Here is a 128,262-nt window from a genome sequence, read left to right as displayed (position 1 = left end):
TACAGTACCGGTTCCGTTGAATTAAACCGTTGAACACAGTTGTCATACTGAATGCACCATTGATGTAGGTCCATCCACCAAAAAGCAATGAATACAAATATAGAACCCATTTTCAAAAGAGTGAGGGCGTACCGTCTGAACTGCCTGAGTAATTCAGGATGGATCAGTCTTCACTTGATGAACATCTAGGTCAGCGGGTCTCAACCCTGGGGTAACTACTCGTACCTGGCATACCCACAGATGGTACATGGGAAGACTCATAACATGGGCATTGGGATCAGTTGATGGGATATTTTGGGTAGAGCCAAATGTGTCGAGTGTACAGCACGTCAAACGCATTCCACAGAGGGCCGATTGTCTGCAGGTACATTCTTCCCTTGTACTTGATGAATAAAGGTCACTAATTAGTAAGGAACTACGCTCTTAATTTCCAGGTATTCATTTAAAGGAAAAACCAAAAGCCAGCAGATACAAGGCCTTCATGGAATGAGTTTGACACCTGTGTCCAGTAACCAAAAATGTTGAGAACCACTGCTCGATGGTGAAAAAAAAAATGATTGTTGATAATATGAGCATAACACTTGCATTATCTTCTCTTATCCACTAAGAGGCACTAGAACATACTAAATGACAACACCAGCCCCCTGAAAATAACAGGCATACAGGTATCTACCAAAATCATGTTAACACTTGCGTAAATGAGGGATACAATGTATATTGAACGCAGGTGGTTCCACAAGGGTGTGGCTCCTGAATTAAGCAATTACCATGCTTAGGGTCATGTTTAAAATAGCTGGGCAGGCAATTACAAGTATTTTTGCTACCATGGCTATGCCACCATCAGAAGACTATGCCCCCCTCCACAGGGAACAAATGGTCACAGAATGGTTTGATGAGCATGTAAATCATATGCCATTGTCGTCTCGGTCACCAGATCAACCCAATTGAACACTTATGGGAGAATCTGGAGCTGGACCTGAGACAGCGTTTCCCACCATCAACAGAACACCCAATGGAATTTCTCACAGCAGAATGGTGTGGGATCCTTCTAGTAGAGTCCCAGACTCTGGCTCGTGGTAGCCCAACGCTCTATTAAGACACTGTTGGGGTTTCCTTTATTTTGGCAGTTAGCACCATGTCCACAAATAGATGAAAGGCCAAAAACAATGCGTGGTTTTCATCATATTTAATAGTGCAATTCAGTGTTTGACAATATGAACAAACAAATAACATTGAAACATACCCATCATTCAAATGCAGCAATTGTTTTACAAGCAGCATGGGCAAAAAACTTCATACAAAGATGGCCCGACCCAATAGCTACACTGAGTATACAAAACATTAAGAACACACCTTCCTAATATTGAGTTGCACACCCCCCACCCCTCAGAACAGCCTTAATTCGTCAGGAATGGACTCTACAAAGTGTCGAAAGCATTCCACAGTTGTCAAGTTGACTGGATGTCGTACCGTTCTTGCCAATTCTCCCTCTGAATGCCACACATACACAAGCCATGTCTCAAGGCTTAAAAATCCTTCTTTAGCCCATCTCCTCCCCCTCATCTACACTGATTGAAGTGAATTTAACAAGTGACATCAATCAGGGATCATAGCTTTCACTTGGATTCAACTGGTCAGTCTCATGGAAACAGGTGTCCTTAATGTTTTGTATACTCAGTGTATAGTTACAGCTCCAATTTGGTCTCAAAAAGTAAAGTAGGCCAAGAAAGGGACATTTGGCCTGGAATGAATAGTGAAAAGGCATGAAGTGGAATCAATGCACCTGTATCCACAAGTTTCCAGCAGTCCATCCATCCTCTTAGGGCCTTCATCTACGCCCCATCGTTTTAAAGGCCTTCAGAGACTTTGCCATCATAGGTGCCACCCCTCAAGAGAAAGAAGAAGTAGAACGTTCGCAACTTGGCCATAGCCTGGTGTAACAAGCCTCATCTGTGTATTTCACAGTAAAAACAATGGTTAACACTGTGATCAAGCTGGTTCCACAGGCTAATTTGACCGGTCCAGGATTATGAATGGCCAGACTGATGTTGATTTCTATATTTAATCTTCACAAGTACACCTTCTGTATACCACTGCATGGGGTGTATTCATTAAGAAATGTTAACAGAATCAGTGTAAACTGAAGCAAATAGAACCTATCTGAATTTGTCCAGTAGAAACCCTTGTTTTGCTCTGTTTGCTTCCATTTGGTTCATAAAGAGTGAACCATTTCCGTTATGAATACACCAAGTCTTTGTAGGACAAAATGCATTTCTGAATCTAATGAAAGATGCTGGTATATTTCAAGGAAAACAAATATATGTTATGTAGCCATTGTGAACAGACCATTTCTACTCCTACACAAAGTAATTCAGCAGAGTATTGATGTAATCCAACAGTCAAACTCACTTCTCACAAATCCCCCACTTTGTGGGAATGCCGACCTTTATCACCTGCTGGTTAAAATGTAATCCTGCATTATGGCACAAGCATTGACTTCTACTAGAAGTTGCTGGCCTACGACAGCGGCATGCACAAAATGGGAGAAGTACAATTTGATCCACGTATATTACCGTTAGCCTCACAAAAGGAATCAGTCCCTGGAGTAAAAAGTTAGATATGTCAATACAATTACACTGTTCATGAATCAGTAGTAAAGTGTTGTTAACCCATTAGGTGCCAAGTGATTCTACTTACGTGTTTTTTTGCGGGAATCTTGTCCTTGGCTTGTCCCAGAGACAGTGGTGCTTGGCCTAGGAGGTTCAACATAGCAGGGTCTAGCTCTGTTTTCCTGGGCCTTGACACTGAGAAGGAGAGGGGCAGTGTACAGTGTTAAGATCATGGCGTCTACATTACGGTTACATCCCAATTGCATACACACACAAAATGATTTAATAACAATGTTAGAGAAACTAAACCATACTCCGACAGAAAAGGATTAACAAACATGGAGTTTGAACAAATCCGTTTTTTAAAACGGTTTAAATAGCATCAGTTCAAAAGCGCCACCAGAAATGTCTAAAACCATTTGTTGTATTGATACTGCCAAATTTATTGAGTCAAGTCTAGAGAACAATGTCTGTTACAATGATTTGTTGCAGTGGAAAACTGAGGACAAGCAGAATGTATGAATGAAACCAGTTTGAAACCAGTTTATCCGACACCCTTCTCGAGAGAAAGGTATTTAATCTAGCACTACCACGATCTTAACAGCCAGGTTATGGCTCTGTTTAGCAACCGTTGCTGGTTATTTTCATTTGGGGGAGTAGAGCGTAGACCATGGGAACAAATAAACACTCTCTGTGGTCAGGTGATTGAGCTACCAATGAAAGTACAATGACATGAGTCAACCATTGAGGAGTAGAATGTCAACCATGTGTTAGGATCCTTTAGTGCATACATTAGGCTCAGTATTGAGTTGTTACCCAGCTTTTGAAATTAGATTACGAAAACATAGTTCATCAAGATATTGATTAAAATTAATTTCAGTTAAAATGATAAATTATTCAAAGGATAGCAACTCCATAAGATGTATGATTGTCATACTTGGAGCAAGAAATGTATTTTCTGGCATATACATTTGTAAGTAGGCATCTTTGTCACCATGGTCAATATGAGAATGACAGGAAGGTGGGGACAGACCTGGGCCTGTCCAGTGGGTGAGGCGGCAGTACGACACCAGTAGGTCCATTGTTCTCCTGCTGGATTCGTGGATGTCTTGCAGTTCCATGGATCTCTTGCTGAATTCTCACATTTCTAGGCGGCTTGGCAACAGAGTTAATAAATGCCATTTTCACCTGCCGACCTGGGAGTGGGAGAAAGAGGGAAGAAATTACATTTTAGAAGACAAATTCTTATTCCACAACTAGTATTAGTGAAAAGACCTACAGTAAGTAAATATGCCAACTGTGGAGTCTATAAGATATGATTGGAGAGACAAACCAAAGATGTTTGACCCAATAATACAAATACTACCATTTACACATTAAGGAATAATTGCACTATAGCATTTAGTTTACTGTTAGAAATGGGGAGATCTGGATTTTACAGAACCCCAGTCAGTGATGGGAAAGGCTTTATTCTACATAATCTCCAGCCCTACAAGGCCAGCAGAGGCCATGACAGATTGACAAGGTTTAGATTTAACCCCGTAGCCAGTCACCCTTTAGATCTATTCATAGCCTCTGTTGGTCGGGGGACAGATGGCCAGGTCTGAATTAACCCAGTGCCTGGTCAGCATTTAGGGGTAGTCTTGCTCAGATCACTTCAAAACAACTGGGCCAACTGTTGCTCAGTCCCTTTCAACCAAAGACCAGAGTTTGTAAAGTGGAGGATCTCAGTTCAAAAGGTAGCATAACTTGACGTCAGAGCATGAGCACAGTCCAAAGGCTGAATGGTAAGACATCTAGGGTTACTTTTTGACCTGTCCAAGAACTTGAATGTCAAGGATTTCCTGTGAATGACGTGAAGCAATACAAAAACATGATGAAATAGCAAACCTTTGGGTTTTCCTGAATGGGCAGAGACTATGGTTTTAGTCAGTCTTTGGAGCTTCCTCTCCCTTTCCTCAGATAGCCTCATATGCATCTCTCTCCAGGACTCGTACTCCTCTAGTTGGGCATTCCTGAAGTCCCGCTGACAGTGCTTCTCCCATAAGTGATCAGTCAATCCAACATACATCTGTCAGAGAGCATAGACGGTTTAGCTGACAACTTCATGAAAACGATGTGCAGAATGGGGCAGAAGTCCTGTGATTCTGGATGGCCAGATAGCTAGCAACAATGAGAAGAAGCTGCCATGTGGGGAATCGTAGGTGGCTCGTGTCAGCTTGTTCTTGATAACCTCTTGTTGAGGTGTTGACTAATGCCATGTCTATGCTAATTTGGCAAAACAAATTGCTAGCTAGCCAACCAACAACAATAACAACAATGTATTTGAGACAAGCACTCATTGTGCAAATGTATTTAAACATTGAAATATAGTTTACATGTTGTAAATAATCTAAGCCAACCAAGTCTGTTTTGTCCCATAGTTGCGGGCGCGTCAGTTCTCTTGCTAAACAACCAACCCGTCTATTGGTTGATCAGTGAAAATGGCAAATCTGCTCACAGTACCCATATTTCTTACCAAACCTTACAAATCTAAGCCATCAGTATTCACAGCTATGAAGTGTTAAATTGGTGTAAGAATATTAGTTGTATTTATTTTTATACCAAGTTGCCATGGTGAAGCCATATTACCTATGCAGCACTATCAGACATACAGGAAGTACTTGCAGGTTGGCACTCAGGGGTAAAGTGATGGGAGGCCTGTCCAGCATTAACCCTTGCAGGCACAACACTTAAATCAGGCCTCCTCAAAATCAACTTAAGAATGGGATTCTTACCGGGTTGCACTCTTCAATACGAAACAGCTGATCGGGTGTACAGCGCTCTAGTACTGGCTCAAGGATTTCAAATGGGACCCCTCCGATCTCATAGAGCACTAAGAAAAGATCAGAGCGTTAACATTCTCTCCATCCAAAGGACAACCTTGCGTAAGAGTGTTGAGGTTCCCTGCCTGGGCCATACTCACAGTCAATGTTGTTCTGCAGTGCCCGGATGCATTGCTGGTACAAGGACATCATGGTTGGGAGAAAGGCAGACTTTGCACCAGAATAGACCTGCATCTTCCGGTTGAGTCTTTGACCAGTGAAGACCGGGCCCTCAGAGACCAAGACTTTAGATTTGTCTTCCACTGAAACAAATTACACATAACACCCCAAAAACACTTTATTTGATCATTAATTCAACAGGGAGTCCCATTGAGACCAAGGTCTAACAAGGGAGCCCAGCATTTTACATAGCAAGATTAAATAGGATTCAAGTCATGACATGCAACTACATGTTCAGTGGAGTTAGATTAAGTTTGTAAAGCTTGCTCATTCACAAACCCTTGGGGGAAAAAAATACCACAGTTTACACTCACTTTTCCTGTCGTAGTAGTTGAAGTTGGAGAGCTCGTCATATTCGGGTAGAAATGTTGGCAATGGAATATTAAGCAAGTCCATCACAGACCCCTTCATAGCCTTAAAAAGGATGTCTTTGATCAATGTGACATTGTAGAATCAGAATGTCACCTCAAAACATTTACAATGCATTACAACGCCATGCCAAATGTACCTTTTTAGGCAGTGAAAAATCTGCAGTCGCCGCAGGTAACTGCTTATTGGATTTTGTGCTGGGTGTCTTCACAACCTTTACTTCTTTTTCAACAGTCTTAAGTTTCTTAGGTGTTTTTTTACTCTCAGATGTTTTCTTCCTCTTTGGCGTGTTGATGTCATAGCTCAAGAAAGACTCAAAAGACATGGAGGGCACCTCGACGTCACTGCCATTCGGCTTGTCCTCAATCGCCATTTTCTCTTTGGTCTTTGATTTTCCCTCTTGTTTAGTCTTTTTGTCTTCATGGCAGACTTGCTTTCTTTCACTTGGTTTCCGCCTCTCTCCATTACAACCTAGGGAGTCACTCGCTTTTTTGTTGTCTTGGTCATTGGATTTGTCAATAACTGTCCATTTTCTATCAGGTTTAGATTTTGATGACTCCTCGCTGGATGGTTTAGGACACGGCAGTGTTTCTCTATTGGAGTCTCTCCTTATCCCACATTTCCCTCCGTTGTCGGAATTGTTGTTAGATTCTTCCCTGGAAATCGACTTGGCTTTCTTGTGGCTGCTCTTAGATGAAAATGTTGTGTTTGGCAGGACAACATTTTCATCTTCAGAATTTCTACTCCAATTACTTTTTTTCCCAGTAACCATTAAACACTCTCGTGTCCCCTTCTGTTTTTTCCCCTCATCCTTGTCCTTCTTCCATGTACGCTTGTTTTCCTTCTCACTTTTAAAATTATCATTTTTCAATTCACTTGAGTCTTCATCTACTTCCTGTAAATGAGACATCTCTGCAGTACCTTGGTTTTTGTCTTCAGTTTTCAAATGCTCATCTTTGGAAGTACCTTGGTTTTTGTATTCAGTTTCCAAACTTTCTTCATTTCTGTCAGTTTTCAAATGCTCTTTTTCTGAAGTGCCTTTGTTTTTCTCATCAGTTTTCAAATGCACCCCTCTTGAAGTAGGACCATCTTGGTTGTCCTCATCGGTTTTTAAACGCTCATCTTCTGAAGCATTTTGACTTCGATCCTCTATTTTTGAGCACGCTTCTTTTGAGCGGTTTTGAATCTCTGCATCGGTTACCAAAAGCTTGCTCTGCGAAGCATCCTCCTTCTCTGTATGGCTGTATGAGAGAGAAATTCAAACACTCTAGTAATGAACACTGGACAATCATTCAAATTATTCCAAAGCAAGTGTGTTAAGTACAATACCTCAAGGTTTCTTTAGGAACCAATTTCTTCCAGTGACTGACCAATAGCCTAACAGCTTCTCCTGCATCCCCATGCTTGCGCAAAGAGTTTACAGCTTTGCCAATTCCGGTCTCCTAATCATAATCAAGACAAAAATAAATTAAATTGGAGTACAAATGGGCACATGCAAACCACAACTCTTCATGCAACACACACACACAATTTTAAGTATAGGAGTGTCTTACTGCAAGAATGTCTAGGGTTATATCCAACTCCCTTAGTTTCTTTAAGATTTTCAGGACCTATAAGATAAACAGATGGCTATGCATAAACCATAGACTGTATATGGTATACATTTTCAGTTACATTAGGATACAAACATAGTGCCCATTTCCAAACATTAGTACAAAACTGTCCTTGCACGATTAGAACGCCTAACATGTTTATCATGAACAACTACCACGGGGGGGGATCATGTTTATCATGAACTATCACCACTGTGATCATGCAGAGTTTGTATGATAAAAAAAGTTATTTTTTAAAGTTAACAAAAGGTGAAACAGCAACGGGAACAAATAGACAGACATGCACAATATGGTAATCCTCGTTTCAGTTCACTAGAAAGCAGTGCTTGATTTGGACATGAGCACACCAGAGTAGAGTACCGGCACCTAAAATGTTCTACTGCTTGAGGTCCTGTTCCTCTTAATTATTGTGGTGCTCCTGCACCTACATAGAAACAGTAACAGCACCCAAAGGGAATACCTGATCCTATTTCAGTTTGAGTCAAGTACTTCTAGAAAGTCAAACTTGCTGAAGTAGTATGGGACAATCCCCTCCCAGCTTGCCTGCATCCACATCAGTTGTAAAAATGTGGCTGCCTACAGTATGTAGCCTACTGCATGTGTGCAGGAGAGGCCTCACATCCAACCCAGAAACACAAGATACACCTGAAACAAGGTATTCACGTGATAGGTGGCAAACGTTTAATCTGTATTCATAATTCTCTCAAACAAAACTATTCCAGTAAGTGTTTCCGCAAGAAGTGCTCTGGCGCCGAGTTGACAGACAGCAGCCACAAGTTGTGCAACTGGCTGGGTTGTTAATTATAGCGCCAGAGCACTTCTCATTACACTAGTGCGTCTAAAATACCTTCTTTGATTCTGTCGTTTCTTTGAGCTGAAGTTTAAACTGCAGCACTTTCTTCGACACGTCAAGTGCGTCCATCACGTTGGCTCACGTGCATTTACTTGACCCGAAAGCGCTACTGCACCACAGTCACGTTATATAAGGGGCGGTGTCGAAGTTTTTTTTATTAAAGAGGTATGTCCAATTATACAAATATCAATTAGTGAACGTGAGCAGATGTCAATGTCACTGTAAAAGACACCTCCACATCAGAGCATCCCAAAAAGCCTTTAGTATACAAATGAGCCGATGAAATGATGTGGTCCTAAAGTCACAAATGACACATCCATAAGACACATTAGACATCACGGTTGTCTGAGAATCTTCATTCTCATGATAATGTTTTTTCTCCATTTGCAATCGGAACTTTATCACTAGTCGAATGAATCACCAGATAACCATGACGTCTATTTGAGTTATTACATTGGGTTGACAATTAGGCCCTACCCGTAATAATCAAGCCAGAGAGATGGATTTGAATGTAGCCTATGCTATATGACAAGTTAAAACCCTGACCTGTTCACCGGACGTGCTATCTGTCCCAGACCTGCTGTTTTCAACTCTCTAGATTCAGCAGGAGAGGTAGAGATACTCTCAATGATCGGCTATGAAAAGCCAACTGACATTTACTCCTGAGGTGTTGACCTGTTGCACCCTCGACAACAACTTATTATATGATCCTGCTGGTCATCTATGAATATTTGAACATCTTGGCCATGTTCTGTTATGATTTCCACCTGGCACATCCAGAAGAGGACTGGCCACCCCTCAAAGCCTGGTTCCTCTCTAGGTTTCTTCCTAGGTTCTGGCCTTTCTAGGTAGTTTTTCCTAGCCACCGTGCTTCTACACCTGCATTGCTTGCTGTTTGGCGTTTTAGGCTGGGTTTCTGTACAGCACTTTGTGACATCAGCTGATGTAAGAAGGGCTTTATAAATAAATGTAATTGAATTTGATTGAAGTTATTCAGGGTGATCCCAGCTACCATATTACAAGTCAGTAGACTAGTATTGTGTCCCCCTCACACGTATTGGGCAATACTTCCATTCGCATGCTCAGAGGAGGAGTTTACTCCACTTTTCTGGCACTGTTGAGTATAACCAGTCTCCATTGCCCACTATCTGAAGGTGCAAGTCTTTTTTCACCTGCTTCTCATCTCTTTGGTAAGTAAGCCACGCTTAGGCCATATTATTCCTATATTTGTAATGTCTTTGTGTCTGTCTGTCAATTACAAAAGTTGCCTAAATGTTTGTTAACATGTTTGGTTTGATTTTGGCACAGTGACACAATACAGTAACCTAATGTGTAGGTTTGACACCATAGTTTTATTGTCAGTTTATTTCCATCAGATTTCAAATTAACTAGGAAAGTTTTTACAAAAGGCTGATTATTTTTTAGGCTATAATATAGATCTGCTGACTTTCTGGATAATGTTTTTGATTTTTTTTTTCAACTTTCAGTTTCTTTACATTTATAATTTCTACAAAGGTGAATTGTTTAATTGATTAGTTGATCATTGGGCCTTCTTTTTTTAAATCTTCAGAATTAACTGAACTTTTTAGAAGGACATTTGTCTAGGTCCTGCTGACACAAGTCTATAAAAGGAACGTCATGGGTGAGCTATCCAGCGTTGCTATTCCTGGTCACAGAACTGATACATCGCGACAGATGCAGATAGCGGAATGTTGATTCGCTGACTTGCGCTACAGCATTATTCTGGAATAGGCCAACTATATGTAATTTTAACTTATTTGATGGAGAAAAAAATGGTAGTCTATTGTAATGATGTTTACGTTGATTATGTCTAACAACATTGCTTTGAATTGTTATCAAATTTTAATGTAAAAAAATGCAAGTAGGATAGAATGGGCCTTCATACTGTTAGAGAATGTAATACCCTTGTCACAATCCTCTCCAAATGTATATTAAAATAAATGTAAAAAATACGATGGTTTATATTTTCATTAAGGTGTTGAACTGTGGTTGCAACTTTCAAAATATCAAAATAACAGTATAAATGCAAAGAAATAATTGTGTTTTCTTCAGACAACCTCACTTGTTCACACTGTATTCAGCCACTTTGTCAATTATTCCACAACATACATTGCCAAATGGCCGCAGCAACGTATATAACACGCCTAGATGCAGGACTGACTGTTCGAAAAGAAGGCCTACTTATAACCACAAATACAAGTAAAGCTGTAATGATTATGATATTACACATTTGAATTTGACAATATTTTGTGTGACAATATTTCACTCAACTGTACATCTGTCAGATTTGTCATAAATGTATTAGTTGCCATATGGTGTTGTGATTGTTTTTTCATATCAACAGGTTGCTCTTGCTCTGAAATATTCTTATTTTCCTTCAAGTAGGTCTGGGCTGTGTCCATCTGTTGCAGCCATGGCACCCAAAAAAAACAAGACTGCCAAAAAGAACAAAGGGGATAACAATGAAATTACTATAATGGTCGAGGATAGCCCGATCAAAAACATTAACGGGCTGAACACCTTGTTGGAGGGAGGAAACAGCTTCACCTGCATCTCAAGTGAAGTCACTGACCCTGTCTATGCTCCTAACCTCCTGGAAGGTCTTTGTACCATGAGGCAGGACAGTTTCCTCTGCGACCTGACCGTCTCCACCAAGTCCAAGTCCTTTGATGTCCATAAAGTTGTCATTGCCTCCTGCAGTGAGTACATTCAGAATATCCTGAAGAAGGATTCCGCCCTCATGAAGATCGACTTGAATGACCTTTCACCCACAGGCCTGGCCACTGCCATCACATACGCCTACTCAGGTAAACTAACCCTGTCGTTGTACAGCATTGGCAGCACCATTGCAGCAGCCATGTTGTTGAAGATCAACACCCTGGTGAAGATGTGCAGCGACTTCCTCATGCAGGAGCTCAGCGTGGAGAACTGCATGTACGTGGCCAACATTGCCGACACCTACGGCCTCAAAGAAACCAAAGAAGCCGCCCAGAAGTTCATGAGGGGGAACTTTATCGAGTTCTCTGAGATGGAACAGTTCCGGAAGCTCACCTACGAGCAGATCAATGACTTCCTCAGTGATGACTCCCTGCAATTGCCCTCTGAAATTACAGCCTTCCAGATAGCCATGAAGTGGTTGGACTTTGATGAGAAGAGACTGAAATACGCCCCAGATCTTCTGACCAACATTCGCTTTGGCACCATCTCAGCTATGGACCTGGTCAATCATGTCCAGAATGTGCCCAGAATGATGCAGGACCCCGAGTGCCATCGTCTCCTGGTGGACGCCATGAATTACCACCTGTTGCCTTACCAGCAGAACATTTTGCAGTCCCGCAGAACAAAGGTACGTGGTGGCCTCCGGGTCATGCTGACAGTGGGTGGACGACCAGCTTTGGCGGAAAAATCTCTCAGCAAAGAGGTTCTCTACAGGGATGAGGATGACGTATGGAATAGGCTGACAGAGATGCCAGCCAAGAGCTTCAATCAGTGTGTGGCAGTCCTGGATGGCTTCCTTTATGTTGCTGGTGGCGAAGACCAGAATGATGCCAGGAACCAGGCGAAACATGCTGTCAGCAACTTCTGCAGGTGAACATTTGATTCTGTATGACCTTATTCTATTGTAAATGTATCCTTTCTGCTCTTAAAGTATGGCTGATATTACACAGACCATGACAAGATATTGTACTGTACATTCAAATAATCATTTGTATCTAATAACATGGCTTTGTCCATTAGGTATGATCCTCGATTCAACACCTGGATTCATTTGACCAACATGATCCAGAAGCGCACCCACTTCAGTCTCAACACCTTCAATGGTCTCTTGTTCGCTATTGGAGGTCGTAACTCTGATGGATGCCAAGCTTCAATGGAGTGCTACGTGCCTTCCTCCAACCAATGGCAGATGAAAACCCCCATGGAGATCCCCCGGTGCTGCCACGCCAGCTCTGTCATTGATGGCAAGATCCTTGTTAGTGGTGGTTACATCAACAATGCGTACTCCAGGGCTGTGTGCAGCTATAACCCTTCCACTGATATGTGGCAGGATAAGAACAGTTTGAGCTCCCCTAGAGGCTGGCATTCCACTGCTACAGTCGGAGACCGGGCTTATGTGATTGGTGGCAGCCAGCTGGGTGGTCGTGGAGAGAGGGTAGATGTCTTGGCTGTTGAGTGTTTCAACCCTCACAATGGACAGTGGAGCTACTCTGCCCCGCTAAACACAGGAGTGAGCACTGCTGGTATAGTCAGCATGAATAATAAGATCTATCTCCTTGGAGGCTGGAACGAGATTGAGAAGAGGTACAAGAAATGCATCCAGGTGTATAACCCTGACCTCAATGTATGGACTGAGGATGATGAGTTGCCAGAGGCTACAGTTGGCATCTCATGCTGTGTTGTTACCATACCCACACGCAAAACACGAGAGTCCAGGGCCAGCTCTGTTTCATCTGCACCAGTCAGCATATAGAGTCTGGCAGGTTGTTTGATGTAGTCTGCCAGAGGACCAAAAATCCTCGAGCCAGTCCAATTCAGAAAATCCTTTATGCAGAAAGTGATCATCCCTCTTTGAGTTAAAAAAAAACCCTGATAACCTACAAATGTCACACACACACACACACACATCTAATTTGGAATTGAATCAGATATATTCAAATAGTTTTTTATACGTTTTATTAAGGATGGAATTTCTTCCAAATTAAGGCAAATCATAAAATTGTTATGTGCGACATTATTTCAGAAAGTTGTTTTGTGTTGTGAGACAAAATTTAATATTTTATTTATCAAGGGAAACATTTCTTTCCTTTTGGGGCCAATTCAGCCGTAATAGTTGAATCAGCCCTACTCTCCCTAGACCACAGATTTTATTCCCAATATTAAACTTATTTGGTGTTGTGCTAATAGTAACTGCATTATTTGTACAATACACATAAACATGCCTATTTGGTGAACCCTTGTTATGTCACTATCATTACTTTCCAGTGACATAAAGCTAAATACACTGCATATAGTATAATCAACGACTGGACATATGATGATGATGGAAGACCATTGACTTAAATCCTCATATACAGCAGTGGAGGCTGCTGAGAAGAGGACAGCTCATAAAAATGTCTGGAATCCATGGAATGGCATCAAACACATGGTAAACCACGAGCCCGTTCTCCACAATGCAGGTACCACCAAACTCCTGTGATATACAGGTATACAACTGTGATTAACATTTAAAGGGACATTTAAAAAAAAAATGTAAACTCATATTCATCATCTCCAGCACCACCCCAACATACAACATATGTAAATGAGGGCGTGTTTCTATGTAGATGGAGGAAGACGAGTGTTTCCACAGACATCCTCGGTTTGCATCCAGTATGTTGATGTTGTGGTGCTGCAAGAGATCATACATTTCCCTTTGAAAACTTCAGATGTCAATGCAGAAGATAAACAAATTACTAAGCATTCTTTGTTGCTGAAATATGATGATATTGTAGCTTCAATGAGGAGACGCTGCTGGTTTCTTGTTTGTTTGTTTGTTTTCTTTAACACACTATACACTGCAGTCATGTGAATTGTATGTACTGTCCTGACTCAGAAGAAGCTGTTGGGAAAATGTTGTTATGATGACATTGGTAATATGTGTTTTGTAAAAAGAATGAATACTGGAAAATACAGCTATGAGCCTGAGCTGTTAAGGGTGTGGGCACTCTGCAACAGTGCCTCCTAATTTCCCTGACAGCTCATGATTTATTTTGTTCTTATATTAAACATTTTCATTTTCAAAAGTTGTGTTTGACATATAACTGAAATTGTTTAAGAGGTGGATGGTTCTAATTTTCACTTGTAGGTGAAGCTGGATTGACTAGTCTCACACATACCATTTAAGGCAATACACCAGTATAGAAAAAAATCCTACATAAATAGTCTGAATTTGTCTTTTCCTGTCATTTATGCAAAGCTATATTTTACAATCATATATGCAAACACTTTTTCACTTTATCTTTGGCATAAGTTCTCATATTTCTACGAGGCCACAGAAGCATTTTGCTTTACGTTTTTGGCTAGAAAACTATCATGTTTTCCTGACAAAAGTTTATTACTAGAGCAGGGGGCAAAACGGCAGGTCAAGGGCAGGCAGAGGTCAGTAAACCAGATCAGAGTCCATAAGGTACATAACGGCAGGCAGGCTCAGGGTCAGGGCAGGCACAATTGTTAAAACCGGAAAAACAGACAATAGAAAAGACAGGAGCAAGGGGAAAACCACTGGTAGGCTTGACGAACAAAACAAACCGGCAACAGACAAACAGAGAACACACTGGGGATAACAGGGAAAATGTGCAACACCTGGAGGGGTGGAGACAAGCACAAAGACAGGTGAAACAGATCAGGGTGTGACAAAAAAGTCACTCATCAATCAGTATATCATTCAGTATATCAACTGTACTTGAGTTGTTGTTTTAGTTTGCCCTGTACAATGGAACCAATGGAGTAGTCTAATTGAAGGAGTGAGATAAATGAGGCACACCTCAAACACTAAGTACACATGACATGCATTTGACCCATGTCTGCTGAACATGTATGAGCTTACCTTGCATTAGTGCAGTAAATCCAGTGGCTGTGAGACACATTTGCCTATGAAAACTATAGATGAGATAAAGCCACCTGTATGTGAGTCATCCTGTTTCATGGTCTATGAGTCATAGTTGTTGAATCATTTTGACTATCAGGTTCAAACAGAAGACAGCAGAAGACTACAGAGGGCGTCATTTTCAGTCCTCTCCACAGTGCCGAAATGTACAAACAACGTTTTTTTCCTATAACTTGCAGCATACAGTTGAAGTCGGAAGTTTACATACACCTTAGCCAAATACATTTCAACTCCATTTTTCACAATTCCTAACATTTAATCCTCATAAAAATTCCCTGTCTTAGGTCAGTCAGGATCACCACTTTATTTTGAGAATGTGAAATGTCAGAATAATAGTAGAGATAATGATTTATTTCAGCTTTTATTTCTTTCATCACATTCCCAGTGGGTCAGAAGTTTACATACACTCAATTAGTATTTGGTAGCATTGCCTTTAAATTGTTTAACATGGGTCAAACGTTTTGGGTAGCCTACACCAAGCTTCCCACAATAAGTTGGGTGAATTTTGGCCCATTCCTCCTGACAGAGCTGGTGTAACTGAGTCAGGTTTGTAGGCCTCCTTGCTTACACATGCTTTTTCATTTCTGCCCATTCATTTTCTATAGGATTGAGGTCAGGGCTTTGTGATGGCCACTCCAATACCTTAACTTTGTTGTCCTTAAGCCATTTTGCCACAACTTTGGAAGTATGCTTGGGGTCATTGTCCATTTGGAAGAACCATTTGCAACCAAGCTTTAACTTCCTGACTGATGTCTTGAGATGTTGCTTCAATATATCCACATAATTGTCCTACCTCATGATGCCATCTATTTTGTGAAGTGCACCAGTCCCTGCTGCAGCAAAGTACCCCCCACAACATGATGCTGCCACCCCCGTGCTTCAAGGTTGGCATGGTGTTCTTCAGCTTGCAAGCCTCCCCCTTTTTCCTCCAAACATAACGATGGTCATTACAGTCAAACAGTTCTATTTTTGTTTAATCAGACCGGAGAACATTTCTCCAAAAAGTATGATCTTTGTCCCCAAGTGCAGTTGCAAACCGTAGTCTGGCTTTTCATGGCGGTTTTGGAGCAGTGGCTTCTTCCTTGCTGAGCGGCCTTTCAGGTTATGTCGATATAGGACTTGTTTTACTGTGGATATAGATACGTTTGTACCGGTTTCCTCCATCATCTTCACAAGGTCCTTTGCTGTTGTTCTAGGATTGATTTGCAATTTTCGCACCAAAGTATGTTAATCTCTAGGAGACCGAACGCGTCTCCTTCCTGAGCGGTATGACGGCTGCATGGTCCCATGGGGTTTATACTTACGTACTATTGTTTGTACAGATGAACGTGGTACCTTCAGGTGTTTGGAAATTGCTCCCAAGGATGAACCAGACTTGTTGAGGTTACACATTTTTTTTCTGAGGTTTTGGCTGATTTCCTTTGATTTTCCCATGATATCAAGCAAAGAGGCACTGAGTTTGAAGGTAGGCCTTGAAATTCATCCACAGGTACACCTCCAATTGACTCAAATGATGTCAATTAGCCTATCAGAAGCTTCTAAAGCCATGACATAATTTTCAGAGAAGAGAGAGGAAGAGAGGATGAGCGAGGTAGAGAGGAAGAGAGAGGTAGAGAGGAAAAGAGGTAGAGAGGGAGAGAGAAGGAGAGAGGATGAGAGAGATAGAGAGGAAGAGAGAGGTAGATAGGAAGAAAGGTAGAGAGGGAGAGAGAAGGAGAGAGGAAGAGAGAGGTAGTGAGGAAGAGTGAGGACAAGAGGAAGAGAGAGGAAGAGGAGAGGAAGAGAGAGGAAGTGAAGAAGAGAGAGGTAGAGAGGAAGATAAGAAGAGAGAGGAAGAGAGGAAGAGAGACAACGAAAGAGGTAGGATGGGAGAGGTAGGGGAAGAGATAGGAAGAGAGAGGTAGAGAGGAAGAGAAAGGAAGAGAGAGGTAGAGAGAGATAGAGAGGAAGAGAGAGGAAGAGAGGAAGAGAGAGGTAGAGGAAGAGAGAGGAAGAGAAAGGTAGGGGAAGAGAGAGGAAGAGAGAGGACGAGCGAGGAAGAGAGGAAAAGAGGAAAAGAGGACGAGCGAGGAAGAGAGGTAGAGAGAGAGGTAGAGGCAGAGAGAGGAAGAGAGAGGAAGAGAGGAAGAGAGAGATAGAGAGGAAGAGAGGAAGAGAGAGATAGAGAGGAAGAGAGAGGAAATGAGGAAGAGAGAGGAAGAGAGGACGAGAGGGGAAGAGAGAGGAAGAGAGAGGTAGAGAGGAAGAGCGAGGTATAGAGGAATAGAGAGGAAATGAGAGGTAGAGAGGAAGAGAGAGGAAGAGAGGGGTAGAGAGGAAGATAAGAAGAGAGAGGAAGAGGGGATGAGAGACAACGAAAGAGGTAGGAAGGGAGAGGTAGGGGAAGAGAGAGGAAGAGAGGAAGAGAGAGGAAGAGAAGACGAGAGGGGAAGAGAGAGGAAGAGAGAGGTAGAGAGGAAGAGCGAGGTATAGAGGAATAGAGAGGAAATGAGAGGTAGAGAGGAAGAGAGAGGAAGAGAGGGGTAGAGAGGAAGATAAGAAGAGAGAGGAAGAGAGGAAGAGAGACAACAAAAGAGGTAGGAAGGGAGAGGTAGGGGAAGAGATAGGAAGAGAGAGGTAGAGAGGAAGAGAAAGGAAGAGAGAGGTAGAGAGAGATAGAGAGGAAGAGAGAGGAAGAGAGGAAGAGAGAGGAAGAGAGAGGTAGAGGAAGAGAGAGGAAGAGAAAGGTAGAGGAAGAGAGAGGAAGAGAGAGGACGAACGAGGAAGAGAGGAAAAGAGGAAAAGAGGACGAGCGAGGAAGAGAGGTAGAGAGAGAGGTAGAGGCAGAGAGAGGAAGAGAGAGGAAGAGAGGAAGAGAGAGATAGAGAGGAAGAGAGGAAGAGATAGAGAGGAAGAGAGAGGAAATGAGGAAGAGAGAGGAAGAGAGAGGTAGAGGAAGAGAGAGGAAGAGAAAGGTAGAGGAAGAGAGAGGAAGAGAAAGATAGAGAAGAAGAGAGAGGAGGAGAGAGAGGTATAGGCAGAGAGAGGAAGAGAGAGGCAGAGAAAGATAGAGAGGAAGAGAGGAAGAGAGAGAAGTAGAGGCAGAGAGAGGAAGAGAGAGGTAGATGAAGAGAGAGGAAGAGAGTGATAGAGAGGAAGAGATAGGAAGAGAAAGATAGAGAGGAAGAGAGAGGAAGAGAGAGGAAGAGCGGAAGAGAGAGGAAGATAGGGGAAGAGATCTGGAGGATCATGAGAGAGAGAGTACCAAAGAGAATTAGTAGAATTCCTCAAATAGACAAGCACCTCTTTTATCTCAGATTTTTCTGAACTAATAAGCTCTGTATGCCTCACCCTCTCCAACACTGTAATTCTGGGAGATTTTAACATTTATGTTGACTAACCCAAGTGCTCTATGGCTGCTGACTTCCTTAACTGGGCTGGCTAAACCTGTCTTTGCAGACGGTATTGGAGCATCGGGTCACAGACCACCAGGCTCAGAGACAGCTTTTACCTACAAGCCATCAGACTGCTGAACACCTGAGCTGAGACGACCACCTGTACATCAACAGTCTCCTTGTACTGACTCTTCGCACCTTAGTACACATGCACTCACCCATACATTCACTCACTCACACATATGCACAAACACATACACACATACAGACACTAATGCACACACTCACCCCCCCCCCCCACACACACACACACACATTTTTAGCACCTAGCCCAATATTACTATTTTTCCTGCTGTGATTCTAAATGTAGGTTATTGTTTTTTTCTTAAGTAAAGATTTGAGATAACTCTGTAATTAAAAGTGCTACACAAATTCAATGTACAGTATTATTTGTATTATTATTTATTATAACTAGTATAGTAGGCATTGGAATGAATGTATATTATATTGTATAACAGTCAGGTTGTTGTAACAGTTATTGAACAAGACAGTCAACCCACTGTTCCCCGGTAGGCCGTCATTGAAAATAAGAATTTGTACTCAACTGACTTGCCTAGTTAAATAAAGGTCAAATAAAAATAACAGTCAGGTTATTGTAACAGTTATTGTATTACAGCAGTAAATCACACCAATCACTTTTTGGGCAATGTAATCACAGTAATCACAGTAATCACTAAGCAGCAGTGGCAAATTTAGGTATGGGCGGCATCTTGCCGGGGGCGGCACGAGGCACCCGCACAAAAAAATTGGAACGGTGACATTTGTGCGATTGCTCATTTGCACGTCACATCAATGGTATCATGTCACCGTGTGAGACTGTGGGTCGATTAACCTTGTCGGAGTGGGCGCCCTGATTCTAGTTTGTGAGCTAGGCAGGCTACTGCCTGGGAAGGTCTCCCACTCAGAAGTACGAGATGGGGAGGGGGGGGGGGGGGTAGGTTGACCTCTGGTCTCCCCACTGGAAGGGGGGAAATCTATCAAATATAACGCATCTCTAACTTTGTACAGTACTAAATGCAATTAGTAAAATCAGTCACACTATCAAATGCCACCAAATAAACCACAATGCATTCATAATACTGTGAATATTTAGTTTCACACACATATCTTTTGTGATATATTGAGTATTTTGGGGTGTCTTATGCCTAGAATTAGCCAAGGAAGTTGTATGGTTTCTTTGGTTCCTTTTCTGAAAGTTTGATAAATTGTGCATAATGACATGCATATTTAATGCGCAACAAACACATTTTGAGTGTCAGACTCATATAATGTTTTTCAATGCAAATTCAGGGGCACTTCTGAAATATTTTGGAGCACCCTCTGGCACTGACCAGGATGAGGAGCCATCTACCTCGTCAGCCACACAGGCGTCTCCACAAATGTTGTCTAAGCCTGAGGATGAAGACCCATTTTCTTCCACTTCCCCCCAGCAGGATTCTTCAGGTGTGTTTGTGCGCAAACGCGTGTGTGTGTGTGTGTGTGTGTGTGTGTGTGTGTGTGTGTGTGTGTGTGTGTGTGTGTGTGTGTGTGTGTGTGTGTGTGTGTGTGTGCGTGTGTGTGTGTGTGTGTGTGTGTGTACACGCACATGTGTTTATGTGTGCATCCCTGCATAAGATAAACAAGATAAATCATTTCCCTTTTCCAAAGTTTGAAGTTTCCATATTGTAGGTAACAAGGATGTTATTATTACTGGGTATGTGGGATGTTGCATCACTATAAATGCTGTGAATAACTTGTGTAAATGAATGCCCATGTGCTCTCCATTAGAAATGCCTGTAGCAGCATCCCCACCAGACCCTGCTGCTGAGGATAAACCCCTGTCTACAGACCCTGCTGCTGAGGATGAACCCCTGTCTACAGACCCTGCTGCTGAGGATAAACCACTGTCTACAGACCCTGCTGCTGAGGATGAACCACTGTCTACAGACCCTGCTGCTGAGGATAAACCACTGTCTACAGACCCTGCTGCTGAGGATGAACCACTGTCTACAGACCCTGCTGCTGAGGATGAACCCCTGTCTACACCCTGTCTACAGACCCTGCTGACTGAGGATGAACCACTGTCTACAGACCCTGCTGACTGAGGATGAACCCCTGTCTACACCCTGTCTACAGACCCTGCTGCTGAGGATGAACCACTGTCTACAGACCCTGCTGCTGAGGATGAACCACTGTCTACAGACCCTGCTGCTGAGGATGAACCACTGTCTACAGACCCTGCTGCTGAGGATGAACCACTGTCTACAGACCCTGCTGCTGAGGATGAACCCCTGTCTACAGACCCTGCTGACTGAGGATGAACCCCTGTCTACAGACCCTGCTGCTGAGGATAAACCACTGTCTACAGACCCTGCTGCTGAGGATGAACCACTGTCTACAGACCCTGCTGACTGAGGATGAACCCCTGTCTACAGACCCTGCTGACTGAGGATGAACCACTGTCTACAGACCCTGCTGACTGAGGATGAACCACTGTCTACAGACCCTGCTGACTGAGGATGAACCACTGTCTACAGACCCTGCTGCTGAGGATGAATCACTGTCTACAGACCCTGCTGACTGAGGATGAACCCCTGTCTACAGACCCTGCTGACTGAGGATGAACCACTGTCTACAGACCCTGCTGACTGAGGATGAACCACTGTCTACAGACCCTGCTGACTGAGGATGAACCACTGTCTACACCCTGTCTACAGACCCTGCTGCTGAGGATAAACCCCTGTCTACAGACCCTGCTGACTGAGGATGAACCACTGTCTACACCCTGTCTACAGACCCTGCTGCTGAGGATAAACCACTGTCTACAGACCCTGCTGCTGAGGATGAACCCCTGTCTACACCCTGTCTACAGACCCTGCTGACTGAGGATGAACCACTGTCTACACCCTGTCTACAGACCCTGCTGCTGAGGATGAACCCCTGTCTACACCCTGTCTACAGACCCTGCTGACTGAGGATGAACCCCTGTCTACACCCTGTCTACAGACCCTGCTGCTGAGGATGAACCCCTGTCTACACCCTGTCTACAGACCCTGCTGCTGAGGATGAACCCCTGTCTACACCCTGTCTACAGACCCTGCTGACTGAGGATGAACCACTGTCTACACCCTGTCTACAGACCCTGCTGACTGAGGATGAACCACTGTCTACAGACCCTGCTGCTGAGGAGGAACCACTGTCTACAGACCCTGCTGCTGAGGATGAACCACTGTCTACACCCTGTCTACAGACCCTGCTGCTGAGGATAAACCACTGTCTACAGACCCTGCTGCTGAGGATGAACCCCTGTCTACACCCTGTCTACAGACCCTGCTGACTGAGGATGAACCACTGTCTACACCCTGTCTACAGACCCTGCTGCTGAGGATAAACCACTGTCTACAGACCCTGCTGCTGAGGATAAACCACTGTCTACAGACCCTGCTGCTGAGGATGAACCACTGTCTACAGACCCTGCTGCTGAGGATGAACCCCTGTCTACAGACCCTGCTGACTGAGGATGAACCACTGTCTACAGACCCTGCTGACTGAGGATGAACCACTGTCTACAGACCCTGCTGACTGAGGATGAACCACTGTCTACAGACCCTGCTGCTGAGGATGAATCACTGTCTACAGACCCTGCTGCTGAGGATGAACCACTGTCTACAGACCCTGCTGTTAGTTGCAGAGGACCAAGTGAGGTACCACCTAACTTAGTTTTCCAAAGGAATGACAGTGATGGAAGAAGTTGCCACCACCAGTATTTCAGGAAGACCTTGGTGAGTGGTGAAAAAATCCCTAGAAGTTGGTTGGTGTATTCTGAAAGAAACAACAGCCTCTTCTGCTTCTGCTGTAAACTATTTTCAAATAAGAAAATTAACTTAGCATACTCAGGACTGACAGACTGGAAACATGCAAGTTCTTTGCTGACTTCACTCGACAGCTGTCACGAACACCAAAAATGCATGAAAACATGGAAAGAACTGGCAAACCTTCCAAAGTCTCACAAAAGAGGAGCTGACAGAACAATGTGAGGCCCTTAGTAAGACATCCTGGGGCGGCAGGGTAGCCTAGTGGCTAGAGCGTTGGGCAAGTAACCGGAAGGTTGCGAGTTCAAACCCACGAGCTGACAAGGTACAAATCTGTTGTTCTGCCCCTGAACAGGCAGTTAACCCACTGTTCCCAGGCCATCATTGAAAATAAGAATTTGTTCTTAACTGACTTGCCTGGTTAAATAAAGGTAAAATAAAAAAAAAACAAAAAAAAACACTGCACTATAAAGAACACTCAGACTTGGATGGCAGAGAGCTTGCACAGGAACTGAAGAACTTGCCTGACTTGCCCTCAAAGAAGATGACCCTGCTTGAGCTGCTGATATTTATACAACAAAGGAAGCTCTCAAAAATGTATCCAAATTTGTGGACTGCTCTCAGAATTTGTCTTACTCTTCAATAATCAGGTTCTCCTCTTTATAAGTGTGTTACTTTATTTGTGTGATATAGGATTTGTGCAATTTAGTTTTATTTGCGTGTTTTTTAGTTAGCAGTTAATGGTGTAATAATTTGATGCCCTGTATTTGTATTTATATAGTTGTATTTATATTAGTTTGTCTTTGTCTTTGTTGCTTCTTTTTGATATTTATGAGTGTAATGATATATAATAATAATAATAATAATAATATGAATAATAATATGAATAATATTATATATTATTATTATATTATTATTATTATATTATTATTGTAATGATGTGCGCTGAGAGTCGGGAAGCAAGTTCAGGGAATGAGTGTTCATACAAAACAAGAAACATGCAGTTTTTTAGGTTACAGATACATTCAATTGTGATGAACTTCACAGGGTGGTAAAAGTGCACGTGATGAGCTTGAAGCTCCTTTGCAATAAATACTCAGGGTCTTATTCTGGTGACATGATGATCGACGCTTGGCTGCCGTTTGACAAATCTTCTCCATAATAATCTCATCATGTGAGAATGAGAATCGCAGAATGGTGAAATTACTAACTGACTAGAGTTGACTGTGTGATATTAGGTTGCTTCTTGTGTAAATATTTTCCGTCTGGATTTTAATCAACTGTGAAGGAATTTGCCTACCCGCACTGTTTCTGTGAGCTGTTGGCTAGAGTGCAAATGCCAAGATGAGTAGGCACATTCGCTATATAACGCACGTTTTTGTGACTATCTGTAGAGTTGAAAATGCGATGGAAACACATTGAACATACATTTTTTTATTTGGTACATGACAATTTAAAGGAAACATGTTGTGTGCACTACGTCATCGCCTAATGATTTTTATCTGCCACAAGGAAACACCACTGGAGAAAAAGCGCATATTTTCCTTAAACGGATTATTCAATATGCGCATGAAAATCTGTCGCCAATTGGATGGAAATGTATCGACTGTTTAAAAAAAAACACCCTATCCTAAAGCAACGTAGCAGATGTGGAACTGACTCCTCAGCGTGAAGTGTCCCCACTTGCGCTGAATTAGGAGGGAGCAAACACTGTTTCGTTTACCTTAAACTGAAGATACTAGGTTTCAACTGCCAATCCAGTAGCGGTTATGAGCTATAGTGAGCTTTGATTGGTCAATCAAAAGACGAGTATTTGCATAAAGTCCCGATTTCCCAATATAAATCCTGCCCTCTTCACGCTCCCTCACCTATGTTTGCATCGCCCTACTTCGCTTCTCATTGCTTTTCTTTCATTGAAAATGAATGGCTTCCGTTGTTTCTTCGCCCGCCATTGTCCCCAGTTGACACCGGCCCTTAGTCCAACTCCAACTTTACTTGCATTCCTCCGGGCTGGCATCTCAACACAATGTATTAATTACACTCTGACTAAGTGGTGATATAGAAACAGATAGTAGACCAATCCTGATGTTCTCTTATTTTATTAGGCTACAGATTTTTTTAAATATGAATTTTACAGAGTGGTGCACGGTGTGGTGTCAGCCACATAGATCTCAACACATTTATTCCTGGGCAATAGGGTAGGCTACTCATTCTATTATGCCAAACTATGACTTTGGCATAAAGCCCAGTTGTTCAAAAATGGGAAACTAGGTGAAAGACCAGCACTGTACGTACAATCACTTGCATTGTCATCGTTACAATATTTTCATTTTTTTAGACACACCTTATGGTGCTTTCAAGACAACTGTGAACTCGGAAATAATCGAGGTCAAATCATAATTTAACCTTTATTTTACTAGGCAAGTCAGTTAAGAACAAAATCGAATTTACAATGATGGAGCTCTACAAAATCGGAGCTATACAAAGATGCCCGAGTTTCCAACTTGGAATCTCGAGTTGAATGACCAGTCAAAAGATGTTCCTAGTTGGAGCTAGTTTTTCCCCCAGTTCCCAGTTGTTTTGAACGCGGCAGTAATGTAGCGGTTCAGTAGACTTTATGCCTACTGGTTTGAGGGAGGAGGGAAAGACTGCTGAGTCACAATGACGCGTCCCCCCGTTGTGGTTTAAGTAATTGACAACGTCAGAGATGTACAGATTGCTATAACATATAATGTAGTTAGCTGATGTGTAAAAAAAAAATCTCCGGGCGTTGTAAGATCTGTCAGACAAAGCATAGGAAACGTCTGAGCGGACAAACGCGCCCACAGTCACACGTGTTCAGTCACTGTGAGTGTGCAGAGTACAAGGAAGGAAATTTTGTTCACTCGGTGTTGCACACTGAAACAGATGATTCTTGGCTAGTCGCGTGAATTGACCGGTCCTCACTATATAGAAGTGATTCCATCAAGGAAAATAGATTTAGGTGTAGGTGCTGAATTAGATAGGTATTGCTGGGGGGGACAACCTTGGCAATATTATTGGCGCTTGGGACATTGTGTCAGCGGGTAATTTTAATAGCTTGCTAGCTCGCTAGATAACAAGAGATGTGTGAAGGCCTCCCTTGTTGGCTAGCTAATAAGTATCCAGCGTTACAGTTAAAATAGCAAGACCATTGTTGGTTTGGCTCAAGTTCTGTTTTGTTGACAGTAGCTACGTCGCTGAACTTTGATAACACGTTAGCGAGCAAAAATTATAGATAGCTAAACAAAATAGCAAACGCCAGTCTCGCTGCCGGTTCTGAACGCTTGCGATATGGGCTTGCTGTCAAAAGGGTCACCGCTCAACTGGGAAGAAACCAAAAAGTATGCAGACCATGTTCGGAAACATGGCATCGTTCAGTTTCTCAACATCTATAACAAGGTGAAAGAACGACAGAAAGATGTCTTATTATGGGGCGATGAGGTAAGGGTGTCGTATTGCTTAACCTTTGCATAACATGCTTTAAAAAAAAAACTTTTGCATAACAAAAAATTTACATGCGATCCACACATGGCATTGTCAGTTAGTCTGCTCTATCACTAGTTAAGTGAAGTTGTAACTATGTTGCCAACTTCGGTTGTGCAGATGAAAGACTAACCGAATTGCAGCAAAGTGTAACAAGTGTTTTAGGCTACATCATGTCGTCAGGATAGTAGTTGTAGCGAATGCTTAGATGTTTATACTCCGTCCATAAACAATGAACCCATTCAAAGCATCTGACCATTACATAACTGTTTTAGATCTAGACAACTTGAATCAGTAACTGATGTGTTATTCAGTTACTTAGGCCATTGAACCGTTTATATTGTTGCTAGGAGCGGCAGGTAGCCGAGCGGTTGTAACGTTGTGCCGGTAATCGAAAGGTGGCTGGTTTGAATACCTGCTTGCGCTTGAGAAAGGCACTTAACCCGAATTTACTCCAGAGGAACCATACAAGTGTGGCTGACCCCGTAAAACAACAACCTATCAATTCGCTGTATGTGAAATATTTTATTTAAAAAAAACATTTCTTATCTATACAATTGTTTACATTGCATGAGAACCGATGCATACTTAATACACACGTGTTAAAAATGTCTAATCGAAAAATGGTTTGGTAAGTACATGTCTAAAACTGAATAAATGTGCTTATTTATCATAACATGGTTTGCACCTATTGAGACATTTTATTTTTGAGGGATTTCTTATCTAAGCTTTATATGCTACTAAACATGTTCAAAGGTTGTCCCTTAACATGCATCTGGCATGTAGATAGGTTGTTTAAAAAAAGTTGCACATAGCATCTAGATGTAGTCTATGTGATTTCTGTCTGTGCTGCCTTCAGTGTGCCTCAATTTCATGTGGAATGTTGTTGTTACAGATTAATCCCTCTTTCAGACAGGGGGATTACAGGGTAGTAGAGTCAAAGTCAAGGAAACATAATTGATGAATTGGAATGGATGTGATGGCGCCCGTTTTGATTTTGGGAAGTATGGATCAAGGCTTTGGGTCTACACAGTGACGCACATTGGAAAGAAAGGTGGTGTTTGGAGACATGGTCTGCACCATTCTGGTCTAATGAACAAGCTTCGTGTCTGATAATCTTGCATTGTCATTGGAGAATAGAAAAAACTGTTTTGCGATTTAGGCCACACCATCCTATTGATGTTGGAAGCCTCTGGTGTCTTCTAGTCTCATATGTCAACATGTGCAGTAGGCCTAACTGATTTCAACATGAAAGGCATTGAATTTGCACACTGTTTTTATGGTTCGAAATACAAACTTGTGTTAAAAAAATGTATATATATTTTTGCCCTTTTTAGGTGGAATACATGTTGATCGAAATGGATGAGAAAAATGGAAAGGTTCGTCTTGTTCTCAATGGTGGGGAGGTTTTGGAAACCCTTCAAGACAAAGGAGAAAAGACCAACCCCAAGTAAGTCATCTTTAAATCTGTCTGGAAAATGACCAGGTTGTGTGTGAAATTGGCTGCTATGTATCAGCCTTTTTTATGCAAACTCATTTAGGTGGTTTACACTGCAGGCACTAAAGATCTTAAGCTTCTGTCGCTCAATATGGCAATGTTCCATTAGCTTGTTCTGCAACTTTTGAATTTAAAAAATGCAATAAAGTGGCACTCCCGTCATGGCTCATGCAAAAGCTCCTTTACAAGTTTGCAACTTCAGCATGAGTTTTACATGTTTTCTTGAACTACTACCTTACAAATTGCACTGGTATTCAACCTGCCGCTCTACCCTGGGCTACTAAATTTCTTTAACATGGGTTAAAAAGCCTTAATCTCTATTTGATGTGAATGTTTTTGTACAAGCCTCACTGTAGTAGTCTGCTTGCTAACTGTCCATGACGTGCTGAACCTGTGAAGCTGACTTAACCCAGGGGAATTGTAACTATAGCTGTAGCATTCCTCATTACTGCCTCTCTGTCGCACATATTGAAGAGCACGCCCCTGTAGCACAAATGCATTGCCCACAGCATTTTCCATCCACTGAGAAAGTGGCTCACATCTGATTAAAACAAAACAAAAAAAACAAACATGTTTACTTTAATGTGAAAGATTGGCATAATACAATCGACTCTGTCGGACAGAGACCTTGATTTGTTAGACAGCATTATTCAATGGCTTCTAAAAAATGGAAGTTTACTTATTAAAATATATCATGCATTGTTTTTCCTGGTAGCCATCCTACCCTTTGGAGGCCAGAGTATGGCAGCTACATGATCGAAGGGACTCCGGGGCAGCCCTATGGTGGGACGATGTCAGAGTTCAACACAGTGGAGGACAACATGGGGAAGCGAAGGCGAGAGGCCTCATCTGTGCTGAATAAGAATGAAACGCTTGCCACCATCACATCATTCCCAAGGTAGTTAACTACCTATTGTCACTCACTAAATCACTTGAAACGGTTAGATTTTATTTATAGTACCTTAACATTAATGTTATTCTTGAAACATTGGTTTTAGGTTAGGCTGCCCAGGCTTCACACAGCCAGAATACAAGCCAACACCTGTTGAAAAGGGAGTGTCAAAATCACTGTTCTTCCCAGATGAAGCCATAAACCAACACCCAAGATTCAGGTAGGCTTGAATAATATATATTCGATATACGGGTGGTCCCAGGTATCGAACCCACTATCCTGGCGTTGCAAGCACCATGCTCTACCAACTGTTTTATAGAGGTTGCTATGGTATTATGTTTGTCACAGGTATTTGCACTATTTTGTGTCACTGCATGATATGTGACATTTGAGCTCTTTATTTGCATCCCATTTAACAAAGTATGTTGTGAATGTTTTTTTTCAGCACCCTGACCAGAAACATTCGTCACAGAAGAGGAGAGAAGGTGGTGATCAACGTACCCAGTAAGTCTAAATCAGAACAGATCTTCACCATTTGCACTCAATAAATAATTACACCTTTCAGTCAAATACATTTAGTCATATTTTATTTTCAGTGTTCAAATTTAGGCCACATTTACAATTTAGTAATTTAACAGATGCTCTTATCCAGAGCGACTTACAGGAGCAATTTGGATTAAGGGCCTTGTTCAAGGGGACCTAGTCTGCTCGAGGATTTGAACAAGTGACCTTTCAGTTACTGGCCCAATGCTTTTAACCACTAGGCTACCCATCGCCCAAAATTTGGCGCAACATTTTTTTATTAGTTGAAACGACTTGCATATCAGCATCTACTTTTCTTTGTGCTTCTTTCTCCTTGTTAGTCTTTAAAGACAAATGCACCCCATCTCCATTTGTGGAGAAGTTTCCGGAAGACGATGGGGAGGCTGCCAGGGCAGCTCTACCTGATCACATCTACATGGATGCCATGGGATTTGGAATGGGCAACTGCTGTCTTCAGGTATACGCAACACATTATAGAACTATAACCCTGGTATACTTATGTTAAGTTACTAGACTAGAGAATATTTTTGAAGTCATGGACATGTTTTATATAAGCAGGTTGAGTAATCTTTAACTTGAACCCTTTTTATAATGTTTTTCCAGGTGACATTCCAAGCTTGCAGCATTGAAGAGGCGAGGTACCTTTATGACCAACTAGCAACATTCTGCCCTATAATGGTAAGATTTTCTTAAAGTATTAATTGCCTCAAAATGGTAATAAAAAAATTCAAACGTGTCGTAAACAGCTTTGGTTAACCACATTTTTGAATCCTTACAGTATTCAATAACGCTTTGGTTTTTTCGAGTGCCTTTTCTGTGGTGGAAACTGGAACGCTAACTGCTGATCTGTTTATAGATGGCCCTCAGTGCTGCTTCGCCGTTCTACAGAGGCTATGTGTCAGACATTGATTGTCGCTGGGGAGTTATTTCTGCCTCGGTAGATGACAGGACCGGGGAAGAGAGGGGGCTGAAGGTGAGCAGATGAATCAGGAAAAACTGTCTCCTAATTAAAGAAACATGAGCCAGCCAAACAAGGCCCACTCGCTTGTTGCTAGTTGCTTCAGCGGGTTGAATGGAAGACTCCGAGCGTGTCAGGCTCAGACAGGCATTATTCATTTCTCTGTTGATTTCCTGGTGTTCAATTATGTTAGCCAGAACAGGTTTTCAGTTATTTGTCTGCTTTGTTCCTTGAAATGTCAAGAGGTTTTTCAGACTCCTCTTTCAATGTGCATTCAAATGTGTTTTCTTTGCAGCCTTTGAAAACCAACAAATTTCGAATCTTGAAATCCAGATATGATTCAATCGACAGCTACCTCTCCAGCTGTGGCGATAGGTACAATGACATAGATCTGACAATAGACGAGGAGATCAACAAACAGCTGCTGGATGCAGGTAAAGAACTTTGTAACAATGACGTGAGTATTCGATTCTAGATGGTGTATAGAAATAATAAAATATGATGAAGGATAAGTAACTGGTGAAAAAGACTCCAGATGAAATGTGAAATTTACTTTCTATGTATTTTTCAAGCAATGAAACTGTTTGTACAATAACAATGTGTTTATTCGTATTTCAATCATTAAACCTTCTATAGAGAAGTTATCAAAATCTGTGTTTGTAGGGATCGACAAACTGCTGGCCCAACACATAGCCCATCTCTTCATTCGGGATCCGCTCTCACTATTTGAAGAGAAAATTTACTTGGATGATGAAAACGAGTCTGATCACTTTGAGGTAAAAATGATACCCACCCAATACTGACTTATAGTGACGACATGACTGTTTGCGACTAGACCAATACCTGTGATTTTATAAGGAGGCATTTTAGTTGATATAATCACATTTGTCTGTCTTGTAGAATCTGCAGTCAACCAACTGGCAGACAATGAGGTTCAAACCTCCTCCTCCAAACTCGGACATCGGATGGCGAGTTGAGTTCCGTCCCATGGAGGTAACATAAGCCTTGCAATCTTGTGTGTTAATAGAGTTGTATGTCATTTGGATATTTACCTGAAATACACATTGTTTCAAGTAAATACTTGCAAAAAGGTTTTACATGTACTGTGTCTTATCCCGTATTGTACAATGTTTGTAATGTAGAAATATTGAGTGCCTGTTTTCGTTTGTTCCAGGTGCAACTTACCGATTTTGAAAACTCTGCATTCGTTGTTTTCATCGTCCTGCTCACCAGGGTTATACTGTCCTATAAACTGGACTTTCTTATCCCCTTGTCAAAGGTGAGATCAGCTGTTCTTCTGATATACTTTTAATTAGCTGAATTTTAGGAAATTCTAATACATGTAGGGTAATGATATACCATTTATGCGTTCTGTTTTCTATCAAAAGGTTGACGAAAACATGAAAGCTGCCCAGAAAAGAAATGCAGTCCAAGAGGGCATGTTTTACTTCCGGAAGGACATCTATAAAGGTGAGAGGATACGAGTCAGATTCCAGTGTTTTGAAACCTGGTCGGGGAGCGTTTTGGCAAAATGCCTGAACAGGTTGATGCTAAAGCTTCTCTTGTGTCCTCCAATAGGCTGCAACCCTGCCCTCGATAGCTCCTCATCGGCTGCCCAGAATGGCTTGGACAGTGAGGGTGACAATGAGTACACACTGATGAGCATTGACACAATCATCAATGGAAAGGTGCTTATTAAAGATGCGGTATAAAGGTTTTGGATAATTTCAGCCAGTAGTACAAAGTCATCCATTTTGTATGGTATGTCACGTCCTGGGGGGAAAAAAGCATATCGTATGATGTGTTACGAATTCCAATTTGTACAATTTGTTATTAATTTGTAAGTGGTTAAGATCATGTTCAATCTCTTTTTAATAATATCATTAAATATATATTTCTATTGCACTCTTTACTTTAAACCATAAGTTGTTGTTTCTTATCATTTAGGAAGGAATTTTTCAAGGGTTGATACCAATCCTCAACTGCTACCTAGAAAACATGGAGGTGGATGTTGATACAAGATGCACCATCCTGAACTACCTGAAGCTCATCAAGAGACGTGCCTCCGGTATATTTAGCAAATGAGCACTGACAATTTGACTCTGGATTGGGTAACAGGGTTTTGTGAGGTATTGTTGTGGGCTTTCCACATCATTGGTGGAGATTAGCAAAAGCATGCGGCATTCCAGTAGTAGAAGGCACATGTTGCTCCCTGACACTGTCAACAAGGTTTTCATAACCTTTTGGCTGCATTGAGACAGGCAGCCCAATGCTGAACTTTTTTTTTACTTCACTAAATTGATCCTTTGAAACATCAGGTCTTTTCACATCAGATCTTTTTCAGAGCAAATCTGATTGATTAAATTACCAATTTGGTGATAAAGTGTAGAATTGGGCTGCCTGTCTAAACGCAGCCTTAGTGCTTTACAGTGTTGAATCTGAACTCAAGTCACATTAACAATTTAATGTACAGGGTTATAAATGCCAAACATACACTTGTTTATGTATCTTAATTATCAACAGAAAAAATAAACATGATATTTTCTCACATTGTTCTTGTTGCTGATGTAGGTGAACTGATGACCATGGCTAAATGGATGAGGGAGTTTGTGGACAAGCACCCCCAATACAAGCAAGACAGTGTCATAACTGACAGAATCAACTACGACCTACTCCGCAAGTGTGACAGCATCACAAAAGGAGAGGAGCGATGCCCAGAACTTATTGGCGACCCAGTCAATCGTGGCAAATGAACTTACTGTCACAGCTGTAATCAATTAATTAATGTGTTGTCCATCATTGATAATCATTAGCATGAAAAAGACCAAATATCTGTCTGGACAAAGTGGTCCAAACAAATTCAGTTTTAATGGAGAATATAGTGTGCATTGCGATGGTCAAGCGGGTGTATTGCATTTGTATATACAGTATCAGATTTGTACAATTCAAAAATTATTTTAATAAGTGAAATTCAATCGGATGTGTGATAGCAATTGGATATGTAATTTGATATCCTGTGTTCATGCTAACAAAGTCTGAGTGTGAAATTATGTAAATGCAGCAAACAAAGTTGTAGACTAGATTAATTTTAATCTTTGAGTCTACTGTAAATACTGAACTTTGATCTGCTCTACATTTAACAAGGGTTATTTCATTTCCGAATATGGAAAATATCTGCATTATCTGTCAAATGATTTGGCCTTTTAATGTGAGAAGTGTCAAATGAAAGTGTTTGATTTGCTGTGATATAGTAGAATCTTAAAAAACTATTAAAGGAGTCTTGCATTGAAGTGAACGTTTGATTGGAATGTTATGTCTCAATCAATAAATCTGTGTACAGCACTGACGAAGCATAGTATTTTGCTTGGTTACATGGTTCTATGTTATGCTCTTCAACCGATTGTTGCCTGTGCGACTAGCATCACTACTCTGGACGGTTCTGACTTAGAATATGTGAACAACTACAAATACCTAGGTGTCTGGTTAGACTAAACTCTCCAGACTCACATTAAGCATCTCCAATCTAAAATTAAATCTAGAATTGGCTTCTTATTTCGCAACAAAGCCTCCACTCGTGCTGCCAAACATACCCTTGTAAAACTGACTATCCCATTGATCCTTGACTTTGGAAATGTCATTTACAAAATACCCTCCAACACTACTCGGGAAACTGGATGTAGTCTATCACAGTGCCATCCATTTTGCCACCAAAGCCCCATATACTACCCACCACTGCGACCTGTATGCTCTCATTGGCTGGCCTTCACTACATATTCGTCGCCAAACCCACTGGCTCCAGGTCATCAATAAGTCTTTGCTAGGTAAAGCCCTGCCTTATCTCAACCCACTGGTCACCATATCAACACCCACCCGTAGCATGTGCTCCAGTAGGTATATTTCACCGGTCACCCCCAAAGCCAACACTTCCTTTGGCTGCCAATGACTAGAAAGAATTGCAAAAGCTTGAGTCATATCTCCCTCTAACTTTAAGCATCAGCTGTCAGAGCAGCTTACAGATCACTGTACTTGTATGCAGCCAATCTGTAAATAGTACACCCAACTACCTCATCCCCATATTGTTATTTATCTTCTTGCTCTTTTGCACCCCAGTATCTTGACTTGCACATCATCTGCACATCTATCACTCCAGTGTCAATGCTACATTTGAATTATTTCGCCTCTGGCATATTTATTGCCTTTACCTCCCTACTCTTCTACATTTGCACACACTGTACTTAGATTTTTCTATTGTGTTATTGACTGTACATTTGTTTGTGTAACTTGCTTTATCTTGGCCAGGTCGCAGTTGTAACAGAACTTGTTCTCAACTGGCCTACCTGGTTTAATAAAGGTGAAAAAGATAAAATAACAATCTCTGGATAATATGATCAATGTGGAGTAAGACCTTTAGTCCACTAGAGGCTGCCGGTGACATACACATAACTGTTTATTTTTATTTGTGTTACCTTTATTTAACTAGGCAAGTCAGTTAAGAACAAATTCTTATTTTTGATGACAGCCTAGGAACAGTGGGGTAACTGCCTGTTCAGGGGCAGAACGACAGATTTGTACCTTGTCAGCTCTGGGATTTGAGCTTGCAACCTCCCGGTTATTAGTCCAATGCTCTAACCACTAGGCTACCCTGCCGCCCCACTGTAATGTGGGAAAGGAAAGTTGGACAGTTGTACAACAATGCCTTCAACTGATATGTGTCTTTCGCATTTAACCCAACCCCTCTGAATCAGAGAGGTGTGGGGATAGACTTATTAATCAACATCCACGTCTGTGGCACACGGGGAACAGTGAGTTAACTGTCTTGCTCTGGGGCAAAACAACAGATTTTTACCTTGTCAGCTTGGGAATTCGATCCAGCAACCTTTCGGTTACTGGCCCGACACTCTAACCACCTGCTGCCCCATTATGGAGATGTGTTCATGTGGAGCTTTATGCCAATCTTTTCAACGTAAACCTCTTTGATGACAGATGAACATATTAAGGATGGATGCATTAACAATAGAGTCCATTTACATCAGGGGTGGAAAACACATTCCATGGAGGGCCTAGTGTCTGGGTTTTCCTTTCTCCTTTCAACCTGGTGGGGTCAGTTCCTTACTAATTAGTGACCATCAATTCAAATCAAGTACAAGGTTGGAGCATGAACCTGCAGACACTCGGCCCTCCATGGAATACATTTGACAGCTGGTGATTTACATAGTACCTTCAAGGGAACCTCACGTACATGACAAATCAGTGCGAATGTAAAGAACTGATGGTGTTCCAAGCTCTAAAAAGGTAGACCTACACTTGGTTAGTGTCAAAAATGCCAACCTATTAATTGGATCAGTCTTGTTCAGCAAGTCATCCTAGCATAGTGCCAATGTTCAACTTTATCACCATCTGACCAAGGCCATATTTTTCCTTGCCAAAATGTTCAAATATGCTGACATGTATTTTAACGCAAGCAGTTCAAACTGTTTTCAGGCATTGAAGTCTCCACCGAGTAGGCTAGCTCGGCTATGGTTTGTTGCAGCAATTGGACAGTTGTACATTTGATGTGTATAAGCCATATGTATAAAACATGCAGTTTGAAAAGAAAAATGTATTTCTGTTTAGTTGCCTACACTCTAGAGTTTTACATTCTGCCTCACTATAAGACAACACATACCGCGATGTGGTGATACTGATGGATTGCTGAGACTGGATGTCTGTTTACATAGTAGGTTAGGAGAATTAACATGGCAGGTTAAGATAATTAACGTAGCAGGTTAGGAGAATGAGGTTAATGTTAGCAAAAGGGTTCGGGTTAGGCCTAGCTAAAATGCCATGTTGTCAACAACTTATCCCCGACGCGACAACTAGATGGCGCTGTACTAGTATCCACAACTGTACAGACCATCCGTCTCAAAAATCCATCAGTATCATAACACAGGTTACTGAGCTCTGCTCTGTGTAGCCATGTGAGTGATGCCGTGATTTGATTGGTCTCCACTGACGAGAAATGAATGGGGTGACATCGGCTTGCTAACTGATTTATTAACTGGTTGTGAGTAATGCACTGATTTGATTGGTCTCTCCACTGATGCGAAATGAATGGGGTGACATCCGCTTGCTTACGGACTTGCTATCTGGGACGCGTTCAGCAGGGTTGAAGGTTTTGGAACGTTCAGATAGAAATAGGCTAAACTATAGCTCAAACATGCCTCTCGGGCGTATATAAGGAATCACATCGGCTCTAGTCATAGCATTTCTATCTGCAACGTTCGAGAACGTTTGGCAACTGAACATGGCCTAGGTTGAAGTTATACACGTGCCGCGTTCAACCAGTTAGCAAGTCAGAAATTCCCGTGAACGCAGCATTGGGGCATAGGCCATTGGGCACGTTTTCTTGTCACTTTTTCTAAATCCAGCATGTCACCTATACTATAGGCTACGAATAAACCCTCACGAGTAACCTTGTCTCGACTACAATGTACATCCCGGGTATCTGTAGCCCAGGCAAAATGTAAAAGAGCGCACAAATATTATTAAGCACATTGGCAAAAGATAATAGCTCTTTGGCATATGTAAATGCGCAGTTGTGCATTTAAAACTTGCCTCTACAACCAAGATTTTCACTACTCAGCAAACCATGCAGTTTATTACGCTACAGATTAAATAATGCTAAACTTTACAGGGTGGAGACACTGCACGGTGATGAGTTTGATGCTCATTTCCAATAAATGATGATCAATGCTTGACCGCTCTATAATAATCTCATCATGTAGCTACCCGCACAGTTTACCAGCACTGTATCTACACGCTGTTGGCTAGAGCGCACATGACAAGACCAGAGTAGGCACATTTGCTATTTAATGCAACAGTTTTTGTCACAAAACAATCGGTAGAGTTCAAAATGCCATAAACACATTGAATTTAAGATAAACGGTACATGTTGTGTGCACTATGTCATCACGCAATGATTTTTATTTGCAACAAGTCGGTTTGGTGGAAAAACAATTGGTAGGAAAATGCCCATATTTTGTTTATGCCGGTTGTAAAATATTCACGTGAAAATCTGTCGCCAATTGAATGGAAACCTAGTTTAAGTGGGACGCCAACATCAGCAAATGGTCTAATCACATTCTGGGTGATGATCACTGCCAATGAGGTAGGCCATTCGGGTGGCTGATAGCCAATTATCTACCATCTGAAGATGATAGCCTAATAGCTAGATCTCGTCACTTATGACGCTCAGGACAATTTGCCATATAGACTGAGTTCATGTGTTTCTCCCGCTGTTTCCACTGACCGACGAGGCTGCACGTTTGTGCTTTGGGACCTGGGCAGGCAAGATTACGCATCCTCCAGAGGTACGTTTTATGAGCTAGAATGTGGTTGGAAATAAGATAGTCTTAGTTTTTTTTTTTTTTTGAGTTGTGGAAATGCTATAACAATATTTAGCATACATAATTGATATACTTGATAATCTACTTTTAGCAGCGATTTCATACTAGTTCATGTCTCGCTAGCTAGATCATGTATGTAGGCTATGTAAAACAATTGATCCTGAATCGGTGACCTCTGTGACGCGAACGATTGCGATTGTTGTTTGCGATGTGTGTGCGATAAGAGTTGGGCTAATGATTTAGACATTTTACTTTTCGCTAAAGACATAATTATAATATAGGATTTGTCTACAAGACTAAACTTGGACAGTAGCCTAGTGTCGTAGGCTGCATCCTGATCCAGCACAGCAGCCATGAGCTATCTAACTTTCCTGCTATATATAATACATTGTAGCGCTATTTGGCTATGATGCTCTCTCTCTCTCTCTCTTTTTTTTTTTTTTTGCATTGTTTTTATTAGAAAACTTTAACGACATGTTTATATGCTGGTTAGATCTGATCAAAGGACACTATTTTGAGACAAGTCAGTTATAACTACAAGTCATCACTCACAATAAAGAGAGAAGTAATTGACCTCTATTGACCCAGAAATGATCTGGGTCAATAGAATAATGTAAATGTTTATGTTTGTATTTCTGTGCATTTGGGACTGCTTGAGCAGATACTTCATCGACTTAATAATTATAAAGGAAATATCTGAATAATAAAACATATCAGCGTTCTTAACAGAGTTGGGGTCAATTCAATTTCAATTCAGGAAGTACACTGAAATTCTAATTCAAATTCTCTTCAATGCTTTTCCATGAGGAAAATTTGGAATTAGAATTTTGTTTACATTCATAATTAACTGGAATGAACTATTGCATTGGGCCAATAGTCAGGATTATAGCTCAAGCCTTAACCTTCTGAATGAACTTTATAGCTTGCCTAAGCTGTAACTAGACCAGCATCTTTGCATGTTCCTTCAGTCCGAAAGTTGTTTTATTGTGAAGTCATCGTGACAATGATTGTATCTCTGCTACAATGAACCAAGCTTTGATTTCCCTTCAGCTGCTTTATGGAATTAAACAGACATACATATTTTGTCAACACAGTTAAGCTGATTTGCACCGTCATTCAACAACAGTGTTGCTTGAATATGGTATATTTTTTAAATATCTAAATCAGGGTTCCCCAGCAGGCCGATTTTGGGCCGCAGGTGATTTTATTTAGCCCCCCAAGTTTCTGAGCAAAAAAAAATATATAGATATTGTGAGTGATGACTTGTAATAATATATATTTTTTTAAATTATTTTATTGTTGGACATAAAAGACTGTAAAAACACCAGCAAATCAGCTCCAAGTGATTTTAATTTTGAAAATATTATATCCGTTAGGGCTCCTTGCGGTCAATTTGCAGTTGACAAATTATTTGCAATTATGTTTTCCGACCCCCTGTCCATCCGCTCAAGAACAAATCGTCCCCCGGCTGAATCTAGTTGATGATCCCTTACCTAAGTGGTAGTAGTTTACCATACATTTCAGTCTATCAGAGTGTATAATGTAACTATGGCTCTGGTGATAAGCTGCAATGTGTGACTGTAGGTACTCTCTCATCTGTCTATTCAGGTTAGAAATGGAGGCTTTTAATCATAAACTAAACACCTACATAGACTCATGGATGGGTCCCAGAGGTAAGTGTTATTACTGTTGCATTACTGTAGATTAAATTACAGTATAATAATTATCATATGAATAAATGCTTAGTTATGGACTATTGACATAAAATGATTTATCACCATATATCTCCTCACAAAATGTTTGCCTTATGTGTTAATACATGGTCCTCCAGTGGAATGTACCAGGTCTTTTTGCATCTCCATGATTCTAGCATAACCTTTCCAGGAGTTAAACAAACATGCTTCGGTAGTCACTGCCAATTCTCACTCAAACTGTGTTGTGTTCTCTTGCCCTCTCCAAGCAATATGCCTGCCCTGCAGTGTAGCTACAGATGTAGGATCTTAATTTGATCACTTTTCTGTTGCTGATGAGCTTTGTGATTTACAGAATTTCACTGAAAACCCACACTAACACACGGTTATATAAGCACTATTGCACTTTTCATGTAGCCTACTTATGGCCAGCTAATAGCCTAACCACCGATCAAGCAACATTATATACTAAATCTTGAAATCCTGTTAATGCAGGATTATTTTGCTGTGAACAACATAGGTCAAATTAAGATCCTACATCTGTGCCCCTCTCTACGCTCAGTGCTATCGCACTGGTTCAGGGGATGCAGTAAATATGGGAATAAGGTTCTGAAAAAAAGGGAACATTCTACTGTATGTTGTAATACCAGGCTGTTGTCTGTCTATTTATTTCAGATGAACGGGTACAGGGATGGCTGCTGCTAGACAACTACCCTCCAACCTTTGCACTAACACTCATGTACTTGCTGATCGTATGGCTGGGGCCCAAGTACATGAGACACAGACAGCCGGTGTCTTGCCAGGGCCTCCTGGTGCTCTACAATCTGGCCCTCACTCTATTATCTTTCTATATGTTCTATGAGGTAGGCAGGCTGCACCTGAAGGTGGTGTTGGTATCATCGCAGTGCAACACTGCTGGCAGATGAGGGGAAGTGAGAGGATCGGGTGCCTGGTAGAAGTGGCTAAAGGACTCTGTGAGGATGAGGGAAACTGTGATCTTTGATTCGGATTAGACACAAATGGCGTCTTGCACTGATGCCACCCCGGGACACAGTGCTGTGGGGGAGTGTGTGGGGCACAGCTGGTCTCTGACAGGATCGTTGTTAACACAAACAAATCTCTCACCCAACCTCAACACAACCCTCAATTGTTTTCTGAAAACCTGCTACTATTATTAGAATGTTTGAAGTTGCAACGTCTAATTCTGAAACTGTTGACAGTATAAACTGATGAACGGTCTGTATCCTCAGTGGATATCTAGGCTAGTAGTTCATAGCATTGTCCCTAATTATTGTATAGCGTAATGAGACTGGAGAGAGAGTGAGCTGCCAATGCTTTCTGTAGTGTAATCAGTTGTGGTAGTAAATATGTCAACATAGTGTAATATATATATACATATAGTGTAATATGACATTATCTAAATGTCATGAGCTAGTTATGCGGATCCCGAGGGACAAAGTCTTCTCCACGCACCTGTAAGTCTAAAGTCTTTTCTGTTCTCACCACCCTGGCCAAATGGGCTCAATTCGGTCTGCATTGCATAACCCCTCAAAAGATTGGCTGTGCCCATGCTGTGTAAATCATTAAACTCGCCCGTTCTGACTCTACCCCTGCTTTAGGGTGAACTTTTAGCCCTCATAAATCAATGCCACACGATTCCAATTCAAGTACAAAGCAGTTGCTTGCCATGTCTACGGCACCTATATAAATTGCATTTTAAAAATGTTATTGGTGTGACATGTTTTAAATAGCCATACTGAAGAGCAAAATAACCAAGGGCATAGGCCTGGGGTTTGTAGGTTCCTTAAGTTACTGTGGGATGCAAGCTGGCCACAATAAAGGCTTTAGGTTTAGAAACAGATCCTGAGCTCACTCTGCCTTTTAGATAGGCAATATCGATTGGAATGCGCTGGATCTTAAGCTAATTAAAACAGGTTTTTCTGCAGGAAACTGCGTCTTCGCTAATATCACGAATCAGCCCTGTTCCGCCCAAATCTATATGGACATTTGGATCTTGTGACACTTTGTTTTGAGTTACATAATATGAATAAAGACGATTTAGTAGTAGTGTATTAGTAATAAATAGTGTATTATAACTTAAGGGATATAGCCTAGCCTGCAGCATATTGTTGTTAATAATCATGCTGTTAAAACACAGTAAAAATGTCAATGCAGCAGCACATTTTAAACAACAAAAGGCATGACAATGACAGTAGTATTGCTGAATGATTAGACACTCTCTCTGTAGAGACTTTTGGGTTGTTTTTCATTGAGTCCTCTGCATGTTTCGGGATTACCCAGTTCAGTGGAGCACAACATCTGCCAATCCCAGGCCTGTCCATGTTCTGCTTTCATCCCCATGGGCACATGCAGGGCAGTCACTCTCCTGGTGCCACAATCATCGGATAATGACACTGTATGTCTCGAAGTCATCAACGTAATTAGATCCCTGCTTTGCACTGCTTTTTTACCATCCTGTTCCGGAATGGGTCCTGTCTCGAGCCAAATGCACTAAAATCCTGTGGGAAAGCTTAATATTCCTCAGAATCATGTTTTTTTCAGTAGAACATAACCAGGGGGGCAATTCTGACCATAGCTTCTGCTCTGAGTCTGATGTCATATTGAGCACAAAACACTTGAAGCTGAACCTGAATCTTGTTATGTCTTCAGATGCTTTACATTTAACTCCTTGTTTTTGTCAGTTATTCAAGGCAGTGGTGGATAAAGGCAGAGCTATTTCCATAGCTATCCCAAATTAGATGAAACGTGTGAACAAGGGCTCTATTTAAAAACGGTGACATCACTGGGCTGCTCAATAACAAACAAATACAGGGACCCAATGTTGCAGTGGCAACAAAAAGAATAATGATATTATCGCTGGTTACGGAGACTAAATGGAGAGGACAGACTCTGGGATGTAATATTGTCCACTACTTCCACTCCTGCAGCAAGTATGTGAAGCTCGCATCCTAAATGCCAATGTAAACAGTTTTACAATCAGCTTTTGGGTGTGAGAAAGCAAATTGATGTAGTAGTGATTTTTGCAGGTGATTTAAAATTTGGATCATGTGACACTTGCAGTACAATAATGATAAACATTTGATATTACAAGGGTAGTGCATTATTTGGGTGATTCAAGTTTTTTGAAGATGTCAAAGACATGGCAGTCTGTGTTTCTACATCACCTTGTGGTCTGTCTCCAGATGGTGTCTGCTGTGTGGCAAGGGGGTTATAACTTCTACTGCCAAGACACACACAGTGCGGGAGAAACAGATACCAAGGTAAGATGGTCTTACTCAATATGTCACCCCTCTGTTCACTTGTATAGAATTTTATATAAAACAATCTGTGTTAGGTTCAAAATATGGACTGTATATGGGGTAATAAATGCATCGTCACCAGACACCAGCTGGACTTCACCCTGTCACTCATTCCCTTTATGTTATTTCCAGATCAATATGTACTTTGTTCTCTCCAGCTATTTTTGTCATGGTGGCTACCAATTCTATTGGTACAATTTATGTCAGACAGTACCTGCAAATCCTAACAGATAAGCCACAGAGTCAGACAGACAGTCTATTTAATCTGTACTGCTGTGTCATCAGTAGTTACTCTCTGTAATGTCCCTTGGGAACATTGAACACTGAGAGGAAACTTGTTCTCACTGAAATGTGCGATTGGATTGCAGTTCTGCGCTGATTAAAACATGTATAAGAGTCCCTGCTGTTAGAAAAGTGAATTAACTTATTTTCACTTTGTCCTTAATAGATATTTCATAGGCCTGTATGTGCAGATGATCATCTTTGTCTCTCAAAACATCTAACCTTTTTGGTCAAATGATTTGCACTGGCCAGTCCTCATTAGGTAAAATACAAATCTGCCGATGTATGTCTCTCAGGAGGAACATTGAGTATGTCCTTGGAGGAAAAGGGAAGTACTAGAAAATACATTGTATTGCTTGAAAGCTTGACTCTTCTTATATTTTTTTCTCATCTCAGATCATAAATGTGCTGTGGTGGTACTACTTCTCCAAAGTCATAGAGTTTATGGACACCTTCTTCTTCATCCTACGGAAGAACAACCACCAGATCACATTTCTGCACATCTACCACCACGCCAGCATGCTCAACATCTGGTGGTTCGTCATGAACTGGGTGCCCTGTGGTCACTGTGAGTGTTTTCACTCAAAATTCCCTTTCTATCCTCATCACTGTGGTCACTGAGTGTTTTCAAATCGAATCAAATTTTATTGGTCACATACACATGGTTAGCAGATGTTAATGCGAGTGTAGAGAAATGCTTGTGCTTCTAGTTCCGGCAGTGCAGTAATATCTAACAAGTAATCTAACAAATTCACAAGGACTACCTTATACACACAAATGTAAAGGGATGAATAAGAATATGTACATATAAATATATGGATGAGCAATGGCCGTGTGGCATAGGCAAGATGCAGTAGATGGTATAGAATAGAGTATATACAGTTGAAGTCGGAAGTACACTTAGGTTGGAGTCATTAAAACTCGTTTTTCAACCACTCCACAAATTTCTTGTTAACAAACTACAGTTTTGGCAAGTCGGTTAAGACATCTACTTTGTGCACAACACAAGTCATTTTTCCAACAATTGTTTGCAGACACAGAGATTTATAAGTGAAATAATCTGTCACAATTCCAGTGGGTCAGAAGTTTACATACACTAAGTTGACTGTGCCTTTAAACAGTTTGGAAAATTCCAGAAAAGGATGTCATGGCCTTAGAAGCTTTTGATAAGCTAATTGACATCATTTGAGTCAATTGGAGGTGTACCTGTGGATGTATTTCAATGCCTACCTTCAAACTCAGTGCCTCTTTGCTTGACATCGTGGGAAAGTCAAAAGAAATCAGCCAAGACCTCCACAAGTCTGGGACAAACAATAGTATGCGAGTATAAACACCATGGGACCACGCAGCCGTCATACCACTCAGGAAGGAGGCACTTTCTGTCGCCTAGAGATGAAGGTACTTTTGTGCGAAAAGTGCAAATCAATCCCAGAACAACAGCAAAGGACCTTGTGAAGATGCTGGAGGAAATAGGCACAAAGTATCTACAGTGGGGAGAACAAGCATTTGATACACTGCCGATTTTGCAGGTTTTCCTACTTACAAAGCATGTAGAGGTCTGTAATTTTTATCATAGGTACACTTCAACTGTGAGAGGCGGAATCTAAAGCAAAAATCCAGAAAATCACATTGTATGATTTTTAAGTAATTAAACAAAGAGATGATTGTGGACTTCAGGAAACAGCAGAGGTAGCATCCCCAATCCACATTGACGTCAGGCCTGCCACTGGTGCTTGATGAGACAAGGATATCCCTACCGGCCAAACTCGACACTAGGCCAATTGTGCGTCGCCCCGTGGACCTCCCGGTGTCGGCCCGATCTCGGCCCGGCTGCAACAGAGCCTGGGCGCAAACCCAGAGTCTCTGGTGGCACAGCTAGCGCTGCGACGCAGTGCCCAAGACCACTGCGCCACCCCGGAGGCCCTCCTTTGTTTTGTCGACGTTGCGTGAGAGGTTATATTCCTGACACCACACTCCGAGGGCCCTCACCTCCTGCCTGTAGGCCGACTCGTCGTTGTTGGTAATAAGGACTACCGCTATCGTGTCATCTGCAAACTTGATGATTGAGTTGGAGGCTTGCATGGCCACACGGTCATGGGTGAACAGGGAGTACAGGAGGGGGCTGCGCCGAATCCAACAGGCATTTCACCTTACTGTGAAATGCTTACTTACAAGCCCTTAACCAACAATGCAGTTGAATAAATATACTTTTATTTACTAAATAAACTAAAGTAAAAAAAAAAAATCTAATCAAGAAGTAACACAAGAAAATGACATAACAATAACGAGGCTATAAACAGGTGGTACCGGTACTGAGCCACAGAACCCGTTTTTTTTTACCTGGAACCAATAAGGGCTCTTCAAAGGATTATCCTATGGGGACAGCCAAATAACCCTTTTAGGTTCTAGAAAGCACCTTTTTTTTCCCGAAGAGTGTACTGTATGTTATCTTTTTAAGTAGCTATACAGGTGTTATAGATGACATGTTTGTCTTGAATTGATTCTGTGACTGAGATACTTTCAAATGAATTTCATCCGTTGTTAAATGGTAAAGAAATTAAGTGTGAATTGAACCTACTGCTATTTCAGGACTGCACAGCACGCATTTTTTCAGTGATATACCATACACTCACCTCATTGCTTTACACTGACAGTGTGGCACACTGTGTCCTAGAACAGGACACTGACCTATGTCTTACAGCTCTCTGTGTTTTACAGTGGACTCTCTGAGAATGAACACCTCAGCTGCTTTCTACTGTATGCCATTGACACAGCTATTTCTTACTATTATTAAACAGCATGAATTGTAATTTTGTATTTCACTGATGTCTCTGACCCTGCTACGGTACTGTAGATGATTCATCCACCCCCTCTCTCCTGTCTCTTCCTCAGCCTACTTTGGTGCCTCCCTCAACAGCTTCATCCATGTCCTGATGTACTCTTACTATGGGCTCTCTGCTGTCCCAGCCATACGGCCCTATCTATGGTGGAAGAGATATATCACGCAAGGCCAGCTGGTGAGCCTCTGCATGTCCCTGTTTCAAACCTCAGAGATGTCATTTCACATCCATAGTTATCAACCATAATGGGGGCTGCCGAGGGGAGAACGGCTCATAATGTCCAGAATGGAGCTAATGGAATGGTAAACACCTGGTAATCCTGTATTTGATACCATTCCACTCCGGTCATTCCCACAAGCCTGTTCTCCCCAATTAAGGTGCCACCAACCTCCTGTGTCATCCAGTGTATTGCTCAGCCAATCTCAGGGTTTTAGTGAATGTGACAAAGGCCCAACGAGATGAAACAAAAACATGAACCATTGGTATAGATTGAAAGTGCAATATTTCCCTCATCCATTTAAGGTATTCTGTAGGCCATTGGATCAATGGTATTTATTTATGCATACTGTGTGTGCGTGCATGTGTGCATTGATCTTGACTTAGTTTACAAACAATTCATTACATTCTTGTCTCATTCCTCTATAGATTCAATTCTTTTTGACCATGTCCCAGACCATCTGTGCAGTCATTTGGCCATGTGGTTTCCCCAGAGGCTGGCTGTTTTTCCAAATATTCTATATGGCCTCGCTTATTGCCCTTTTCTCAAACTTCTACATTCAGGTGAGCAAATGTAAAACTCTTGCATTAATTAGACATGATTTCAATTCATTATGGTGTTCAAGTATTTTACACTGGTGGTGACGTGGTTAAATAAAACTGGTGCATTGTCTCCAGTAGTGTTCTTCAGATGTCCTAATGTGTTGACTTCTTCCCTCTGTTTTTAGACTTACAAGAAACACCGTGTTTCACAAAAGAAGGCGTATCACCAGAATGGCTCTGTTGATTCACTGAATGGCCATGCGAATGGGGTGACACCCACGGAAACCATTACACACAGGAAAGTGCGGGCGGACTGAAGCTTGAATAACCTCACAATCCTAACTTTTGTGCATATCTACTATGTATGTAATATTGCTAGGAGCGATGTAGGATTTCTTATGAAGAAATGTATTAGAAGAGCATAGCTAGTTTATTCACAATATAAGAAAAGCCATGTTAATCTGAAAGAGATTCCTAACGTTTTGCACACTGCTGTCTGTTACTATTCATATTGAATCTAAGTTCTTTACAGTTAAGTAACAAGGATAGCAGAGGGAGCACAGTACAGAACAGCCCCAGATACCCACTTCCTTTTCATGCTGCACAAGATTTTCGACAATGTCTGGTGGGACATCGCTTTATTAAGCAACCTTGACCCATACAGAAATAACAATGTTTTTCCATGTTTTAATTCACAACATATGCACTTGTCTACATGCTATATTGTGTCCTGATTGGACAAATCAGGACAAAATCTATTTTGGGGTTTCCCTTGCATAGAGACAAGGCTGTCGGAGTCAAATGTGTCCACTGAGTAACTTTTGAGAGGTTCACCTTCATTGTTTGCATTGTAAAGTTTAGTTTAAAACCAGTTGCAATAATAGATTTGTCTATTGTCTGTATCAGTTAAACAGGTTTGAAAAGTATTTGTCCGTCAAATGGCACTGATCAGAACAATATTTTATGTGAACAAGAAATAATATAAATTCAGTTTTATTTTAGTTATTGCTTTAGATAATGCTGTTGTTGTAGCAATAGTTTACATACAATGACATTTTATGAGAGCCCAAATCTCTTGTGGACAGATGCAGGTAACATAAATTGAGCATCTGACTCAATTATGCGATTTTAGTTCTGGGTGTCCGTGACTATTCCTCTACAGTAGCAATTTAGTTTCTATCTAATCTTTTCCCAGTTGGAATATTTATTTCCCACTTTATTGCAACACATTATACAACAAAAAGCTAAAATCACACTGATAGTGTCATGGATTGTGTTAAAAATAGATGACGTGTGTTGAAATAGTTAAATGTGTCTCCTCAACCCTCAGAATTCAGCCCCATATGATATTAATGTATGCATACATGACTGTAAATCACTCTGTATAAAAGCTTCTGCTAAATGGCTTGTTATTATATGACATATTCTCATTATATCTCTGAACCCAAAGTCACCATTTTACTGTTATATGTGCTGAGAATGTCAACCTCATCTCCATGGAATGCAGAAAACAATTAATACAATTATAAACCAAACTTAAACTCTGTATCATATTTAATATAGTTTACATATATGTGCTGTGTTTTAAACCCATTCCTCCCTCTTACACTAGTGATTCCCTCATTAGATTGAATCAGGATAAAAGTAACATCAAGCCATGATGTGACTATTGTGTTTTCTCCAAAGCGTTGCCTTAATAGATGTTGCTACCTATATGTTTAACTTGTTCCCTTCGTTATGGAATTGTATTATAGTCCATGTATGCCTTAATTATGAAATACAGGGGCCAAATCGCCAACTTCTGTTGTAGAGATATGTCTCGCTTTGAAAGCCATTTAAAGCGCTTATCTATGGCTGGGTTTACACATAGAGTCCAATGCAGATTTTTTTCTTCACTAATTGGTCTTTTGACCAATCAGATCAGCTCAGAAGTAGATCTGATGTGAAAAGATCTGATATGATTGGTCAAAAGACCAATTAGTGAAAAAAATATCAGAATTGGGTTGCCTGTTTAAACGCAACCTAAATCAACTGAAGGATGTAATCTACTGTTGAAATATGGTGAGATGAATGGTGTAATCAACAGTTGTAAATGTGGCTGGATGAATGATGTAGTTCTGGGTGTCCTTTGAAATGTGGTCAGATTAATTATGTAATTAACTGTTGTAAATGTGGTCAGATGAATGATGTCATCAACTGTTGAAATGTGGTCAGATGAATGATGTAATCAACTTTTGAAATGTGGTCAGATGAATTATGTTTTGAGAGAGAAACAGCAGGACACAACATTATTATGTCCTTACAATCTGTGAATAGTCTGCAAAATCAGATTTGTATCCACAGTAATCTGTAGAAATGTACTCAGCTTTCTAACAATGCAAGTGAAGCCAGCCTCGAAGCTGTTGCATTTGTAATGTCACTGAGATTGGAATAAATAAACGCATTCATGCTTCATCTGGATCTCCCATGGTGTATTTCAGGCATCATTCTAGAATCTAGATGGAGCACTCTGATCAAGCCACAGTCATTGCTGCTTCCTCATTAGCATCATCACCCTCAGGGCACATTGCAATTATCACTTACACGGATATTCCCTAGCTGCAGTATCTCTCGCTTCTTATTATTAATATATTATAGATATAAATAATTTTAAAGTGTGTGTTCAGTTATGCACCCCATAAGTAATAATTTCAAGCTTGTGGGGATTGTTATTTCACCAATCTCTGATGATTTCTTCCTCTGTTGTATGTTCATTTTCCCTGGTTGGTGAACAAAAGTATCACATGGGGAATACTGTTTTCAAACCACGGACTTTGATCCATGGGTTATAATCATGACATTGAAGAGCATGAAAACATGACAGTATTATGACAGTGCTTATGAGGACACACCCTAACATGACACCTAGACAACTATCAAAGGTCATGTGAAAGATCAGATTTCACCATTATCATGACAGGAAAGCTAATTTTAAATTGAATTTTTGCATTCAATTTCATTTAGATAAATTTTGCTAAATAGAACCTTTAATACGATAAGGTAGTGATGCAACACAGCAAGCTTCCAATCATCATATTTTGTAATCCGATACAAATTTAATGTAGTAGATCAAATATTTTTCTAATCCGTTTCATCTTTTCAGCCCTGGGTTCCTAGAATATGTAATAGATGGATTATGTGTGCCTGGGATTTTTTTCTTGTGTTGGGTATGGGGCAGTGTTGTATTATGATTGGGGTTGTGTAAGAACACTATCAGAGTTGTGTTTTGGTTGTTGGTGTGTGTGCATGCTTTATAGTCACAGATGACAGCAATGTTTACATTTCAGTTTGCTGCACAGATTCCATTTCCTGGATTGTAAAAGCTAGTGAACTACTGTACCAAAGTAGGCCACATGTTTTCACTGTACCAGGCAGCTACAGCCACCAAAAAATGTTAAATTTATAGTGTAATATATTATCCCAGATGCTTTAACCAGTCAAATGCAATGCTTAGTACACTACTGTAGAGTGTGTCCCCTCTCATCCGAAATCTGACAAGAAAAACTACGTAGTTCCCACATGTGTTTATTCCGGTTGATCTCACAGATGGGAGAAAATAGCTTACTACAGAATTAACAAAAATGTGAAAACATTAATTGTTGGGAACAGGTGAAAAACATCCTACTTAATGCCATCATTCTGGACATCGCTCCAGTCTTTAAAAGAAGGAATGATTTTTGTTTTCTGTGACAGCCAAAAACAGAAGGGCTATGTGACCCACCCACACCATAAGATTAGAAGCAGATGCAAGTTGATTGGTATACATACATTCATTAAAAAACATTTCAGCCACAAACCAACAGGAAGAGAGTTATGCATTTAGTCTTGGTGATGTGTAAACTCTGTCTCGGCTGCCCTACAATGGGCGTTCAGAAAATGCTGTGTAGCTCTTCACGCGTGCAAAGTAAAAGGATGCGTACATCTGGTCCAAGTCGAAGGCAGTGACAACTGTCTCGCCGGTGGATCTGCAGGAAAAAGTCAACATTAATATAACATTTTATGTCCCCAATCATTTTTCTCTTGCAATGACATTTATAGACTGAATGCTGTCAAAATCAAAACCCTGGATGACCAGTGTATTACCTGTAGGTGATGTGGCAGGAATGGTGGATCCAATTCAGCTTGTTGAAGCTCTGGCGCCCCCCGGAGGACAACTGCAGTCCCACGTGAAAGCTGTGTTCTGTCTCGGGTGCCGCTGGGCTCCGCCGGCAGAACCGAGAGATTCTCTGGTACTCTGCCACCTTCTGTCAAGAGAACACACACAGGGAGTCAGAACTGGACAGCCAAATCACTTTTCAATCATCTGTGGACAATGACACAGGTCTAAGAAGTCTGAAGTGTTAAACAATTTGGTCATTTGTCATTTTCTCCTTGTATTGTGTGTCCTGCACTGCACCAGTTGACCCAGTTAATGTGTGAGGAAACTGCCTATCTTGTTGGGTTTAAGTTATAACAGGAATGGAAAATATGCTAATAACTTTCCACATCAACTTATCCCTGTCCAATGCTGTTATCACCTCTTCTTTTCGCTTGGAGACAACAACAAAGACTTTGGTTTGATTGTCTGTGTCCTGCGACAGACGATAATGACCACACATAATGGACTCCACCCTGTGTAAAGGGAAAATTAAAGCCATTAATGTTACAAATCAAATCGTTCTGACAAAAAAAAAAAACTATTATTGCCCTGAAATGTTACACTGTCATCCAAGTCTGGAGTGTATGTTGTGTTCTAAATACCTGGTGTTCCTGCTACGTAGACGGGGAACAGTGACCAGTGGGTCCTCAGGTGTGGTCAGCATCATGACTTGGCCATCAGGGAAAAAACGCAGATATCTGGGGACACAAAAAGTACACCTAGTCTTATCTGACTGCATGACAGATCATTAGCATATCACAACAAGGAAACCAGTGACTGACTGAGGACCCTACCTGTAGTACTCCACTTGGTGCCAAGCCCTATAGAATCCATCAAGGGACTCCTCTCCCTGACGGATGTATGCCGTCTTGCTGATGTAAACACCTTCAAAATCAACATTGAAAAACCACAGATTGAATTTACCAAATAAAACAATCTAGTTTTAGCTATGCAACTTATGCTAGACATGCCAACTGTGCATTGGTATTGAGGAAATAGACTAGTCTATGAAACAATCCCACTTATCTTAGAAGGGATTTTCATTCTCTAAGAAATAAATAACTAATGTTCCTTAAATGTTTACCATCAAAGCGCACACGTGGCCTCTCAAGAAACATCTCCCTCCAGGAGTTGAAGGGCACCAGTTTGGTACAGCTCCGGCCCCACGCTCTCAGACAGGCCGAACGCCAAATCTCTGGGTCCCTGAGGAAATATCAACACCGAGGGGAAATAATCATCTCTGTTCCATTTGAAAAACCAATACGTCATTTAGGAGCCTGTTTAGATCCAGTGTAAAGACCAGTCATTCACAGCACTGGCATGATTAAAATGAATTCAAGCCATGTTCATTGAAAATATGATGGATTTGTATAGTCTATGGTCTGACCTAGCACAAATGTAGAAGCCTCTACAGACTAAGGAGAGCTGCTCCAGGGCACGCAGGTCCAGATCACGGGACACAACCCAACGGAAGATGTACATCAAGACCTCTGGGGGCAGGGCTGGGGACAGAAACCAGACCGTAAATACAGTATAATAATAGAGTAGTGCCAATCTAGTATGCTTCCAGACAGCGGTTTATTGAGACGTTTCCATCCTGACCAAGATCCCAGTGGGATTGAAACACTGAAGACTTACCCATGTGTCTTAATAAACCACTGTGGGAGCATATTATGGGAGTTGCCAACATTACTTTTTACATGTTATTCATGTCTTCTGTTTAGGACCTGAATTGTGGTGGTCTTTGTAGCTCAGTTGGTAGAGCATGGCACTTGTAATGCCAGGGTAGTGGGTTCGATTAACGGTACCACCCATTCGTAAAATGTATGCACGCATGACTAAGTTGCTTTGGATAAAGCCATCTGCTCAATGGCATATATTATTATTGCCTGAGCTCTCTACCTGAGATGTGCATCTGAGCCATATCCACCTCAGGAACACATATCTTCAAAGAGTTGTCTTGCAGAGTGAGCTGCTGATGGAAGTAGGCCAATAGATCCTCTATTTCACCATCCATGTCATTCTCATTGCTAGGAAACAGATATGCAGTGTCACACATGGTAGAACTTGTATGGAAAAGAGGAGTGACAATGAGTTCAGATGGCGCACACTTTCAATGTGTACGGTATTCAATGTAGTGTTACAAATTGCCAAAGTATTTACCCGCCATCTGGATCAGGGGAACGACTGTAGTTGATTTTGAACTCAATGTCAGGCACAATCTGCATTGCCCTGCGATAGTACTTAATTGCTGTAAATTAGGGCAGGAAAAGGGTTTAGCTGTGCTTTTATGTAAAACCATTATTCCCAATCCCAACTACAGTCACACAAGAATCCCATTCAAGTCATGGTACTGATATTAGTATTTCTGCCGCATCATTTTAAAAATCATCAATAAGATACTTTGTTGAGCTTCACAATCAATTTTAGATACATACTATGATCCTTAGCACATCACAAAGAAACCAGTGAGTGGCTGAGGCCCCTACCTGTAGTCAAGCCCTATAGAGTCCATCAAGGGACTCCTTTAGACATGGCACACCAAAAAATTATTTCAGTTCCATGACTTTTGCCACAAATGCTAAAACATTACTAAACTAAACCAAAGCATGGATTGCTGTCATACCTTGTCCATAGACTACTTAGAGAGCAAGGAAACCAATGTGTCACTTTGTAATTGGGTGAACCATCCCTTTAAAAAAGGTCCATAATTTTAACCATACTGAGACAGAATACTAATTTTCAAAAGTGAGTGCTATTTTGCTTTTCCCAACTTGTCTCACAGACATGCATACCTTCATAAACAGCTCCATTCTCTTCTTCCTCAACAGCTTTAAGGAATAACTCTCTGGCCTAAGACAAAGAAACAAAATATGGTAACGATAGTGAAGACAACTATTAGCATGCAGTCAAATCTGTTGTAAAACTACTATTCTAAATGGCTGAAACAAAATGGCTGACTTTTTCCTCCCGGGCCAGTTCCTGTTTTCTTTTCAAGTCTGCAGCTCTCGACGACAGTCCTCGGTTCCCCCCATTGGACGCAGAGTTGGGCTTCAGTTCAGACATCCACTGGGCCCTGAACACATTGAGCTCCACCTAGACATATGGACAATGATGTACAAGTGACTGACATGAAGCGTTTTCTTATTGCCTGGGTCAAGTAGTGAGTAGTCTAGTAAATTTAGCCTGCTCTGAGGTTACCCCAGTGGGCAGGTGAAAACAAGAAAGCATTCCAGTAGCCTAAAACAGATCTTTCTAGTTCCTCCCCATTGTTTAAGTAAAATCCTGACAATTGATGGAAATCCGGCAAGTTAAGACCTGCTTGATAACTTTTTTTTTTTTTAAACTGAGAACAACCAAAACACAAAGAACTTCAGTACTGATCTTTCTGATTCCTCCCCTATGTGTAGGTGAATAGCAGCCAATATAATATAGCACTTCTGCATGTAAAAAGCTTGTAAAATTTCTCAGGGCAAGTGATCATAATCTTCAGCCAACCAAAAAAAAATACACCTGGTGCCTTTTAAGACTTTAATGTGTACACACACAAAATGACAAAGCATGAGCTATAACACTCCATTGTGTAAGCTTTGTTAATCATAACTGAGTGCATGGCTGCTATCATGAAAAAAAAAAAAGTCAACATGGATATCTACATTTAAAGACTTCATTATCATTATCACGCAATCCTGAGACGTAACAATAATTGTGTAGACTTTGTATTGTAGGGTTCCCAAGTGGCGCAGGTCTAGGGCACTGCATCTCAGCAGTGCCCAACCTGGTTCAATTCCGGTCTGTATCACAACCGGCCGTGATTGGGAGTCCCATAGGGACAGCTTGTAGGGGTAGCTTGGGGTAGCTTGTCATTGTAAATAAGAAGTTGTTCTTAACTGACTTGCCTAGTTAAATAATGGCTAAATAAATAACAATACAAAATATTCTGTCAAAATAAGTAATCTTACGTGGAGGTTTGCATCATCAGTACTTCCATTCTCTCCATCTTGATCTTCTACAATGCCAAGAGAGTTGATAACGCTTTCAGCCTGGGCAGAAAAAAAATGTTTTGTTAAAAATAACTAGGCCTAAACATGGCAGAGAAACACAAACGTCTAACAAATAGGATTGAAATAAATCAGCAAATATTTAAGTCATTAACCAAATTCAAGCTTTGTTTATGGGAGTAATGTGGTTGGACAGAAAGACAAGCACAACAAATATTCAAGGAGGATGGGATCACGGTTGAAGTTACTTTGAGGCGTAGCATGCACAATGTGCACACGTTAAGTAGAACACGTAGCGAACTGGAAACGAACTGCATTGGCTTTTGCCTCTGCCCGGCAAGGTACTAACTTAACGTTACCTAAACATGTGACGAACAGGAAGCAAGCATGGTTTAGCACGCCACATTGCCAGAATTTACTTTTCAGACAGTTAGCTTGTTTATTCATCTTTTGACAGCTGGTCATTTTTAATGTATCAATACATTAATTACCAGTAGCTACCTAGTTAGCAAACGTTAACTAGTTCGTATCATTGTGGGACTCCCGAGTGGCGCAGCGGTCTAAAGCACGGCATCTCAGTGCTCGAGGCGTCACTACAGACCCTGGTTAGATTCCAGGCTGTATCACAACCGGCCGTGATTGGGAGTCATATTGGGCAGCGCACAATTGGCCCAGCATCGTCCGTGTTAGGCGAACATTGTAAATAAGAAGTTCTTAACTGACTTGCCTAGTTAAAAGGTGACACATGTTTACGACTACGGGACACGTCATGCAACCACCAGCAGTAGGCGTGAGACCATACTTCCTAGCTAACGTTAGCTAGCTAGCTCGACAACAAGTAGCCGTGTGCAAGGATTAGCCTAGAAAACAAACGACATTGCGCTACCATTATAGCTTATCTGTAAGCTCTTCTGTTGTCCGTAAACGTTTTCAGGAAAGGGTCTACAGATCACGGTCAGAAAAACGGACAACACAGCGTGGAAATTTGAGGGATCGCAGAAATGCAGCCATTTCGACGACGTGCTGACGACTGTGTGTAGCGAGAAAGTCACTTACAACGGTGTGTGGGCATGACGTCAATACACCACGTGACTAACTATTCTACACTATATCAGCACACTTATCACAGAAGTTTTACCTTTCTGCTTTAATGATTTTGTTGTAGGCTGGTACATGGGCCACACAAAAAAAGTATCATCCTTCCTTGGTTAGCATATTTTGCTAAAATCGTTCCATCCTAGAGTGATTCTGATTCCCGACTGTACCATGTAGGGGTGTTATTGTTATGAAAGAGAAAGTTAAGGTACATCTCAATATTGTCTGAATTGGCATCTTCTCACAACCTGGAAAAACAGGACTGGTTAAAGCAATATGGTGGATCTCTCCCTTCTACTAGGAATTAGCTTTACCTGTTCAGTGCAGATGAAGGAAATGAAGAAGCCACTTTATGCTATTGAGATGTACCCAAATGTTTTATTTGATTAAACTTCATAACATAAAAAACAAGTGGTACCCTCACCTCTGTCACACCCTAAAAGCAGCCAATCACACACTCCCAGCATACAGTACAAGTCAAAAGGTTAGATACACCTACTCATTCAAGGGTTTTTATTTAATTTCACTATTTTCTACATTATAGAATAGTAGTGACGACATCAAAACTACGAAATAACACATATGGAATCATGTAGTAACCAAAAAAGTATTAAACCAATCAAAATACAATTTATATTTTAGATTCTTCCAAGTAGCCACCCTTTGCCTTGATGACAGCTTTGCACACTCTTGGCATTATCTCAACCAGCTTCACCTGGAATGCTTTTCTAACAGTCGCGAGGGACTGAGCACTTGTTAGCTGCTTTTCCTTCACTCTGCGGTCCAACTCATCCTAAACCATCTCAATTGGGTTGAGGTCGGGGGATTGTGGAAGCCAGGTCTTCTGATGCAGCTCTCCATCACTCTCGTTCTTGGTCAAATCGTCCCTTACACTGCCTGAGGGTGTGTTGGGTTGTTGTCCTGTTGATAAACAAATGATAATCCCACTGAGCCCAAACCAGATGGGATGGCGTATCGCTGCAGAATGCTCAAATCAAATTTTATTTGTCACATACACATGGTTAGCAGATGTTAATGCGAGTGTAGCGAAATGCTTGTGCTTCTAGTTCCGACAATGCAGTAATAACCAACAAGTAATCTAACTAACAATTCCTAATCTACTGTCTTATACACAGTGTAAGGGGATAAAGAATATGTACATAAGGATATATGAATGAGTGATGGTACAGAGCAGCATAGGCAAGATACAGTAGATGGTATCGAGTACAGTATATACATGTGAGATGAGTATGTAAACAAAGTGGCATAGTTAAAGTGGCTAGTGATACATGTATTACATAAGTATGCAGTCGATGATATAGAGTACAGTATATACGTATGCATATGAGATGAATAATGTAGGGTAAGTAACATTATATAAGGTAGCATTGTTTAAAGTGGCTAGTGATATATTTACAACATTTCCCATCAATTCCCATTATTAAAGTGGCTGGAGTTGAGTCAGTGTCAGTGTGTAGGCAGCAGCCACTCAATGTTAGTGGTGGCTGTTTAACAGTCTGATGGCCTTGAGATAGAAGCTGTTTTTCAGTCTCTCGGTCCCAGCTTTGATGCACCTGTACTGACCTCGCCTTCTGGATGATAGCGGGGTGAACAGGCAGTGGCTCGGGTGGTAGATGTCCTTGATGATCTTTATGGCCTTCCTGTAACATCGGGTGGTGTAGGTGTCCTGGAGGGCAGGTAGTTTGCCCCCGATGATGCGTTGTGCAGACCTCACTACCCTCTGGAGAGCCTTACGGTTGAGGGCGGAGCAGTTGCCGTACCAGGCGCTGATACAGCCCGCCAGGATGCTCTCGATTGTGCCTCTGTAGAAGTTTGTGAGTGCTTTTGGTGACAAGCCGAATTTCTTCAGCCTCCTGAGGTTGAAGAGGCGCTGCTGCGCCTTCTTCACGATGCTGTCTGTGTGAGTGGACCAATTCAGTTTGTCTGTGATGTGTATGCCGAGGAACTTAAAACTTGCTACTCTCTCCACTACTGTTCCATCGATGTGGATAGGGGGGTGTTCCCTCTGCTGTTTCCTGAAGTCCACAATCATCTCCTTAGTTTTGTTGACGTTGAGTGTGAGGTTATTTTCTTGACACCACACACCGAGGGCCCTCACCTCCTCCCTGTAGGCCGTCTCGTCGTTGTTGGTAATCAAGCCTACCACTGTTGTGTCGTCCGCAAACTTGATGATTGAGTTGGAGGCGTGCGTGGCCACGCAGTCGTGGGTGAACAGGGAGTACAGGAGAGGGCTCAGAACGCACCCTTGTGGGGCCCCAGTGTTGAGGATCAGCGGGGAGGAGATGTTGTTACCTACCCTCACCACCTGGGGCGGCCCGTCAGGAAGTCCAGTACCCAGTTGCACAGGGCGGGGTCGAGACCCAGGGTCTCTAGCTTGATGACGAGCTTGGAGGGTACTATGGTGTTGAATGCCGAGCTGTAGTCGATGAACAGCATTCTCACATGTATTCCTCTTGTCCAGATGGGTTAGGGCAGTGTGCAGTGTGGTTGAGATTGCATCGTCTGTGGACCTATTTGAGCGGTAAGCAAATTGGAGTGGGTCTAGGGAGTCAGGTAGGGTGGAGGTGATATGGTCCTTGACTAGTCTCTCAAAGCACTTCATGATGACGGAAGTGAGTGCTACGGGGCGGTAGTCGTTTAGCTCAGTTACCTTAGCTTTCTTGGGAACAGGAACGATGGTGGCCCTCTTGAAGCATGTGGGAACAGCAGACTGGTATAGGGATTGATTGAATATGTCCGTAAACACACCAGCCAGCTGGTCTGCGCATGCTCTGAGGGCGCGGCTGGGGATGCCGTCTGGGCCTGCAGCCTTGCGAGGGTTAACACGTTTAAATGTTTTACTCACCTCGGCTGCAGTGAAGGAGAGACCGCATTTTTCAGTTGCAGGCAGTGTCAGTGGCACTGTATTGTCCTCAAAGCGGGCAAAAAAGTTATTTAGTCTGCCTGGGAGCAAGACATCCTGGTCCGTGACTGGGCTGGATTTGGTAGCCATGCTGGTTAAGTGTCCCTTGAATTGTAAATAAATCACTGACAGTGTCACCAGCAAAGCACTCCCACACCTTCTCATTCATGCTTCCCGGTGGGAACCAAACATGCAGAGATCATCCTTTCACCTACTTTGCATCTCACAAAGACACAGAGGTTGAACAAAACATCTCAAATTTGGACTCATCAGACCAAAGGATAGATTTCCACCAGTCTAATGTCCATTGTTCATGTTTCTTGGCCCAAGCAAGTCTCTTCTTATAATTGGTGTCCTTTAGTAGTGGTTTCTTTGCAAAAATTCAACCATCAAGGCCTGATTCACACAGTGTCCTCTGAACAGTTGATGTTGAGATGTGTCTGTTACTTGAACTCTGTAAAGCATTTATTTGGGCTGCAATTCCTGAGGCTTGTAACTCTAATGAATTTATCCTCTGCAGCAGAGGTAACTCTGAGTCTTCCTTTCCTGTGGCAGTCCTCATGAGAGCCAGTTTCCTCATAGTGCTTGATGGTTTTTGCAACTGCACTTGAAGAAACTTTCAAAGTTCTTGAAATTTTCCATATTGACTGACCATCATGTCTTAAAGTAATGATGGACTGTCATTTCTCTTTGCTTATTTGAGCTGTTCTTGCCATAATATGGACTTGGTCTTTTACCAAATAGGTCTATCTTCTGTATACCCCTTACCTTTTCACAACACAACTGATTGGCTCAAACACATTAAGAAGGAAAGAAATTCCACAAATGAACTTTTAACAAGGCACACCTATTAATTGAAATGCATTTCAGCTGGTTGAGAGGATGCCAAGAGCGTGCAAAGCTGTCATCAAGGCAAAGGGTGACTACTTTGAAGAATCTCAAATATAAAATATATTTTGATTAGTTTAACACTTTTTTGGTTTATACATCATTCCGTATGTGCTATTTCATCGTGTTGATGTCTTCACTATTATTCTACCATGTAGAAAATAGTAAAAAATAAAGAAAAAAGCCTGGAATGAGTAGGTGTGTCCAAACTTTTAACTGGTACTGTACATTTTCATCAAAAATAAATGGGAACGCTCAATTTAGTTCACCGTAGCAGTGTTTGGATACCTTGACCCAATTGGACCCCTGCTCCTCCATACTCATTACTCAGCCGGCCACATTCCCTAACCCTCCCTAGTAGATCTGAAAGGTGGAAGCTCCTCCATACTCATTACTCAGCCGACCACATTCCCTAACCCTCCCTAGTAGATCTGTAAGGTGGAAGCTCCTCCATACTCATTACTCAGCCGGCCACATTCCCTAACCCTCCCTAGTAGATCTGAAAGGTGGAAGCTCCTCCATACTCATTACTCAGCCGGCCACATTCCCTAACCCTCCCTAGTAGATCTGAAAGGTGGAAGCTTCTCCAAATACTTATTCATACCCTTAAGATCTTCAAACATCAAAGGGTTAGGGCCAAGGAGAGGGTCAGGAAGGGAACTCGTTATACCAACTCTTTCGGAAGCTTCACAGAGGCGCTTTCCCACTTCTGACACCAGTGACGCAACTGGTAGAGGGGGAAGAAACAGGAAAGGTCACCTGGATCCAAGCAGGGAGGGTGGGTTGGCAGCTACAAAAGCTTGGTGAAGCTTGCTAACTGTGAAACTGCTGAAGAGGCTAACGTTAGTCAACTCCAACTGACGCAACATAACAATATGACATGGCAATATGTGTTGAAGATTGGGTTGGTGTCAGGTCAAATGATTTATATATACACTAGATTGCTCCCAGAGGGCACTGTTCTGAAGCCTCCACACCTCCATCTTGGCACTCCTTCACGGTGTAAAAAATATTTTGGAAGCCATAGAAATGCTTTTATTAATCTCTACATTTGTTTTTGCCACCTTGATTCTATTTCAGCCACATTAATGCATACTTTTAAAATATATTATGTGAGATAAACAGAAAAATAAAAGATGAATAAGTATATAAAACATCTTCTTTAAAGTATAGTTTTTTGAAAGTTCTGTTACTGTCCCCACTACAAAAAAAAGTATCTTAAATACATGTTATTTTGTTATTGAAACATTTAATGAAATACCGTAGAATTTAATTTATTGCTATGGAGGACTGCTCCTTCTGGGGAGTGCCAAAATGGCCGAACAGTGGCCGGAATTCCAACTCGGGCTCTTTCTAGAGCTCCGACTTTCAAACCACTGACGTCATGAATTGGCCATATATTTTTCCAAGTTCCCAGTTCTTTTGAGCATGGCATAAACCCTGGATTGCATATGCTATTGTCACGTTCAGATCGATTTTTCTCAGTCGTATTTTTTCTGAGTTCCCAGTTGTTTTGAACGCACTGAAGTCGGAAATTTCCGAGTTCCCAGTTCCGAGTCTTTTGATCGCGGCATTATAGAAATTATTGGTCAAAGCAGAGATGATACGCTTTGTACGCAGGCTTAGTCAGATGTGGTAAGAAGTCCAGTAGATGGCGGTAATGTGACATAACATTGGTTGCCAACCTCCGTCAAACACCACTGATGTAGAATACGCAAATCTGCGACGCCCTTGGTCGCGCAGCTGTGATTTATTGTGATGGGCCTGGAGGTAATGTGAGTGAGTGTGCTCGACTCTATACAAGTAGTTTATTGGTGTTGGCTTCAAATGTCCGTTATTCGAGTTGAAACGGATTGGGTGGGTGTCTTTTTAACTATTTTGACTTTGCTTTTTGTCATTATTATCAGCAGAAGTCAAAGATTGATCGTGTGTCGAGCTAACGTTAACCTTAGCTCGACTGCAACATCTGTTTCTCGTTGCAGCAGTAACCATAACATGACATTCTGGTCAGAAATCTTACCAGACAGTTTTTACTCATAAAATCGTATGCATGCATGCCTGCCTGCCCTTTAGGTAACGTTTGCTAGGTAGCTAGTAGTGACATAGGCTAAAACAGTCTGACTACTGTCTGTTGAAGGTCTAGTCAGAAGATCATTTGCATGAAATTAGAAACCATCTGTCTCAGATTCCTTGTATTGTCTGGAAACGGAAAAATAAGTGTATATTTATCCCCTGTGATTGGTTCTATGGCTTCTACTAATGACACCCCACCCCTTTTCCTCAGGAGGAGGCAAGAAGCCCATGACAACATGAGTCCTCCAGCTGTGCCTGTGGTCCACTGTTGTTGTCACAGGAACATCTGGTTACACTCAACTGCTGCAGGAGGCTGCCAGCCTACCACCTCTGTGTTCCTTCAACCTACCACCTCTCTGTGTTCCTTCAGCACGTATTGATCTGATCTGCTCCTGGGCGATGGTGAGGAGAGGGCAGCACCATGAATAGATACACCACGCTCAGGCAGCTCGGGGATGGCACCTACGGCTCAGTCATCCTCGGCCGCAGCCTGGAATCAGGAGAACTGGTCGCAATTAAGAAGTGAGTGGAGGTCACATTGTCATAGCATTGTTAGTATGACAAAAAGAAGGCTATGATCTCTGTGTGCAATTGCAGTCCCACCTTTTGAAGGGTTGGTGTATATTGTAGGTTACATATTATCCTCTGGTGCCTAAATTGAAGGGCTTCAGCTTACAAGTTGTTGTAGCTGCTAAGCCGTGTAGTAAAATTAGCTGCCAGTGCCTGTGGGATTCGCTGGGAATGGCATTAGCCGGTGGCCAATCCCACGCGTGGTTAAGCTGACAGCTGTCTAGGCAGATGTCGACGAATGAAAGTGCACGGATGACTGACAGGCCCACCTATTTGGCTGATTTGAAAAAAAGGCATCTGTTGGTGAGTACCTTTGGGCAGGATCATAAAAACTTCTGGCTTCTAGTTATAACTTTGACAGGAAGTATGTGGGGGGTTCGGCAGCCACAGACTAGTTGCATAAATTTATGATGTTGGTGGCATGCTCTCTTGAGATTGAAATGGACAGGGCCTCTGCCTGTTATAAATCTGCTCTTTTCAATCATACATTTTATACGTATTCATCAAACTTCTTATATCAATGAAAAGAGTCCCAAATATGTTTTACAATAAAAAGTATGATCTATGATATGTTGGTCCTTTTAATTCAGTTAGGATGAAATTATTGTATATTTGTTTCAGAATGAAGAGAAAATTCTACTCATGGGAGGAATGCATGAATCTTCGTGAGGTCATAGTAAGTTCTCCTCCCCAGATATGATGCTTGTGGGTAAAATGCTCCACCTATTGCAGTGTTTCCCCTAGGATTTTGTCCAGCAGTGGTGGAAAGGGTAGGCACTGCACCACACTGGTATAGGGCAGCCTAAAGAATACAGCCTATGCTTTCAGTTGTTGTCTACTGTTTCACCAGTTAGTGTTTTTGTACCACCATTTAAATTCCACCTCTACTCAGAACCACAGAAACCAGCACAAAGAATCTAGAAGGTGACTATTGTGTGTACTGGCTTTGGATTTTAATTCTCTAGTTCCTCACTCAGACCCAGACATTCATTCTTTGCCGAGAGCTTGAATCCAAAGGAGTGTAGCAGCATTCTAGAAGAGAACCAGCCCTCCAGGGATCTTGGTTAGAATGTCAACTGTAAATAGCATGTGCCACCACCAAGACCCATAACGACTTTCCCCTCTACTCAAAACTATGGCATGGTGCCTCCATTTACCTCCATACTTTTCAGTGCATGGGAAAACTTCACCTGCATTTACTATGATCTGCTCTAGTTTTCTTTATTATACCTGAGTTATAAAGCATAAAGAAATCCCTAAAGGCTGCACCTTAAGAAATACCAGTTGTTCCCCAAGATGATATACAGTTTATTCATGCTTTGATTGTCAATCAATGTTTTTATTTTGAACTAAAGCGTATTTGTTGTATGCCGGTTTTAAGGGTCAGATCTTCTGTCTTACCTTTTTATGTTTCTAAGTCTGGAGGCCGACAGCAACTTAATTGGGGAGAATGGGCTCGTGGTAATGGCTGGAGCGGAATTATTGGAATGGTATGAAATACATCAAACAAATGGTTTCCAGGTGGTTGATGCCATTCCATTTGCGCCGTTTCAGCCATTGTTATGAGCTGTCCTCCCCTCAGCAGCATCCTGTGGTATCTAAGTCTGGCCATGATGGAGTTGTTTTTGATGATTTACAGATTGAGGTTATTTCCCTCATGCTTTGTCTTGATTGCTGAGGTACCATCTAATTTGTTCACTCCTTTCAGTCCTTGAAGAAACTCAACCACGCGAATGTGGTCAAACTCAAGGAGGTTATACGGGAAAATGACCACTTGTACTTTGTGTTTGAATACATGAAGGAGAACTTGTATCAACTAATGAAAGACAGGTAAATATAGCTTTTTTGATTGACATAGCCTAAATATAGGCTATTTGAAATGGGCTTAGTGCTTTGGGGATAATTGTCAGTAGGTCAAAATCATAGCTCATATATTGTTATCTGTATCATGTTACAGGTGTCGGCTGTTCCCTGAATCTGCCGTGCGAAATATTATGTTCCAGATACTGCAGGGATTAGCTTTTATTCATAAGCATGGTATGATTAGAATGATACACTAGCACTTTTTGCTAATGCTTTTTACTTGTTACTTTGTATGCTCAACTGTATGATTTTTTTCCCCCTAGGATTCTTTCACAGGGATATGAAACCTGAGAACCTTCTGTGCATGGGACCAGAGCTGGTGAAAATAGCTGACTTTGGGCTTGCCCGTGAGATAAGATCTCGGCCACCATACACAGATTATGTTTCAACAAGATGGTTAGTTTTGTTACCTCCATATGATGGGTTTATGTGTCACTAACCACATTTCTAGCCACAGCTTTTATACGAGTGAAGTCATACCGTATATAAAAAAATAAATCGCACCATTTTGAGATGGCGTGATTTAAATGCTTACAGATCATTTGTTAATTCGACATGGTGGGATATATTTGTGTCGGTAAAGTTAATAATGCGAGAAATGGCGTTGGAAAGGCCTTTATGCACAAATATTGATATACTAACCATCATATTTCGTGGAATTTCAAGTCTGAGAGAGACTTAGTCATTTCTTCAAACAATCATCTTATTGCAATAATGAAACTGTCAACTCAACAGTCTTGACTGTTAGGCTGAGAGCCTACCCTTTACAGACCATGCTGTTCCTTATATACCTCGTACAAAGATTGCTCAGTCATAGCTGGTTCAACCCACCCCCCCATATAGATAAGCCACGTTGGGTTCATCCTAAGGTCATCTGCCTCTGGTGCTGTCTCCCAGATGCCAGGAAGATTGGGACTACTGAGGCCTTTGCTCTGTTCCTCCAGGCTCTTTCGATCTTGGTGACACGCACCACATCTTATCTATGGAATGCCATCTGTAGGTTTTTACTTAGCCATCACTTAATCAGTTGCCAGTCCCAGCTTAAAAAACTCCTCTCAGTTCACTCAGGATGAAGGAAATATCTTACTACAATATTAGTTAAGTAAATCATTTCTAACTATTAATCTCAAACAAATAAGGTGAAAACATAATTTTTCCCTCACACATATCAAAGTAAACTTTGAGTCACTCGATGATATGGTGTTTGGCCCTCCCACTACAACTTTGGAAACCATGCAGTTTATAAGGCTACAGATGAAATCAGTTATGATGAACTTCACAGGGTGGTGAAAGTGCAGAGTGATGAGCTTGATGCTGCTTTCCAATAAATATTGAGGGTCTTATTCTGGTGACATGATGATCGATGCTTGAATGCCATTTGACAAATAACATTTTTTTCTCTCGCTCTTATCCATAAATCTCATCAGACACAGTAGGCCAGCCTACCCGTACTGTATCTGTGAGCTGTTGACTAGAGCGCACGTGCCAAGCCCAGGGTAGACACATTTGCTATTTAATGCAACACTTTTTGTGACAAAACTATTGATAGAGTTGGAAGTCCGATGGAAACACTTTGAACTTTAGATTTTGATCCGGTACATAAAACATAAGCATTTTGTGTGCACTACGTTATCACATACGTCAGTTTGGTGGAAACACCACTGGTGGGAAAATGCGCATATTTTCAATGCGAATTTTAGAATCTTCGCCAATTGGATGGAAACCTAACTACTGACACCATATTTAGTTATATCTGAATTTATTTGTCTAATTTTCTGTCAATTTGTGACATGAAACCTCTTGTATTTCTCTCATCATGGGGAGCATCAACCAGCCTATAAAGCCCCTCTCCCTTCCCTGTGGTGTCTTCCAGGTACAGAGCTCCAGAGGTGTTGCTGAGGTCCACCTCGTACAGCTCTCCCATAGACCAGTGGGCTGTGGGCTGCATCATGGCAGAGCTTTACACCCTCAGGCCTCTGTTCCCTGGCTCCAGTGAAGTGGACACCATCTTCAAAATCTGCCAAGTCCTGGGAACTCCAATGAAGGTAGCCTTGTTCCCCCGGGGCTGTTAGATCCAGAATATCAGCCAAAAGCAAGCTATACTGTCCTCACATCATCATGTAAAATGTCTTGTGGTGGTGTTAAATACATAAATCAAACCTCACTGAAGATGTGATCAGTCTTGTGTAATGTGCTTTGACAAACTTCACACATTATTTTTGTCATAACATCTAAAAAATGGTTACATCTATCTATTTTATTACTATATGGTACAATAAGCAGGTCAATAATCATTGTGTTGGATCCACTTCTTCTAGAATGACTGGCTGGAGGGCTTCCAGTTGTCAGCAGCCATGAATTTCCGCTGGCCCCAGTGTGTCCCCAGTAATCTGAGCAGTCTGATCCCCAACGCCAGTACTGAGGCCATCCAACTGATGAGAGACCTACTCCAGTGGGACCCTAAGAAGAGGCCAGCCTCTGCCCATGTAGCAAACCCTGGCTGGGGCATATCTCTGTTATAATCTAGGCTAAAATAAATGTTTAGAATGGATCCTTTGAATAGTTATTTTACCATCCACCGATAGAATGGTGAATACTGAAATAATTATTAGATTTAAAGCTATGTTAGCTTGTACATTGCTAAACAGGTTAGATATTCTAACATTTTAATGGCATGTTAACTGATTAATATGTCCTGCTTTGGGGTCCTTCAAAGCCAATCAATTATTTTATTCTCCATTTGCAGGCGCTCAGGTACTCCTACTTCTACGTGGGTCAGGCGTTGGGCACTCCTCAGCAGATCATGGAGCAGGGCAGGCCTCAGCCAGGTCCCCTACCTCCACAGCCACCACAACCATTACAGAAGCCCCTGCAGCAGCAACAACCACTGCTGCTGCTCAAGCCAGTGCCCCCTCCCCAGCCAGCGCCCCCAAATCAGCATTTCACCTCGTCCATGCCCCTGCAACAGATCCATCCAGCCCCAGTCTCAGCCCCCACCCCAGTTCCATCGTACCAGAGGCACTCAAAGCTGTTGCGAGAGCAGCCCAACCGCATGGTGAAGCAGGAGGAGACTGAGATGGTCCCACAGACCCGCTTAACTTACGTTGTTGACAAGAGCTTGCAGAGCCAGGTGAGTTTTCAGTCACCAACCAGGGCTACTTGAGCACGGCAAGCATTCGTCAGTGGAATGTCATTAAATGTTAGAATACCTTGTTAAATGAATACAAAATGAAATGGAAAGTTGATGAATTCTTCAGAAATGTAATTGAACTGTTTTTCTTCTTTCTCTCTCCATAGAGATTGTTAATACACCATTTCCTTTTTTTAACAGTTGACCCAGGAGGCAGAGAATGCCAACTTCTTAAGCTATCAGACGAAACCTAAGGGTGGAGGACGCCGGCGATGGGGCCATGGCACAGGCCTCCTAAAGGGTGACGAGTGGGATGACTTTGAGGACACGGAGCTGACCTCACTAAGTTTTCTGGACAAAACAAACTTTCCTACAGAAAAACGAAGAGAGGAGACGTTGAGCAGGTGAGATTGTCTCCCTGCGTTATCCCAGTGACCTGAGTAAACGCACAGGTCACTGGGATAATGCAGGTTATCTGATCTTTTCAGATAAGGGCTTTATGTATTTCTGTTATGCCTTTCAGGTACGGAAATGTTTTGGATTTTAGCAGCCCCAAAGTTAAGGGGCAGGTGACGACAGGTGACGATGCACCTTTGAATCTGAACAAGGCCATGTCCTACCAGGAGCCTTCAAGGACAGCCTCTGCCAAACAGTATTACTTGAAGCAGTCAAGATATCTACCAGGTAGAAAATACAAAAACCTTACCTTTCTTCCAAGTGGATATTTTTAACAAGGCACTTTCAGTTATTGCCAATGTACACTACTGTTCAAAAGTTTGGGGTCACTTAGAAATGTTCTTGTTTTTGAAAGAACACATTTTCTGTCCATTTAAAATAACATCAAATTGATCAGAAATACAGTGGAGACATTGTAGTAAATTACTATTGTAGCTGGAAATGGCTGATTTAAAAAAATATATATATCTACATAGGTGTACAGATGCCCATTATCAGCAACCATCACTCCTGTCTTCCAATGGCACGTTGTGTTAGCTAATCACAAGTTTAATTTAAAAAGGCTAATTGATCATTAGAAAAACCTTTTGCAATTATGTTAGCACAGCTAAAAACTGTTGTGCTGATTTTAAAGAAGCAATAAAATTGGCCTTTAGACTAGTTGAGTATCTGGAGCATCAGCATTTGTGGATTCGATTACAGGCTCAAAATGGCCAGAAACAAAGATATTTCTTCTGAAACTCGTCAGTCTATTCTTGTTCTGAGAAATGAAGGCTATTTCATGCGAGAAATTGCCAATAAAGAAGATCTCGTACAATGCTGTGTACTACTCCCTTCACAAAAAAGCGTAAACTGTCTCTAACCAGAATAGAAAGAGGAGTGGGAGGCCCCGGTGCACAACTGAGCAAGAGGACAAGTACATTAGATGGTCTAGTTTGAGAAACAGATGCCTCACAAGTCATCAACTGGCAGCTTCATTAAATAGTACCCACAAAACACCAGTCTCAACGTCAACAGTGAAGAGGCGACTCCGGGATGCTGGCCTTCTAGGCAGAGTTGCAAAGAAAAAGCCATATCCCAGACTGGCCAATAAAAGATTAAGATGGGCAAAAGAACAGACTGGGAGATTGGAAAACAGTGTTATGGACAGATTAATTTAAGTTTGAGGTTCACAAAGAAGAACATTCGTGAGATGCAAATTTAATTGCTGTAATTGCTGCAAATGGAGGATTCTTTGACGAAAGCTATGTTTGAAGGACCCAATTAGTATTTCAATTAAGAATCATTATTGATAACCTTGTCAACATCCTGACTATATTTCCTATTCATTTTGCAACACATTTCATGTATGTTTCCATGGAAAACAAGGACATTTCTAAGTGACCCCAAATGTTTGAACGGTAGTTTTTATCATAAAATTAAGTCACTAATCGGCATTGAGCCTTCTTTGTCAGTAAACTTTGAACTTGATGTAACTGCCATTTTTCTACCAAATCAGAGGCATAAGCATATGCACATGCTCTGATATAGAATGCCTAATGGTTTTCAAACCTGGATGAAACCACATTCTTTTCAGCACCTGATTATCAATGATCATCATCTCAGGAGTGGCTATGTTGCTGAGTCATGATGATGTAGTCTTGTTGAACCACAAGGGGCAGCTTGTTGCAATGGAAATTAAATATCAAACTCTGTTTCCTAATCTATCCCATCTAACCCTGCAGGTTTAAGTACTAAAAAGAATATGGCAATAAATTCCAACTACAGTGAAAGCAACCTCTGGGGCAGCAAAATTCCTGTTGGAGGAACACTTCCTAACCGAGGCACTCATGGTAATGATTTGTGTTGGGACCAATGTCCTGCATGTTGATCACCTGTCATCTTACTACACTAGTGAGAGGGCTGTGTGGTATAAGCTAGGGTGATGTATATCTGTGGTGTGTGCTAACAGTATTACATGTAAGGTACATTTCCTGTTATCTTTGATGGCCCAATCACAGGTTCAAATACTCTTCCAAGTGGATATGTACCGAACTATTACAAAAAAGAGGTTGGCTCTGCCGGCCAAAGAGTGCAACTCGCACCTATAGGGGACTCAACAGCATCAAGTGAGTGATCTATAGGGGACTGGACAGCATCAAATGAGGGACCTATAGGGGACTGGACAGCGTCCAAGTGAGGGACCTATAGGAGACTGGGCAGCATCCAAGTGAGGGACCTATAGGGGACTGGGCAGCATCCAAGTGAGGGATCTTTGTAGTCTCGATGCACAGTTGTCAATCCAGGCTAGGTGCTGTGTAGTAATGTAATTATATTGTAAGGTCATAATGTGGCTTGTCTCTGCTGTAACAGATTATGCAACCTGGAGGTCGTCTAGCAGAAGTCAGATGGGTGCCTCGTCCTATGTGCCGTCGCCCACCAAGACTACGCCTGGCCTACGGTCTCGCCCCCCAGCACAGGCCATCCATGGGCGCACAGACTGGTCTGCCAAATATGGACACCGCTAGTGGCCTCTTTGGGACACTTGTGTCATTTCAGTACTTCAGATTTGTCTTTTCCCTATAAAAGGAAAAACGTATGTTTTCATATCAAAGTATGTACATGTTATACAGCAATAACCTTGGTTTTGTATTAATCTGTGTCTATATTGTTCAATGTACAACTTTTTCAGTGTGTGTATTATATGGATAAATGACCTCTGCAAAATGTTGGTGTCGTCACATTTTGTTCCATTTTGTTCAGTGACAAATTCCATACCATTTTTTTGTTTATTGCGTAGCATAACTTTCTCAACCCCTTCTTAAAATGTTTGTTCCATAGATTTTGTAAAACGGCCCCATGACGTCCCCACGATCCAGTCTTTATGCATTTTATATTGCAAATATCACTGTGATATTTTGGCCAACACTGTTTTGCTGTTGCTAATTTGTCTTTTTATTTTTTTTACATGTTTTTCTTGGTGCTTTCTTTCATGAGACATTTGGAATACAGGAAACAATTGTATCTTGGTAATTTTTATATTTTATTCATAGTTTTTTTTTCTCTAAATCAATAACTGTGCTTTTATTTTAATCAGAATTGATGACACAATTGGCTTTAGTGTTATCTTTCTTTGTAATGAATTGTGTGGCTCTCCAAAAATTATTGAGAGATTGTATGTATGTTGACTTGGTTTATCTGCTGGGCCAAATTGTAAAAACATGTATAACTACCAGTTACCAAATGCCATTGCTAACATTTTATTTATGTGGTATTGTAATGACCATTTCATTAACAATTTTTTTTTTGGTAATGGTCTTTGACATAATTCTGTTTTGATTTGTAATCAATAAACTCATTGGTGTGTATATCGTCTGATTTAGTAATTAAGTAGTTAAATTCTTATTTACAATGAAGGCCTTCTGGGTTAACTGCCCAGGAGAAGAACAATACATTTTTACATTGTCAGCGCTGGGTTTTGATCCAGCGAGACCTATTAAAAAATATATATTTTTTTTTTCTACAAAAGAAGGCAGACTGCCACGTGCAGTGCCTCATTTGGATGTGTCTGAAGTCTTGGAGCTTGACTTCCCTACGTTTCTCCTACAAATGGGCCTTGAGCTTGTTTGGAGGTTCTAGCAGGGAGTGCAGCTACGCGTATACCAACGATGCTCGTCCGGGAAACTCGTCCTCTTCCACCGAGCGCGGGGCTTCGGGAGGGACGCACATGGAGCGGTGAGGGAGGAAGGGGACACCCGCCTAGCCAGCCAGATCAGCCGAATCAACCCTAGCGATCAATGGGGTGACAGATGTCGCAGCCAGATCGCCCTCACATCCGTAGTAGAGGAGTGGCTCGTCGGTTTATATACCGATAAAGAGTCATACGATTTACAGTTACGGTTTGTATTATTTTTGTGGGTCGTATTTTAAAATACTGTTGTCTGTTATGACATCCTCTGTAAGAGGGAGTCGGAGAATATGTGATTTGCCTTCTAATATGTTTGTTTCACAATGCATTTGTTATTTTACCCATGATGCCTTGCAGACATGCAAATCTCCAACTCAACTCTCATGTAGGTCATATGACACAGTGCTTGAGGTTCACTTCTTCGTTAGAAGCGTTTCGTAACTTTGTAAATTAACTTATTCGGAGTTCACACACACATAACAGGTGCATACTTGTCTCTCGATATATAAGGTCAGTATTACTCTTTAGACTTATCTAGAAATTATTGGTTGATAATTACACAGACAACCGCATGTTTTGTATGCTTTTGTTTTTCAGCTTTATTTTCGTGTATGTTTCAGTGTTCTAGTTTCAGAGTAGTCTGTTCACAATGTACAGTAATGTATTTGACAGGCATGCATGCACCAAATCTATTGCAATGCATCTAGCGCAACATTGCTGAATTTGCACACACGTGAAAGCGTAATGGAATGTGGTTATTTCTTTCCTACAGTAAACTTCAATTTCACCATGTCTGGAAAAGTGGTGTTGACTTATTTCAATGGGAGGGGAAGAATGGAGTCAATTCGATGGCTTTTAGCAGTTGCTGGAGTTGAGGTACGTAGGCGGAGCAAATAAAACACACTTTTACTGTAGGGCGTTGACATGAGTTGAAATAGTGGCTAGAGTGAAATAGTGGCTAGAGTGAAATAGTGGCTAGAGTGAAATAGTGGCTAGAGTGAAATAGTGGCTAGAGTGAAATAGTGGCTAGAGTGAAATAGTGGCTAGAGTGAAATAGTGGTTAGAGTGAAATAGTGGCTAGACAAACATGTGATGCCCACAGATAGATCACTGAACTGGATGTTCTGTCATAATTAAAATGTACGTACATTTTATGTCCACAGTTTGAAGAAGTGAATATAACAAAGCGTCAGGAATATGTAAAACTGTTGAGTGGTAAGTTTTGGTCACAATGGTAATAGAAATCTGATAACATGCTCATTGTTTTGAAGGGTGTTTAATTGTTTAACCTTCTTTTTTTAAAGATGGAGCACTCATGTTTGAGCAGGTTCCCTTGGTGGAAATGGATGGAATGAAGCTGGTTCAAACCAAGGCTATCCTGAACTACATAGCAGGGAAATACAATCTCTATGGGAAAGACTTAAAAGAACGAGTCATGTATGTATGACATTTTTTTAATTATTGAATTCTAACATTTATTTACTTGTTTGGTTGTATTGCAGAGACATAAGTGAAGCTGTTTGTATAAAAAATGAGGGAAATCTGCTAAGGTTTCAAAGGGTTTGGTTTTCATTTACTTTTAGGATTGACATGTATGCTGAGGGCGTGCAGGACTTGATGCAAATGATGATGGCGTTGCCCTTCATGCCGCCTGACACAAAGGAAACTAAACTGGAGGAGATCGAGAGGAAAGCAACAAGCCGTTACCTCCCTGTGTTCGAGAAGGTACTGTATGATTCGGGCCTTGGCCAGATGGGAAGAGTAGAGGTCACTAAGGGGAGGAAATCTAATCTAAGCTATTATATTACCATAACAATTGCAACATACCATGTTTGCTAAGGCAACAGAAAAGGTTGGCACGTTTGTACAAGTTGTATTGTATAAAGAGGCTGTGCTTGTGATTTTCTCACAGGCGCTAATTGGCTCCCAGTACCTAGTGGGTTTTCAGTTGAGCTGTGCTGATGTCCAGCTACTTGAAACCACCTTGATGTTGGAGGAGAAATTTCCAACAATTCTTTCCAAATTCCCTGCTGTTAAGGTAAAGTTGATTACAAATGTATTTTGTTCTTGACAAAATAATAATTAGTCAAATCATCTTGTTTCATTTGAGTCTCATCAAAACATGTTAGAGGTTGACATAACCCCAGTAGCATATGAATATCACATACCAGCTCCACGGCACATTTGTTAGATATCAGTATACAATATGACTGTCCATACCGGTTCAAATGTACTGCTACAAAACCCTGGGTGTGTCCCAATAATCTCTCCTCTCTCATGACGTCTACACTCTTTCAGTACTTCCCACAAATCTCAAAGCATTGGATTAGTGGAGGCATATTTCTTTTACCAGTAATTGCCTTTCAAATCAGTGAAGGGGAGAAAAACAAGTGCACACCCTGGGAGGAAGGATAGATGGTTAGGACATATTACACAGCAGATCTAAAAGAAGGGTAAAAAGATCCATGGATACTTCAGTTGATTCATTCTTGATTGTGTGTGAATGGTTTTCTTTTCAGGCTTTTCAAGGGAAGATGAAAAGCCTACCAGCCGTTCACAAGTTCCTGCAGCCAGGCAGCAAGAGGAAGCCTCAACCAGATGACGCATATGTAAAGACTGTGTGTGAGGTGTTAGACTTCAAGCTCTGATTCTCGTCTAAACATCAAGTAAAATTGACTTTAAAGAGTTGAAGTTAATATAATATATTACCTATACATTATTCCAAGTCATAATTTCTTGTAAAATGCTGTGGAGAAATTATGACATAAGCTTATGAATTGTTTAACCCTGGCAATATGAGTGTGGTGTATTGTTTGAAAATTTGTTTTAGAACTAGTTCCCTTTGTGCTCACAAGAAGTTTCCGACGTTCACCCAAGAAAGAACCTTGATTTACTTGGGTGAACGCCCAGAAATAGCCTCTGAGAATTTTATCAGGAGCGGGTGTCTTGTTACACATTCTCTTTTGTACCCAAAACTCCTCGTGCTGAGGATGAATCGTGTCTGTGTGAGTTGTGTGTATCCTAGTATAAAGGTTGCCTGGGGACAGTCCCCTCGTAGAGCTTCTGGCCAACCTGTACTGAGTGTGCAGAGTTTGTTGTAACCTTTCCACTGGCGTGACTCTTAATAAAGTTTATTTACTCATTGACTTGATGAGTCCATGATGGTAATTTCTATTACAATGTGTAAGGACAATTGTTTAACGAGCACAAGTATTTAATGTTTTCCAATAATGTGCACAAAGAAAAAGGCTGTTGAACAAACAAAATATTTGCTGTAACTAAACCCTCTGTGTCTGTTGTGAGTTTTCCATCATTGATAGAGGATATTTACTGTCATGCAACTGAATATGATTATGTAAAACTACTGAAAGGTTAGTAGTCAAACCTGCAATGCTATAAAATGTATTGTTCAAATCACATTACAATCACACTCATGAAGAGAAGTCGTAGGACCATCAGCACACTGAGTAAAGAAAACAGATATGATAACTTCATATTGATTGTGCACATTAATATGATTATGTAAAACTACTGAAAGGTTAGTAGTCAAACCTGCAATGCTATAAAATGTATTTTGTACGAGTAGTAAATGTCATTGTATTTCTGTTCACATAACCAATGAACAAATCATAGCCTGTGTGCTTATAACCAGGAGTAAATTTAATTGTTCAACAAAAAGTGCTCCTCTGTCCTTTGGTCAATGACTGAGTGAATAGTTATTGTAAGACTGTACTTCATTCAACTTAAACAATTTCCGATGAGACAACATAACTATTCAAGGAAGTACAGTGGCTTGCGAAAGTATTCACCCCCTTGGCATGTTTCCTATTTTGTTGCCTTACAACCTGGAATTCAAATGGATTTTTGGGGGGGGTTTGTATCATTTGATTTACACAACATGCCTACCACTTTGAAGATGCATCATTGTTTTTGTGAAACAAAACTTGAGTGTGCATAACTGTTCACCCCCCCAAGTCAATACTTTGTATAGACACCTTTTGTAGCAATTACAGCTGCAAGTCTCTTGGGGTATGTCTCTATAAGCTTGGCACATCTAGCCACTGGGATTTTTGCCCATTCTTCAAGGGAAAACTACTCCAGCTCCTTCAAGTTGGATGGGTTCTGCTAGTGTACAGCAATCTTTAAGTCATAGCACAGATTCTCAATTGGATTGATGTCTGGGCTTTCCAAGACGTTCAAATGTTTCCCCTTAAACCACTTAAGTGTTGCTTTAGCAGTTTGCTTAGGGTCATTGTCCTGCTGGAAGGTGAACCTTCATCCCAGTCTAGTCTCTGGAAGACAAACCGGTTTCCCTCAAGAATTTCCCTGTATTTAGAGCCATCCATCATTCCTTCAATTCTGACCAGTTTCCCCAGTCCCTACTGATGAAAAACATCCCCACAGCACGATGCTGCCAACACCAAGCTTCACTGTGAGGATGAGGTTCTCGGGGTGATGGGAGGTGTTGGGTTTGCACCAGACATAGCGTTTTCCTTGATGGCCAAAAAGCTCAATTTTAGTCTCATCTGACCAGAGTACCTTCTTCCATATGTTTGGCGAGTCTCCCAGATGCCTTTTGGCAAACACCAAATGTGTTTGCTTTTTTTTCCTTCTTTAAGCAATGGCTTTTTTCTGTCCATTCTTCAGTAAAGCCCAGCTATGTGGAGTGTAAAGTGGTCTTATGGACAGATACTCCAATCTCCGCTGTGGAGCTTGCAGCTCCTTCAGGGTTATCTTTGGTCTCTGTTGCCTTTCTGATTAATTCCCTCCTTGCCTGGTCTGTGAGTTTTGGTGGGCGGCCCTCTCTTGGCAGGTTTGTCATATTCTTTTATAACTCAACCCTGATCTGTACTTCTCCACAACTTTGTCCCTGACCTGTTTGTAGAGCTCAATGGTCTTCATGGTGCCCCTTGCTTAGTGGTGTTCCAAACTGGGGCCTTTCAGAACATGTTTATATATACTGAGATCATGTGACACTTAGATTGCACACATGTGGACTTTATTTAACAAATTATGTGACTTCTGAAGGTAATTGGTTGCACCAGATCTTATTTAGGGGCTGCATAGCAAAGGGGTGAATACATATGCACGCACCACTTGTCCGTTTGTATTTTTTTGATTTTTTTTTAAACAAGTACCTTTTAAAATTTCACTTCATCCAATTTGGATTATTTTATGTATGTCCATTACATGAAATCCAAATAGAAATCTATTTAAATTACAGGTTGTAATGCAACAAAATGGGGAAAGCGCCAAGGGGGATGAATACTTTTGCAAAGCACTGTAACACCCTTTTTACTCAACATTCACATAGCATTTAGTCATTGTGTATGTGCACTCACTGCCCCAGTGCTGCATACTTTAGGAATTACATAAAAGCAGCAATATGATCATAGGTTGCAGGATCAAGTTCTTTAAAGAACGTACAAACATTAAGGATGATTACAATAATACATATAGGCAAGCACAAACAATGTGTAAATGCAAATTCATCCCTTGTGATGACATTTTCCATCTTGCTTTAGTTGGTTGTTGGTATTGTTCAAATCACATTACAATCACACTCATGAAGAGAAGTCGTAGGACCATCAGCACACTGAGTAAAGAAAACAGATATGATAACTTCATATTGATTGTGCAGATTAAATATTTAATTAGAAACATTCCAATACAGGGTCAATTGTAACAGACATTAAAATACAATGAAAATCAGCAAAGACTTTCATGAACACATTCACCTAAGCTCCATATATTTCAAAACCATGCAATAATGGTTATAGTGGACTTCTGCTAAATGGGATATATTATTATATTATTTATTATGATGATTCTCACCTTAGTCCTGCCATGATACCACCTGGCATTATTTTACCAGATTTCTTGAATCTCATTCCCATTACTATTGTCAGCACTCCTGAGGCAACTGAGAGAAGAAAAAAAAAGATGTATGAAATTCTATATGAAGACATGTCAAGACCTACAATATACACATCCCAACACGTATTCATTCCAGCATAGCAGGCATACTAACCGAGGGAGTAGAAAGTCTTGGTTGGGTCATTTGAAATCATGAAGGCCCCATAGGCGGCTATGCTGCCAAACAATAGCCCAGCTATCAGTGACATGACACTACCTGTAGTAAAAAAAAAATATATATATATCTGTTACTTGCCATCAGCTTGTTAACAGGGTCAAAGTCAGTAAGACAAAGGAGCTGATTATGATATACTACAGGAACGGGGTCCAAAAACACGCGTGCAGTCGTGAAGAAGGCGCGACAGCGTCTCTTCCCCCTCAGGAGGTTGAAAAAGTTAGTCAAATCCTCAAAAAGTTCTACAGCGGTACCATTGAGAGCATTTTGACTGGCTGCATCACTGCCTAGTATGACAATAGCACCACCCGCGATCGCATGGCGCTACAGAGGAGGGTGCGGACAGCCCACCACATCACTGGGGCAGAGCTCCCTGCCATCCTGGACATCTATATCAGGCAGTGTTGAAGGAAGGCCCTGAAAATCGTTAAAGACTCCAACCCCTCAAGCCATAGACTATTTTGTCTGCTTCCGTACGGCAAGCGGTACCAGTATATCAAGTCTGACACCAACAGGCTCTTGAACAGCTTCTATCTCCAAGCAATAAGACTGATAAATAGCTAACAAAGTAGCTACACGGATTATCTTTATTTACCTTTTAGTTTTGCACAGGGCCCTGCACACACACACACACTCCATCATCTGCTCACTCACATTATATGCACATACATTTATACTGACTCTATACACACTCACATACACGCTGCTGCTGTCACTGTTTATCTTGTATCCTGTTGCCTAGTCACCTTAACCCTATACATATCTACCTCCCACCACTCCAGTATCCCTGCACATTGTTAATATGGTATTGGAACTGACCATGTACACAGTATAATTACTTAGTTATTGTGTTCTTCTTATTTCTTCTTCTTTCTGCTGTTTTTTCTAGTATTACACTGTTATTGATTATTGCATTGTTGGGTTTTGAGTTTGCAAGAAAGGTATTTCACTGTACTTATGCAAGTGACATTCAAAACTTGAAACTTGAATAAAACTGTGATAATGACAAATGAATGTAGCTTTGTGCATTTTGAACTGCTTGACTAGAAACTCCTACCTTTTTTCTTGTATCCCATGAATCCCCCAAGGACTATGGCTGCAGCGTAGCCAAATCCAAGCCAGTCAATTGCCATTGCAGTGCTGTGGAGCAGGAGTATGGGTAAAGACCAATTAATCTTAAACTACATAGCTAAATGTTACAAGATACTGTAGATAGATACAATTATGTAGTGAACGGAAACGGACACTTGACAAACACTGACCACTTGAAATATATGCGTATAACTCAGATAGGAATATAATGAATTAATTTACCTGGTATTTGCTAATTTAAACGTAAAATAAATGAGTAAAAATGTACGCCTGTTGTCCCAATGGGTTTGTTCGTTTTGCATGCCCCGGTGTCCAGTATGAGTGGAGGTAGTACATCTGAGACCATTCCATTGGTGCTTAAGTTAAATCTTCACGCACCCGGGTACCGGTCCATGCAAAACGAACTCGCCCAGTGGCACTATGTGAAAGTGCGCATGCGCGTACAAATGACGCGCTCACAACTGCATCACTTCCCTTTCAACCTGTCTTCAATAACCCACTAAAAATATATATAAAAAATAAATAAATTAACAAAAAGAAACCAACAAAGAAAATACCAAACGCTTTTGATTGTCATTCCGTTATTACATAAGTCTCAAAAACACAAATGAACACAAGCATAATTTAATCATTGAACAAGTTTATGGTGTCAGATCAGGTTCAAATGTGGTATAGGGCAAGGTGAGTAGGTCAAAGTACATTAATGACGAAGGCACTTTTTCTGCACTGCATTAACAACTATTAAAGGATATGCATAAGAGCAGCACAATCTTCTGAACTTTCTTAGCAGTGCATTAGATAATTTGAGAGGAATATTTAGGAAATTAACAAATACAAAATAAAATGTATCTCTTCAATCAACAAAGTAACATTTTCATTCTATATTCATAAGATTTTTTGTATCTCTTATGTGCTGCTGCATTTCAGGAAAGGCATGCACAACTGTTCAAGTAAAGTACAGGACGTCAACAAAACAGTCTGTCCATGTACATACACGACACCACCAGAAGTATGTGGACACCTGCTCGTCGAACATCTCATTTCAAATCATGGACATTAATATGGATTTGGACCCCCTTTTGCTGCTATAACAGCCTCCACTCTTCTGGGAAGGCTTTCCACTGCGGGGATTTGCTTCCATTCAGCCACAAGCGTTAGTGAGATCGGGCACTGATGTTGGGCGATAAGGCCTGGCTCTCAGTCAGCATTCCAATTCATCCCAAAGGTGTTCGATGGTGTTGAGGTCAGGGATCTGTGTTCTTCCACACCGATCTCGACAAACCATTTCTGTATGGACCTCACTTTGTGCACGTGGGCCTTCCCCAAACTGTTCCCACAAAGTTGGAAGCCCAGAATCATCTAGAATGTCATTGTATGCTGTAGCGTTCAGATTTCCCTTCACTGGAACTAAGGGGCCTAACCTGAACCATGAAAAATAGCCCCAGACCATTATTCCTCCCCCACCAAACATTATAGTTCTCACTATGAAATTGGATAGTTAGCGTTCTCCTGGCATCCACCAAACCCAGATGGTGAAGCGTGATTCATCACACCAGAGAACGTGTTTCCACTACTCCGGAGTCCAATGGCGGCAAACTTTACACCACTCCAGCCGACGCTTGGCATTGCGCATGGTGATAGCCTGCTTGGCCATGGAAGCTCCAGACGAAAAGTTATTGTGCTGATGTTGCTTCCAGAGGTAGTTTGGAACTCAGTAGTGAGTGTTGGAACCGAGGACAGAAGATTATTTTACACGCTTACAGCACTCGGCGGCCCCGTTCTGTGAGCTTGCGTTGCCTACCACCTCGCGGCTGAGCCGTTGTTGCTTGTAGACATTTCCACTTCACAATAACAGCACTTACAGTTGACCAGAGCAGCTCAAGCAGAGCTGAAATTTCACAAACTGGACTTGGTGGAAAGGTGGTGTCCTATGACGGTGCCACGTTGCAAGTCACTGAGCACTTCAGTACGGGCCAATTCTACTTCCAATGTATGTCTATGGAGATTGGCTGTGTGCTTAATTTTATACACCCATCAGCAATGGTGTGGCTGAAATAGCCACATACACTAATTTGAAGGGGCATCCACATACTTTTGTAGATGTGTATGATAAAACAACTTCAAAGAAAACTGAATTTAAAAGTATACTTGAAACAAACTCCAAAGTGAATAATAAAATACCTTTGGAACAGAGTGGAATAGCAACATCTGTGATTATGAACATTTTATATCATGACATTGGGTAAACATTTTGCACTGTATATGGGTGTGTTTGGTAGCCACAATGTATTTTTTGACCAGTGACATACAAAAGCATGACACATTACTGTAATAACAGAATAAAGACTTGTAGCTTTGAGCCAGAGTATGAAAAAGACAACATGGACAATAAACTCTTACTTGATGAAACACCAAGAGGTACTTTATTTACAAAAGGAAATAAAAACTAAAACATATTACTTTTGTTTCTCAAAATCAAGTCCTTTAAAAACAATATTCAACCACATACTACTGACACCAAAAGCTCATAACTGAAGACAATTACACCAATAAACTATGCTGTGCAAAACAGTTCCAGTGCTGTCCAGTAGATGGAGTCCCAGTGCAGTCCTCTGGGTGGAAGCTGAGGACTAACTCCTCTGGTAGAAGGCACACATTTCTGGGTTCAATTGGCACAATAGTGTCTACCAGAATTGTTTGATTATTTACAATCAGTTTTTTTGAATCAAGTTGACAGAATTAAACAAAATAAATTGAATGAATGAAAGTTTTTAAACTATTGCCATTCCACATTGTTATTAAAGGAAGGATATGTAAATGAGACCTTGGTATGGCAGGTGTAATTACCATGGGCTAATTTAATCCATATTGGAAGAACACTTTAATTATTCAATAAAATAAGAATACCAACATGTAAAGTGACAACAGTTGAAAAAGTTGTTTTCATTATGAAAAATTATGGACATACAGTATATTACTGTTTTTAGAATAGTTTACGCATATTATACAGTTGACTTTGTAAACAAAGGAATATGAATTCTATATTGTGATACACTACAATTGGCCTTCTCAATATATAGCTCTCTCTACCTTTTGTGTAATCTGTAACATGGCAAAGGCAGCTTATACAAAAATGACTCTGTAACAAGCTCTTTAGGTCAATTAAAAAATACAATATTGGTTCCTCAGGTACAGCTGACCTGATTACAGATACATTCCTCCAACTAAAACACTTGTTTGATACCCCTGCACTTGTAGAGTTTGGCAACAATTTGTGGAACTTTTGCAAAAACTCAAACGAAGCACATATACAGCAGACACGTTGTAACCGGGCAATAAAAAGGACAACTTTAAAACACATGGCTAAGTAACCATCACTTAGACCTAAACATTCCATCAACCTCAATAATGTATTAATTGGACAATTGAATAAACACTAATCACTCTTTTTTGCAATGAGTACTTTGTAATTAGTACTGAAAATTAAATCTTCTCTCTAATGCTGGGTTCACATGCTCCTCGGAATAAGAAACTCTAAAGTATCTTACAGGAAAGATCAGAGGACGATGCATGTTATCTCCCCTCTCCTATTTCCTACTTGAATGCTCATAAATAACTTTTTGGATATTGTCAACTCAAGAGTTATGAACATTCTGAGAGTTTCTAAGTCCCGAGTTGTTAATAATTCCAAGGGCACATGAACACAGCATATCATCTCAAACAGAGAGCTGAACCCTAACTCTGGTAAACTAATGTTGAAAAGGGATGCTGGACACTGGATATGCAAAAGCACAGAATTTAATTATGTAATAGGATAAACGGTATAGGGAATAAAATCTGTCTATTCATACTTTATGGCTGAGATAAAAGGGGGAAATTCAAGGAAAGAAATACATACAATATCCCCATTTCTATTTTTCTCACCTTATCTGGTTGCAAGTTGATGCACACAACCATAGAGCAATGAAGCAGCAGCACAAGAAACAAAACCGCTTCTCTATCCATCTCCCTATCGCTCTTCTTACAGCTGTTAGGTAGGCAATGAGCCATCCATTTGGACAGAATTCTAGAAGAACCAAACCTTAACAGCAACAAGTGCTTTGTTTCGAAAAACATACGCCCCCTGCCTGATGGGTGAGTGAAAGGGCAAGGTCTTTCCATAGCCATAGCAGACGGCATTGATGACCACCATGAGCATCCTATGGACTAACATTCACCCAGAGCCATCCCAACAGAGTCCCATACACCCAGGTTCGGACATAGAGTTTCCTGCCAGACTCCGTCAACAGCATTGGCAGTGTTAGCCCGCCCAAAAACAGCAGCGATGGCAACGTCTTCGTTATGCTCAGATGGGACCGTTGACCTTCTCCCGGGAATCTGCCTTTTTTGTCTGGATCCTCAGACTCATAGAAAGTAGTCAACATCCTGTGGCGAAATAGAGAAGGATCCCTTTAGAGTTAAAGCATATCCCCACTCATGTCTAATCAGCCAATCATGACAATTTATAACTGTGATTGTTAGTAAGTTGTAGGGTTGCAAAATTCCAGTAACCTTACCCACAATTCCCAGGTTTCCCAGTAATTCTGGTGGAAAGATTCCCGTAATTAAGTGAGAATAACCACGAAATCCGGAATCCTCCAACCAGGATTTCTGTAAAACCCGGCATTTTACTGGAATTATGCAACCCTCGTCAGTGCACACTTCATGTGCAGTGGGAGCATCAACACATTATTAAATTAGCTATCAAAGCAGACTAGCTCCAGCATCCTTAAACCTGATATTGCAGTCCACCATTTGAGTAGTTGAAGTGCTGCCGGCATTTCAGATTCATTTCAGATACATTTTCTTAACAGGAACTCAACCTTGGCGTAAATGTGGAATTGATGCATCGGTCTGTGTCGTAATGTCAGACAGGGTTAGAAAGAGGGTGGTAAGAGAACACTCACTGGTCCTTGATCTCAAATCGCTCGTGCAGCCACCTGCGGAAAAACACAGACTCCGGAGGAATTTCCTTCACGTCCACACGTTCAAAGTGGATGTGAACTTTGGGACATTCCTTACACAGGAATTCTGTCACACAGAGAAAACATGAATGAGAGAGAAAACATGAATGAGAGACAAAACAACATCAGGAAGACCATAGCAGCCAAAGACCACGTAGCAATCAAATTGTGTTTGTGAATGAGGCACTACGTAGGTCCAGATACAGTATCTAATGGGATCTGAACTTCCGTCCTCTTAACTCCAAAAACAGGAATTAAGTGACTACAGCGTCCACAGAGGTGTGTTTACAAAACACTGTACAATCTGAGCAGGATTTGAATGACCAGCTTTAAAAACTATAGTTTCATCAAAAGCCCTGCCTGCTCTGTTTTTCTTACAGGCCCTCAGATTAGCCTATAGGCCTATTCTTAATCATAGTACCCATTTGGCATTTTCATATGACTCATCCAATCAGCCAGATCTACAAGGGTAAAGCAGTGATTTAAATCATTATCCCTCACACTACACTCGTGAGGGCAATTTGTAGAAATGGCGAAACAGCTGGATAGTTTGACAAAAGCCTCCTGAGATATAAGAAAGCCCAAAGACCGCATGTCACGTCACTTGAGCCTCCCCAGAGGGAGAGCACTTATGACAGAAGTCAGCCTTTCCTGTGACCCATTGGAAAACATCCATTACATGGTTGATTTACATGAACTCCTGCCTTGTAAAGAAGGCCAAGATGGCACAGTGACTCTAAAGCGTAGAGCTATTATCTCATGATAGACAAACGCATTACACACCAGCTCTGATTCATGTCAAAATTCTCGAGAACTGATTTGACAAGAATGAATGCTCGGATGGTCTTCAATTCCTTGAGCCATTTTGTTCGAAAGTCATGGCGTCATCTGATAAATAGTAGAGGTCCTAACTGCAGGTGACATTTTAAAACCACTATATCAAACATCACTGACATGTTCTGATGTCATGATAATTCCATCAATGCAAGAGGGGTATTAGTCTTGAGGACTGGCAGCATTTTAAATCCTGCCACATGAAGGTTAAAAGCCAAGATAAGAGAAAAGTGGAATCCCTGCACATGTTGTACATAACAAAACAATAACTCTGGTCAGACAGCTTAGCTGAAAGCTCCCATGGAAACATTGACGTTAAAAGTAAGCAAACAGCTGAATCTGGGGCCGTGCATCGAAACATTCCCATGGAATAATTTCAACCAAACCCCCATAACCACTGCATCAGTCATTCAATGGATATTACATTTTATTTCAGTTAATATCAACATGGGTTCACATGATACCTAGGTCGAAAATATGCTGGTTAAGACAAGGGACTGATCAATGAGGAGCATTCGAAAAGAAACGCATTCATTGGACCAGCGCTGTTGCGGATATATTGAAAACGTGACCAGCATTGGCTGTAGATAATTTGAAAAACATTTAAATGAAGAGACAGTAAAACAGGTATGCTATCTGTTTGCTGAGTAGTTAGCTGAAATTCACTAAGACTGTGTTTATTTTCCACTTCGATGGCAAACTTTCTGTAGTGCAAACATTCACCTCCAGTCATTTTTGCTCTAAGATGGTCCAATGAATTTGTTTATTTTCAAACGCTTCTGCATGGAATTATAACATTGTCTTAAGCTTTTATTTCAACCTAGCTTGAAACCAGGAATAGCCTGGACACCAGCCAATCAGAGCAAATGATTGTGTGTTTTATCAATAAGGGTGAAAGATTATGGGTTACAATATTTGATTTCCAAATTATTTGATACCCATTGAGTTTGGTTGCAAAAAGGTTAACCGTTTCAGTTTGGAAAACATTCCTGGTTTCAGTTCAAACACGGTCCAATCATTTCTTCCCTCAATACAGTCATCTCAATAACATGTGAAATACTGGGAAATTAACAGGAGGTGTACTTAGACAAACATGCTTTTCTATTTTTCCCATGCTGTTTACTACCAGTACATCACTGTTTATTCCTGAAAGCAACAGGATGTTTTCACACCAAAGCTTTTCAAAAACACTTTGTGAACACAGAGGAATCAAAAACACCACAACATAACACGCACTGTTTACAGGAAGCCAACTTATTTTCTGTTTCAATTAGGAGAACAATGTTATACTGATAATGAACTGAGTAACTCCAGTTGCATGTGGGAATAAAGAGGATTATTGCATGCATCAAAATCCCCCCTTAATACCTGAAAGAACTGAATTATCTGGAACAACCTCATACCTGGCATTGATGGGGCAGGATGTCTTTCATTGCTTGTGCCCAGTGTTCCCTCATACACCACGGTGACATCATACACAGCATCCAGGTGGTCCCTCATGGTTTCTATGGCAACATGCGAGGCTTTCATTCTTGGGGTCAGAACGTGGTCCAAGACAGCCAGTCCTGAAGGAAATTAATAGGAGAGCATTTGTTCATTTTTTTACATTTACATCTTATCCAAAGACACTTAGAGGAGCAATTAGGGTTCAGTGCCTTGCTCAAGGGCACAGACAGATTTTTCACCTAGTCAGCTCGGGATTCAAACCAGGGACCTTTCAGTTACTGGAGTTTGGTTGCAATGCTCTTAACCACTAGGCTACCTGCCGCTGTTAAATTTCTTGGTTGTGCCAAGTGACATGCAATGTTAATTATAGCAAGTTTCCAATAGCAGTGCTAAACAAGACACTGTTTCTAGTACCAGCATTTCACTTGGATCTTTCAATGAATGCCAAGAAAAAGTATAGTGTCTGGGGAATAAAGACCTCCATTCAAATGATCAGGTCACATAACCTTGACTTGTTCACATAACTGAATGGTAGACAACAGTGGGGAAATTGAATTAGCAACGGTCAAACTATCTCATAATGACGTCTTCCAAATGTCACCGGGTTGTTGTAATCGCTGATCAGAAAGATTGTTGGCTGCATTTGAGACCAGCAATTATCTAAAACCATATATACACGCAATTAATAGGTCATTTAACAGGCCTGTTATTCTCCCCTGATTTAATCTTGATTGTACTCTGTCCAAAGTCCACAGGTTTTTCTTTGGGACCAACTACTACTGCATAACAAATGTGTTGTCCCATCCTGTTGTTGGTAGAATATACGTGGCACCATCACTAGGCGGCTTCCACCCGGTTACGTAACCCTGCACCTTAGAGGCTGCTGCCCTATATACATAGACTTGAAATCACTGGCCACTTTAATAATGTTTACATATTTTTGCTCTACTCATCTCATATATACACTGTATTATTTTCTACTGTATTTTAGTCTATGCCACGCCGACATTGTTCATCCTAATATTTATATATTCCTTAATTCCATTCTTTTAAGGTTGTGTGCATTGTTGTGAATTGTTAGATATTACTGCACTGTTGGTGCTAGAAACACAAGCATTTCACTACACCCGCAATAACATCTGCTAAACATGTATATGACCAATAAAATTTGATTTGATTCTCTTTTCTCTACTATACCCCCCACCTTACGGCGAGCAGATCATATAGTCATGTGCCAAGCCCAAATCCCTAGAGCGGTTTACTAGGACTTAGAGGGGCAGGTGATATTTCACATTTTGATTTCAGTGACAGATTTTTCAAGTTAAATCTGTAGCTACGCACGCAAAGGACTGCAGTTTATCAAGAACCACACTGTGTATATGTTACGCTCCATAACATGGTAATATAGCTGTGAGGGCCAAAGCAATTCATTGGGAAATCTGATGGACAACTGTTATAAGTTCAGACAAGGAATTATTCATTTTTATTAATATTCCACTTTAAATATTTAAAAAAAGTATCTTATAGTAAACTATAAGTCTGCTGCCAAACTAATAAATCCTACTTTATTAAACAAAGTGTCTGCCACCAAACTAATACATGCTACTTTATTAAACAAAATGTCTGCTACCAAACTAATATATTCTAATTATTAAACAAAATGTCATATGCACCAGCTTTTAAACCATTAAAATGTGCCCTTGCGAATTAGGTCTAGCAACATTATAAATCACTTATCAGCCAGCAGTAAAATACTTTTGTAATCACAAGTTAATCTTTTGCCCAATTTTTAAGCTACAGCCTCTGGGATATTTCATTAAAGCAGATCACTGGTTGGAGCTGCCAAGCTCTTGGCGCTGTACCAGCAATCCACTGACGATGAGAACAAAATATAAACCAGCCAGGCAGCTTTTCATTTTGTCTAAGCTTCCACTAATGCAGTCAACAAATATTTGGGTCTTGACATTTTTACATAGATGGCAAAAAGTTAGTTGTGGGTAGAATGTATCTGCTGTTATAGTAAATGGATTTTGCTTTCATGCTGCGAATTGTATTAAAAACCTTTGTAGAAGCTGAAGTACCTGTTGCAATGCATTAACATACATACCCCTCATTCATTCTTCATCCCCAAAGCTTTGCTATTAGTCATGCAAGACTACACTCGCTCTAAATCAATAATACTGCATTTGAAAGAGTACCTTCTTTAGCGGAAAAAGCCTGACTGTCGCTGATCATCTTCTTGAGTTCAGGGTTGTATCGGGTTCCCTCTGGGAAGATGACAAGATACATCTGCACAGAAAACAAAACAAACATGATGGAGTCAGGACAGGAAGGGCAGATCAGCACATCATTGCTCTTAAGATTAGTATACGAGTACAGTTTACAGCAAGTTTACTCGACATCGAGGTACTGACTGGTACCCATTTCATACATCTCTGTCTATACTCTACATACCCATGGCTACACATCTGAAAACTCTGCAACTTGGGTGTCATGTAGACTAGACAAGTCATAAAAGCATGCCAAAACGCTAGCCCAGAGACCAAACAACAAGCTGTGGATCTTAGTGTCCTGGGAAAAAGTTATTTGGCAACAGCTGTCCTTCCTGATATAGACTAGACACAGAGACATTTAGAAGGGACATGTCAGTGACCAAAAAGGCCATTATAAATATTTCAGTTGGTTTCATGTATTTTGTATCTTTTAGAATACCAATGCTCTTTTAAAAAGAAAATGACAATTTGGATAATGTAAGAGCATTTTCATAGTATTCACTGACAGCACATCAATAGAATCCATTTGAATGAAGTGACAGTATTAAACATTCGTTTTGTTGGCAGCCATGTAAAAAGTTATAGGCTGCGATGCAAAAAAACATGCAAATATAATTATTATTATATATGTATTTTTTAAATGGTTTTTGGAAGGAAATAACATTCACAGACAGATGTCAGTGTGCTCCATAAATACGTACTGGTGTTCCCAACACTGTCTGTGAAGAGAGCTTCTTTTTCATTGCCTTCTCATCAAACTTTGCACTTCGCTTCACATAGACACCTCCATGCTAAAAAAAAGAAAAAAGAAAAGAAAACATGTACACAAAACAGGCTTAAATGAATCATACCAATAAGCACAACACACATAACATATCTTTGACAGTGCAAAAAAAAAAATATTTCAGATTTTTTGTGACCAAAGTGTAAAAGATTACACTTTGGTACTTACACTTTTTTTCTGGTGGGGGGGGTGGGGGGGGGGTCGTTACGGGTATAATATTTAAATGAATTTTATTTGATTTATTTCACCTTTATTTACCCAGGTGGCAAGTTCTCATTTACAATTACAACCTGGCCAAGATAAAGCAAAGCGGTTCGACACATGCAACAACACACATGGAGTTAAACAAACATACAGTCAATAATACAGTAGAAAAGTCAGTCTATATACAATGTGAGCAAATGAAGGGAGATAAAGGCAAAAAAGGCCATGGTGGCGAAGTAAATACAATATAGCAAGTAAAAAACTGGAATGGTAGATTTGCAGTGGAAGAATGTGCAGAGTAGAAATATAAATAATGGGGTGCAATTGAGCTAAATAAATAAATACATACAGTAGGGGAAGAGGTAGTTGTTTGGGCTAAATTATAGATGAGCTATGTACAGGTGCAGTAATCTGTGAGTTGCACTGTGATAGACTGCATCCAATTTATTGAGTTGGGTATTGGAAGCTATTTTGTAAATGACATCGCCGAAGTCGAGGATCGGTAGGATGGTCAGTTTTACGAGGGTATGTTTGGCAGCATGAGTGAAGGATACTTTGTTGCGAAATAGAAAGCCATTCTAGATTTAACTTTGGATTGGAGATGTTTGATGTGAGTCTGGAAGGAGAATTTACAGTCTAACCAGACACCTAGGTATTTGTAGTTGTCCACATATTCTAAGTCAGAACCATCCAGAATAGTGATGCTGGACGGGCGGGCAGGTGCGGGCAGCGATCGGTTGAAGAGCATGCATTTGGTTTTACTTGCATTTAAGAGCAGTTGGAGGCCACAGAAGGAGAGTTGTATGGCATTGACGCTCGTCTGGAGGGTTGTTAACACAGTGTCCAAAGAATGGCCAGAAGTATACAGAATGGTGACGTCTGCGTAGAGGTGGATCAGAGACTCACCAGCAGCAAGAGCGACATCATTGATGCATACAGAGAAGAGAGTCGGCCCAAGAATTGAACCTTGTGGCACCCCCATGGAGACTGCCAGAGGCCCGGACAACAGGCCCTCCGATTTGACACACTGAACTCTATCAGAGAAGTAGTTGGTGAACCGGGCGAGGCAATCATTTGAGAAACCAAGGCTATCGAGTCTGCCGATGAGGATGTGGTGATTGACAGAGTGGAAAGCCTTGGCCAGGTCAATGAATACGGCTGCACAGTATTGTTTCTTATCGATGGCGGTTAAGATATCGTTTAGGACCTTGAGCGTGGCTGAGGTGCACCCATGACCAGCTCTGAAACCAGATTGGATAGCGGAGAAGGTGCGGTGGGATTCAAAATGGTCAGTAATCTGTTTGTTGACTTGGCTTTCGAAGACCTTAGAAAGATAGATATAGGTCTGTAGCAGTTTGGGTCAAGTGTCCCCCCCCTTCGAAGAGGGGGATGACCGCAGCTGCTTTCCAATCTTTGGGAATCTCAGACGACACGAAAGAGGTTGAACAGGCTAGTAATAGGGGTTGCAACAAATTCGGCAGATAATTTTAGAAAGAAAGGGTCCAGATTGTATAGCCCGGCTGATTTGTAGGGGTCCAGATTTTACAGCTCTTTCAGAACATCAGCTGACTGGATTTGGGAGAAGGAGAAATGGGGAAGGCATGGGTGCAGTGCTGTTGACCGGGGGAGGGGTAGCCAGGTGGAAAGCATGGCCAGCCGTAGAAAACAGGTTATTGAAATTCTCAATTATAGTGGATTTATCGGTGGTGACAGAGTTTCCTATCCTCCGTACAATGGGCAGCTGGGAGGAGGTGTTCTTATTCTCCATGGACTTTACAGTGTCCCAGAACTTTTTTGAGTTTGTGTTGCAGGAAGCAAATTTCTGCTTGAAAAAGCTGGCCTTGGCTTTTCTAACTGCCTGTGTATATTGGTTTCTAACCTCCCTGAAAAGTTGCATATCACGGGGGCTGTTCGATGAATCTAATTTCATATTCAGTTAATTTATTTTTCATTCATTATTTCACACACACACAGTACCTGGGAGCTGCCACTCAGATGAAGAATAAAAAAAACATTAAAAAAGGTACATAACTAAAGTATTCATAAGAAGTAATAAATTCAGTACGTATAGAAAAAAGACACAAAGGCACACATATTTTACAGAAATATATTACCTGAGAGAAATACCATCCGTACAATGGGAGCCACTTCAGACCATCTTTCAGGACATATCTCACATGGCCAAGTGCTTTCTGCCTAATGGCTAACATGTCAGCAATGATCCAGTCCGCTGTATGCCAAGACAGTGGAAAATAAGGGTTTTAGTCCAACTGCAGTGCAAACCGCAACGTTCTGATGAAATCCTCCAATTTTACCACATCATATGCCACTTTTATCTCAAAATGAAGAGAGATGAGTTAGTAAAACATCTTGTTGAATAGGAAAATCTCACCTGTGCATTGATGGTTGGAAAGGTAGACCACATTCTCTTTATTCTTTGGTATGTCTCCATAAATAACAATCTAAAGGAGGAAGAATGAGCACTATTTTAGGCCTAAAAGACACCTTAATGGCATAATGAGGAACATCAGAAACAAAATGGAAGAAATTTGGGTGGTTGCCAAACTGATATAATTTGTGCCAACCTTTGTAATTAGACTTTCACCCAGGATTTTGTCGTGAAAATCCACTTGGCGCTGAGAAATCCAATGGCACACCAGCCATGTCTCAGTTTTTTTGTTCATAAACTGTTCTCATCATCTTATTAGCCTTATACAAGCTTTCTTTCTAGGGAGTTTTTCCTAGCCACCGTGCTTCTACACCTGCATTGCTTGCTGTTTGGGGTTTTAGGCTGGGTTTCTGTACAGCACTTTGAGATATCAGCTGATGTACGAAGGGCTATATAAATAAATTTGATTTGATTTGATTTGTTAATAATGAATCAAGAGTCTAAAAACTTTGTCACCTGTTCAGACACCTGAGGCATTGCTGTGCTTCATAAGATAACATGTTTGTAACAGTACAGGACTCCAGGTCTTCAATGGGTCTACTGGTATTCCTACTGTAGGCATATGTGCAATTATATCATTTTGAGAGCCATATCCAAGAACACCCACAATAAATCACCACCAGACTAGGCTTAAATAGAAAACACCAAGATGAACAACAAAAGGGTGGCTGTGAAGTTACCTATTTGACTGATCAGACAAACACTGATAAACCGAGTGGCGCAGTGGTCTAAGGCACTGCATCTCAGTGCTAGAGGCATCACTACATCTGGTCAGATTCCAGGCTGTATCACAACCGGCTGTGATTGGGAGTCCCATAGGGTGGTGCACAATTGGCCCAGCGTCGTCCTGGTTAGGCCGGAGTAGGCCGTCATTGTAAATAAGAATTTGTTCTTAACTGACTTGCCCAGTTAAATTAAATAAAAATATTTTAAAAACTGATGAAAAAAAAACAGCATACCACAGGTAAAACTGGATGCCTTATGCAATGTCCCAGACTCGTATAGGCCTAATATATGCATACAGACCACATTCATTTCTCAGCTTTAAATTAGCCATTATTTTGAGCTCAAGTACTGGCCAAGTAGCCCGGCACTAATGACAACCACACTCTTACTACATACCATTAGACCTAATACTATCTTTCTCTGGTGACCTGTAATAACGTGTCACCATACAAGATACTTCACAAGCTGTAAGTCAGTGTATCCTTAAACTAAGTGAAATGTATGCCTACTCACCTCCACCCCGGTATAGTTTTCAAAGAAAAAGAGGACGAGGCTCTGGTAGATGTTATAGAGGTGGTCGTCCATCCTGCGGAATATTCTTGATGGTAGAAATGCCGAAATCAAGCGACAAGCACCCCATGACAGTATATAAGCCGGAGCTGTGCCTATCATAACCGCTGCAGGAAACCAGTACCGCAACGAGTACGTGTGCACAACAAGGGAGAGCAGCATTCTGTACTGCGTAACAGCTTGTTCAAGTAGCGATAACTAACGTTACAAGATATTGGGTATCTTAATACCAGACAGCACTTTCACTTCTTCTCTGTTGACCGTTATTTGTAAACTGTCAAAGCAAGAGATAGCTAACGCGGTTAGCGGAAGCTTGACAGCCACCCCAAATTATCGCAGTGAGAAGTTGCAAATGTAGAAAAAAAGCATAACGTTATAGTAATACCACATGTCAATGTTATGCATATCGCAAAAGTTAAACGTAACAACAACTAGCAAACGACCTCGAATCTCCGATAGCCACCTAACTTTACCTAGCTAAACGGCTAACGGTAGCTTACGCCGCGGCTAGCTACAAGCTTTAGCTAAACACTGCTCAACGGGCCCATGACCCAAAAGATCAAACGCTGTCTTACAAAATAAAGGTTTAAACTACATTGGTAAATCACAACATGCTCAGAATCTAAGTTCTCCTTGGCCCACAGTTAAGTTTTAACTTCGATTCAAAAACTGCCTCTACCATGGACTCCATGGTGTAATGGGGCGGAACTCGTAAGCCACTTACCAACATCTTGCAAGCTGATTGGTTTAAAGAAGAGTTCTGAAGTGGTGGTTGCTAAGAGTAGACAGTTGCTAACTTGCTGGTGTCAGTCAGGTATTAAACAGCAGTGCCAGGTGCTCGCTGCAGTAATGCAAGGTCTGCTTAAAATGCTGAGTTTGCAAGCTATTTTTGTAGTAGTGTGTGTCTGATATGTGATCTGCAGTATATCTTGAAGGTAAATGACTGAGTGAATGTCAAATGGATGAAAGCACTAGTCTGGTCCCTGTATCAGTTTGTTGTTTAATTAACCATCTTTGATGCACAGCAAACTCCAAGTCCAACCTCATATTACTGGGATTTCCATACCAAGAAATATGGAAGTTGCTTTAGGTGTGAGATACAGTCTAAAGGAAGTAAAGTAATGCGGTTGTTTAAAAAGCATAATGAGACAGAGAGTAAAAACTTCACATTTCCCATAAATATTCTAAACCAAAGCTAAACGTTAATACCACACTGTCAAATACAAATCGTATCAAATATACTGTCAGTGGTGGAAAAAGTACCAAATTGTCATACTTGAGTAAAAGTAAAATACTATTTGAATAAAAGTCAAAGTATTTGGTTTTAAATATACTTAAGTATCAAATGTAATGAGTACTTTTGGGTGGTAGGGAAAATGTATGGAGTAAAAAGTACATTATTTTCTTTAGGAATGTAGTGAAGTAAAAGTAAAAGTTGTCAAAAATAAAAAATAGTAAAGTACAGATACCCCCAAAATACTTCATAAGTAGTACTTTAAAGTATTTTTACCTATGTACTTTACACCACTGTATACTGTATAGATATATCTATTACAGCAGCATGAATCACAAGGATAAACTATGAATGTAACTTTTTCTTAACTTTTTATACTCAGGGGAATTACCCTATATGGACAGGGAGGGGTACATTTAAATGTTTCTAACAGAAAAAAATATGAGATGCATACAGTATGCATAACCATGGTAGCAATTGAAAAGGGAACCATTTTGAGATAATGGGGAAATTATCAGAACAAGTGTGAGGACACAACAGTTCATCTGACAAGGCCAAATCCTAACACTACACTCTTGATTTTATGTGCATTCTACTTGTAGTCTACATGAGTACTCGAACAGAAATGGGAAATTCAAATTTTTACTCACAGGTATGTGGTTTGCTTGTATGACATCACATCCTGCTTTTGATTTACCGCCTTCACCTTGACAACAGCACAATATGCAAAGGTAACCCAATTTGCGGGAAGGACGGGGGCAACTTGTTGCGGGTGCTACACCTGCTTAGGATGTCTGTCAGTTGAATCCCGCCGTAAAGCAGTTAGTGTTCAGCCACTGTGTTCCCATTTAAGCGCTTACCAGTGACCAAATATGCCATTTTCAACCTGTATACGTGATGCAGTGTTAAGGGCTACATATTAATTAACACTAGGCTGACATCTTACCCAGCACCCACTGCTCAGAGAGAATCCTGCTCCCATCTGGTCTCTTGCCTTTGTACTTCCCCATGCAGAGGCCTGACAGCCGGACCGTTTTGAAGACTGTGCCCCCAAACAGCTCGATAAGCTCCACCAGGCTGTGGTTTGGGGGCTGGGCGTCCCGGGAGACAAACATTGCAGGCTGACCCAGGAACAGGTCCTGCTGGTACTCCCCTGCAGACAGGAGCTGCTTCAGTTTACAGATTTGGGAGGAGAGACATGACAGGGTCTAAGGTGGTATGTATTTTCCCAGAAGGGAGAGTTGTTTGCAGTGAGTTTTTTTTTAAAGAGCCCTTAATATAGCTAAAAGAGTAGTTATTCAGCAATGTACATTTTGTATATGTATTGTATGTTTGGCTGACCATTAGTTGTCACAACCAGTGTGTTGCAGTGTTCTCTTTTCACAAGGAGAGGGCAGAAAAACACCTTGAATTTGTAAACAAGTCTTCCTTTAGCCTATATAGGGACAACCACATTTCATACAAACAGAGCTGCTGTCATCACCTGTATAATCAAATACCCTCCAAAAGGCTTGACCCCCATCTGACCCCAAATCTCACCCAGTCTAGTATTTCTCCACTTGAACAATCTACTAACTTGGTATCTTGACAAATGTTGAATTTAAATAAAACATATGTGAAATACAACACGATATGTGAAAGGGATTTGAGGTTTGAATTGAAAATGAACATCTGCCTGCCAGAATGAACCATAAAACCTCTTAGCAGTAAAATAATGTTATAACAGGAGTCATGATGAATGATGATTACATGTGGTTTTTGTAATCTGGGGCCATGCTTATTGACTTGTAATGATTGAAAATATGAACAAGCTCACCACACGGGAAAAAATAAATCCACTCATTTTGTTTACTGCTTTCCATTGTGTCATTTGAGCAATGGATTTAATGTCTTAGGTTTACAACGATGCACATTTTGAGGGTCCGACAAGGGGTAGAACAGGGTACATATATTAAGCGTAATCTAAAAGGTGATCCCCTACTCAAACCAGGTAGACATTTACATTTCACTATGAGGACACGTTGGTCACCCTGGACTCCAGTCCACATCTCTGTGTAAGCAACAGCCCTTCTCCGCAGCCACTAGGGGTGGATGACATTGGCTGACACAGCTCATAGCTTGCAGTTGCGCAGAGTAATACATCAAAGATTCAATAAAATGCCATTCTCTGCGCCTGGTTTGACTTCCTTGGGCTGCTGTCCAGGCTGTGCATCCTCATTGCCCGAGACCACTGAATGAGAACATACAGGCAGTCTTCGCTGACATTGTGCTCCGTCTTAAGACTACAGAGTGGGGTTCTAAGCTACAGGGGATGTTTGGAGTGCTGCTCCAATCTGCTGCTTTATGGATGAGTGCCAGAAAACAGGCTTTACCTTGAATTAGACCCATTGGAAGTTTTTTTTGGTAGGCCATTCTCAGACTTTAAAGCATGTTGGTCCTCCTATCTACATAGCAGGAGCCTTTTTATCACTAATACAATATAATAACATTTTGGTCAAATCGTTCAAAGGGTGAGTGAACAGAGCATTAAAGTACATTGTTCACTTCATGGGGCGTGACACTTGGGGTGGATTAATAATGAAGACATGATGATTATCAGTGAAAACTGTGTCTTTCATCAGGGAACACTGATTTGAATCAAGTGAAGCATTGATTCTCAAGAGATTTGTGACAAGAGACTTAGGCTACATCTCAAAAGGAGCATTGCAATTGGTTGAATATCAATCAGGAGACATCTCATATTATTTGAAGTAGGCTAACTGTGGCATATACAGCTGGCAAAAATTGACACTCAATATAACTTTAAACTCATTAGTCACGCCACAATATTTAGCATAAACCTCAACCCTAAACAAAGTCTGTCGGTGTAAAGTTATTACTCTGAACTAATGTATTGTCTTTACAGATGTAGGATCTTAGTTGTATCACCCTGTTGTTGCAGGAAATCTCCCGAAAAGCAGAAAATGCTAACTTGTAGTGTATTCAAGGTTCAAAGGGGCTTCTAAAGTTTGTAATTTCCTATTGCTGTAGGATTGTTTTTTTGCTGTGAGAAACGGGTCAAATTAAGATCCTATATATATGTATCAATCTATATTGGAAAATATGGTGTGTGTTGGTGTGGGGGGGGGGTTGGATTTCTTTCAAATTATGTTCCTTTGGAAATGTAATTCGTCTTTACACTCCCCTTTTATGACATTTGAAGTTATTTCGTGGCTGTCAAAATTTTGGTTGTTGTTAACAAAAATTCAGAAAATGAAACACATCGAGTTTGTGGTTTTTCTAAAATTGGGTTTCAATCTAAAACAGCTGCTTGGCAGATTCTGCGCAGTCAAAGGGGTCACAAAAACAGTCCTCAAAAAAGGTGACGGTTGGGTTTACTTTATGAGAAGGTTAAGCTACAACAGCTGATCAAAATCACAGGTTTGCAGTAACTAGACATTATATTAAAGTTTTTTAAATCTCATGAGTCAAATAAATGAATGATTATTGAGAGACCAAGAATAATCTTAACAAGTTTAAGGTCTCTTCTTTCGTCAACTGGGTCCAACAGAAATTCGACTTACACTTTGTCCCAACCCCTCTGAAAGACACGCATACAGGTTGGAGAGGTTTTTTATTTTTATTTATTTTTCCTTTATTTAACTAGGCAAGTCAGTTAAGAACAAATTCTTATTTTCAATGACGGCCTAGGAACAGTGGGTTAACTGCCTGTTCAGGGGCAGAACGACAGATATGTACCTTGTCAGCTCGGGGGATTGAATTTACAACCTTGTGGTTACTAGTCCAACGCTCTAACCACTAGACTACCCTGCCGCCCCAGGTGCAGGGGGCTGCCACACTGAGCGCCCGTGGAGCAGTTATGTGCGTCTTTGAAAATAAGTTGTCTTTAATTATCTTAAAATGTGTCCTAAGAACAAATTCCTATTTCATAAACAATAAAAACCTACATTATACACAACTACTACTGGTAGCCTATTGTGTTTATATAGCCTTTTAGCATCCACAAAGGAGCATGCGCGAATTGGGCTTTGGATCACAATTCCGGCATAAAATAGGCTCGGTCATTGTGTGAGTCACCTCCTTCCCCCTGATGAGCTTCCTCCAGACATGAAACGACTGACAGACAATCAGACGGCCACACATCTAATGACTTAGCGATTCAACTGGAACCCATGAACCAACTCCAGTTTTTCTGAAAGCGGCCTTCCTCTGTGGTCATCTGCCTAAAACGTGCTGCATTTCCTTCACATTCTGTGACATCACTTCACTTCCTGTAATTCCGCTCCTTGTGTGTGCTGGGACTTGAGTATGAGTAGAAGACAAATGCAATGCATTGTAACAGAAACTTATGCTTAAAAATACACACAGAATATACCTAAAAAGGTTATATGACCTTTGGAATATTTGTAAAACCGTTGTCTCAAAGTTTTAAAAAAACTGTCAGTCAAAGAAAGAGACTAGCTGTTTCACCCAGAAGTGAAATATGTAGAGCTTCAGTGTTAAGGGAAATGAAGAATGAAGCTCGTGGAGCAATAGGAAGATGACCATGATGGAGAAACATCCCTGGGGTTTAAGACAAAACATCCTCCAAGCGGATTCACTTCCTTTGTAGACCACCTGCATCGCCCCGTGTGTGATATCAGCGGTTTAATATAGCTCACATCATTAGAATAGACAATGACTTGTAAAACATTTTTACTATACTTAACAGGCTGGCTCATCTTGAAAATAATAAACACAATACACCATAAGTCATGTTTAAATATTGCTAAATTATTTAAAAGTAATAATCAGCCTTGTGTATAAGCAAATCAGCCTCGCTATTAGTATTTTATGTTTTATGTCTGTCGTCAATAGAAGAGCTCAACTACTGAACTGAACTGCATAGAACTGAGAGGGGCTCTTGTCAGGTTTGTTAATGTGTGACCCTCACTTTGCACCGACCCAACTTGATCTCTCATCCATTCAAGCCAAATGTTAATGTAAACCAGCTATGTTTGCCATGTGTTTCAGTATATGCATGAACAGCATTATATTAATGTCCTACATGTCAAACCACAGGACTTATTTATACATCTAGAACTCCTAAAATGTATCACGCATGCAAGTAGATGTAGCTGTCGGGATGTCAAAATGGTCATGGTTTTTATAGCGCTTATGCACCTCCCTTCATCAAGCAGCATGTCGCGCTCTACTTTACCTGAAAGCCTTGAATAGCCGACCATGTAAGAACTCCCGAGGGTGACTGCACACACACACACACACACACACACACACACACACACACACACAACCAAAAATCAACCACTAAGTTAAAACAAAGCACACATTCCAGAGCTCATTGGCACCTTTGAAAATGAGCCAGCATAAAAACAAAAAAAATCCTTGCCCCTCCTTGGAAGACAGTTTTCCCAACAACATTTATTGTCTATGTCCCGTCCCTATGGATAAATACGTATCAAACCATGCTCCTGAATAAATCACAATATTTTAGCAGTATGGACAACGTTTGTATTTTAATACTATTTGAACCTGTCTGGTTTCAACTGCCTAGGCTACTTGGGACCGTTTTCTCCTCATGATACTCCATGCTAGTCTAAGAAAGGCTTGAGACAGGATGCAGGGATCATAGCCGCCCTGATCTGAAACGCATCCTCTCAAATCAAAGGTGGGAATCAAGAGGAGGACGTGGTCTGGCGACAGCCAGGCACCTCTGCAGATTCTAAGTTAACTACAGTACAATAGGCTAATAGTCAGGTAAATTACATTGACTTCAGACATGGCTACTGTGTAGTACTGTGTATTATGGTAGTTTCCCAGCTGCCTGTCAACAGCAGCCAAGATCAGAGGTGATAAAGAAAAAAGAAGCGCCTTGAAAAAGGACTAGATGAAGAACCTTGACTACTTCATTCCCACACAGGGAAAAAAAAACCTGAACCCTGTAAAGCCAAGATCAGTTTATTTTAAGTCACATAATGGAGATTTAGCATCTTATTAAGATGACATGAAGTGGACGGATGAGCTTTATTAATGTCCCCAGAACTTCAGCCAGATACTCTTCTCCCTCTGTAAACATACTGAATCTCACCCCTTCATATGTAACCAAGACCCTGATACAGCCCAGAGTTGGAGAATGACAGGAAATAAGAGCTAATGTTTCTTAAGACGGAGCAAAGAGCTCGGCATGGGATGAGTGACGACAGAGAAATAGTCTCTCTTTCCCGCAACATTCTCATACTTAGACCAATGTTTTGTGCTTTTGTTGTCAACAGGAGAAAACATATTTAGTGGGTAGGGATGGATATTGCAATTGCAGACTTAGCTGGAAGAAGGCAGCTGCATCCAGAATAGATGATTGGCCATCAGATTGTGAGAACACGCAAATATGGTAATTACTTTATACTATCTGCCCATCTGTCTCCCTGACCTGTTCATAAAGCTCTCGATCTCATGCAAACAAGAGGATACGGAGGGAAGTGTTTAATTAGTGCATCTGCTCCTGTGTGTGTGTGTGTGTGTGTGTGTGTGTGTGTGTGTGTGTGTGTGTGTGTAAGAACGAGTCTCCACATTGCTGCTTCCAGCCCAGCGGCTCTTCACAGTGACTGGCCACAGGGACGTAGTGGGAGGGGCCTTGCTTTCACTCCCATATCTAGCTAATCAGAGGGCCAACTGCAGCTGAAACCAAGAGGCTGGGGGCTTAATGAAAAAGGGGAAGCGTGCAGTCTAGGACTGGGAACCTGCAGGAATGACACCATCTACCCGGTATACCCGCTGACCGTATCCCCTCCTCCTGCCTATAAAAGAACCTGAAGAATTGAAAGAGGACTGTGTGCATTTGGATATTCCAGAGGAAAGAATTACAACAATATTTCTCTTCTAAAAACAAATCCATTTAAAAGGCAGTGAGTGACCCAAAAGGAGAATTTTGGATAACTATACAATTTTTGTTTTAATTCTTAAAATGTTTTATGTTGGCTTACTGGTCTTGAGTAGCTGCTTGGCCCTGGGGGCCGGCTACAGGAAAACTACAGACACGACAGCTGTTAAGAGACAATACCAGATCCAGAATGGCCCGTGCAGCTACACCTTTCTGCTGCCTGAGCAGGACAACTGCAGGACCCCTAGCAGCACCTACACCAACCTGGTCCAGAAGGACGATCCAGCAGAGTATGACGAGTCTGCCCAGAGGCTGGAGCAGCTGGAGAACATCATGGAGAACAACACGCAGTGGCTCCTCAAGGTACAGTGTTCTGCTTGACGTCACACAGCTTCTCTACTGGTAGTGCAGGTGTGTGTGTTCAACACGGTCTCACACCCATTCGCATGATATTATACGTTTTTTTTATTCTGTCCCTCTATATCTTATGATCTGTTTCATCTCTCCAATTTATTTATGTTACAAATGGTTCCACAAAAATATATGTTAGTTATTTGCACTCTTTGGATGAGTGCCCATATTTAAAACATAAGGGACTTGGTTCAGGATACCCCATTGGGTGCTATGAGCCGTTCAGTGATGAAGCACTAAATGAATGGTTCTGCTGCTCTGCCACTATGTTTAGGGCTGGCACAATTACCGTATAACTGACGGTCATGGATGAAGAGTCATGAAAATAACCATCATAACATTTTTAAATCAGCTGATTGAAGACGGGACCGCTGAGCATTCCTGCGGTTGAGTCCATATCAGCTGTACCCTTAACATGAAACTCTCATTCAAATTCTGTTAATTGATGTGGGTCATGCAATGGAATGTATTTGTTATGATATCGAGTTGAATCAACAAATCACAGCATATCATTTTACTTCCTGTTTGCGCCTATGGGTACACTTGCAATGGCCACCAGTCCACCCATTATGCCATCGTTGACTTGAAATTATATTCAGTCTATTTCTATGGCAGCAAATGCATAGAAATAAAAAAAATATTGCTATTCAAATGGCTATTACGGAGACTGCGGTCATTTGGCTGGCCAATTACAATCATCCAAAATTCCTTGATCGTCACAGCCCTAATTATGTTACGTAAATGTAAGATGATAAAGTTAAGAGACAGTAAGCTTTTGCAGCCTTCGGCACAGATGTATAATCTGTGTTAAACTGACCTCATTATGTATCTTACTGTGCAGAGGTGATGTTATGTAGTATCATGGACTCATTTCAACTCAGGGAAATATTCATATAGGCCAGCTACATGTTCTGGTTTCCCACTCCGCTCAATATGGCTTACAACAGGGCTCTCCAAACCGGTTCCTGGAGAGCTACCCTTGTATAGGTTTTCAATTCAACCCTAGTTGCAACTAACCCAATTCAGCTTATCAACCAGCTAATTAATAGAATCCGGTGCCCTAGATTAGGGTTGAAGCGAAAACCTACAGGACAGTTGCGCTCCAGGAACAAGGTTGGAGAGCACCGTTTTACAAGTTGCTTTCTATAGGACGGTTTAATTTCCCCCGTGAGAGAATACAAGAGTATACACTAGGACCAGGACTATTTCAGTATCATGATTCTCGTTAGTATCGTGGCAGGAAACTAAACAAAGCGGATTTGACTTCTTTAGAGAAACAGCCCTAATGTTGGAAACAAACATGTTGTCATCCAGAGTCACATTTATATTCCAAGCTATAGCACACAATATTTTACATACAGCAGGTTTTTAAAAGGAACAAATAATTTTGGCCCCCAAAAATAGTGATACCAGTATCTTCACAGCCCTAGTGTACACACCAACTTTTCAGTGATGTGCAGGCGCGTTATACTCCAGTCACTTCCCTTACTGCCAAGATGGCTTTGAAAGACTTCCATTCAGAATCAAAGAATTCTCAGATTCTGATTGAGAGGACTGAACTTCACCTTGTAAGGATGTAGGCAAGTGAATTGTGACATTGTCCTACTATTCGAAGGGGGCATCTTGACATGGATTCAGTCTTGAGCAGTAATAAAGCGAATGTGAGCCGAAGTAGGAAGAAAGTATCCTGAAAGGCCATAAAACAAAGAAGCGTCCCAGAACAGAACAGGGCTGTGGTGGCTCTGTGAGTGGGTGAGAAGGGCCCGAGAAGTGACAAAGCCTCCACACAGGTGCCCAGATGAAGGGTGTGCGCATCCCTTTCAGCACTGCTGAGCCATCACTTGTGAAAGAAACAGAGTGCCTCTGCTTGGGCTGCCTCCATTCTTTCTTCTCTATAGAGTTTGATTAATGATGAGGTCTATAGAGCTCTGACAAGACAAGCACAACTTCAAAGTCTTATCACACAGCTCACACCTCTCCAAGGAAACAGAGCCTGACCTGAATCACTCCGCCAGCTAGGTCAGCTGCTGCGAAGCGTTAGGGTCCCCAGACCTTTTGTCATTGCTGTTACATCAGAGCCACTGCTTAAGAACACCTCAATTAGAAAAATGTAGTCTTTAAAGGATGATGTTTTGAATACGGCACTCAACATAGCTTAAAAATACATTAAGAACAGTGATTGATCTGAAAAGTCAGCTCTCACTCTACTAGAGTTTAAAAGCCTAAATATTTTATTTTACCTTTATTTAACTAGGCAAGTCAGTTAAGAACAAATTCTTATTTTCAATGACGGCCTAGGAACAGTGGGTTAACTGCCTGTTCAGGGGCAGAACAACAGATTTGTCAGCTCGGGATTTGAACTTACAACCTTCCGGTTACTAGTCCAACGCTCTAACCACTAGGCTACCCTGAAGCCATTAAAATAGTGAATCTGTAGTCTTTAGACTCCGTGATAATCCGTTATTCAATTCATTAAGCGTTCACTGCCTCACAGAATTCTATCCTCGAAGGACAGATTTGTTATGCGCGAACATGCGTGTAACTCTGCTAAAATCTCAAATCCAATTGACATGCATGATTTATGCTACACAATAGTCAGAGTTATGTGTGTTCAAGGTTAGGATTTGGCCTAAAGTGACTACTCTGGATGGAAAGGATTAAGAACATTGTCATTAATGTCTGTCATGGAAAGGAAGTCCAGTCTTTAACTGAAATGCAACACATTGGATGTAAAAGAAACAAGTGAGCGGAACTAATCTATGGGAGATCTGCAAAGGTTAAGAGACACCTGGTAAAAGTGAGGTCGGCTCAATGTGTCCAGATTTCTAGAGCTATTTTAAAGGAAGAAGTTGTCTATGTAATAGGGTCATTTGAACAGAATTACTAATACTAACACGTAAGAACAAAGCCTTATGCAAAATGTAAGTATCCATTTCCCAAATACATTACTAATAAAATTAAATGTAATTTTTCCTGACACGTCAATTTCACACACTACAGCTTGTGGGAATATTGGCATGATCTGTAATAACAGAGGAAAGGCTTTTCCTCTGTACTGCACCATGTAAGACCCTGAGTCAAGGACAAAGGAAATCACTGTACATCAACTGATGAAATTAACATTTATTGTGAGAGCAGAGGTAATACCTCAAATTATTGCACTGTCCCACTCTGGAAAAAAAATAGGGAGTCCAGCGGATGGACATAAAAGATATGTGTCAGTTTGCGGTCACGCTTTTCATGTTAGCGGGGAGGAACAACACGTAAACAGCTGATTAGATTGCAGTCATTGGGAACTTCCCGCTTGCAGTTCCGATGGCACACTCTTCCAGCCTCCACGTGTCTGTGTCCAAGAACACAGCCAATATGGAAGTGGAGAAAAGAAGACCAATTCAAAAATTAGCACTGACTGCTGCACTGTCATTCATTGACATGGGGAAAGGCTAAATATGCTTCCCAGTTTAAACTTAGTCACAATAGTTTAGCTTCTTGGCAGATGGGTATACAACCTAATTGTTTACGCAAACAAAGACCAGAAAAACTAGGTCTACAAGTGCCATGATATCATCCTGCAGTGGAAGACGCTGTGTCGTGGAGGATGCAACTCATCACTCAGCATTTCCATCCTGTTTACAAGACTTTCAGGCCTAATTGCCACTCAGGAACTTGATGTAGAAAGAGCTTTATGATTGGGTTTGTTCTAAATCTGACAGGTGGATACTGAATAGGGGACATAACGCCTATCTAAAGCTTTTATTTTCTCTAAAGACAATGATACCATGTGGAATAGACACTAGAGAAGACAGTTTATTTAGAACTTTTCCACTAGTAGACATTTTACAATTTATTAGTTGTCGCCACGATGACCGAACCTAATTCATGTAAAGGCTCATTCAGAAGTACAATTTTACAAAAAGAACCTTAGAGGTTGAATATAGCATGTTGACAGGGAATTACAGTGCAGTCCTGAATGATTGTGATACAATTTGATGTAACCAAAAGCAACCATATAAAAAATGTGTAGATTTTCAGTTAGATATTAATCTCTAGTATAGTTCAAGTGATGGCATTAATATGAACCAGAAGGGATGCTGGGAAAATATTCTCAGTCTTCCATTTGACCCCAACAGAAGCAAATGAACTTCCTGCAGCAATTTAAGGCTTCAATATAATGTAAATCTAAGCATTAGTCAAAATGCCTGGCCTGTCACTGGATAATTGTCTACATCTACCTCTCAGTCAGACAAGGGGAAAAGTCATGAACTCTATAACAAGGTTGTACTGCTTAAAAGGAGTCATTCTAAAAGAGAAATAGGCTACACATTCACTGTGACATCCATATGGTAAACCACAGTATCATACCCAATTCATTTGACACCATCACAGTGAACCAATAATACTGATATATCACTTAAACCATCTCACTAACCTGCCTTCGTCAACTCTTCTTGATCCTTACTGCAGCTGGAGAACTATATCCAGGAAAGCATGAAGCAGGAGATGGCCAAGATCCAGCAGAATGCTGTCCACAACCACACCGCAGCCATGATAGAGATTGGGGCTAACTTGCTGAGTCAGACCACTGAGCAAACACGGAAACTGACCAACGTAGAGACGCAGGTGAGGACCTTCTACTTAACAATATTGGTTTTGTGTGTGTGATATATCTATACACATACTGTATACAGTGCTGTGAAATGTATTTGCTGCCTTTCTAATTCTCTACTTTCGCATATTTTTTATACTGAATGTTATCAGATCTTCAAACAAAACCTAATATTAGATAACGGGATCCTGAATTAACAAATAATATAACAATTGCATACTTATCTCATTTATTTCATGATTTTTTTTTTGTCACACCCAATTTTTATTTGATTTTACTTGGCAAGTCAGTTAAGAACAAATTCTTATTTTCAATGGCAGCCTAGGAACAGTGGGTTAACTGCCTTGTTCAGGGGCAGAACGACAGATTTTTTATCTTGTCAGCTCGGGGATTCTATCTTACAACCTTTTGGTTACTAGTCCAACGCTCTAACCACTAGGCTACCTGCCGCCCAAATGCCCCCGTGTGAATGCCCCCTTACACTCAATAACTGGTTGTGCCACCTTTAGCTGCAATGACTCCAACCAAACGCTTCCTGTAGTTGTTGATCAGTCTCACATCGCTAGAATTCATGATTCCTTCTATTAAGGCAATTCGTCCAAGTCCCGAGGCAGCAAAGCATCCCCAAAGTATACATTTTTGTTATTTGTAAAGTCAGGTTCCCTTTATCTAATATTAGGTTTTGGTTGAAGATCTGATAACATTCAGTATAAAAAAAATATGCAAAAATAGAGAAAATCAGAAATGGTGCAAATACTTTTTCACGGCACTGTATGCTAAATGACTCAACATTCATAACCCAGTAGCCTTCATCAAACAATTCAGTGTTTCCCCTATATTCATTCAGCAGCAGCGGGGAAAGCAAAATGTTTTCAGTGTAAACTTAAACGACTAAAACCAGACAAAGTATGTAGAAAAGATTATGGAGCTCTATATATCACCAAAATAAAAATCACCAAAACAATCACCAAAATAAAAAAAAATGGACAGTCAGTGAGAATGTACAATTCCAAAAATGTCATGGCATGGGGACCCCATTGATTTTCTTATATTTGAGACACTCCGATAGTATAAGAAAACTGCATAAGCCACATGGAAAAGTGTAGAACTGCAGGAAATTAGCTTTAAAACTGCAATTTTTTCTCTGCCCCATGGTTGAAATGTGTAGAAATGCAGGAAATTAGCTCTGTGGCCAAGAGGGGTCCTCTAAAATGTTTGGTCAGAGACACCGCCGTGAGCATGGGGGGGCTAACTTTGCCACCACCGCTGAAAAACAAATCCTAGGGGAAACACTGCAATTAATGATAAAAGTAATCAAATTGGCAATATATATATATTTTTTAAATTGAATGCTGTCCAACAGGGCCAGGATTATGATTTGCTTTAGAAGGCCATTGACCTTTTGTTAACGAACTACACAGCATTTCCTGTTACTAACGTCATTGTATTCCCACAAGAAAGGGTCTATCAATGTCACAATCAGACATCCGTGTGTTCAAAGTCTCCAACACCAGCTCCAATGGTAGACAGACACATACCCAACATTCATGTAAACAACAAATTGGGCCAGCTTTTTGCTGAGTTCAGTTCCTCAAACTGGAAAATCAGAAGGGGTTTTCTGGACCTAGGATTTCAAAACGTCTAAAGAAATTCATTACATTATAGAGCCCTCTTTCACAGTAGCCTCTACATCCACTGCCCCCTTTCCAATATATTTGTCCTTTATTGGAATTCGATTGTTCAGTTTTTTAACCATCTACACCCATGCTAATTGTGCTCTAAGAACGTGGAGCGAACCACAAAGTGTTTGCACATGAAGTGAGATAGGACTGTTACAAATTGAGTTTGCACTCCTAGAATTTTTATAAAGTAAAGGGCTACATTTACAAAATACAAATGTCTTGAGGGTGCTGTATTGTAAATGTTCAGTCTACTGTAAGTGTGGATAAAAACTAAACTCATGGCAGGGTGTGCACAATTTATTTTCAACTGTAGCTGTTCCAAAAGAATTGCAGTGAACTATGGAGCTGTTTATGAAACAGACTACTCTAGAGAATATAGGGAGATATCAGAATCCATTACATATGACTCATTTGAGATATTTTTCTAGCCAGGAAAAGACCAATGTTTCATTTAGTCATACCACATCCCCAATTGAGAGATTGCCTATTTAAAGTAATCAGTAGTTGAAACAATAACGAGTCCTCACCACTGTTTCGGTAAAAAGCTGAGGGATGGGGGTGGAGAATTGGAACCACTCAAATTCAGAGATGGAGCTATGAATGCAAGGATGAACTATCCATGATATCAAAATTTGTTATGTCGAGGTTTTTTTGAATATACAGCGTTTGTTTACATTGACTTTGTTTACACCATTGTAGTAAAACGAGCTTATATTTTGGGCTCTGATGAGGAATCTATAAGTTCTGTTCTTCAAGAATCAATAGGTACATTTCATTAATGTATAAGTCCAAACATGTATATACAGAGCCGTGAAAAGTATTTGCCCCCTTTCTCATTCTCTATTTTGCACATAACTGACACTGAATGTTATCAGATCTTCAACCAAAACCTAATATTAGATGTGATCAAATAACAGATACTTTTGAGTATGACATGCTTGTTTCAGATCCTGCCACAACATCTCAAATTGGGTTTAGGTCTCGTCTTTGACTAGGCCATTCCAGAACTTTAAATTTGTTGCTTTTCATCCATTCTGATGCAGACTGACTTATGTGTATTGGATCATTGTCTTGCTCCATGACCCAGCTGTGCTCCAGCTTCAGCTCATGGATGTATGGCCTGACATTCTCCTTTAGAACTCTTTGATACAGAGGAGAATTTATGGTTCCTTCAAGGAAGGCAAGTCATCCAGGTCCTGAGGCAGCAAAGCATCCCCAAACTATTACACCACTCGATCGAGAGGTTGTGGCAGGACCTGAAACTAGCAGTTCATGCTCAAAACCCCACTAATGTTGCCAAGTTACAGCAGTTCTGGATGGAAGAGTGAGCCAAAATGTATCCACAGGGATGGGAAAGACTGCAAGAAGCATTTGGTTTCAGTCATTGCAGCTAAAGGTGGCACAACCAGTCATTGCAGCTAAAGGTGGCACAACCAGTCATTGCAGCTAAAGGTGGCACAACCAGTCATTGCTGCTAAAGGTGGCACAACCAGTCATTGCAGCTAAAGGTGGCACAACCAGTCATTGCTGCTAATGGTGGCACAACCAGTCATTGCTGCTAAAGGTGGCACAACCAGTCATTGCAGCTAAAGGTGGCACAACCAGTCATTGCTGCTAAAGGTGGCACAACCAGTCATTGCAGCTAAAGGTGGCACAACCAGTCATTGCAGCTAAAGGTGGCACGACCAGTCATTAAGTGTAAGGGGACTATTACTTTTTCACACAGGGACATTGGGTGTGGCATAACTTTGTTAATTAAATAAGTATCAACATTGTAATTTGTTCACTCAGGTTTCTTTTATATAATATTAGGTCAAGGTTGAAGATCTAATAACATTCAGTGTCAGAATTATTATTATTTTTAAATAGAGAAAATCATAAAGGGGGCAAATACTTTTTCATGGCAAGTTAGCAACTGCTGATTGCCCCTTTAAGGGCAGATTCTGAAAATACAAAACTAAAATGACTTGCGGGAAAACAAAAGCAAATCCCTCATGATCCTGTGTTCTTAATTTGATTCTTGCCAATTATCTGACATAATGAAACAAAATGATGTTTACTTCATTTAATCTGTAAAGGGCTTGCAGCAATTAATAGCACAATCTCATCTAACATTTTCTGTGGGAAGTAATTGTCTCTCATCTTTAGGTAATAAATAATACAACTCGGCTCGAACGTCAGCTTCTTGAGAACTTTCTGTCAACGAACAAGTTGGAAAAACAGCTCATTTTCCAAATAAATGAAATAAGCAAGCTGAATGACAAAAACAGGTAAGGATGTTTTGTTGTTTGTCGTAAACTGCACAGTCATGCAGGTGCCCAATCTCTAAATCATGTTTTAACTAAAAAGGCTACAAACACCAGATAGACTAAATATTTAGTAGTGTTTCCTATATTCTGTGTGAAATACAGTTTTGTAAAACAAACTTATTGATTAAGATAGCTAGTTGCTTGGTTTGGAAACAAGGGAAGTTGAGTTGCCATATGTATTGTACAACAGTCCACAACAGTAATAATTGATGGGACAACACCAACATACTAAGTAGTGCTATAAGACCAGTAATGCCCTGCCAGCTCTGTTGCAAGTTTCTGAGTGTGTACCCTGCCCTTCCTCCTCCCCAGCTACCTGGAGAAGAGGGTGGGGGAGATGGAGGTACAGATGCAGGTGGAGCTGGAGCAGCTGAAGGAGAAGAAGGAGCAGCTCTCTACACTTGTACTGAGACAGACTGCCGTCATCGAGGAGCTGGAGAAACAGCTTCTACGGGCCACCACCAACAGCTCTGCCCTGCAGCGGCAGCAACAGGAGCTACTGGAGACCGTCAACAACCTAATCTACACCATCTCCGTCCCCGCAGGTGGAGGTGGGTGACAGACTCGGGGGGGGATCAAAACTACTGTTGAAAAGTAAATATATATATTTATGGAAAAGTAAACTTGATGCAGTATAAATTTGATGTGCTCTCCACTTTCTGCAGTGAACAAGCCTACCATGATGCAGGATACACCGACCACATACCCAGACTGTGCTGCACTCTACAAGTCGGGGAACACAGACAGTGGAGTCTACTCACTGGCCCTTCCCAACACTACACAGGAGATTAAGGTACAATTAAACTCTTATGTTAATATCCATTAGTCCTATGCAATTTATAAGCTGCCTACATTCAGAATAAATGTACAATTACAGTTGAGGTCAGAAGTTTACATACACCTTAGCCAAATACATTTAAACTCAGTTTCACAATTCCTGACATTTAATCCTAGTAAAAATTCCCTGTCTTATGTCAGTTAGGATCACCACTTTATTTTAAGAATGTGAAATGTCAGAATAATAGTAGAGAGAATTATTCATTTCAGCTTTCATTTCTTTCATCCCATTCCCAGTGGGTTAGAAGTTTACATACACTCAATTAGTATTTGGTAGCATTGCCTTTAAATTGTTTAACTTGGGTCAAACATTTCGGATAGCCTTCCACAAGCTTCCCACAAAACGTTAGGTGAATTCTGGCCCATTCCTCCTGACAGAGTTGGTGTAACTGAGTCAGGTTTGTAGGCCTCCTTGCTCGCACACACTTTTTCAGTTCTGCCCACAACTTTTCTATAGGATTGAAGTCAGGGCTTTGTGATGGCCACTCCAATACCTTGACTTTGTTGTCCTTAAGCCATTTTGCCACAACTTTGGAAGTATGCTTGGGGTCATTGTCCATTTGGAAGACACATTTGCAACCAAGCTTTAACTTCCTGACTGATGTCTAGAGATGTTGCTTGAATATATACACAATATTCCTGCCTCATGATGCCATCTATTTTGTGAAGTGCACCAATCCCTCCTGCAGCAAAGCCCCCCCACAACATGATGCTGCAACCCCCGTGCTTCGCGGTTGGGATGGTGTTCTTTGGCTTGCAAGCCTCACCCTTTTTCCTCCAAACATAACGATGGTCATTATGGCTAAACAGTTATATTTTTGTTGCATCAGACGAGAGGACATTTCTCCAAAAAGTACAATCTTTGTCCCCATGTGCAGTTGCAAACTGTAGTCTGGCCTGTTTATGGCGGTTTTGGAGCAGTGGCTTCCTCCTTGCTGAGCGGCCTTTCAGGTTATGTCGATATAGGACTCGTTTTACTTTTATAGATACTTTTGTACCGGTTTCCTCCAGCATCTTCACAAGGTCCTTTGCTGTTGTTCTGGGATTGATTTGCACCAAAGTAAATTAATCTCTAGGAGACAGAACGCGTCTCCTTCCTGAGCGGTATGACGGCTGCGTGGTCCCATGGTGTTTATACTTGTGTACTATTGTTTGTACAGATGAATGTGGTACCTTCAGGCGTTTGGAAATTGCTCCCAAGGATGAACCAGACTTGTGGAGGTCTACAATTTATTTTCTGAGGTCTTGGCTGATTTCTTTTGTTTTTCCCATGATGTCAAGCAAGGAGGCACCGAGTTTGAAGGTAGGCCTTGATATACATCCACAGGTACACCTCAAATTGACTCAAATGATATCAATTAGCTTATCAGAAGCTTCTAAAGCCATGACATCATTTTATGGAATTTTCCAAGCTGTTTAAAAAGGCACAGTCAACTTCGTGTATGTAAACTTCTGACCCACTGGAATTGTGATAGTCTGATTGTCTGTAAACAATTGTTGGAAAAATGACTTGTGTCATGCACAAAGTAGATGTCTTAACCGACTTGCCAACACTATAGTTCGTTAACAAGAAATTGGTGGAGTGGTTGAAAAACGAGTTAATGACTCCAACCTAAGTGTATGTAAACTTTCGACCTCAACTGTACATTTAGGCAATAACACCACCACAGCCAATTGTCTTGTAAATGTGTATAACAATCCGTCGGGAATCAAATGTAGCCAATGACGGCACAGCTTTCCTTTAATTCAGAGTCAGTTAAAATGTTCTCGGCCTTTGGTTTGTTTCATGCATGCCTAAACTTGAGTAGGGGTTCTCCTTCGATACTTTTCATTGGTGAGTTACAATCTGGTAATTACACATTGCTTGTGCTCACAAAACTACCATTGCTTTTAAACTACTGATATGGAACTGTTTTTATTGTTAAGTTTGTTGCTGCAGTCTAAACTCCCTCACTGTACTGAAAAATCTGAACTTAATATCATTGATACCTGGAGAAAATCTTTGTTTTGTTTGAAGGCTTACTGTGACATGGAGATGGAGGGGGGTGGATGGACAGTACTACAAAAACGATTTGATGGTCATGTTGACTTTCACCGTACGTGGAAAGAGTACAAAATGGTGAGCGCTAGAGGAAATGATCCCAGTCCCACAGCACAAAGCTTAGATAACGCTGGCCAGTGGCAACAAACAGAACAAACATTATGATCATATTAAAAGTTGAATAATTATGTTGTTATATTCCTTCAAAGGGCTTTGGAAAGCCTTCAGGTGAATACTGGTTGGGAAATGAATTTGTTTCGATACTGACCAATCAGCAACCATACGTCTTGAGAATACAGATGATGGATTGGGAGGATAACTCAGGATTCTCACTATATGACCAGTTCTCTCTCGGCAGTGAAGCAGAAAACTACAGGTATGCCTAGATTTCCCAGGTGTGGTGTTCCAATGCTAGGCTACTTATGTGACGGAAACTATGTTGGGGGAGTCTGTGTGTGGAGGACCTTTAAATATAGGTGATCGCTTTTAGTACTTTGCGATGCGGACTGAAACACATTATCATAGCTGTATGACAGAGACAGATTTAGTCTGTTACTCAAGATGTTTTGATGTAGTAATGTTAAAGTAAGCTCTAACAAAATAGGGCATACAAAATGTTCTTTAAAATCAACAAACAAAATATTTACCTTGCCTGAAAATATAAATATGTTGGGTGGGCGGTGGGAGGATCAAACACTTGTCACCAGTCCAAAATAAATATTTTGTCATCTGGAAAATGGTCAGGATCTGTGAAACAGAAGACTAAAATGCTTCGGTCTCCTAAACATTCAATCTGCACCCTTAGACATCACCAGTACCTGCCATTTTCTTTGCTGAACATATGCTGATTTTAAGGAGAGAACTGATACTTCCTCTCTGTTTGAGCATTAGACCTCTACTCAAGCACACTCCTATTAATTCCTTAAGTCTCAAAGTATGACCCATGACTATTCTAGAACCAGAAATATAAATGATTCCATATAAAACGTATCTTCATACTGAAATTCAAAGGCCACAAAACAACAGAGGTTAGCAATGACATCAATACCTCATCACCAGCATTGATATTTTCGATAGAATGAATGGGCGGAAGGTAGGCCTAGCGGTTAGAGCATTGAACCAGGAACCTAAATATCGCTGGTTCAAATCCCAGAGCCAACTAGGTGTAAAATCTGATGATGTGCCCTTGAGCAAGGCACTTAACCCTAATTGCTCCTGTAAGTCGCTCTGGAAAAGAGCATCTGCTAAATGACTCAAATGTAAAATGTAATGAACAACCAAACCATAACAGGGCCCTTCTGTCAGCAAACCCGACTGCAGCTGTCATGCTTCACTTAACTTGCAAATGACTAGTGTATAGACATAGCCTATAGTAGGGTTACTCAACTCTTACCCTACAAAGTACAGAGCCTGCTGGTTCTGTTCTACCTGATAGTTCATTGCACACTAAATCAGTCCCTCATTAGAGGGGACCAATGAAAAAATGCAGTGGCACTGGTTTCGTGGTCCATAGTTGAGTTTGGGTGCCGATAGCTTGTCATGGAGCACAAGAAAGGTTCAGAAGTAGTCACAGAAAACCAAGGGATATTCAAACACAGCATCTTGTAAGTTAGTGCTAGCAGCGTAAGGAATCCTTGGCAGACTAAACTTGGGTCTTCCGACGAATGGCAATCATGTACTTCCTCCTCATATTGTATTTCTCGGTTTTCTTTACACAGGATACACCTTAAAGGCTACAGTGGAACAGCAGGCAAAATTAGTAGCCTTGGTCAACCAGGAAGTGATTTCAGCACAAAAGATGCGGACAATGACAGATGTGTTTGCAAATGCTCACAACTGACAACAGGAGGTAAGGAACAGGTTCATTTGCCAATCTCCTCGACTTTTCCACCGGCCTTCATTAAGATCAATTATTTCCTCCATTTTCACATTAACCCCCCCAAGAAGCGTTTGGCACTACCCCCAGAAAAAAAAAGTTAAGACGTCTTGCCTTTTCTTTCTGTCGTGGGGTCAAGGCTCTCAAGCAAAATTAGATATGAGCTGATCAGTGATTAACTCAGTTGGGAATTCAGCCCCTGCAACAGCTGACATTAATAGTCTGGGAACTACGGATTTCCCCCTCCCCCCTCTCTGAGCTCAGAATAGAGGTCCTCCTCCATGCCTCTGATTTGTAGACTGCTTTGGGCGCTAGACTTGGACTTGTTCCGTGTATCGGGATCTGCCTACTCTACATGTAAGCTGCTCTCCAAATGATTTCCCCTCCCGAGGTCTCGCATAGAGGAATCCCTATACCTCAGGGAATTGTTGGGGATAACAAGCTGCATATGAACAAAAATAGGACTAAGATGACAGACACAGGGGGAATGAGCTGCACAACTTGCAGTCCATGTGATATAACAATCCAGACTTACCCCTTGGAACTCAACGAAACTGAGGGTACAAAACTGTGGGAGTTGATCGTAATGTGATAATACAAAACGTCAGTGTTAGAAGGAGAAGCACAACTCCTCATTGGGCTTGTTGTCTTATAGACCATGCACATCATGAAAAACCTCAGACTGACAATCTCTTGTTTTCTGCTTTTCAAGGCTGGTGGTTTGACGCCTGCGGCCCCTCTAACTTGAACGGAATATTTTTCCAGCATGGCCAGAACTCTAATCGATTCAATGGAATCAAATGGTACTACTGGAAGGGCTCAGGCTACTCACTGAAGTCTACCACAATGATGATCAGACCAGTAGACTTCTGAGGCTGTCCCAGAGACATGCCTCTCACAGACGGACATAGACAGAAAGGAGAGCATTGTCACTCTGGGAAACTACAGACAAGACAGACTGAACTGTTCCATAACAGCAACCTCACCACTTCCAAGCATTCCACAAGGAAGGGAACAAATTAACTTGCTCCAACATGTCAGCAAAGAGTTTACTGTTTTGTACAAAATTGACAGGTGAAAACGAGCAGAAGTCTATGAACTGTGTATTTTTAGAACCATATGGGCTTTGGACTGCATAACCAACCGGGACAAGGCAGTCAAAGGATGAAATAGGTATTTATAGCTAACTGGAACTGTGGTAGAGATCAAACAGTATTGTTTTCTATAACAAGCAATACCAGGGGAAATGTTAGTGTGTGACACAATGCAAGGTTGACCAAGTACATTCTGTAATAACGATATTTCACCCCATTACATTTGATACAATGAATTTGAAAATGGTTACATTGTATTTTATATTAAAATTTAAAAATAGGCCTAATACTAAAAGCAAAGAAAACTAGGGTACAAATACACGATCAAATATGAACATAACGCACTACGGTCATCAGTAATGAATCGACTGGTTTTCTTTCTTAGAGCTTGTACATACTTACATGATTTAATTTAAAATGTATAGAAGGTTCACAAAATGTATTAAAATCAGATGTGATAACTTTGATTGGGATGTTACTCAAAACATGTAATCTATGTCAATTAACCTAATTATGCACTTGTGTGAATCTATGATTACACAATGGACTGAGTAATTAAACTTCCACATCCTTTGCCTGACTTAGGCTACGTACTCTGTGGTGATTCTAATCTGTATCCAAGGTATCCATAGAAAGTGGAGCATATCTGCATATATTTATAAATCTAATTTAAATGTTGTACTGTAGAAATGTGATTTATGGTTATAATAATTTATGTAATACATTTTACCCATGTTTCTGTGAACATTTGGGACCAAAACTTTTTCACTTAATTCTTCTAAGCGACTGGCGTTATGATTAGGATTAGTGTATTTAGGAATTTTTCTGTGTGGAGTACAATGTCTTGTCAGATTCTGTCACTCCTACGTGACGCTCGTCCCTCAACCGACAGCCGTCGCGCAATCTGATGTGAAACAATGATGTGGACTATGGATAATGGTTGTCAGAAAGGCAAAGAAATAGACTTTAGAACATCATTCAAATTAAATTATCTTAAATTCAAGCTACAGTTCTTATGTCTTCATTCTGTTTTAACACAAAACATTAAAAAAAAGTGTTTTAATGTCTGATGTGTCATGCCTATGATGTTTAAGAAATGCCTTCAACTTTCAATTCAATTAGATTCTTGGACAACGTCAGGCTTTGGCAGGAAGCTATTTACCTCAGCACTACCCACTACTGCACAAGACAGAAATCAGCACAGATTGAGCGTGTCAGGTAAAAATGCTGAAGGCCCCATTCAAATCAAATGACCTGGCTCATCAAGAGCCTTCAGGGAGTGTGGAGATTGTTTTGGCCACCACAACAGAACTGTGTGCGTTTTCAAAAGGAAATGTGATGAGACAGTATTATATAGCAAAACACCCCTTCCCCTTCACAGATGCAGGCCAAAGATTAATGAATGGAGGAGGACAGGAAGAAGCAACATCCACATCTGACACAGGATGCTGGAGTGAAAAACCACTTTGAAAATTCATTAATGGCAATAAAAGTAGGTGTCCGACCCACTTCCTACTGTTTGGACTTCCAGCTCTTAGAGACAGTTGCAGCATATGATAGTAAACTGACCAGGCCATTTCATTATAAAAGCATAGACTTAACCAATATGACCCCAAGGGCTATGTTTGAATAAGAACAGTATACAATATTAGTAGAATCTTCAGTTACTTACAGGTGCTGCTGGAAACTGATCTGAAAGTTCACATGGTTCTTCTGGAATTGTCTTTGTTCCAAACACCACAAAACCTGTTTAGGAGAATATTACCAGCAGTCACAGGCGATGCCCAGGAGAATGTTGAGGGTCCGCCAGTGGCCCACCGACACCACGTGGGTTGTGTTCTCACACACCTGGTCCACCACTGGGAACCCACCCAGAGTTTGAACCACCTGGGTCAATATGTGCTGCTTTCTGAGGAGCCAGAGGTGTAAAGAAGAAAACCTTTCTAAATATCGAGGTTAGTAGGTTGAGAAGGCAAAGTATCACCAAGAAGTTCAACAAGACATAATCAAATGTTAATCTGTCTAAGATCCTAAATGTTGCTGTAACAAATATGTTTGGATCTACTTACTCTGTGGGCATGCTTGTCATAACTAATGTCCTTAGAGTCCGGATTGAAAAATTATTAACAAATTATATGCACTTTAGAGTACATTCGCACACAGTGAGTTCAATACAAAGTACACACCTAAATAATGACTAAGGGGTAATAGCAGCCATAAAGTCTCAGTTTTCAATAGTTTGCATATTGCTTTCCTTTGTTGATATTGAGCGGCAACACAGTGGTACAGCTCTGGATAGGTAAACAGTGAACACCACATGCCAGATATCTGCAGAATTTGATGTGTGAAGAGGAAAGAAAAACAGGTTGGAGCGCACCGCCGGTATTATTATTCTGGGCCATCCATCTCATATACAGACACAGTAGTACCACCGCCCCCTCACGGGCAATCAGCACTGAACACCTGAGCGACAGTTAGTGACAGGGCGAACAGGCTCTTTCCCGTCAGGTACCGCTCTCCAGTCCCCCAGCCGGAAGTCTGGGGTGAAAGCGTCCTGAGCAGAGGGTATCCAAAAAAGCCCACCAGTACACGGCCCCATACATGACTGCTTTACATGCATAACAGGGCGTCCGTGACATAAATGTGTCCCAGGTGTGATAAAAAGGTTGCTCGTTGCATATTAGTAATGCCGGGGTTGGAAACAGTCAGCATACAGCAAGGGTTGAGAAAAGTTTAACAGGCCTTTTGTTGAGAAGGTAGCCCAGTATATCGACTGAGCTGAGGATTGCTTGACATTTCATCTGAGGGCTGTTTTGACAAAGTGCGTTAGCACTCGACAATAAACAATTCACCCTGTCCAACCACGCTTTAGACATGTTCTTGTTTTTCATTTGAAGGTTTTACAACACCTAGATCCTCCGTGACAACAGAACCTTTTAAATCTGCTACTCAAAAGAAAACACACCCAAAACCCCTATACAAATGGACATAAAAGGATTCATTGATAAAAAAAGGTTTTAAAAAAAGGTTTCAGCTTTCTTTAGTAAAGCATGGCATGGTTTGGTCATCCTTCATCGCAAAGGATTGTCCTTAGCGCAGTGCTGAATAAGTTCCTCACTGAACTTTAAGATGGACATCAACCATCAACACTATGATGGAAGCTGATTATATGGGATGGAAATAAATGCTGCTGTTGATATTCCCAAAGAAAGGTGTTCATCAGGGAGGCAACAATGTTTTCAGTAGCAATGCAAGAGACTGGCTGCCCATTGCTGACACTGATCTGGGAATGTTTTTCTGACATCAAACAAGCCAGCTAGGAGGATTTTCTGTTAGAGGGTAAAAAGCCTAAAGAGCTATTATTCATTTTTCACTCCTTTGCCAAGAAACAAAGGAGGAATTTCAACAACTACGTTTTTTGGAGGTTCCTCAAAGGGGATTTTTGGCTTCACTTATGCAATGTTCTGGCAGCAGTGCAAGAGGGCAGGCGTTGAACAAAGAGTCTGCACTAAATAAACCTAAGACAAAGAGTTGGTGTGAACTGTTGCACCAGGCTCCATTTCAATGCACCTCTCACAAATGAAGGAAATTATTTTGGGTATGACGAGGTCCCGTTGATGGCTGGTCTATGAAAACCGAAATGACTCAGGCTCTATCCATACAGTCAACTTCCATTGGCCCTCGTTCTAATCCATCTGGGGTCAGGGGGGCTGGAATGGCCAATTTTAACTGAAAAGCACACAAGGGTACAAAGATCTGATTACCGATTGAACATGGGCAACAGCCGTGCATAGAAAACATCAACAATCACAGTTAGGCTGCATGAAACGAATAAAGTGCTTACGGCATCATGTTTCCTGAAGTTCTTTAAGAGCACATGCACAATGGCATCTTATAAAGCCAAGTACTCAAGATAAAAATCAACTTCTCCATTAAGGGGTCATAAAAATAAATGCTCAATGATACACATACAGGACAACTCCCCTTCCTGCTAAGAGTACAAAAATCACATCAGATGTCATGCTTCATCAAAACATATTTTGCCTCAGTAAACTACTCTACAAAATCATAGATTATCTAAGTTTGATAATGCTGATAGTGTCAGAAGAACAAAGAGGATAAGTGGTTTATGTCATGACTTGTACATGACTTCATTCCACTCTTGGTGAATGGTAAGACTACCTTTGTCAAGATGCGGAGGGGATTGAAGCCAAATCCAAACAGTTCACTCCATAATATCTTATGAGTGCTCCCAGGACTTTTGAACAAGGCCCTCCTTTTGAGATTTTTGCATTTTTTAAACACATGTAATTGCCAGTTCCTGCAACATAGCACAAAAAAATGGCCTTATATGATAACAAAAAAAAATTAAGAAACAATTTTCATTTTTGTATTAAAAAAATAAAACACATTCCACAAAGTGGCGCAGCACCTCTTACAAGCTTACATTCATTGGGGAGAACCCTCGCTCCTATTACACGGGCTCTTCTGTGAAGGTTGAAATATCTTCCACAGTTGTAAATAAAGGGGCTCGTTCTCCTGATACGAAACTGGATTTTTTATTTGCTCCATCAGATTTTGGGGTGGAAGTTACATGACACATTCTATTCAAATCACTCTATTAAATGTAAACTAAAATGTAGATGAACTAGCTCATTTAATGATGAAAATAATGTGTATTCTGCGATACAGTTCACATGGGAATTCAAACAAGACCTCTCCATAGTGTTAAGCGCTGAAGCTTTGTTCAGGTTGAGCGAACACAGAAGAGTGTCAGGTACATTTTCACAGGAGAGGATGTTATCCTACCAACATGCAGGTATCACACAGAGCCCCTGTGGCAGCAGCTTCAAAGACCATCATGACTACTCATTCACCCACTGCAGTTTCTGAGCAGCTGTGTTCAAAAGGAACAGAACACAAAAGGCAAACAATATGCCACTGTTCCTCCACAGGTTGGCTTTACCAAGAGATCATAGAGAACAAGTAGACCAACTCTAGGTGTCGGGCCCAAGTCGTATTCAAGTCAAACTGTCAGGTTAGGTAAATATCTAAGAAAATCAAAACCATGACAGTTTAAAATGATTGGCTATAAAAAAAATAAAGAGTCATACACGATATAGAAGCTTCAGGTAATTTATTGGGTAAAGCAATGCTGGGCTATAACAATTACAGCCACCACCACCACAGAAGCAACTTAGATGATCAATTTGGTTACCTTTGTATTTTTGTTCATGCTCTTGCCCAACACATTGACTTGTCGTCTTTTCCGTTTGCTTACATTTAAATGGTCAAAAATTGTGTCCGTGTCACCAGCTGCTGCAGCAAAGGCAGTTCCTCTGCATACAACTGCTGAATGCTTATTCGCTTGTTTTTGTGTGATGGTATCAAGCAAACACAAATTGTCAGTAAGGTTCTTCTAGAAAGAAAGGTTAACATTTGTTTATTAGAAAATGTATCACCCCATCAGTATTAAACACATTAATTTAATATTGTTTTTTCATCATTTCCAGGGAATCCTCAATAGGCTATATTAAAACTTCAATTCACAAAATGATAAACTTACATGGGCCATATAATGTTTTTCAGACTTTGCATCACTGAAATACTGATCATGGTAGTATGATATGGTTAATTACTGCCATTCTGCTGCTGTAATAAAATGGTATCACATTTGGGACACTGGCAGAGAAAAGATTGCAAACATTCATGTGGATAATGAAACTCCACCACTGTGCCAAATCTACAGCATACTATTATTATTATTACCTGAGAGGCAAAAGTGTTTGATGTTGATCAGTTACATTTAAGTATAGCAAACATTGAGAATACCTGACTAATATTGTGTTGCACACCCCCCCCCCCCCCGTTTGCCCTCAGAACAGCCTCAATTCATTGGGTCATGGACTCAACTAGGTGTCGAAAGCGTTCCAGAGATGCTGGCCCATGTTGACTCCAATGCTTCCCACAGTTGTGTCAAGTTGGCTGCATGTCCTTTGGGTGGTGGACCATTATTGATATAAAACCCAGCAGTGTTGCAGTTTTTGGCACAAACCGGTATGCCTGGCACCTACTATCATACCCTGTTCAAAGGCACTTAAATATTTTGCCTTGCCAATTCACCCGCTGAATGGCACACATACACAATCCATGTCTCAATTGTCTCTAGGCTTAAATCCTTTTTTTTTAAAATTTTACCTTTATTTAACCAGGCAAGTCAGTTAAGAACACATTCTTATTTTCAATGACGGCCTAGGAACAGTGGGTTAACTGCCTGTTCAGGGGCAGAACGACAGATTTGTACCTTGTCAGCTCGGGGGTTTGAACTCACAACCTTCCGGTTACTAGTCCAACGCTCTAACCACTAGGCTACCCTCCTCCCCTTCATCTAAACTGATTGAAGTGGATTTAACAGGTGACAAAGCTTTCACCTGGATTCACCTCATCAGTCTGTCATGCAAAGAACAGGTGTTCTTACTGTTTTGTATTCTCCATGTATATTGATTAGTAAAACATGCTAATGTCTTGAATACCATTGCATTGATTATATTCATGACATGGTAACATCCCAACACTTAGTATATTTGGTTTAGAATTCACATACTTTTGAAATGTTGGCTACTTTTAACTTGTTTGTCCTCGTGTCGAGTTAAGAGAATCAAACTTTTTTGCTTATCTAGTGCTTTGTTTGCTGCTGCAAAACTTGGCTTTGAAAGGTGTGTGGGATCTGTTGAAGCGCTCTGCTGGTCAGGGGCACTAGTCAGTTCATCAGTGAAGTCTTTAGACACTCTAGAGAATGGCAATGCGCTATGCCTACTTCTTCTAGTCAGAGTTTGTTTTGTATCATTGTCCTCGGAGGATGGACATCCCTTTGTATCCTGGTGTGGATGCGCATGTTGATCCAACATGCTGTTTACACTGCTGGTTTCTCTTACACTGGGCACCCCATGTGTTCTCTTTTTGGCACTGGCCGACTCAGACCCTGTGGTTTCACTCTTGCCCCTCTTCCTCTTCCCAGAGCCAGGCTGAGGCTCCAGTTCAAAGGGGATCTGAACCTTGGACTCAAAGGGCAAGCTGGGTAAAAGGCAGCTTCGTTGTCTCCTCGGGTTGTTAGCTGGAGAGAAGAAGTCCACAAATACCCCATCATCATCGTCTGCACAGGGGGAGGCACGGAAGCCATTTGAGACAGTGCAAGATCTTTCTAAAGCAGGAAGCGAGGATTTTCTACATTCGCTCACTTTTGATTTCGGTGTGGTAATCTTTAGGGACGTTCGATGAGGCACATTGGGTTTTTCGGGTAAAAATTTTGAAGAATGGCGACTTGAAATCTCCAGATTAGTAGTTGGCTTACTTTCTGGAAGGGACTGTGGTGTTCTGCTTTTCCTGACAGGTGGTGCGACTTTTGCCATATTACTTCTGCTGGATAGCCCATTTTTTCCCATCACAAAACTGTTAAACGTAAACACTGATTGCACACTCTTGCTACCCTCCGGGCAGTCATCCAGACAGGGACTCTCTAAGGAGATGTGCTTTTTGATAACATTACATTTAATTGAGGTCCTCTTAGGATTTGCGTCTTGTTTACTCTCTTTAGCCGGTGAAATGGGCAAAGGACTTTGAACCAATGCATTTTGTCTGGGCAAATCACTGCACGTTGACTTCCAAGGTTTCTGAAAGTCTTCATGTTGCTCCTCTCCATCAGTTTTATTTGAGCAAGAATATGAATTAAAATCCTGATCAGGTTCTTCTCCTGCAGGAGAAAGATATGCCATTATGAGAAGAAAATATACTGATAAAATTCTAGCATGGTAAAATTGACACCGTCAACACATCTTATGTACTTACCCAGGTTTTTCAAGAAAGAGTGGGATGGTGTATTCCCAAGAGAAGGCTTAAACTCAGGTGATAACCTAGATTGTCCCATCTGTGAAGCTGAGAAAAAGCATTAACTAGAGTCAGCAAATATTTCTCAACTCAATCGTTTAACACCCCAGCCCATGTTTTACAGATGCTACACATAGTATACACATAACACCATTGGCCAGTCACAAAACATACCTGCAGGGGATAGATTTTCCCTAGCTTCTCTCATCTCCTTCAGCCTCTGTGCCATGAAGTCACACCGTTTCATAGAAGGACTGTAAACTATTCCTTTCTCTTCGTCGATAATGTAAGGGGACACATCTGCGACTACACAGAAATATATTTACACATGAAACCACAACCACACATAAAAAAAGCATATTTATTTATATTAAATAAATAATATATTCTGAATATAATGTATGACATGAGAGATTCCTTACTAAAAGGTGATTTTGGTACTAGGTCTTCGATCATCTTGTCCAGTTTTTTCTTCATACGCCTGTCATTCTCAGGGGTCCTCTCAGGGGTGTCTCTTGGCTGCATACAACGATGCTGTATAAAAATAAAATAAAAGATAACTCATTTGGATAAGAACACTTCAATTGACCCTTTCAATAAAAATAATCCCCAATGCCTAATAATTTAAAGAAATGAGGTAAATATGCAGCAATGGATGAATTGCAGAAAGCAAAGTAGTTAATGACAGTGATTAACCATTGCCCACTGGTATATAATGTCTTCTTGATAGTGAAACCCAAGAGAAGTTATGCACTGTGAATCCTTAAACCTAACTGAGAAATAAAATTTGCCTACCACCTTTTTCTTGAGTGCTGAATTGACGTCATCATTTAATGCCGGATACAACGCCTCATCAACATGTACACCATCATCTTTACATCTGCATGAATAAAACAAACAATATGAGTGACAGGGTAACAGGGGCAGAAGGTAGCCTACGGTTAAGAGCGTTGGGCCCTGAGCTGACTGGCACTAAACACACATTTTTGTTTTCACTGTTACTACTCACTGTTATTTGTCTATAGTCACTGTACCCCTACCTACATGTACAAATTACCTCGACTAACCTGTACACCCGCACATTGACTCGGTACCACCTGTATATAGCCTCAATATTGTTATTTTATTGAGTGACTTTAAATCTCTTTATATTTGGTTAAAAAAATCTTAAAAGTGCATTGTTTTTTAAGGGCTTGTAAGTAAGCATTTCCTGGTAAAGTCTACACCTGCTGTATTCTGCACATGTGAAAAAGCAAATTTGACTTACTAATGTAAGTCGCTCTGGATAAGTGTGTGTGCTAAATGACTAAAATATAAACACAACATGTAAAGCGTTGGTCCCATGTTTCATGAGCTTAAAATATCCCTGAAATTTTCCATACGCACTAAAAGCTTATTTAGCTAAAATTTTATGCACAAATTTGTTCCTGTGGGAACATTGAGACCAACCACCCAGACAGCTGATGAATATTTATGTCATCAATAAAGCCTGTGTGTGGAAAAACTGATTGGCTGGGCCTGATCACCAAGTGGGTGGGCCCCTGCCCTCCCAGGCCCAGCTATGGTTGGGCCTCTGCACGGTCATGTGAAATCCATAGATAAGGGCCTAATTAGTTTATTTCAATTGATTGATTTCATTATATTAACTGTAATTCAGTAAAATCATTGAAATGGTCACGTTTATATTTTGTTCAGTATAAAATAACAGAGCTCACAGCTATTTTATTCGTCAGTCAGTGACACCTTGTGGTTGATGAAAGAATTGCAAAAACAACAAAATGGTTACCGACTTGTCATCACACAGACCAATAGATAGACGACTCATCGTTGTCATTGCTATGATGTTGCACTTTAAGGCCGAAAAGCGTTTACAGTGTAGTCCTGTGTAGCTCAGTTGGTAAAGCAGGGCACTTGCAACACCAGGGTAGTGGGTTAAATTCCCACTGGGGACCAGTATATAAATGTATGCACTCACTACTGCGAGTCGCTCTGAATAAGAGCGTCTGCTAAATTATGAAAAATGGAAATGAAGCTCGAGGCTTACCTGGCCACCCAGAGGACAGACACAAGTCTCACACCAGTCTTCTTGGCTTTATTCCAGGTTGCTTGATGGCCATTTTTAAAGACTATGTGTGTGACTTGTTTATTGAAGGTTTTAGATACCTGGAATGATACAGGTAAATATCACAATGTGAAATGTGTACATAGTAATAACCTTCCAAACTGCTTAAAGGAAAATACCACTCAAAAACAATGTTGGTGTGTTTTGATACAGTCCCCAAAATGGTTTGCATGTCAGCAGTCACATTTTCAAGATATAGAACTTAAAAATAAAAAGCTGTCACAGTATGATGCGTTTTGCATAATACCAAAAGATAGCGGATTTGAGTGTATTTTTTCCTTTAATAAATGGTAGTTTTAAGAACCCCACAGGATGTCATTAAAAACAAACGTCTGTGTAGTTAGCCAATAGCTCTCGAAAACCCTTCCCCGTACATAGGGTTTTCAGCAGTTACATTCACCCACGGTTGGCTCCATGTGAACTACAAATCCAACACTGTTTTAATGTTTAGACACACCAATAATCACTTTCAAACTGGGTTTTCCCCCTAAACATATGCTCCTTATCTTTCATAAGAGCGAGAATGACTCTTCCAAATAAAAAAGATACACTTACTGTAGCAGTTTGGCACAGATCCACAAGCTGTGTGTCCCCACCAGTTGACAAACTTCCTCTCGAGTAACGCTTACATACAGGTGTTAGGAGCATGCTAGATAGCTAATTACCACAGCTGGCCACCTATGTCTAAACATGAGCTGTAACATGGAAATATATGGCCATGTGGGAACACTAACCCTATAAGATGTAATTTAACCTTTTTTCCTGCTCCTCGCCAATATGAAAGATAAGCTCCATGTGTTTCCAAAAACATACCGCAAGCGACGCATTTAAACATTCAGAATAAGAGTCTGGAATCTTAACAGAACTCCCCCAACCAGAATACACTATAGGTAATAGGCACTAATGTAGTTAGCATCTATGAAAAAGTGTTAGTTATCCATGTACAAAAGGGTAACTCACCACACCTCCCATATCCTGCAGCTGCTGGATGAACGGTTTCGAGTAATTCTCTGTTTTACTTGATGACCACACGTCAACGTAGGCAACAACATCTAGAGAAATGATCAAACCCCACCCCCCCCATCCTTTATTCAAAGACAAATGAGAAAATACAAGAAAAAGCTGTAGCTAGTTAGTCAAACTATCCAAACCATGATGTTAGTTTACACATTTACCTTTCAGAATGGAAGCAGATTTAGATGTACTGGTTGTGGTCATTTGAGTCTCTTACTGAAGGATTTCCCTACAAAATTGGAGAAAGAAGTAACCAAGTTCAATTTGAGGAAGGAAAGTGCAGGCAGTTTGCTAGTGCAATGGGGAAGCATGTTTGATGATATGTTACAAATCCATTTGTATTTGTCGCATGCGCCAAATACAACTGGTGTAGAATTTACAGTGAAATGTTTGCTTACGAGCCCTTCTCAATAATGCAAAGTTTAAAAATAAAATAGTAACACAAGTGGAATAAAATACAACAATGGAGCACTAGTACCATATCAAAGTGCAGAAGTAAGAGGTAGATATTTACATGAAGGCAGGGTAAAGTGACTAGGCAGCAGGATTGAAAATAATAAGAGTAAAATAAAGAACCGAGCACCAGCAGCAAATGATGCGTAAAAGTGTGTGTGTGCATGAATGTGTTTGCGTTGTATCGGTCTGCCTGTGTATATGAAGCGTAAGTGAATGTGTGGGGTTGTGTGGTAGTGTATGTGCAGATAGTTTGGGTACCATTAATAAGCTGCAATGTGTAGCTTTTTGGGGGACATCGAGGTGGTATAGATCTGTCATTCTCATTTAAAAAGTCTAAGAAGCAGTAGATCTGTTCTATGTGCACAATTTATATGCTTACCGTAAGTTATTTTTTCGCCTTCTACTTTCGGTTTTGTACACCAACTTAAGACAGCTGAAAATAAAATATTTTTGGTTATGTAAAATATATTGAACTGCTGTTTAGATGGCACATTGTCTACACTACATTACTAGTTGCTTGTTTTGTCAAACTAAAATTAGGCGAACAAATAACGTTAGAATTCTAGCAACCAGGAAATGGCGGAGAGATTTCTGCATCTTTATTAACGGAATATATAAGTCTGGTTTGGGGGTAGAAGCCGTCTCGGGGCCTGTTGGTCCGAGAGTCGATGCTCCGGTACCGTTTACCGGACGGTAACTACACCCACCTGCAAACTCGTAACCATCTACTTTAGCTCGGTAGCTAACTAGAACTACAAAAGTGTATGTATACTACTACAAACAAATTCACAAAACATTGGGTCCGAAGACATCTAGCAAAGTAGCTAACTTGTGAACGCTATCGGTAAACGCTTTAATTTCCCTGCAAACTGTGACCATGACTACTTGCCATAGAGTAAGGAGTGCTAACTTTAGCTAGCTATAACATTTCGTCTGAATTAAGACCATTTCAAACAGTAGGTCCTGTCATTTTGCTACTAATTGTATAAAGTGTGTAATCTGTTGACTAAACTGTGTGGTTAAAAATGTATATATAATACGTTATATATACACATTTTTGCTACTTACAGTCAGGCGCTGGACAAATCCTTTCCAAAATCTTGACTTTCCGCGCGTGTATTTTTTTAGGACGCAAGGCTTGCTGGGAAGTAGATGACGTATAATCTGTCATTGGTTGGTGAAAGTGTTGCCATGTTTGTAGTTTTCCTGGTAATTGGCCTATTTGAAAACGACGTCGCGAATGACACACAGACAGAATGCCGCGCGGTGAAACACCGCTTCACATTCATTTCAATGGAAGGACAGCCTGAGGAGCGGATAGGGCTGTGCGAAGGTGGTATAGGACGCGGTGAAAAATATAAACTCACCCAACATTATGCAAATCACCAGTGGCGACGGCTGGGTGATGACCAATCATATCGAGTGGTTCCTATGACGAATATGACGCTATGC

At 40.9% G+C, this 128,262-nt stretch overlaps 10 protein-coding genes and 1 pseudogene across 20 annotated transcripts; 6 read left to right on the top strand and 5 right to left on the bottom strand.

Annotated features, from left to right (window-relative positions):
* Positions 1–1,205: 1,205 nt before the first annotated feature.
* Positions 1,206–8,557, bottom strand: eloal (elongin A, like). The gene is made up of 10 exons (XM_064952749.1): positions 8,483–8,557; positions 7,352–7,464; positions 6,162–7,263; positions 5,968–6,067; positions 5,575–5,736; positions 5,387–5,484; positions 4,500–4,680; positions 3,643–3,805; positions 2,698–2,804; positions 1,206–1,887 (listed from the first exon to the last, which is right to left on the bottom strand). Exons 1-10 carry the CDS (start codon positions 8,555–8,557, stop codon positions 1,829–1,831), a joined length of 2,160 nt encoding a protein of 719 aa, XP_064808821.1. The 3' UTR covers positions 1,206–1,828.
* A 1,034-nt stretch (positions 8,558–9,591) lies between these two features.
* On the top strand, positions 9,592–14,199 carry klhl31 (kelch-like family member 31). 3 transcript variants are annotated; one of them, XM_064950147.1, is made up of 3 exons: positions 9,592–9,678; positions 10,895–12,097; positions 12,248–14,199. In XM_064950147.1, the coding sequence occupies exons 2-3, from the start codon at positions 10,923–10,925 to the stop codon at positions 12,978–12,980; spliced, it is 1,908 nt and encodes a 635-aa protein (XP_064806219.1). In that variant the 5' UTR covers positions 9,592–9,678; positions 10,895–10,922; the 3' UTR covers positions 12,981–14,199. The 3 variants fall into 3 exon arrangements, with proteins under 3 accessions (XP_064806219.1, XP_064806218.1, XP_064806220.1); XM_064950146.1 differs by having other exon boundaries at positions 9,605–9,678; positions 10,892–12,097; XM_064950148.1 differs by having other exon boundaries at positions 9,637–9,678; positions 10,854–12,097.
* Positions 14,200–25,145: 10,946 nt separating this feature from the next.
* gclc (glutamate-cysteine ligase, catalytic subunit) lies at positions 25,146–33,065 on the top strand. 2 transcript variants are annotated; one of them, XM_064950144.1, is made up of 16 exons: positions 25,146–25,842; positions 27,222–27,334; positions 28,098–28,280; positions 28,381–28,494; positions 28,720–28,778; positions 29,138–29,274; positions 29,421–29,495; positions 29,674–29,790; positions 30,071–30,209; positions 30,439–30,551; positions 30,676–30,768; positions 30,950–31,054; positions 31,164–31,245; positions 31,354–31,463; positions 31,723–31,843; positions 32,347–33,065. In XM_064950144.1, the coding sequence occupies exons 1-16, from the start codon at positions 25,693–25,695 to the stop codon at positions 32,526–32,528; spliced, it is 1,893 nt and encodes a 630-aa protein (XP_064806216.1). In that variant the 5' UTR covers positions 25,146–25,692; the 3' UTR covers positions 32,529–33,065. The 2 variants fall into 2 exon arrangements, with proteins under 2 accessions (XP_064806216.1, XP_064806217.1); XM_064950145.1 differs by lacking the exon at positions 25,146–25,842 and adding an exon at positions 26,256–26,395.
* Positions 33,066–36,903: 3,838 nt separating this feature from the next.
* elovl5 (ELOVL fatty acid elongase 5) lies at positions 36,904–48,506 on the top strand. The gene is made up of 8 exons (XM_064950143.1): positions 36,904–37,124; positions 38,769–38,833; positions 39,527–39,714; positions 42,055–42,132; positions 42,850–43,021; positions 45,346–45,470; positions 45,939–46,073; positions 46,238–48,506. The coding sequence occupies exons 2-8, from the start codon at positions 38,776–38,778 to the stop codon at positions 46,367–46,369; spliced, it is 888 nt and encodes a 295-aa protein (XP_064806215.1). The 5' UTR covers positions 36,904–37,124; positions 38,769–38,775; the 3' UTR covers positions 46,370–48,506.
* A 1,094-nt stretch (positions 48,507–49,600) lies between these two features.
* Positions 49,601–55,290, bottom strand: LOC135523459 (F-box only protein 9-like). 2 transcript variants are annotated; one of them, XM_064950142.1, is made up of 13 exons: positions 55,117–55,290; positions 54,192–54,272; positions 53,191–53,325; positions 53,025–53,082; positions 52,393–52,480; positions 52,132–52,259; positions 51,617–51,731; positions 51,314–51,432; positions 51,024–51,114; positions 50,832–50,927; positions 50,609–50,702; positions 50,175–50,332; positions 49,601–50,056 (listed from the first exon to the last, which is right to left on the bottom strand). In XM_064950142.1, the coding sequence occupies exons 1-13, from the start codon at positions 55,117–55,119 to the stop codon at positions 49,948–49,950; spliced, it is 1,275 nt and encodes a 424-aa protein (XP_064806214.1). In that variant the 5' UTR covers positions 55,120–55,290; the 3' UTR covers positions 49,601–49,947. The 2 variants fall into 2 exon arrangements, with proteins under 2 accessions (XP_064806214.1, XP_064806212.1); XM_064950140.1 differs by having other exon boundaries at positions 50,175–50,335; positions 55,117–55,289.
* A 5,515-nt stretch (positions 55,291–60,805) lies between these two features.
* On the top strand, positions 60,806–70,575 carry LOC135523457 (serine/threonine-protein kinase ICK-like). 7 transcript variants are annotated; one of them, XM_064950135.1, is made up of 14 exons: positions 60,806–60,906; positions 61,421–61,731; positions 62,401–62,455; positions 63,488–63,609; positions 63,737–63,816; positions 63,906–64,038; positions 65,516–65,687; positions 65,961–66,128; positions 66,389–66,772; positions 66,974–67,176; positions 67,296–67,456; positions 68,953–69,060; positions 69,229–69,336; positions 69,581–70,575. In XM_064950135.1, exons 2-14 carry the CDS (start codon positions 61,631–61,633, stop codon positions 69,733–69,735), a joined length of 1,950 nt encoding a protein of 649 aa, XP_064806207.1. In that variant the 5' UTR covers positions 60,806–60,906; positions 61,421–61,630; the 3' UTR covers positions 69,736–70,575. The 7 variants fall into 7 exon arrangements, with proteins under 7 accessions (XP_064806207.1, XP_064806206.1, XP_064806205.1 ...); XM_064950134.1 differs by having other exon boundaries at positions 60,841–60,993; positions 61,580–61,731; XM_064950133.1 differs by having other exon boundaries at positions 60,842–60,993.
* Positions 70,576–71,277: 702 nt separating this feature from the next.
* LOC135523455 (glutathione S-transferase 3-like) lies at positions 71,278–74,041 on the top strand. The gene is made up of 7 exons (XM_064950131.1): positions 71,278–71,405; positions 71,668–71,771; positions 72,059–72,110; positions 72,200–72,332; positions 72,479–72,620; positions 72,808–72,933; positions 73,415–74,041. Exons 2-7 carry the CDS (start codon positions 71,685–71,687, stop codon positions 73,541–73,543), a joined length of 669 nt encoding a protein of 222 aa, XP_064806203.1. The 5' UTR covers positions 71,278–71,405; positions 71,668–71,684; the 3' UTR covers positions 73,544–74,041.
* Positions 74,042–74,534: 493 nt separating this feature from the next.
* LOC135523456 (transmembrane protein 14A-like) lies at positions 74,535–78,574 on the bottom strand. The gene is made up of 5 exons (XM_064950132.1): positions 78,301–78,574; positions 78,044–78,126; positions 76,927–77,028; positions 76,731–76,818; positions 74,535–76,491 (listed from the first exon to the last, which is right to left on the bottom strand). The coding sequence occupies exons 1-5, from the start codon at positions 78,378–78,380 to the stop codon at positions 76,443–76,445; spliced, it is 402 nt and encodes a 133-aa protein (XP_064806204.1). The 5' UTR covers positions 78,381–78,574; the 3' UTR covers positions 74,535–76,442.
* A 1,898-nt stretch (positions 78,575–80,472) lies between these two features.
* Positions 80,473–93,096, bottom strand: LOC135523454 (1-acyl-sn-glycerol-3-phosphate acyltransferase epsilon-like). The gene is made up of 8 exons (XM_064950130.1): positions 92,311–93,096; positions 91,015–91,084; positions 90,737–90,852; positions 88,336–88,425; positions 87,560–87,650; positions 85,319–85,480; positions 83,025–83,148; positions 80,473–82,503 (listed from the first exon to the last, which is right to left on the bottom strand). Exons 1-8 carry the CDS (start codon positions 92,527–92,529, stop codon positions 82,278–82,280), a joined length of 1,098 nt encoding a protein of 365 aa, XP_064806202.1. The 5' UTR covers positions 92,530–93,096; the 3' UTR covers positions 80,473–82,277.
* A 319-nt stretch (positions 93,097–93,415) lies between these two features.
* Positions 93,416–127,938, bottom strand: LOC135524899 (microcephalin-like; annotated as a pseudogene).
* Positions 100,282–116,401, top strand: LOC135523453 (angiopoietin-2-like). The gene is made up of 9 exons (XM_064950129.1): positions 100,282–100,841; positions 105,354–105,509; positions 109,326–109,447; positions 109,799–110,037; positions 110,152–110,279; positions 112,341–112,442; positions 112,574–112,740; positions 114,083–114,213; positions 114,953–116,401. The coding sequence occupies exons 1-9, from the start codon at positions 100,563–100,565 to the stop codon at positions 115,111–115,113; spliced, it is 1,485 nt and encodes a 494-aa protein (XP_064806201.1). The 5' UTR covers positions 100,282–100,562; the 3' UTR covers positions 115,114–116,401.
* Positions 127,939–128,262: the final 324 nt, after the last annotated feature.

Source organism: Oncorhynchus masou, chromosome 31 (genome assembly GCF_036934945.1).
Source record: "Oncorhynchus masou masou isolate Uvic2021 chromosome 31, UVic_Omas_1.1, whole genome shotgun sequence".
Classification (NCBI taxonomy): Eukaryota; Metazoa; Chordata; class Actinopteri; order Salmoniformes; family Salmonidae; genus Oncorhynchus; species Oncorhynchus masou.
Note: the sequence above shows the minus strand (reverse complement) of the source record. Positions and strands in the feature narration are given on the sequence as shown.

What these genes read in the sequence shown, in the direction of transcription:
- eloal (XM_064952749.1), bottom strand. Translation starts at nt 8,557, where the DNA reads ATGGACGCACTTGACGTGTCGAAGAAAGTGCTGCAGTTTAAACTTCAG. An exon ending in AAACGACAGAATCAAAGAAG is followed by an intron (nt 7,465 to 8,482) that starts GTATTTTAGACG and finishes GATTATGATTAG; the next exon opens with GAGACCGGAATTGGCAAAGC. An exon ending in GTTCCTAAAGAAACCTTGAG is followed by an intron (nt 7,264 to 7,351) that starts GTATTGTACTTA and finishes TCTCTCATACAG; the next exon opens with CCATACAGAGAAGGAGGATG.
- klhl31 (XM_064950147.1), top strand. Translation starts at nt 10,923, where the DNA reads ATGGCACCCAAAAAAAACAAGACTGCCAAAAAGAACAAAGGGGATAAC. An exon ending in GCTGTCAGCAACTTCTGCAG is followed by an intron (nt 12,098 to 12,247) that starts GTGAACATTTGA and finishes TTTGTCCATTAG; the next exon opens with GTATGATCCTCGATTCAACA.
- gclc (XM_064950144.1), top strand. Translation starts at nt 25,693, where the DNA reads ATGGGCTTGCTGTCAAAAGGGTCACCGCTCAACTGGGAAGAAACCAAA. An exon ending in GGAGAAAAGACCAACCCCAA is followed by an intron (nt 27,335 to 28,097) that starts GTAAGTCATCTT and finishes TTTTCCTGGTAG; the next exon opens with CCATCCTACCCTTTGGAGGC. An exon ending in ACCATCACATCATTCCCAAG is followed by an intron (nt 28,281 to 28,380) that starts GTAGTTAACTAC and finishes CATTGGTTTTAG; the next exon opens with GTTAGGCTGCCCAGGCTTCA.
- elovl5 (XM_064950143.1), top strand. Translation starts at nt 38,776, where the DNA reads ATGGAGGCTTTTAATCATAAACTAAACACCTACATAGACTCATGGATG. An exon ending in CGGGAGAAACAGATACCAAG is followed by an intron (nt 42,133 to 42,849) that starts GTAAGATGGTCT and finishes TTCTCATCTCAG; the next exon opens with ATCATAAATGTGCTGTGGTG. An exon ending in ATATCACGCAAGGCCAGCTG is followed by an intron (nt 45,471 to 45,938) that starts GTGAGCCTCTGC and finishes ATTCCTCTATAG; the next exon opens with ATTCAATTCTTTTTGACCAT.
- LOC135523459 (XM_064950140.1), bottom strand. An exon ending in TCCCCTGATCCAGATGGCGG is followed by an intron (nt 52,260 to 52,392) that starts GTAAATACTTTG and finishes TCTGTTTCCTAG; the next exon opens with CAATGAGAATGACATGGATG. An exon ending in GGCTTCTACATTTGTGCTAG is followed by an intron (nt 51,433 to 51,616) that starts GTCAGACCATAG and finishes ATATTTCCTCAG; the next exon opens with GGACCCAGAGATTTGGCGTT.
- LOC135523457 (XM_064950135.1), top strand. Translation starts at nt 61,631, where the DNA reads ATGAATAGATACACCACGCTCAGGCAGCTCGGGGATGGCACCTACGGC. An exon ending in GAACTGGTCGCAATTAAGAA is followed by an intron (nt 61,732 to 62,400) that starts GTGAGTGGAGGT and finishes TATTTGTTTCAG; the next exon opens with AATGAAGAGAAAATTCTACT. An exon ending in AGGGGACTCAACAGCATCAA is followed by an intron (nt 69,337 to 69,580) that starts GTGAGTGATCTA and finishes CTGCTGTAACAG; the next exon opens with ATTATGCAACCTGGAGGTCG.
- LOC135523455 (XM_064950131.1), top strand. Translation starts at nt 71,685, where the DNA reads ATGTCTGGAAAAGTGGTGTTGACTTATTTCAATGGGAGGGGAAGAATG. An exon ending in TAGCAGTTGCTGGAGTTGAG is followed by an intron (nt 71,772 to 72,058) that starts GTACGTAGGCGG and finishes TTATGTCCACAG; the next exon opens with TTTGAAGAAGTGAATATAAC. An exon ending in GACTTAAAAGAACGAGTCAT is followed by an intron (nt 72,333 to 72,478) that starts GTATGTATGACA and finishes ATTTACTTTTAG; the next exon opens with GATTGACATGTATGCTGAGG.
- LOC135523456 (XM_064950132.1), bottom strand. Translation starts at nt 78,380, where the DNA reads ATGCAAAACGAACAAACCCATTGGGACAACAGGCGTACATTTTTACTC. An exon ending in CATGGGATACAAGAAAAAAG is followed by an intron (nt 77,029 to 78,043) that starts GTAGGAGTTTCT and finishes TTTTTACTACAG; the next exon opens with GTAGTGTCATGTCACTGATA. An exon ending in CAAGACTTTCTACTCCCTCG is followed by an intron (nt 76,819 to 76,926) that starts GTTAGTATGCCT and finishes TTCTTCTCTCAG; the next exon opens with TTGCCTCAGGAGTGCTGACA.
- LOC135523454 (XM_064950130.1), bottom strand. Translation starts at nt 92,529, where the DNA reads ATGCTGCTCTCCCTTGTTGTGCACACGTACTCGTTGCGGTACTGGTTT. An exon ending in AGACAGTGTTGGGAACACCA is followed by an intron (nt 87,651 to 88,335) that starts GTACGTATTTAT and finishes TTTTCTGTGCAG; the next exon opens with ATGTATCTTGTCATCTTCCC. An exon ending in CGATTTGAGATCAAGGACCA is followed by an intron (nt 82,504 to 83,024) that starts GTGAGTGTTCTC and finishes ATTTCGCCACAG; the next exon opens with GATGTTGACTACTTTCTATG.
- LOC135523453 (XM_064950129.1), top strand. Translation starts at nt 100,563, where the DNA reads ATGTTTTATGTTGGCTTACTGGTCTTGAGTAGCTGCTTGGCCCTGGGG. An exon ending in TGACCAACGTAGAGACGCAG is followed by an intron (nt 105,510 to 109,325) that starts GTGAGGACCTTC and finishes TCTCATCTTTAG; the next exon opens with GTAATAAATAATACAACTCG. An exon ending in ACACTACACAGGAGATTAAG is followed by an intron (nt 110,280 to 112,340) that starts GTACAATTAAAC and finishes TTTTGTTTGAAG; the next exon opens with GCTTACTGTGACATGGAGAT.